General features: G+C 32.0%; 4 protein-coding genes across 9 annotated transcripts in view; 2 read left to right on the forward strand and 2 right to left on the reverse strand.

The window, feature by feature from the left end:
- The window catches only part of LOC129949383 (glycogen phosphorylase), a 17,527-nt gene extending 16,376 nt beyond the window's left edge, over nucleotides 1–1,151 (reverse strand). Inside the window, exon 1 of the mRNA XM_056060812.1 lies at nucleotides 689–1,151. Within this exon, the coding sequence (XP_055916787.1) occupies nucleotides 689–931 (243 nt within the window). The 5' untranslated portion in view covers nucleotides 932–1,151. The remainder of the gene's footprint in view (nucleotides 1–688) is intronic.
- A 9,118-nt stretch (nucleotides 1,152–10,269) lies between these two features.
- On the reverse strand, nucleotides 10,270–81,928 carry LOC129952275 (reticulon-1-A). Of its 6 annotated transcripts, none has more exons than XM_056064783.1 (6): nucleotides 80,418–81,928; nucleotides 61,983–62,018; nucleotides 14,288–14,495; nucleotides 14,017–14,225; nucleotides 13,703–13,808; nucleotides 10,270–11,246 (listed from the first exon to the last, which is right to left on the reverse strand). In XM_056064783.1, exons 1-6 carry the CDS (start codon nucleotides 81,589–81,591, stop codon nucleotides 11,186–11,188), a joined length of 1,794 nt encoding a protein of 597 aa, XP_055920758.1. In that variant the 5' UTR covers nucleotides 81,592–81,928; the 3' UTR covers nucleotides 10,270–11,185. The 6 variants fall into 6 exon arrangements, with proteins under 6 accessions (XP_055920758.1, XP_055920760.1, XP_055920759.1 ...); XM_056064785.1 differs by lacking the exon at nucleotides 80,418–81,928 and adding an exon at nucleotides 62,378–62,779; XM_056064784.1 differs by lacking the exon at nucleotides 61,983–62,018.
- Nucleotides 81,929–85,601: 3,673 nt separating this feature from the next.
- Nucleotides 85,602–86,093, forward strand: LOC129950785 (uncharacterized). The gene has a single exon (XM_056062703.1). It carries the CDS (start codon nucleotides 85,602–85,604, stop codon nucleotides 86,091–86,093), a length of 492 nt encoding a protein of 163 aa, XP_055918678.1.
- A 1,663-nt stretch (nucleotides 86,094–87,756) lies between these two features.
- Nucleotides 87,757–111,794, forward strand: LOC129948837 (serine palmitoyltransferase 2). Its single transcript, XM_056059925.1, has 5 exons — nucleotides 87,757–87,995; nucleotides 101,680–102,003; nucleotides 102,078–102,923; nucleotides 107,245–107,507; nucleotides 107,732–111,794. Exons 1-5 carry the CDS (start codon nucleotides 87,834–87,836, stop codon nucleotides 107,946–107,948), a joined length of 1,812 nt encoding a protein of 603 aa, XP_055915900.1. The 5' UTR covers nucleotides 87,757–87,833; the 3' UTR covers nucleotides 107,949–111,794.
- Nucleotides 111,795–144,179: the final 32,385 nt, after the last annotated feature.

The following is a 144,179-nucleotide window of genomic DNA, read 5'->3' on the forward strand; positions in this document are numbered from 1 at the left end:
TAAATTTAAATATGCGCCAAGAGTGTCAAAATTTGTTGGTTGTTATGTTGTCAAATTTGTATTTGGATATAAATGCGCAATCCGAAGTGTCATCTTCATTTTTGACATTGAAATAAATGCGTTATTTTTAAATAATCAATTAATTGACACTACAGGAAAAAGTTTGTAATAAAAGAAGTAATAATAATTTATTTAAAATATCTAATATATTTATGGAACTTTATTATTATTATATTTTACTCCTTCCATTAAAAAAAAAACTATTTATCCTTCCCTAAATCTTTATTAATTTTATTTTATCACGCTGACTCTATTCTCTTTTAAAAAAAGAAATACTTTTAACTTGTAAACATTTAAGAGCCTAAAATCGTTTCCACGTTAAATCAGATAATCTGTTTTATCCTCAATGTAAATCCTAATTATATTTTTAAGGAATAAACAGAAACAGACACACCCCGTCGTAGTCGTCGTCGTCGCCGTTGTTCCTACATAATCACACTCCCTCTACCACACCCGCTGCTGTGTGACATTGAAAATTTTCTTTCTTTTACTTTTTCAAATATTTTGTCTCCCCATTTTGCCCTTCTCCCAAGAATACTTTCTCAAGACACTATATTAAAGTCTTATTCTTGTGACGTATCATTCATTATAAATGCTTTATGCTATATAGCTTTGCACTTCAACTCACCTTGGGATCCTTCTCATAGTAATGCTGTTGTGTCCGAATCCATCTCGAGACCATGTTATCCTTGACGGTGTTTGCCAATGCGAAGTAATAATCCCTCGATGTGGCGACATTACGATCCTTAACTAAAGTGTAATGCAAATGACGGTTGAAGCTCTTCTTAACTTCGGTCACATTGCCAACTTCGACGATACCGCGGACACTGATCTGTTTCCGACGATCGGCATCGGTTTGGGGTTTCGACATTTTTATTTTTTTTTAATTTTTTTTCACAAGGATGTTATAAGTTTTTTAATTCACTTTTTTAAAAAAAGGACACGATAAGTTGACCTTTTTTTATAATTTGCGTAATGCCACACACAAAATGCGTGGGAGGAACCGAAATTCTAATAAACTTTCCTGGACAGTACTGCGATAGTACTGACTGGCGGACGTTGCTGGTGGTGCTGTCTTCTCGAACTCTGGAGCACTTCTCAGCTAAAATCGCGAGTAACGTTGCTTCATATGTGAGAACTGAGAGATGTTATTAACAATTTTATTTCTATTTTTTAATACCTATAAAGTTAAAAAGAGCACTTTTGTTCTTTTATTAAGAGAGGAATTTATTGAAGATTTTTATTTGAAGTGTGGAGCGTAGAGATTTAAAGGTTAAGAGAGTTTTGTTTTTATTTATTTTTGAGTAGGTATTTTTTTCTATACTTATTTTTATAATCACATGGAACTTGAATGGTTGATTGAATTAATTTGAATTAATTTAAAATGATTTTATTTCTTATTTGTGTTTTGTTTTATTCAATTACGAAGAAAAGTTGATGCCACTTGGAATGGCAACGTTTTAATGTCTGAAGATCTTGATTACGATAAACACCGGCCAATTGAAGTTTTTTCAAAATGTGTGTTCTCTTTTGAGAAAACTTTTTGAATTATAGTTACAATCAAACAATTGGGATTGGGAGGAATGTTTATAAGTGTTGGGAATTATCTCGGTCACCTTGTTTGAAGGTCAAACATGCGTAGTCAGTGCATAAACAAAAATTAAGAAATTATGTTTGCCGTAGGCCATCTGGTGGTGAATGGATGAAGAGATTTATAAAATGGTTTGAGTATATCAATTAGCGGGAATAGGGTAAGGCTTCAATACTTTTTTATTTTTGTTGCACTTTTTAAGCTATGAGAAGCTTAGTAAACAAAAATGAATTCAATGAAAAATTCGTAGTGAAAGAATATTCATGCCAAAGGAATCAACAAAGTAAAGTGTAAGAAATAATGGGAGTAAAAACTTAAGAAGCCTCGAAATAATATTTGAACTTTTAAAGTAGAACTTTTTATTTCAAATATGCACATATTTAAGGTATTATAATACCTCTCTTGCAATCATAACGAGCATTTAAAAAAAAGAAAAAGAGATACCGATGGTATCGAATGGGAGTGAAAAACAAATAAACAAATATTCCACATTCTTGATGTGCCACTGATAAAAGAATCTCTGAACTAAAGAATTAAAATTGAGTGCGATGGCGATGTTCAGGCGTAGATATGATTTTGATTATATAATATTTTAAAAAAGTACACATACGCCCGAGTGTTTGATCATAAAATTTATATCTATGAAGTTATTTAATTGTTGCTAAAGTATGGTTCAATTAGGATTTTTACATTTGTAATCTTTGTTTGGAATATTCAAAAACAATATTTGATTTCTACAAATCAGCCTTCAGTTAAATAGAAAAAAGTTTATAAAAATTGCAGCCTTTTTTATAAAGAACTTGTGACAGCTCTCAAATAAAAATGTATCGTTAACACAATTTTTATACAGCTTAAAATGGGTAAGGTTTTGACATAATCAATTAAGGTTAGGTTAGGTTAGGTTAAAGTGGCTGTCCAAGATTGAAACGGGCACTTAGACGGGTTAGTTAATGGCCCATTGTGATACCACATTAATCTTGAGGCTTCCTCCTAAACTCAATGGAACCAGTTTGAGTCCCTTACAAAACGTGAGAGGCTGATTATGGTGATATGATTTGGATCGTTAAAGAAGAATTTTTCTAGGTAATCCTTGCGTTTTCGAGCTAGAGCTGGGCATGTGCAGAGAGGATGAAAAACTGTTTCCTCCTCTTCCTCTTCCATACAGCTTCTGCAAAAGTCATTTCAGAATACTAGCCTATAGCCGCGTGGCGTACTTTCCTATTAGACCGTGTCCGGTTATGACACCTATTATCGAGCTTATATGCGATCTGCTTAGAGAATGCAAAAATCTTCAACGTTTAAAATCCAGTGTTGGCCAGATGTTTTTTGTGACTTGACACTTGGTGATTATGTTCCACCTATGGTGCCTGCCCTCCAAACATTAGCAATAGTTTACAGGTAGCGATTGGTATGCCGTTGTGTGCCAAACGTGGTAGGATTAGCTGCATTGTACCGTTCCTGGCTAGTTCATCTGCCTTACAGTTACCTGGAATGTCTCTATGGCCCGACACCCAGCAAAGGTGACTGTTAAACTGTTGTGCCATCTGCATTAGAGATGATCGACAGTTATGGACTGTTATAGAGTATGTAGAGACAGAGTCCAGAGATTTGACAACGGCCTGACTATCTATAAGCCAGGCCAAGACTTCCTTTATCACCAAAAGTTCCACCTCGAACGTTGTTGTATGTCCACTGCGACGAAGCTTTGAGGCGAATAGCAGAGCTTGCTGCTATTTGTTTGCTAAATATGTCAAGAGGTGTTAGGTAGAGTAAGGTGTCCAGTGCCGCAGATGGGGTCGTGCGAAGCGATCCGTTTATACATAGGCTAGCTGAACGTTGGACTTTATTACATTTATCCCGGTTTGTTCCTTTCTCTAAAGCAGTCCACCATACTGCCACACCGTACATTAAAATCGGTCTGATTACCGATGTGTATAGCCAATGCGTGATTCTGGGTTGTAAGCCCCATTTATTACCAATAGCTTTTTTGCAAGAAAAGAGAGCTTCAGTAGCTTTTTTGACTCTTTCCTGTACGTTCCGCTTCCAATTTAGTTTTTTATCTAAGACAAGACCCAGGTATTTAGCCTCGTCTGAGAATTTTAATTGGATTCCTTTAATATAGGGAGGGTTGACAAATGGAATTTTGTATCTCCTCGTAATAAAACTAATTGTAAGGTGTTAATAAAAATAACAACCGTCGCGTCACTTTGGAAACGTATCATATGTTCTTTCTTGTCGCTCTTCGGAACGAAAAAGTAACACAAGTTGCAGAGATTTGTATTTCGTTGTTGACTTAGGGATCAGTTATAGCTATCATAGGTTTTCATAATTGAAACCCATCATTGGAATTTTATTGACAGGTTAGTTATAGCTTCATTGAAAATGTTCGTCGTTGGATATAAGTTTCCTGATTGGAATCAAGCATTTCCTGATTGGAAACAAACATTTTAGGGTAGAGTTGATCATCGAATCTGTGCTTCTTTATGGGTGCATCACAAACATAACATAAAGCTGCAAACCTTCGTGAATAGATGTCTTCGTAACATCCTAAGGATTTTCTGGCCAAACCGTATTTCAAATAAGGTCAGGGACCTATAGAATCTATAATACGAAGACGTACATAAGTGGCAATGGATGGACATAGTAACGACTGCATTGCAGGCCAAGTAATGCAGTGGAATCCACTCACACAAGAAGAAGGAAGAGCTGGACGACCGAAAAGCACATGGCACATGACAGTTTAGACGGAATCAGCGTCAGTAGGTAAGAGTTGGATGGAGCCGAAACACATCTCCGAAAACCGTACACGATGGCGCGTAGGCGTAGTAGAGGCCCTGTGTCCCTTAAGGGGTTCCCAACGGACTTAACAGGTCTGAGGACCTAAGTAAGTAAGTAAGTAGTTTATTGAATCTGAAGTCCAACAAAGCTTCTGGAGCTGACGGCATCGTTGCCGAATTATTCAATTCAAATGGAAAAAATCAAATCCGATGAGTGGAATCTGAGCATAGTTTTCTACAGCCTAAAGAAAGAAAACCTTTTAAACTGAAAATCGCTTATAAGATACTTTTTGACGTATTACGTGAACTTCTGTAGCTATTAGTCAACAACCATTCACGCAATATTCACATAACGGCCATGCATGACAACATCTTAATAAAAGAACTGTACAGAACCATGTCTAGTTTTGACATTCCTGTCAAACTTGTTCGTTTGTCAGAATGACGATGGAGAAAGCATGCTGTTCTTTCAAGGTTCGAGAAGATCTTATACTGATGCCTTTAAAGTCAAAGAAGGTTTAAGACAATGCATCTTTACATATACAACTTATAAACGGTGATTTTTTAAGAGCTTGAGAACTTTAAAAAAAAAACCCATACAATTTGCAAAATCTCATCGATTCTTTATTTGAAACGTTAGATTGGTCCATGACATTTACTTTTTGAAGATAATTTCATTTAAATGTTGACCGCGGCTGAGTCTTAGGTGGTCCATTCGGAAAGTCCATATTTGGGTAACTTTTTCGACATTTCCGCCGGAATAGCCCGAATGTCTTCGGAAATGTTGTCTTCCAAAGCTGGAATAGTTGCTGGCTTATTTGTGTAGACTTTAGACTTCACGTAGCCCCACAAAAAATAGTCTAAAGGCTTCAAATCGCATGATCTTGGTGGCCAACTTACCGGTCCATTCCTTGAGATGAATTGTTCTCCGAAGTTTTCCCTCAAAATGGCCATAGAATCGCGAGCTGTGTGGCATGTAGCGCCATCTTGTTGAAACCACATGTCAACCAAGTTCAGTTCTTCCATTTGTGGCTACAAAAAGTTTGTTAGCATTGAACGATAGCGATCGCCATTCACCGTCACGTTGCGTCCAACAGCATCTTTGAAAAAATACAGTCCAATGATTCCACCAGCGTACAAACCACACCAAACAGTGCATTTTTCGGGATGCATGGGCAGTTCTTGAACGGCTTCTTGTTGCTCTTCACTCCAAATGCGGCAATTTTGCTTATTTACGTAGCCATTCAACCAGAAATGAGCCTCATCGCTGAACAAAATTTGTCGATAAACACATTTCGAACCGAACACTGATTTTGGTAATAAAATTCAATGATTTGCAAGCGTTGCTCGTTAGTAAGTCTATTCATGATGAAATGTCAAAGCATACTGAGCATCTTTCTCTTTGACACCATGTCTGAAATCCCGAGTGATCTGTCAAATACTAATGCATAAAAATCCTAACCTCAAAAAAATCACCCTTTAGTACTATCATCGTGGGTTTTTACGGATGCGACACCTAGTGGTTGCGGCGAAATTAGCTGTTTCCGTATTTTTTCTTAGATTTATGTTTAAAACTTAAAACGCCACGTAAAAAAAGCAATGGTTGCATTCACAAAGTTTTTCCCTACTTAGTCAAAAATCAACTAGCTTTGTGAATGCAAAACTACACTACAAAGCTAGTCAATCTAGAAGTGTCATATTCTTGACATATGTAAATATATAAAATAAGAAACATTTTTGATTTGATAACTTTAACTTATTTTTTGTATTTTTAAATACAATAAAATCAAATTTAAGACACAATTTGAATGATTTACATATATTTCTATTTAATTACTGAACAATTTATTTCATTTTGAATTCGTATGTCTTTACCGAGCAACTGATTCTGAAACGTCAAAATCATTCTCCACTAACTTTGTAGCTGATTTTTTTACACTACGTCGGAGGGGAAATTTCAATCAGAATCCCTTCACTAGCTTTGTGAATGCGACCAATTCCATGATAATACGATATATTTTATATACAAAGCTATAATGCGACTTATTCAACATCAACAAGTTTATGGAAAGAACTATGCAAAACTTAACCGTCAAAACTAGAACCACAATTTTCCAAATGTCTTTCCCAAAAAAACCAACATCCCGAAAATGAAACTTATTACTTTTGTTATGAATTATGGGTACTTGTTTTCATTCAGAGATAAGTTCTTCGGGGAATTTTTGGATTCATCTGCATAGAGGTAGGGTGCATACGAGAAGATACAATGATGAACTGTTTGAGCTGTACAGCGACACATGATCTGGTCACATTAATTGAAATCCAACGACTTATGATAGGTCATGTAAAGCAAATGGATATCCGATGCTCCAGCCCGGAAGGTCTTCGAATTCAATACCAAAAGAAGGAAGACCGCGTGGCGCGCTCAGGTGAGAGAGGACCTAAACCAAATTACCGAGCGAAATTGGAGACAACTCTCACGAGGCACACGTTGGTCGGGGACCTTGTCCCTTCCGGACTGTAGTCTAGAACCCCGCCATGGACAATTCTTAATATTTAAGTAATCACATTGCCAACGTCAAATCAAAGTATTTTTTCATAAAATTATTTTAAATTCTTTTTATTTATTTCCCATGAAAATTATAGTACTTAAACATGATTTTTTGTTTTAAAGACTTGTTTTTGTGTTTCATTTAATTTTTATAATCCAAATTAAATTGAATTAAAAAAAAAGAAATCATCCACATGAGTTTCCTTTTTCTTATTTTTGTTCACATTGGATTATAAACGAATAAAAGAATTTTTGTATTGATATCATTTATGCATACCGTTATATTTTTGTTCGTTTGTTTATTTTTTTTCTTAACATCTTTTGTTTTGTTGATTTGTTGTTTTTTTTATTATTTAAATACTCTAGAAAAGTTTTATTTAGAAAAAATGTTCATATTAAGTTTTTACTCACTAAAAAAATTATTCATGTTTTGTATTTGTTTTATAGATATATTTTTTTTTAAATTTATTTAATATCTATTTTCTGTTTTTTGTTTGTTTTGTCTTTATTTAAATAAAATTGTAAGCAACAACAAATAATTATTTTATTTTTTAATTATACTTAAAAATATTACATTCTTCTCCTGCTTAATGGAGAAGAAAACAAAACTTTAACGAATATAATAATTTATGTTATTTATGTAAGTAAGCAATAAAAATAAAAATGGAAGAATAAATAAATAATAAATTTTATAATAAAGCTGAGTTTTTATTTTTTTTCCATTGAAATTTTCGTTTTTGAAAACTCTTTTACATTCACATAAATATTTAGGTTTTCTGTTCTTTTATGTATTTTTATTAAATGTAAATATACTATGCGTTTTTATTTTGATCCAATATTTTGCTAATTAATAAATATTTTTCTTATTTTGTTTCATTGTTAGAAAATAAGGACATTCAATAATTTAAATATTATTAAAAAAAGGCATTTGCAAGAACATCAAGTGTTGGTTTATAATAATTCTTTAATTATGTATGCTAAGCTTATATTTATAATAATTATATATATAATTGATATAATGTCTCTTAATTCATCAATATATATATATAAATTTGTAATAATGCATCAAATATCAAACACAACAATTCGCAACAAAAGAAGCATTAATAAACTTTTTGTATTTGTTCTTTCTTCTTTTTTTAATTTGTTAATTAGTTTATTAATAACATTCAAGAAAAATAAAGATGTGCGATTGTATTTATATAAACTTTTAAGTAGCATAAGCATAAAAGCTGTTTATGTCTTAGGACGAAAGATTCTTTGTTCTCTATTTCTGTTTTCTTGTTTTTTTTTGTTTGTTTTTAGATCAAGCTCGGATTTATTTTAATCATTTGTGTAAAATAAAATTTGAAGTTTCGCACTTCTTCGGAAAAAAGTATATTCAAGCAAACAAAAAAACGTGAAATTAAATTAAAAAAACTTAAATTATGTTACTGGAATAAGAAAAAGAAACAAAAGGGTCGAGGTAGTCTATTTTATTCTTTTTTTTAAAGTGGAGTCGTTAATATTGAGCATCGTTCATTTCCCGAAACTTTGACTAACTTCGTGAGGATTCAAAACTTAGGCCCATTTTCTGAAATGAAACTTAAATATTTATGTGTGTTCTACATAAACGTTTATGTTCTACTTTTTCCTCTAGGTAAACTGCCACATAAGAGCTTATACTTAATCTACTTAAGTTTCGTTCCAGCAAAATGACATATTAGTCCCATTATGATTTGTTGATACTCCTGCGGATATGCTACTCCAACAAAATCAACAATTGAAATTGGGACTAATTTTAAGTCTATTAACACATCATCTTTGAATCCTTTATAGTTGCAAACATCCTCTTTATAAGCTTACCATAAAAGATATCGAACCCACAAGATGGCAATTCTTTACATAGATACACAAAATGGACAACATTTCAGCATACAAAAACCATTGATCAATATGTTTATCATATTCAATCAACTTGAAATTAGATTTCTGAGAACCTCAGGCAGCTAGGTATTCCAATAATATCTGACAAATCTCATTGACAAATCAGAGAAAATATTGGTCTTGAATCCTTATCAGCTTTTTTTCAGATATTCAGGAAAATGTTAACAATTGATGCTCAAGGCGATGAATTAGAAATTATTAAACTTATCTCTTTTGTGACCTTACAAGAAACGAAATCAATTACGCGAAAAATGAAATGGTCCTTTGCAGACTTATTAAGGAATGCAATCTTTTGTGAATCAGCCCTATCATGAATTCCACCGTAATCGCAAATTTTTACGGATCCTGAAAAACTGTATCATGAAATCCGTTCATAGTGGAAAATCTCATACAATTTTGCATTACGAACGGATTTCATGATACAGTTTTTCGGGATTCGTAAAAATTTCCGATTATGACGGAATTCATGATATAGCTGAATGCAACCTTTAATGACTTAAATATAAAGATTGCATTCAATGAATCCAACCTAAAGATTGGAACTTCACATTTTGCAATTACCAATCATTTGATCTTTAAAAGATTGCAATCATTTTTTCAAGTCATTTGACTGCAATCCTTTGAGACTTAATGCATTCTCTGAATTCTCTTGATGCCTTTGCATTTTTAAGTGAAATTTCGCCACACAAAATATTCAAAGTGTTCCGCACACCAATTTTCGGTGTCACACACCGATTTTCGATATCAGACACCAAGAGATTAAAATCAAACTTTCAAAAGCATGAAATTTCCCTTAAGAATATAAAGACTTCAAGTGAATGCAAAGTATGAATGAAGTCTCAAACGATTGCAATCAATTGATTGCAGTCAAATGATTGGAGAAACAATCAGCCCTATCACGAATTCCATCGTAATCGGAAATTTGTATGATTTTCGAAAAAAAACTACGGCCATAGTATTCGGAAACTTTTACGAACTCCGAAAACCCGTAATCGCAATACAAAATTATATGAGATTTTTCACTACGAACGGATTTCCCGATAAGGGTTTTCCGAATTCGTATAAGTTTCTGAATACGATGGAATTCGTTTATTTTTTTTAACTCCAAATGATTAGTGAATGCAAAAGTTTGAAGTCTTAATCTTTAGATAAAATCAATGATTGCAATCTTTAAGTAAAATTCAATAAATGATTGTATTCCCAAAACATTCCATTCTTGGAAGCCTTGAACTTTGTTTAAGAAAAATTCACCAGTAATACTGTTTTTCTCATATTTCTATAGTCAGAGATTATTCGCTACGAAGTTTTACATAGACCCAACAGAAAAAATAAAAATAAAACGAAAATAAAAATAAAAAGCCATCTTTAAATATTTCATGATTTCGGTATTTTTTCAGTTTTTTTTTTTATTATTATTTTCACAAAATATCAACATTTGTCTACTTAAAATTGTCCCAAAAAATAAAGTTCAATCATGCAAAATGTGAAATACTTTTTCTTTTCTTTTCAGTTTTGTTTTCATTTTACTTGAATTTCTTCGTTTTTGTTTTTTACATTGTATAATGTTAAAATTAAAACAAATTTAATTACAAATTAAAAAAAAGAAGAAATTATAATAATAGGAAGAGAAGAATAATAATATAAATATAATATAATGTTAAAGTTGTTGTTGTTCTCTTTAGTTTAATAATTCTTTTTTCTACTAAATTAAATTATAATTTTGCTTTTTCATTTTTATTATCATATTTTTATTTATAATATCTAAATGGACAAAATAATGGGTATATAATAATAAAGTTGTCTCTTTTTTTATTATTATTTTTGCAACAAATCAAGTTTAAGAGCGCAAATTATAAAATAAAATACATTTTAAGTAACAATTTTATATTTTATTTAATTCTTTTTTTTTTATTATTTAGATTGATGTTAAGAAATGATTCTCTCTTATTTTTAAAATGTTGTTTTTTTTTTCTTTTCTTTTCTTTTTATTTAATTAAATTGTTATTGTTTTTTATTATTTTTGATTAATTAAAGTTTTTATAAGAGGAATCGTCAAAAAGAAATTATAGAAACACATATCTATGAGTATGGATGGTAATACATATATATTTGTAATCAACTTATATTACAATTCTTTTTTTCTTTGTTGTTGTTGTTGCTGCTGATAGTTGTTGAATGTTGTGTTTTTTTATCCTATAGTTAAATGTTTTTTTTGTTTTATTTTTTTTTGTTTGTTTAATTCAACATTTTTGTTTTGTGTTTTAAATCTGCGAAAATGATTTATTTGTCTTTCTCGGACTCAACTGGCGCCTTCTTGCCGATTGGGATGGCTACTTTGACTCTGAAATAAAGAAAAATAAAAGTATGTAGTTTAGTGTGAAACTTGGATTAAGTATGTTTTGAAATACAAATATTGCTTTTTTTTTCTTTAAATCTGACATTTTTTGGGAAAGAAATAGAAAATGAATACACTACGATAATAGAGTCTGAAATGTATCACGTCAAGTTTTTGAGATGATACTTTTTAAAAAGCAAAAAACACGTATTTGTGTGTTATTAATATTCGGTTTTTATTCTTAAACATACTTTTGGTGTTTTTTCGTAGTAAAAGTTATATTTAGGTTTATTATTTGGTTATTTTATAAATTAGTATATTATTTCCTAAATATTTCATTAAAAAAAATGATCACTTAATTGCATTAAGATATACGATAAACAACGCGGAAAGGACACATGTAAGCGCTTCATTAATTTTCGTTTTTTTGTTTTCTTTGCTGAGTTTGACATTTGCTCCGATTAACAGTTTGTCTATTTAATAGTAACGTTAAAATGAAGTTTTGACTAGACGTTTGCACACATTTTTAAAACGATTTAGAGTAAGATCGTTTGGTTTTATTTAAAAAGTTAATCATAGGGCGCAAAGGAAAAAATACAAGCCTTGAAAAAAGAAAGCTTGTTATTCTTCACCATAATAAAGGTGAAACATAAAAAAATTGCTGTTATTTAAGACGTAAAGCCAAACGTTTTCGGTGATATTGTTCGGAGGTATAAAAGGGAAGGAAGGATCGAACCAAAGAATCAGATGGGTCAACCAAAAAAGTTAACAACGAAAGAAGAACGGCTTATAGTAAGAAAAATTAAAGCAAATCCTTTCTTAAGTGTACCAACAATTGTGTAAGAAGTGTTGATGGAATGCGAAAAAAGCCATTTATCAATATGCCCAACAGGCAAATTCGGCTCAAATTTGCGAGGTAACACAAAAATAAGGATGCAACTTGGTGGGATGATGTAATATTTGCTGACGAGAGTAAGTTCAACCTCTTTGAATCGGATGGAAGAGCTATGGTGTGGCGCAAGCCAAATGAAGAGCTTAAAAGCAGGAACACAAAGCAAACAGTAAAGCATGGAGGCGGGCACAACATGGTTTTGGGGTGCATTTCGGCGAGAGGAATGGGAAATTCAGTATTCATGGACAGTATATTGAATAAGGAATACTTTTTGACATGTTGTAAGGGAATGGCTTCTGTATAACTGTTAGTTATCCAAACACCCACAATTTCCAGACTTTGACCCAATCGAGAATTTTTGGGATGAATTGGACCGTCTAGTTCGCGAAAACCCACTAAAGCAACGGCTTAAAGAAGAATGGAGCAAAATAGGCATTGAATACCTTCAAACAATTATAAAAAAATTGACCAAGCCACTGGACGGAGTTTTATTTAATCAAAGGTATCCAACAAAATATTAAAATCAATGGTAAGAAAGATTAATTAGATAAACTGGTTTTTAACTTTTTGAAAGTTTAAAGTAGAAAATAAAGTGTTTTTATGGAAAGAAACAAAAAAAAACGAATATTAATGGCACTCACTGTATGTATGGATTTTTGAGGTCATATACAATTTTGAAGTGGGTGTGATGGTTTTCCAATTCTACAACCCTTTTCTTCAATATTCTTTTGACATATTTATATTATAACATATAAGATTAGAAACATCTTTATAAGTTGCTTGTTTTAAAGTGTCTAATAAAAATCTAAAAGAAACTCTAAACCATTTATGCTGAAACGGTTTAGAAGTAAGCTTAGCTCTTGTAGAGAATCTGTTGCCTAAACAATTTTATAAAATCAAGTTTTTGAAATATATCAAAAAATATAATACAGTTGAAACCGGATATTTTTAAAACTTTAGCAATAAAATTAAAGTTTGAATTAGAAATTAGCTCTAAAAAGTTCAAGGTTTGTTTAAAATCTTCATATATTGTGAAATAAAAACTAACATAACTATTTAAAATTTCCACAAACTACATAAGGTACTAAAGTGATTTAAACTGTATCAAGAAGACAAAATATTTCTACTTTGCAAAATCATCATAGAATTTGTAATTTAGAGACATTTTGCCTTTTTTAACTTAGCCTTAAAATCCCCGTTTTGAGTTTTTGTTTGCAACTTTTTTGATTAATTCGAATTTAAAACATTTTAGTCCTTCAAGAGAGAAAGTATTTTTTTTTGTTTGTGCTCCAAGGAGAAACAGATAACGGAGCGCGTGAAAAGATAGAAAACTCCTTCTTCTCTTGTCCACTGCAAATTTCATATCAATTCAAGTCAGGACGTTAGGTACAATACAAATTTAGTACGGGTGATATTTTGTTTACCAAAGAAGTTCTTATAGAACAATACCAAATATCAACTTAAAATAATAATAATACACATAAATTAAATGCGCATTCAAAACCTAAGGTTTACCTCAAAAAATGTCAGAAATTAAAAATTAATATTTTAAAAATTTGATGCAACTTACTTGTCGGTAATTTCTGTCACCTTGGTTCGGACCAAATCCAAATATGAGTCGATCGATTGTTTGTTGCTTTCGTAAAGTTTTGGCAAAGTGAAGAGTGACACGAAGGCTAAAAACAGGAAAAAAAGTAATCAAATTAGTTTCAAAAATTTAAATACGAATTATAATTCTCTAGAGCCTCAGAAATCTATGGCAAAAAAAAGTAAATTTGTTGATGTTTAAAAGCTTGAGTCCTTCAGTAGTAAAGTGAAATATTTTTGAATTTGATGATTTCACTTTTTTTTGGACATTATAAAAAAGAATATTATTATTCTTACCCAACATCACCAATGTCATGCCATTGAACCAAGCTCCAATGTATGTCATGAACCACAGAATAACACCGAATTTCAGTGAATCAACCAAATCATCAACCAAAAACAATCGCCTTAATTCAGCTGTAAATCCGTTTACATGAGCAACAGCAACGCTAGCCACTTGTTGTACTCGCTCTTGGGAAATGGTCAAATCGAGTTCGAGGTATTCCCTATAAGAAAAAAATATTAGTTACTATTTTATTTCTGTTTGTAAATTTGTATTTTAACTTACTTGAAGGGTTGTCCTTCTGATGTTTTCTGGATGGCTGCCATCACTGTTTTATAGATACGGAACGATACTGTACCAGCTAATGCAATGATTGATAAGTATGCAAATACACTGATTACTGAGAAGCATGCAATAGCCAATAAAGTTATCAGTCCAGCACCGAAAACGATTCCTGATTTCTTCACATCTCGCCAGTAGATTAAGGATTCCACTATAAAGATACAAAAAATACAAAACAAATTAGATAAATTATTAAAGTAAAGTAATTAAGCTTAATTAATAAATAATTTTATTTAGGAAATATTTACTGGTCCTTGAGAGTTTTCGAAAGAAATCGAAATCGAAATTTTATTTGAATTTTGACAATTATTGGAGACAGGTGATGATTTTCTTGCTTTGGGTGAAATACCGTGAAGTCCGGTTTAATTTATATGAATCCTCATCAAATATCAAATTAAAATTTGCATAAGACTTCCTATTCAAATCAAGTTTTTATTTTGTCCAGACGAAAACAAATATCGATTCGAAACTGGTCATGGTTTTGGTAAACAATTTCCGGTTTGTAAAACACTTTTAAACTATTTTTTTTTTGTTTTAAGTATGATGAAAGTAAAAGTGGCTACATCTTAGATAAATTATGGAAAGTATATAATTTTGTTTATTATTAACGTATTCAAATATTTATGATTATTTTCTCATTTGAAAATATAATAATATATCGCGAAATATTCGAAAAACCAAACTTTTTGCAGCTGGATGGGTTAAAAAAAAGTGTAAAAATAGATTTCTTTCTTTGCAAAAATTCTAAAATGGATGGTTTCGTGATGAATGACAAGTCAAAGAAAATATGCGTTTTTCCTCGTTCAAAAATGCTTTGTCCAGGTTTTTAAATGTGGTGCTATTCAAGTATTTAAAGAAAGAATATATCTCTTTAAGGTTTTTTTCACAACAAATCATTTTATTAGCACCAGGAAAAGTTCTATTTCTTGGAAAATTGTTTTTTTTTAGCTTTGAAATGTTCATTCTATTTCTTGGGATTTTGAGTGAATTGTGTTATTACGCAATAGAATAGCTCTTAGCTATCTACCCACAAAAAGTGTAAGGAATACAACTTTTAGTGCCGGTAATAAGTATTTTTAAATATAAAATAAATACAAGTTTATAAAGAAATCGACTTTATTACTTTTTGTCATTTTGTATTCCAACTTTTTTGAAAATAAAAGAAGATTTTCGATTCAAAAATAAAGAGAAAACTCAAAAATGTACTCGTTTAAAGGATAAAAAGGCCCGGAAATAAATAAAAAAAAACTTTGTACTAGATTAAATGCTTTTGTACAACTTATGTATATACAAAATATATATAAATTAAATAAATATGTATTTTTATGTATTTAAAGAGTTTGTGCTTTAGGTTTCGAAATCGCGTCAAAAAAACTTTTCACTTTATGTCACACTCTGTACGGTTTGACATAGTCACGTTGATGAAAACTCTCGATGCACTAGCGAGACTAGATGGATCTGTAGATGGGGATCTGTATAATTTCTCGGACAGAGCATCTTTTCGGCATTCTATCGAGTGGAAAAAAAAAATAAATATATATCTAACTTAATTTTGACAATTTACTTTTGCCGAATTGGAGAGAGAAAAGAGTCTAATATTTATATATATTTTTCCTGACTAATAGTAGGATTTTTTCGTTCAGGCGAAGAAAATAAAAATAAATGAATTGTTTAATTTAATTGGCGTGGGTAAGAAAGTATTTCTTTTTTTCTGTGGTGGGGGTAAACTTGTTGGTTCTTGGTTTGGAATGAAAATAATTGAAATTGCAATTTTCAACAATAGGCTTTGTTAAAATTAAAACAAAATTTTAATTCTACTAAATAGACTATAATTTTGAACGTAAACCAATAGGTTTCTAGTCATTGACTTCTAGACAAAAGAATCATCTAGGATTTGTTTCAAACACTTAGGAATCACATTTTAAAAACGGGAACTAAAGAATCAAGCTTCGGGTTAAAAGCATTTATATATAGCAATTTACAATTGAAATCATATGTACTGTAGCATTTGATGAATAAAAGTAACATTTAATAATTAGAATAAACACGATAAACTTTAAGGTCACATTGCATTTACAACATTTAAAAGTCAAAACTTACTATCGTAAAACATTGAGTTAACATTTTTATGAATAGCAATATTCTAAATATTCAGCAATGTATTAGCAACGTCAAAATGTTAACCTTTCTTTTTGTTTTGCTAGTAAATTACTCATACCCTTTTTTATTTAAAACCGGCATCCGAACATGTCTTAAAAAATAAGTGACAGCTCGTAGAAAACAAACTTAAACGGACCTTTTAATTAGAATTCCCAACTGTAGACTGGGTCATTCTAATAATATTAATTGACAGATGTAGATGATAGATATGGAATCAGCAAATTCCTAAGAGTTAAAGTAGCCAATTCTTAATTTTAAATTTAGCAAAATGTTAAGAGACATAATCAACATTTCACTAAATCGTTTAAAACGTCCACACTTTTAGATTTGAAAGAATTTAGGTTCGGATCATAAATGGCTCCTAATCCCATTAGTAAGTCACGTACGTTTTCATAATTTTAGAATGAAGACATTTTAGAATGATTTAGTATTCTTTTAGATCTTAACCCTGACTTTTTCTATTTATCATCAATGTCACTTTATATTTCTGCAAAATTTTCTGAGTAGACGGTTTAAGTTTTTCTGTGAAAGTTCAGAGCAAAGGATGGAGCTGTCAAAAAAGATCTGTTTTTCCTTTTTAGCTCAAATATATCAGAGATCATTTGTATGCTTGTTTTTTCATTTTCCAATCAGAGCTCTGAACAAAATAACCGCGTGAAATGGAGTGAAAAGCTAAGTTTGGCTGACTTCACGTTTGTTTCGTGTGGCTTAAAGGTGACAGATGGAAAATTCTTCAAACTCTTTTCATAGCGTACTAGAAGTGCACAGGCTCTGCTCAGTGCTCTATTTCCTTAAGCTTAGCAGAAGGATTAAACATTAATATATTTTATTTTTTATAGAAAAATGTGCTCTGTATTTATTTCAATTTTATTTGCAGTGTGCGATGTATCTGTTTATCAGATCAAAGTATGTTTGTTTACATTTCTTTGAATACGGAAATTTATGAGATATAACAAATGTTAACTGCCCTAAAACATTGGTATTCAAGAGATTCGCATGAAATTTTATATGTTATAACTAAAATGTAAATTAAATGTAGTTTAATTTAAGCGATTCGGTAAAATTTTATAGTTATTTTAGTAAAGATGATTTTGCTAATTTTAGTTAAAATAACAAATGTCTTCTTCTCATTCCTTTGAGGTTTCTGACATTTAAAAAAATAGGTTCACGTCATGGTTTAGACGGGTTCAGATTTTAAAGTTTCTAAATATGAAATAAGTATTATACTAGCAAGGCATTTAAAGATATTTAACTAAATTTCTACATTTATAATATTTCTGTATGACATTTAATGTTATTAAGTCAGTTTTATCGATTAAGGTTTGTTTGCTATGTTTTTTTTAACGATCTGTCACTTTTTAGATGTGTTCAGATGCATGGTTTTCAATAGAAGCGAATTATTACAATTTATGAATAAAAAAAAACAGTGACAGTTTTGAAAAAAAAACAGTACAAACCAAATAGTTTTTTTTCAGGTGAAGAAATCAAAAAAAATCTAAAGTTCAGATAGTTCGTATATTCGAAATTCTATTAAATCGTGGTCTATTTTAATTATTTCTCCGAAATGAAAAGAACAAAAAAATACAACAAAATCACAGCATGACAACGTCAACGATACATCCCGGTCGTATGGTATGTATCTTCTTCTTAAATATATATATACGAAAATATACGTAGAAGACAAAAGCAGAAAATTCAAAATAAGATACGCATTGATACAGATACAAAAATAAAGAAAAACTTTCTTTTGAAATGAACAACATACAAAAAAACAAAAAAAGCACAAGATGAGGAATTTTGGTATAAAAACAAAACTACTAAAAGATACAAGAGTTTATTAATTCTTTTTTAAAAGAAAATGAAATGTATCTCATAGATACAATTTAAATTTTTTTTAAACTTTAAACGCACAGAATGCGGAGGAACTTTTTCTTTCTTTTTATTCTCTCATTTAAATAGATACAAGTTTTAAGAATACGCAGAACTCGAAATAGACAAAGAGTTGCCATGTTTGTGTCACGTTTGTGGACAGAAAGAGGGAGGATTGGATTCTGGTTGATTTAATTTTATCAATTAATCGATCAGCATCAGACTTCTCGTATATAGTCGATGGCTTTTCAAATTCACGTGTCTATAGTTGAATACAAAACAAAAAATACATAGTAAAATATATTTAGTTCCTATCTACGTAATTTGTTGTAACAGAGACAAGGAGTGAGTGAGATTGACTTGACAGCAAGTTGCAGCAATGTAAACGTTACTTTTTTGTTTTGGGTTTCCTTTTTTTTATTGAGAGACAGACGGGTGCTGACATTTGGAAATGCATCGGAAAAGTAATGGGATGGAGATAATACTTCTTAGAGAGGAAAAAATAGTTTTTTTAGTCCAAGAATTTGGAATATTCTTTCTTTCTTTTTTTGCGATTTTGAAGTATCGTTGAAATTGACATTTTGAAGGCAAATGAGATGGAATTGTATTTTTGAAAAATACCTTTGAAATTTGTTTTTTTTTCTGTTGTTGTTGACATCTACATACCAAGACTAGGTGTATACTTTGAAACATAGACTAGACAAATATATTTGACTGTCTGGCGTTTTAAATTTCCAAAAGGTGTCAATTAATTATTGTTTGAACATTTTTTAAAGCGAAATTTACTGACATAAATTTAAAAAAGGAACGAATGTCCTACATTCTTAGACGGCGCCGAATAAACGTATGTGTGTATATAAATTTGCAAGGAAAAGATAAAGTATTCTAACATTAGCAGCGTTTTTTTATTATCACAACGGATCAATGCAGATCAGATAATTGAAATAAAACAGCTTGGATCATCATATTTAAATTATATTTTTTGACGTTCGTAAATACGCACAACAAACAGTGATATTAATTTTAAATTTCAAAAACTCATACTCATATGGATTTACTAAAATTAAAAATATCCATTTTGTGATTTAACTTAAGTAAAATGTTCAGATTGAAATTAGCAAAATCATGTTTTTAGTTTAGTAACTTAATCAAATGTCTTTAAGAATTTACTAAACTGTTCAAAATGTCCCGCTTTAGTAGTTAATGAATATAAATCAGTGATATAGTAATCTTCTGATATTTTGTATGTTATCGCCAGACAAATTTCAGAACCAATTTTTGATCTTTTAACTTTTACGTAAACACATTTTCTCACATCAGCTTTAAAAGATATTTGATTCGCAGAACGCAGAGTGTGAACAAAATGACATCAAATGTGAACATTTCTTTACATGACAAAAATTGATCAAAGTCAAAATAACAATTAGAAGTCGATTTGAAGATTATGAATGAATTTGATTCATGAATTGGATTCAGACACCCTTGAAGATTCGGTAATTTTTGTCTACTGAATATTGTAATTTTTTTATAATAATAATTGTTTAAAATTTTCAAAAAACAAAGATAACAATATACAAAAGTTTATCATTTATGCATTACAAACCTACCGGCTTTATTATTCATACAAAGCTCAATAAAACAATTACTTATTTTAATAAAGAAAAAGACACACAAAGCAAAAAGTAAACAATTTCTGTTTGCCATTAAATCATGTAAATCTTGTACACGTGCCGAGATAAATTTTATCTTCCATCATTCTCTTTAAATATGAGATAACATTTTTAAAGTTTGTCTACTCTATTCAGACTTTGGTAGGGTAAATACCAGAAAACAAGTGTTTCTTGAGGAGAAATTTATCAAGCATATCTATTGCAAATGTTGAGATTGAAAGTCGAAATCATTTCTTTTACGTCTTATTTCACATTTCATATCAAAATAAAGTCCAAGAGTGCCAAGTGAGTAAGTTTCACAGATGAGTGGTTTCGAGTTATAAACAGAACTATAGATTTTACCACGGTTTTATTTTACAAATCGTCGTTATAGTTTTGATTGTTTGTTGAGAAAAAGCCAATAATTTGGAGAAAGGTTCTTTTGCATTTTATTAAGATACTGTACATTTTGGTTTTAAATTGGTAGCACTGGGATTTGACACCTGTCAAAGCAGTTGTCATTTAAAGTGTCATATATTTGTTCGTTGTTTTAAATATTAAGAAAACAATTTTGAAGATAAAATATTAAAAAAATAATCACGATTTTTCCATACTTCTCATACAATTTACAAAAAAAGGGGCTGGGATGTGACACATGATTTTTCTAAAACTTTAGATTACAATATTTTGTATGAGTTACAAAAATTTAAAGTTATTGGAACGATTTATTATCATGTTTTTGTTGCTTGTGTAGATTTTGGTGTTTCAACAAAACAAACAAAATTTTTCAATGTTATTCCCTGTAAAAAAAATTTATTTAAAGTCCATATTTCTACTGGTTCTTGAGATATAGGAGACAAAAAAGAAGGTTACCACATACATAAAAATCCCTTTAAAAACCTTTTATTAGGTTCAGGTACCTTGAAACATCGGGAATTGTCAAAATTTTCTATTAGCCAAATCGGACCTTTAAAAATAAGTAAAGGTTTATATGAGAAAAGTGCATCCATATGAAACACAATTTCAATCCATATGGTAACTCTATAAACATACTAGTGCACGATTTTTAATTGCAGTATAAAATAATTACTATTACAAAAAGAATAATTAAAAAAGATATACCTTCTCTTCTTTAAATAAATAGAAAGTTGTACGAATCTGAATCGTGATTCCTCATCATTCACGTTTCATTAATTTTGATTTAAAACAACACCACATCAAAACAAGAAAAAATGAAACGAAAAATCATCAAAAGCACTCCAAAATAAAATATACTTAAAAACCAGTTGGCCTTACAAAATTCACTTTCTTAATTTTTCTGCAAAGACACACAGAAAATCATATCAATTATAAGAACAAGATTTAGTTCATTTACCTACCTATGTTGTAAAGTCTATATAAATTATTATCAAAAAATCAAGAAACGTGTAGGTTATAAATTCTTATATCAATTAAAAAACAATGCGTTTAAATAAAAAGATAGAAAATAAATTAGAAATTCAAGATTCAAAATAATGCAAATAGCAACAGCTCCTTTTTGAAAAATGAAAGTATCTCCCTTCAATAATCTTGTCGTCATGACAAAATTCAATTTTAAAAAAAATTGAGATAACCTTTCATCAATAAAAGTTAATATTTTATTTGCTAATTAATCAAAAAATTCATACACTATATGTGCAGCACGAGCAGTCAAAGCTGCAAAAAGGTAGCACAAGCTTAACAATTGCAACGTTATCAATTTCAATTAGATTGAGATAATGTTGACTTTGGCTTAACTTGACCAATTGGCATGTGCTGTGCTATGCTGCGCTGCGCATGTCTCGTCTTAAAAAAAAGCTAAGCGTTAAACTGGTTAAGAATACCTAAGTCGATCAACGACGATGACGACGAAGCAACGATTAAATTGTACGCGTGGCGTAGCTATTCCTATCAAAGAACCACTAAGCCTTTATATAGATAGGTGCCTACGGTACACCCAAGACCCAACTGGTGCTGGCTTAATTTTGACAATAGTTTGTGTGTGACACGTTGGAAGTGTATCTCTTGTTTTTTTTTACCGTGTCACCGTTACCATCACCGTCATCGACGTCGTCGTGGAGGATTGGATTCGATTGTCATCGAAATCGCGTCTTCGTGTAGATTTAACTATTTGATTAATCTTTTGCTTACGCATGCAAAAATGTATCTTAAGATTTCAATTCTAAGAATTTTCTTATTTTATGTTATTTCTTTACCTGGTCCACGTTCGGGTAGCTGTACAGCATTTCCATTTGCAGAACGGGCGTATTTTCTTCCTCCAGCCATTTTTTATTTAAATTTGTTGTTTACTTTAAAGTAACTAGATACCAGGAGAACAGGAAACAGGACAATGACACGAGGTTTAGTTTTAGATAGTCGTGTCTTTTTATATATGGCTTCTCTATTGTTATCCTTTTCGAAATGGCAAACACAAGGAATGGATAAACAACAAAAATGTTAAAGAAATAATAAAAAAAAGAAATTAAAAACCGAAACTACGCTGCGATTCTGCTGACCGCCAACGATTCGTTACGAACGCGAAAAGACTGAAAACAGTCAAAGACAATTCCAGCAGGAGAGTAGAGTTGAGTAGAGTAGAAGTAAAGTATCTCGTCTCGGCCACGACACATTACAGTCACCAACACCACCACCACCACCAGACCAGCATACTTGAAGATTTTTTGAGTAGTCTCAACAAAAGTATCTGGAGGAGTGGGGATGGGGGTGTTCAGTCGGTTTACCAGTTTATACTACTGATATCGTCATGAACAGAGTTGCCACGTTGTGAACATGAGCTGGTTAGACCAATTTTTAAAAATCAAAGCCCAATTTCAACACGATACAATATATTTTATTAATAAAAACAGAAGTGTTTTTAATATCAACGTTATTTTAAATAGAAGTAAATTCTGATTGGGAAAAACATTTTTAGAAGTCTTTAGTTCATATTGAGCTACTTTTTGAACAACTTTTGGGACTTCTTTTAATAAAAATCGATGTTGTTTCAATATAAACACAATTATTTTTGATGAAAGTAAATTGTGATAGTTATTAAAACTTTGAGAATTGTTTATTTCATATTGAGCTACTTTTTGGGCTACTTTAAATAAAAATAGATATGGTATCAATATCAACAGCGTTATCTTTAATAAAATTAAGTTGTGTTTTTTTTTAAGTTTTAAGAATTGTTCATTTTAAATGCAAGTATATTGTGATGTATCAATATCAACAGAGTTGCTTGTAATAAAAGTTAATTTTGATTGTGATTAAAGTTTTAAGAACTGTTCATTTCATATTGAGCTACTTTCCGGATCTGGATTTTGGCTACAAATATCTTTAAAATAGTCTATTTAAGTATAGTTTAAGATGTTGTTGGTAACTCTGGTCATGAGGGTAGACAAGACTCGAATGTGTGTTGTTGTGGATGTTTTAAGTTAGTTCTGGAGTCTCCAAAGGGCATGTGAGGAGCGAGAGTGAGGGTAACCCATCAGCCATGGAGTGAAATTGAAGCTTGATTCATTCTTTAGATAGAACAGGTCTTTTAAGTTGGAGTTTCCTAACCAACACAATGTTATACTTTTTACTAGATATAGAATACCATTTATTATGAAAGACCACAAATTGTATAAAGAGAGTGGGTAACTTGAATCGAGTTTATTTTTTCTTTTCTTTATTATTTTTGCTGTGCCTTCAAACGAACGGCCTTATGGTTATGGCTTATGGATGACGTAGACGAATTGATGACAGAGAATGTAAACGCTTGCTCATTAAAAATTACTATAGATATAGTTTTAGCTTTTAGGTGAAGTGATGGCGGCACAATTTTACGTAAGCGATGGTAGTTTAGTTTGATGGTTAAGTTTTTCTTTATTAACACGTTGATAGTAGCGAGCGACAAATTTGAAATAAAAAAAAGAAAGAAAAAGGTGAAAGAAGTTTTTTTTTCGTCGTAGGTATGTTTGTTTTTGGAACAAATGGTATCTATTTACCGTTGTTTAACGGGACCAAGACGCGAACAATAAGTGGGGCGGGGGTGGTATTTGCATATTGGTGTTGAAAAAGTTCCACTATAGATAAGGAAAGAAATGCGGCAAAACAGTGGCGTAGAAAAATGAAAATATTAACTTTAGATTTAAAGGTTCTTCATATAAACGCCGCCGTATGAGATTTCCAAAGTTAATAGAGTTCAAAATCAAATCAAATGGGGTGGCGCAACAGTCCGTTGTGAACCAGGGCCTAGTGACTTACAACTCTCAACCATTCCTGTGTGCGAGTAATGTTGTCAGGAATGGAGGGGACCTACAATTTTATGCCGAATCCGAACGGCTAGTTTGAGAAAGCACTTTTTCATGACAAGAATTACTCTTGAAGGATTTGTCAATTCCTCGCAAGAGGCAGTACCCGCGAAAATTAATTTTTTTTTAAATTAAGGTGGCACAGGCAGGGATTGAACCCAAGACCCCTTGCATGACAGTCCAACGCACTAACCATCATGCCACGGGTACTAATTAATACTAGTTAATAGAGTTCAGGTTTGAAAAAATCCATGAATTATTGAGGATTTTAAATAAATGATAAAAATTAAAATCTAATTGTTTTACATTTATGTATGAAATAAGTCCATAACTTAAAACTGACATTCAATACTTCAAATTTAATGCGATTGTCTGTCAAATGTTCATTAAGCTCAATTTAAATTTCTATTACTTTTAGTTATAAGGAACTAATTTGCTAAGACAAATAGTAGTCCAGAAAACAAATATTTAAAAGAACATATTCTAAAATGTAAATACTTTAATAAGTACTAAAAAACGTATTCTCTTTTAATAAAAATCATGAATCTGAACACACCCTAAAAATGACATATCATGAAAATTAATGCATGTGACAAACAGAACTTAATTTGGGAGACTTTTCTCTTAATAAGAATTATAAATCAAGACTTTAGTAGCAATTTTGCAGTTTTAACTCTTTTTTCAATGAAGAGTTCGTAAGATGCTAAAATTATTTCAAATTATTAAATTTTCCAATTTAGTGACCTGCTATCCATGTTTAAGATTTTGAATAAATCGTTTTAAATGTTTGTCCCAAACATTTTGTATCTTTAGGGGCGGTTTTTACATTGAAATATTTTCAGACGACGCATTTTCACGTTTTATTATCATTAAAAAAAAAACAACAACTATTATGCCTGCCTTATTGTCTATCTCGTTTATTTTACAATCGAGTGGAGACGAGGAAAATTCATAAGACATCAAAACAAGTCTGCTTATTATTAATGTGTACTTGGGAACGTTTGATATGTTTTTCCAATAAGTTGGTTTTTGGAAGAGTCAACGAACGACTAACAAATGTCAAACTAACAAACTGTCAAGTGACCCTCGTTTCAATTTGTATGAAGAACGAGACAGAAGAAACATACTAATTTAACTGTCATATCTGACAGTTTATATAGTTATTAAAAGGTAATGGGCACACTTATGTGACAACACAAGACGCCATTAATTAAAAAATGTCAAGAACAAGACGTCAATAATCGAAGAATTTGGACTTTCACTCCAGTTCTTTGCACAGAAAATGACAGAAACAAAAAAGGATCCTCAATTGAAAATCAAATTTTGACAGCTTACCAATCAGAAATGTACTTGTCTTATCAAAATTGATTGCTTGTCAAGCGCCTAAAAGTATTCTTCAAATAACAAAACTATTATTTATGCAATAGATGTTCAAATAAGGTTACGACCACATTTTGGTCAGATGTTTAAATACTAGTTTATTTGGGATTGAGTTGACTAGAAATGGTTTTAACTAACGCGTGGAATTTTTAATGAAATAGGTAACTATGTTAACAGTAAATAATACATTTTGTTTACAAAAAAAAACCTTCAACCCAGGTTATTTGTACAAAATGTCAACTCAATTTTTATGTTCCCAACTAAGAACGATGATGGATCCAAACCAATTTCAACTCAATAGAAACTTTATCAGATTTGAACTATTAGTTTAAGTTGAATTTTAAAATTCGTTGCTTTTATTAATTGAATACAAAATATGTATTTAAACTAATTTGAGATTTCACGTTAAAAATGCTAAAAGCCAAACTTTTCTCACTTTTAAATAACATTATAGTTTTATTTTAATTAATTGCATGTATTTAAATTACTATTTAATCATTGTTTTAACTTTGGTAGCATAATTTCCATTTCTAAAAATTCAAACAAAATAAATAAACTTTTAGCTTGAAAATAAAATACATATTATGATTGCAAATTTTTAATTAAATTGCACCCATATCTAAGCCGAGTACCGACTAACATTTCATAACGTCATGTGTGACATTTGAAAAAACAAACAAAGCCAAACATCTGTGGTGCGCTGCACGCTGCGATTTTAATGAAATTATTTAATTGTTTTGAATTTGTGAATTCAACCAAAAATCAGTTGTGGATTTTGTTGTGATTCTCATTCCACTTGAAAGAAAAAACAAACAGAAAAAGAGGAAACAAATAAATTTATCATAAATATGAGGAAACATTATATTTACAGAGTTTGCCAGGCAAGTTAGAAAAAATAGCATAACCTAACCTCCCGACCGACACGTTGACCACATATAAAATCAAAACCGTGATGAAAAAGACTCACAGTGTAAATGGGGTGTTGTGTGTGAATCATTCAGTCAATCAAAACAGATTAAATAAAATAAAATAAAGCAACAAAACAACCTACCAACCAACGTCAATACGTCCAACAGAGTATCTTTTTCGCAAAACAGATTGAATTAAAAAAAGAAAAAAAGAAGAAACATTAATACACTATGCAGCGGCTTTTCATTTCTGCGTTTCATAACGGCTTTAAAAAAGTATGCATCCCAAAATGTCTGGCACACACAGTAAGTACTTAGCCTTAAACTTTCCAGACACTAAACACTTAAAACTTAAACAATTAATGCTTTTTCATACCTCTAGGTGTGAGAAATGGAAACAATAAGATACATTGACGTCATGGTTGAGGTATGACACGCCCTCTTTAACATGAGGAATTAGTAACAAATATCATTCTATATTTTGACAGCTAGTTTAAAAAGAGAGAGATTATCTAAAGTCACGCAGTTTTGAATTGCAAAGTGTTTTTAGTGAAGTGAAGTGTACATTTTAGGATGCTTCCGGTCTTGTTGCTCTAATTGAATAATTTTTAATTTATTTTTTTGTATGAATCCATTGCATTATACCTAAGAAATTAAAAGTTACTGTCTGAATCTGAAGTGTACTGAGCATGGACCTTTGTGATGATAGCATGTCAGTCAGTCATGGATAATAATAAAAATAGAAGATAATTGAATTGGCCAAGTCCAGAGTGCGTTCAGATCATCGCAACGCAACGCATAGCTCGTACACCAAACACCACAACTCTTATCGATTTGTTATAGCTTTTTACTTGTATATACTCGTGTAGACCAATTCTCTTCATATTATCTGGATTACTCAGCAGAAAACAAAATATGTATTTTAATTAAATTTCAATGATTGCATCATTTTATCATTAGACATAGAAAAAGCAGAAACAACAATTATTTGAAATTAACACTTTATAGACGCGAACGGTGAGTTCGCATTTGAATGATTACATCATGATTGAATATTTTGAATAAATTAAACGTTTTTCGAGAACAAATGATATCATTGAAAACAGCAAAAATATGGATTGTTTATGAGAACCGGCAAAATGCTGGAAGCCATATTTAATTTTATGACACAAAAGAATTCATACATTTCGATTTCGAATAGGCGGCATGTGCGAAGTTTGTTACGGTAAAGATAGAGGTTGTTAATTATTTACAACCGTTAGGTAAAATTTTATTTAATTCTAAGATTTATGTTTGAAATGATTGAATCAGTTAGACAATTTTTTAAATCTTAAATAAATCGTAGACTTTATGAGAGTTTATAATTTGAAGTTGATTCAGTTGAAGTAATTTGAAGGTAAAATATGAATATCGATGACAATGTGCTAATTTAAAGGTCAGAAAATCATCATGACAAATCTGTCATTTGTATTGATTGTTTGTCATGCGGTGAATTTTATGAATTTAAAACAAATTGTCACTTAAAGCACACACATGGCGCAATCATATTCTGAAACCGAAACTTTTGTAGCTATACATTTAATTTTTCGGAATTCGAAATTTACTTCGAATATCGAATTTCGAGCATCGGCGATGTAGGATTCTCAATGTACATGGAGTAGTTGTCAATTTTATTTTAACGAAAGTGACTTGTTAAGTCAAGTTCGAATTTTCGCATCGGATTTTTGCTCATCTACGAAAAATAAAATTAAATGAAAGATTTTTAACAATTTGTTGATATTAATTCAGTCAAAATTATTTGAATAATTTAGTGTTTCGTTGAAAATCGACAAACATTTAAGACATAATGATAAACAAATGTTGAATAGTCCCCAAAAATGAATGTTATTGAAGATTATGGTTTTTGGTTTATAAATTTTAAGCTCCTTTTATTTAAGCTACTGATACAAATGTTTCGAAATCCTAAATTTCGAATCTAGTTTTGAATTTTCTTTCTTTCTTATTGAAATTTATTGTATTGTTTATTTATATTATTTTGCAAAATCAGTTTCCAGATGAATCAATGTTCAGAATCGGATTAATAAAAGCTTACTAGATTCATAACTTTGAGCCTAATTTGAAATTGAAGTTGGAAATATTCCGCTCTTTGGGCATGGGCAGCTGTCACTTTTGAAATGCCAAATGTCAAAAGATGACATTAAACGTTTCTAAAAATGGAATGATAAACTCTTTGAAAACGATAATTTCGATTTGTGGTACACAGGCAATGAAAAAAAGTAAAAACTATTTTTCGAAAATTAAATTCATTTTTAACTGAACTAAACAAGGTAAATTCGGTCAATATTTCGTCTTTTCGATTTTCGATGGGAATAAATACAAGTAATACAAATTATTGATTTTTTATTTTGGAATCTAATTACACTAGAAGATTGAATTCATTACCGAAACGAGTTGTGAGTTGTAGTTAAATTAATTTCGATGTGAGTTTTGAATGATGCTGAATAAGAAAGTCCTGCAAGATTAAAATCATTGATGAATATAAAAGAGGAGTTTCGCTTTCGGACATTTCGAAGAAGTTCGGAAGCCCAAAGTCTAGCACATGCACTAAGAAAAATGGGACCAAGGTTCTCAAAAATCTAAGACGAATATGAATATCCAAAAATGGAAACCGCAATGTACAAATGGGTTATTGCCCAACGTGAGAGTCATGTTCCTATTAATGATAGCATTTTAAAGGCCAAGGCATTGCAGTTTCAAAAAAATTAATGAAGTTATATATGTTTTTTTGTTTTATTTAGTGAAGTATGTAAATATTTTTTTTTTGAAGTTTGAAACAAATTAATGAAAAATACAAATGTACTTTTTATTAACCTAAATACTTGTATGAACAAATTTTTTCGATATAACGAATTAACTCTGGACATTATATCGTTCGTTATACTGGACCACCACTGTACATGAAAATTCTGATTTATAAAATACGAAATTTCGAAAACCTCATAAGTCCAGTTTCATGACATTAAAAATGATTTAAAAATGATACTCATCCAACTTTTATTGAACACACCCAAGTTTTAAATTTATGTGAAACTATTAAACAATCATAAATATGCGATGATATGTGAACAATTTTCACTCCATTAAAATAATTGTATTTCATTTTAGAGAAACCACAATTAGTTCATTATAAACAAATGGTTGACTATTTGAATTAATTGCAAAATAAATGATTATCAATAAAGCATCAATTATTTGGTTAATGCCACCAAAAAAGCTTAATAATCCGCATTTTTTTTGCTAAACATACATGTATATTTATATGTTCACTTTTATCTATAAATCTATAGCTAATATGCACTTTTCATCAAAATTCGATTTAAAACAACAACAAAAAAGAAGAGCGAATCGGTTTGTTAGTCAATCGAAACGGAAAAAAGCTTCAAGTTCGTAGGATTTTTTCTCATGTAAATCAATGTAGAGATGAGTGAGCTTTTAATTACAAAAAAAATTCAAAATTAAGACCGCAATTAATTTATTTCAGTATGCCATAGTCTGGCAGAGAAAGTTGTCAGTTTAAAAAATAAAATTAATATTTTCTTAAATTTTAATTCTTTAACAAATAGTTTTCATGTTAGGTTAAATTATTTTAAGAAATGTCTACTTTGCCGTGGTGATATGTTAATTTTTTTTTGTTTAGTGAAAACAAAAAATTATTTTATTCATTTTTAAAATTATAAAACAAGATTAATTTGACCTAGGGCAAAAACAGTTGAAATATATGTTTCAGCAATAAACGCCGATATTAATATTTTGACATTTCAATAATAAACACTTTTTTTTTTAATTAATTTAATTAATTTCTAATTTACTTTTTACTTTTGAGTTTTTTAGTTTAGAGTTTTGATTTGTTAAATCTGTCTTCGTGTGTTGTAAAAATAAATTAACAATTAGATTTTTCAAAAAACAGTACTAAATGTAAGCAACAATATTTTGCATTCGATAAAACAAATTTGATTTCTATAACACAATTTTATACCCGACATTTTTAGTCGAAAACCATTTTGTATCAATTTAAGCAGCATGTTTTGAGTTTTTCTATCTTAAAAGAAAAATACACCGATTTAATTTTTCTATGAAAATTATCTTACGACAAAATTTTGCATATAATGAAATAATTTTGAAGTCAAAACCTCATCATTTACTCTCGATATATCGAACATCAGTGTTTACCAATTTTGAGTAGTTTTTAGTTCTTATTATAACAAATAAACTGACAAGTAAACAAAAATGTACTAAATGTTGAAAACAATACTTTTATAAGATAAAATTAATATGAAGGGAATATCTTTAATTTTGCCAACATAATTGACTCGAAAATCAATTTTTATGAACTTTTTGTAGTGTTTTATTTTTTGTAAAAAAAACAATTGCTACGATTTTATTAAAAAATTTACCAGAAGTGCAAAACGCTATTCTTTGATGCATTAAATGTAATATCATTATTTTCGCAAAATAATTAAGGTGACAAATATTTTGTTCAGTCATAACATTTACAGAAAATCGTGGGTGGAAGGAAGCTATGTCACCTTTTATGATGAAACGCCCGATCCGGAAGAACTGAAAGTAGTGCTAAATATGAAGCAGAAACAGTGTGCAGGCGATCGAATGATACCGATGTGAAGGTAAGAGACATTCTCTGGACCTATGAGAGAAAAGCTGTGTTGTTATGTGGAAGATTATCAAGGCCCCAAGTCAATTGTCAAAAATCATCAAACATGGAAGATCAAGCATTATGATCTGGGACTATTTATTTTATAATGGTGTTGACCCAGTTCCTGAATCAAAACCATCATGGATAAATATCTATATGGGAAAATAATAGTATGTCTTACAACAAATTAATCACCCTTAGGCGTTTTATTGGAATGAAAATTGTCACACAAACAAATTGGTATTGCCAAAGGCGTTATAGTAGCGTTTTACTTAGCGTTACGCTAATTGACATTTAGCCGTTAGTGGAATCCAAATTTTTGATCTACAAATGTCACTCTCATCGCTAATGTAGTTGTCGTTTTAGTTTCCTTTTATGACGAGTAAAACGGCACTTTCTGTCGACTGAAATTTTTCAAACACCTTATGAAAATACAAATAAAAATGCAAGTTTTTCTAATGTTTTACTGTTTGTTTTAGGGTTATAAATTGTATGTTTACTTAAGGGTGAAAGTTACGAATCCAGGTGCCATTAAAAGGCTCACAGAATTAATCCCTTATCGGCAACAAATTTTAGGAGAGGCGCCCCCCCTCCCCCAAAGCGAACAAAAAAAAAAACAATTGGGAATCCGTTGCCTTCAATTCCTTGGGCCTGTTGTAGTTACGATGTTTTTCATCTTTTTTTTGCTGCTTGAATTTTTATGTGGCTGCCATCTACGCGTCCAATTACTCCCGGAATCCCAGCCTTTCTTTAAAAAAAAAAGCTTAAGCATGTCTTTTTTATTCGTCCAAATAGTGAGGATTTATTCAAAGGTGGCAAATGTGTTCTTCCATAATTTCGAGCATTTCTTTAAGAATGAGTCTCATCGTTGGTTGTGCAATTCCCCAATTTGGAGTGATTGCATATATCCTTTTGGTAGCTGCCTTCAGCAAAAAAATTTAAAGTAGCTGCAAGCTTTAAAACTAGTGGCACCGATACTTGCTTTGTTTTTTTTGGTACGTTTTCATCAATTTAATTTAATAGGTAAATAAAGGATTTGTCCAATGAATTATCCTTAGATGTATGTGTGTATGTACTTGTCCGTACTTGCTTTGAATCAGGTAAATGTAAAGGATTGGATGTCGATCTTATTCTTCTTCTTTCTCTCAATAAATTTAGTTTTTTTATTCTCGTCCAATCTATCGTCTTCAAAACTCACGTAAGAAGCGTTATTTAACAAAATAAGCAATCCAATGCTATACATTTGTGCCTTTTTTATAATTTCACTAAAAATGTATTATTTGAATTTTTAAATTGAATTTATTCTTTCGAATATCAATCTCTCATAATCAGCTGTTTATGTGGAATGTATGTGGATTGCAAAAAATAGCGTTTAAGCAACTAAATACCGACTGTTAAACGCTAAGAAAGTGACTCCACTTGAAAAGTGATAATTGTCGGTTCAGAAAAACGCCTATTACAATAAGGGTGAATGACTCGAAGCATACCGGTAAAGTAGAACAATTTTTCAACAATTTAAAAAAATGTATTCTTAATATTACCAAAAAAGGTGCAGTTTTCAACTTGTTATATGTCAAAATGACTAAGTAATAAGAACTTGAAATTGTTTTTATGACCAAGTATAGATATTCTTTTTTTAACCGTACATCAAGAATGTGAAATTCTGTACACAACTGTGCCTTTACTTAGTATTTTGATACTCAAAATTTTAAGACGAATGCTCACTGGCACACTGCGTTTTAACTTTAAGCATTTGAGTGCTTTTAAATTATTTAAAAAAATAATAATTGGCCATTCAAAACATAATCTGAGGTCATTAACTTGAGATGTCATACTTTTCGCCCCTTAAAGCTTTATTATTTTAATCATGTGTGGGCCTATTGAGCTTACTCAAGCTTTATAGTCATTTCTGGTAAAACTACTAAGTACTTGTATCTGGTAGTAAAATTGCTTATTTTTTTAAATTTGCAACCTTATTTCTCAAACTATTCCAAATAGAATCCCTCATTTTTCTTTTCTGTGGCGCATATGTTTTGTGTACCTGAATAAATTCGTGTGTTTCTTCTAAAATGATTAAGTGAAAAGGTCTTAAACAGCTGCTCTCAATGAATATACACCAACCAACATCATAAAAATAACAATGAACATCAAAATCTTGAAATTTCATTATTAATAGAACCAAAAACCAAAACCAAAAAGAAAAGATGCAATTTTTAAATTAAAAAAAAAACTGAAATATAAAATATATTGCAATTGCACTCGGCCTACGTGGACTTTTGCCAAAAATGAATCTGTTCTTTTTTTCGTTACATTTGCAACAAAAAATCAAAACAAAAATAAGGTTTGTTACACAACATATTTTTATATAAAAATAACAAAATCAAAAAAAACTATAATACTCTTCATTTTAATTTTGTAATTTATGCAAAGTATGTTACAAATTTTATTTTTCTTTGCCATGTCAATTTTTTGAAGAAGGCACAAAATCAAAAAAGAAAAAAAAAACGTGACTCTTCTAAAAATAGTGCGCCTGTGATGCCTTAAAGTTTTTGGGTTGAGTGTTGGAAATGGGTAATATGGTAATATACAAAAACAACTTACACTCTTGCTTGTTCCACGGGGTGTTCTTTAGCTCAAGCAAAGCTATTTTAATATCCTCCAAATTCAAAGCTGCGCCCATTTTTTCGTTTTATTAAAATTTTTCTCTCACTCTCAATAACTTGTCACAATTTTTACAAAATATAAAATTAATATATTTTTTTTTTCGAACACAAAAAGGTGACAGATATAAGAATTTTTTCGAAGAAAGAAAACAGAAAAATTAACTTCGAAATCGAATATACGATACGAATATTTGCAATGATCACGACGTAGACGACAACGCGCACACTTTATGGACTTTTGGAAACTTCGTACCGCTCCTAAGGCTAGTTAACAACTAATTTACCGATGTGCTGCTTCGCGGTTGAGCAAATTCTTTAATCTGGGCAGTTGTTGGTTGGCGTTTGATTTTGTTGTTTGTGTTCTGTGCTATCTCGATCAATTGACAGCGACAAGACGACGACGACAACGACAAGGCTTCGACTTTATGTTCGAACTACAAACTTGCAGCAGTAGGTATATTGGATAGTGATATGCCTTATCACAACAATGACACCTTATCCAATGCCAATAAAATATATGAAAACCAATCAAGCCTGCAGCAGTGATAAGCCGAGATATAGAAGCCCTTAGATAGTCCGTCAAACGTGAAAAACAAAAAATCGATTTGAGAAGATTGGAAAATTCGACGACAATCAAACACACGACCGGATCGTTTCGGAAGCCAACCGACTGAGAGCGCACGTAAAGAAGGAAAAACTATTTTTCAACTTTGAGAGAAGACGTTTCCTACCCTCTGGCTCTGCGCCTTTTCACAGTATCTATTTATATAAATATGTACCTAAAAGATACTCGCTCGTAGATGTAGATAATAAGATAGATTTAGGTAGGTATCTAAAATTCTGCAAATAGTATATACACTCGAGTATGTTATGTTTGAGATTATAGTTTTGTGTTTTTGGCGAGGTCACAGAAATTTTCGAGCAACATTAAAAACAAGATGACAACGACCGCAGCACCGCAACGGAGCGGATCAGAGCAGAGCCGAGCAGAGTAGAGTTAGAACAGAACAGAGCCAAGCCGAGTCGAGCGGAGGCAGGCAGGAAAATGGCCCGTTTAAACACTAAGAATTGAGAATTTTTCGAACTGATGGCAGCAACAACTATTCATTTTTTCATCCATCACTTTATTGCTGATGTTGTCTCTCCATTGAGGGGCAAGTGCACGTATTTTTATTTATTATAAGTTTTTATCTTTTTTTGTATCTTTTGTAAATTTTATTGTTATTATTTTTGATTGTTGATCTGTGAGCAGAGCAGCAGCTGCTGCGTCTATAGTAGAATCAGTTCAGTCTTCAGTATACCTGACTCTATAGAACGAGAAGCCATACATATAATTTTATTTGTACGATGATGATGATGACTTTTTTTATTTGTATTTTTATATTTTTAATGCCAGACTAATTGACAAGTGCATTTGGGTGCGTTATGTATTTCACTGCACACAACAGTGAGTCGAAAACAACGACGACCGACATATAGTAAATAGATAAGAAAAATCTAGTACGTTTTGTGTTTGTGTTGAAAGATGCACAGTTGAATAGAACTTGGGTAATTCAAGCCATAGTAATGATTTTTTATATGGTTTGATGGATTGCAATTTGCAATAACATAACAATGCGGTTCAATTGGTCAGGTACACTTTAGTTTCTTAGTAAGCGTCTTAAAAAATGAGTATTGTAAGTGTTTTTCAACTTAGCTCTTTACTTATAGATACCTTTTGGTATCTTTTTTCAAAAAAACAAACTTAGGCGTTTTCAATCTTTCCATGCCAACGTTAATCGCGGTTTTAGCCTTAAAAAGATATTCGTTGAGGTGTTTTTCCATACTTAAGTTTTAGGTAAAATATACTCCTAAGTATTTTTATTCTTTCACTCTTTCTATGTTCTCATTGTTGAAGTACCATTGTTCACTTGAGCTTAACCTTTCTCCACCTTTCTTGATAAGCACCACTTTCGACTTGTTCAGGTTCACTACCAAGCTCCATCGTCTACAGTATTCCGAAAGTCAATTTATCATAAGCTGTAAGGATTACTGTGAGTTTGCTAGCAAGACGAGTAAGGCTTTAATGACCTCTCCAGCATATATAACAACTCCTGATAATGCGTCAGTGATGTCATTTATAAATAGTGCGAACAAGCTAGATACCTGCTTTCCATTCCATACAAGTTCTGAATAACACTCCCAAACTTAAACGACATCCCGGATCCAAACATCTTGAATGCGTTTTGATCAACTGAGTCAAATGCAGCTTTAAGATCCACACAAAATTTACAATATTTAATGAGGTAGATGAGGAACTCCAACTCACCAAATGGTAAGTTTATAGCTTTAGTGATTTTGAAATACATCACTTCAAAGAACGTTACTAACTGACTTACTCACTCAACGATATCATTAAAATTATTAAGCACTTCCCCACATTGTTCAACAATAAAAATGATGTTCTATTGCAATGAAAGGAGAATATCAATAAAGTATGTCTTTTTTCTTAAGGGGGGTGGTGTCTACCCACCTGTTCAATTACAAATTTTTGGGGTATGTCAGAGTTGTAGTCTTTAAGTGACTGCGGTCATAAAAAGACAAAAAGTCATAACATGAATTTAAGGAGTCAATTGACTAAGGCATTTTGACTGTACTCTCTTTTACTTTTTAAAGTTTTGAAATTCATTCAAAAGTCAATTTTAAGAGTCAGCGAGTGATTTAATTGCGTTGAGAGGGTGTTGTATCCACCCATTACTCATAAATTTGGTTTCGCCTACATAAAATACTTCGGATTCTTAAAATATGAAGAAATGTTGTGAATTGAAAGGTGTTGATGTTTTTGTAAAGACAAAATCCAAAAACCCAAAAATACACACTCAGGGGGAGTGATACCCACCCACTTCTACGTATTTGTTATCATATATAATCATCATTAAAATCATGTTGAATGGTAAATTTTGAATGAACTTTGAATGTTCTCCCGATCCTAAATGGATTGATGTAGGACATTAATACCGCATGCATGTTAAGTGTGTACCTATTCATGGTTGATATATTTTATCAAATTTTCTTAGTTGGTACAAATCATTTACTAAGTAAATTTAAAATGATAAAAAATGATACTGCAAACCTAGATCAATTTCGTATTCGTACGCTAGTTTTAAGTTTCCAAACGGATTTAATTTCCCTTGCATTTTCAATCAAATGCGTTTTGTCAATTCATGTGCTATTATTTAAAGTATTCTGAAGTTATTTACAATGCTTAAAAGCATTTTAGACAATTTGTCTCAGAATTTAACAACAATGGTAAAAAAGCAAGTAAAACCTCTAAAGAACTTCGAGAACTCATCGTAAAATACCACAAAGAAGGTAAATCATATAAACAGATTTTATCTTTAGTTAATTGAGCTAAATCAACGGTTCAAAGTATTGTTAACTGGTTTGTCAAGGAAAAAAGGATTGAAAACTTGCCTCGCAATACGACAAGAAGTATTTTTAACACGTAGGACAAGAGGATAATTGTGCATGAAATAAATAGAAAATTAATGGTAAGGGTTGTTTTTCTGCAGCTGGAATTGAGAAACTGTACATAATTAAAGGAATTATGGATCACAAGATCTACATCGATGTCCTGAAGACGAGTTTAAATGACAGTGCTGCGCAAATGAGTCTAGAACACAACTTTTCTTTTTATCAGGCTAACGACCCAAAGCATAAGACGAATGCAACCCGAATGTGGCTTCTCTGTAATTGCAGTAAGGTTTTGGAAGCTCCCCACAATCACCAGACATTAATCCGATAAAAAATTCATGGGACGAACTAGACCGCAGAATTTGGAAATGCACCATTAAGAACAAAAACGGTCTTAAGGAGAAAATTCTCTTTGAATGGATACAAATAGCCTCAGAAACAACTGAAAAATTGGTAAGGTCAATGTAAACACGATTGTAAGCTGTAATTACTTTCAAAGGTTATGCCACAAAATATTAAAGCCAATTTTTTTGACTGATCAAAATAGGGTTAGAATACGAAATTGACTCAGTATTACTGTAGTTTTTTTTTCCTTTAAATTTTTCAAAAAAATTAATTGCTCCAACTATAGAAATTCTAAAAAATATATCAACCATGAACTTACTTAATTTGCACTTTTTTATTAACTTCCCATAGAAAGTTATTGTAATGGGTCCGATTTGTCAAATTAAACATTTTAACATTTCTCGTTTCAAGGTCCTTATAGTCGAAATAAAAGATTTTTTTGAAAGATGACTGTGCGTGCGTGTGTACGTACGTTCGTACGTCCGTATGTTCGCGGCGTTTTCTTCGTCGTCCATAGCTCAAAAACCAGAAGAGATATTTGTTATACAGATAATAAGGCAGAAAGATGCAGAAAGGGCTCTCAAGTAAATTGAGTGGGTGTTTTTTTTTACCATAGCAGTTTGAAAAAAAGGTGAACATTTTGGTTAGCCCTAAATATCTTACGAACCAAAAACGCTAGAGACTTGAATTAAATTTTATATAATATATTGTAACGTTATATCAAAGAAGTATATTTTTTGAAAAAAAAAATCAATTTATCGGTGTTTTTATAAATTAAAAAAACTGAAAAAAAATGTTGTCACCTCCAAAATTTTACGAAAAAAAAATTAACAAAAGTTGGTAAAAAAAACGAATATTTCTTTCATCAACCATCATTAAATATTTTATCTACTAGGAAAGTGCTTTGAAGCTCTTAAGAACACTGTTATTCAAAAACTATTTAAGATACGACCTTGCCGCTTTCACAGTATGTCTTTAAAAGTGTATAGAATAAGCCAAAAAATGTTAATAGAGCAATAAGATTTAAATAAGGAATCGGGATAAATAATCATTCTTTAAGGATTTGTCCGTCTCTCGTAAAAGGCCTAAAAAAAACTTTTGAAGTGAAACCCAGATCTCTCCAACAAAGATCATTCAATTTGTCAAAAAAAAAACCAATGACTAAAGAAGATTTGCAACTTATAATGTAAGATTAATTAATTAATAATTTTAGGTTTCATTTTCAAAGTCTAAAAAAGTTTTCCTTATCTTTGAATCCTTATTGTTTGTTGGCGATTTTATGGATTAAACTTAAAGATCTAATCAAATGATTTGGAGTGTTTTTTTTTAACAGACACGATTATCTAACAATAGCAGTGTGTCATGAAATGATTAGTACCATATGTGTGTATATGTTTATGTATATATGTATGTACATATATACTAACTATACCATATAAGGTGTATCTATATAAATAAATAGAAATAAAAAAATAATAACAGGTACCTGTGTGATTTTAAGATCTGAAATATACGCTGAGTCACACGCACAAACAGTGATGGAATTCATGTAGGGAAATTACAGAGTTTTTTTATTTTTTGTTTCATAGATATTTAATGACTTTATTTTACATAATAATAGTAACAATTTATCATCGCCTACAATTTCAATATTTTAAATACAATAAATAAGACAATATGTAAAATCGGCACGTTTCTGTACAAAAAAAATATTAATGATTTATTAGAAGGATACCCCGCCCATTGACAAAGTATTTCACTTCATTTTAACTATTTTCAGACCAAATCAAAAACAACAAAGTATTTTTTTTAAATTAATTATGTATGTATGCTATTCTATTAGATTGAATTATACATTCCCTTGAAAAGTTTTCATTTGGCCCAGGCCTGGAAAATTCAAAACGTGTTTCCTTAGCAATTCGTTATTATTGGCATCGTATATAGTAGACTGGCGGTAGGTAACGTGAACTATTAAAAACCGAGCATGTTCACGTTATCGAAATTGTTCATGTTGACGAAGGTGAATTTTTTAAAATAAATTAGACCTTTGTTTCAACTAAAATTCATATTTTATTTTTTATTTCAAATGTAAATGTCCATGAAAAAAATTCCTAATCCTTTTCTGAATTTTCTTTTTTTCTATTTAGCTGAAAACTGCCTTTTCGCGAAGTCGTTTAAGTCTGCTGCATTAACGTTTTCATATTCAGCCCATTCCAAAGCCTTATTGAAAATGTCGATGTTTCCCTAGGCTCTATTCTGGTATGTGCTGTTTCCAAAATACTGTCCTCGCTTTCACATTCGACACTGATCAAAACCTTGTTCGTTTAGGTGTCGTTTGGAAGATCTTCATTCCATTCGTGGACATCAGCAACCAAAAAAAACGATCTACATAGAAGGGCACAAATCGAATCAAATGTTTTTCTATATATAAGAGAAAATGTCCTCTGGATTAGTTGCGTGAAAGGGCTCTATATTACGTTCCTTTTGAGATTTGATCGGTGAAGAAATTCTTTCTCTCAAAACAGCTAGTGGGATAGCCTCTTCAGAGTCTTTTTCATTTCTTATTGAGCTTAAAATATTCGTCCAGCATTTTGCTGTTGTTTTTTTTTCAAGACGTTGCCAACCCGAATTAAAATAGTAAATAGCGTCTCTTAACGTCAATTTTTTTGTTAAGTTTCAATAGAAGTTTTATTAGTCTTATATTATTTTGGTCCAAAGGCTATAACGAAATCTTTTGTAGAAGGGCAATTCTTCAAAACTTAAAAAGTACTCATTCCTATCGTAAACCTGACGGGGGACACCAACTTCAATCAATTCAAGAACCTCCACATCATCTTCCAGCAAAGCGGCCAATTCAAAATTCATTTTTATTATTTTATTTTAGTTTGAATAAAGAACCAATTTTTTGACACAATAATTTACTGAAATGTCATCACACAGCATAATCTTCTAAGTAAGACTTTCTTCGCCATAAAATAAGTTTCACTTATGGTCATTATGTTATGTTTTTACAAAATTGTCTTCTTTTAGAGAACTAAATTCAAATTTTACTATCCTTACATACATATGTAAGTGTCAATTGGTTTCTTATAATTTAAATGTGTTTTTGAAATGTGTTAATCACGTTTGTTTGTCTATTTGTTCATTCGCTGTTCGCTCTTATGTGCAAGGCCCTTAAGTCTTCTTCCTAAAGTTTGAACGTCATTAATACTTTATTTAAAAAATTATTGTTCTGCCTACAGGTTGTTTCTATATTTTTGAAAAATACTTAGTTTCTTTCAAGACGGTATCACTCTAACAAAACTTGGTTCAGTTGAAATTAAAAAAAAAGTCAGAACCCAGTAATTTCTAAAAAAGTGTAGTTTTTACAGTCCAAATTAAAAGGACTTTTTAGGGAGTGTTGAGAACGATAAATAAAGCTCTTTACAAAAATTCTGATCTGTGGGAATTTTTCACACGTGAATTTTTAACTTCCCAGGGCAAGAATAGAAATTTGCACTTTCTTGGTTTTGGTCTTGGTAAAGTGGTTTTAAAAGTTCGTATTAAATTTTAATTAAATTAAATTTATTAACTTGGGGAACTTATATAATTGAGTCGAATTTTGGAAGACTAAAAATAAAATTTGCTCGTTTTTCAAATCCAATTTTAAGAACCAATTATTTTGTAAATGATAAAATAGAAAAAAATTGATTTGCTCTGTTTTCAGCCAATTTGTGTTCGTAAATTGTTAAAAAATGAAACATTTTACATTACTCAGCAAACACACATCAACAAAAAAGACATTCTAAATTTTAAAATGAATACAATGCAGTGATTTTGGCAGAACTTGTAGGATTAGAAAAATGTAGGTTTTTTTTCTTAAGATAACTTTTTAACTAAATAAAAACGATGGCGCACTTTACCTCCAGAAATAACTTCTTCCATTTATAACACACACTTAAATAGTTTTCAATCTTATGATATCAAGCTGCATACACGTATGTTTACAATTTAAATTAATTTCTTTCAAAAAACAGAACTCCTTATCTCTAAACCAAAAAAAAACACTGATAAGTTATGATATTTTTAGAATGTCTACAATAAATCAACAGCCGGCAAAAAGACCTTGACAGTAAAATTTTGGAAATAAAAGAACTGTTTACTACTATGAATCACAAAAAATATAATATTGTAGTTGATATTGGAAAAAGTTCCATGTCATATTTCTGAGAAGCTTTAGAAAAAAAATATTTTCGCCTAAAGAGCATTTTTTGAATAAAAGATAAAGATAAATCTTACCCAGGAAGCTTTTAAAACTTACAAATTTAAGGATTAACTTGATTTGCACTTTTGTGAAGTCCAAAAAAAACTTTTCAGATATGTTTTTGATTCTTATAATAGCGCTGTTTAAAGTTAAAACTAACAAGGAAAATATATGCATGCTTTTCAACATTTCAAAACTCTAAAGTCCAACTTTTACTATATTGTTGGTGGAACAATGTTCCCATAAATATCTAACGAAACTTTATTGAGTAAGAAAATAAGTTTGAAATTCATTTAGTTGACAAATTTTTGTCTGCACTAAGTGAGTTTTTGGGCGAATTTCCTATAAAATTTTAATCAATAAAAATTATCTAAATTCAAATTTGCAATCAATTATTCAATAAGTGCACACATTGGCAAAACTAATTATTGCCAAGTCACTTAAAAAAAAAACTGATTGGTTTCTCATAATCTTTTATTTATCCTTCAAATGAACTCCAAAAAATAAATATCTAAAAATCAAATTCAGTTTTTTTTCAAATGAAATAAAAGTTAAAGCTTTTAGAAAACAAGAAAAACCCTCAATTGCGCACTTTATCTACATTTATACGAGTATGTACGTATGTAACTTATATAAGTTCCAAAAGATACACCTTAATAATTCCTTGAAAAAATGCGCATCAATATTACTTAGTTCACTGAATAGTGAGAAGTAAATAGCAAAATACTCATAGTACATATTAACGTACAAAGTATCTACATATAAAACAATCTCTCTTTAAAAAAGTAAATAGTTTCACATTCATCATAACGATGATGTAAACATCGGAACCATATTCGGATACAAAAAAAAAATTATTCTCCCCCTGACGACCTCAATTGGATTTCATAAAATCGAGCTAATTGAGTCCATGTAAGTGTCTAAAGCCTAGAGGCAGGTCAAGCTCATCCGCACTTTAAACAAAAAACTACATTTTATAAATCTTTATCTGCCTAGGTAAGAATTTAGATCGTAGATACATTTACAGACATGGACAAAATTATAGAAACATTTCTTAATTTTGAACGCAACTGTTTATTCCATTAAAGTACGAGTAAATCAACAAATGAAATTTGTAACTACTTACCACCATTTTAAAAATGTAGGAGAATTGGGTGGTTTTTTGGATTTCTAATCTAATAAGAAACGTGATTAGAAGAAGCTTCAAGAATCACTGATATGTATAATAAAAAGACTGGTCCTGGTAATTCCGCTTTAGTTTGTAAAATGCTTATTTTTCAGGCCCTAGGGTGGCCAGGACCTCGATAATGGTGAGTAACATTTCTAAAGATACGGCGCGGCGGCTTTATTTTTCTTAAAAAAGAGGCCTTAAAAGATAAAGCTATTTGGTTAAGATTTTGTACATGGCATTTTTTGGAGTGATTTTCTAGAAGAAGTAATCTAATATTTTTCTAAGCTTGTAGGCAAAATTTTGAATACGCATTTTCTTGAACCGTAAAAAAATCAAAAATTTGAAATCTTACAACTTTCTTAAATTATTCCTACTTCAAAGATAAGTAAACAATTTTTCCAAAAATTTGGAACTAAAAGCTTATTACACAGTTCTTGAAAAAACGCATTTTCTCAAGAAAAATATTAATAATATTTTAATTACATAATCCCTTGTAGAAATTTTTTGCTTACAAAATCAGAATTTTGAATATTGGAGCATGACTTTGAATGCATACAAATTTGAGACATTTAATACCAATTTCTTTAAAAATTTTAAATCATTGTGTTTCCAATATAAATTTAGAATCTTATTTCTTTTCTAATCACAAATGGAAAATTAAACTAAATGCTGGAAAGATAAAATCAATCTTTTTCACGAGAAAAAGAAAGCAATTATTTCTTTCCAGTAATGACTTGGAAGTCGATGTGCAATATCCAGGAATAAACTTTGACAAGCGGCTTATCTTTAAAGAACACATTATAAATATAAGTGCTGAAAATAAGATCATTATACAAAAGGTTGTGTTTCAAGCAATGTTGTTGTATGGATGTCAGGTGTGGGGTAACTGTGCAATCTCCCATATTAAAAAACTCCAAGTGTGTCAATACAAAATTTTAAAAAGAGGCTGGGATGCGACCCACACTGATAACTTCCCATCCCGTCTGTCGATTTGTCTTGCTTAAAAGTTTGTCTTTATGTACTCGTATCAATTTTTACCAAATTTGCGTACTCTTTTTGTAGATTTTATTTTTTATATGAAAAAACGGACTGTTGGATTTTTATATTAAAATTACTGAATATCGAAAACAATATTTTCTGTGAAATAAAATAAGTTTCAAGCCAATATTTTTAAGTTTTGAAAAGCTATTTGAGCCGATAGTAAATTTTTACCAAGTTTTAATATTGTTTTTATTTTAGAGTTTTATTTTTTGTAAAAAAAAACTGTCAATTCGATTTTTTAAAAATTTTACCAACAATATTTCTTATGAGATAAAATTACTTTAAAGCCAATACTTAAAATTTTTAAAGAGATATTTGAGTCGAAAATCAATTTTTACCAACTTTTATACATTTTTTTTAGGTTTTTATTTTTTGTAAAAAAAACTGTCAATTCGATTTTTTTCAAACTTTAATTGAATGTTGACAACAAGATTTTTTGAAAGATAAAAGTAAATTAAAGCCAATATCTCAAAGTTTTGAAATGATATTTGAGTCGAAAATCAATTTTTACCAACTTTTATAATTTTTTTTTTAGGTTTTTATTTTTTGTAAAAAAACTGTCAATTCGATTTTTTTCAAACTTTAACTGAATGTTGACAATAAGATTTTTTTAAAAATAAAAGTAAATAAAAGCCAATATCTCAAAGTTTTGAAAAGATATTTGAGTCGAAAATCAATTTTTACCAACTTTTATACATTTTTTTTTTAGGTTTTTATTTTATGTAAAAAAACTGTCAATTCGATTTTTTTCAAACTTTAACTGAATATTGACAACAAGATTTTTTGAAACATAAAAGTAAATAAAAGCCAATATCTCAAAGTTTTGAAAAGATATTTGAGTCGAAAATCAATTTTACAAACTTTTATACATTTTTTTTTTAGGTTTTTATTTTTTGTAAAAAAAACTGTCAATTCGATTTTTTTCAAACTTTAATTGTATGTTGACAACAAAATTTTTTGAAAGATAAAAGTAAATTAAAGCCAATATCTCAAAGTTTTGAAAAGATATTTGAGTCGAAAATCAATTTTTACCAACTTTTATAATTTTTTTTTTAGGTTTTTATTTTTTGTAAAAAAAAACTGTCAATTCGATTTTTCTCAAAATTTTTCAGAATGTTGAAAACAATATTTCTTATAAGATAAAATAAAATTGAAGCCTTAATTTCAAGTTTTTGAAAAGATATTTGAATCGATATTCAATTTTTACGAACTTTGAGTAATGTTTTTTTTTAGATTTTTATTTTTTATAAAAAAACTGTCAATTAGATTTTTCTCAAAATTTTTTCAGATGTCAAAAACATTATTCTTCGTTGCACAAAATTGTTTTAGGGATAAAATCATATTTCAGTCGTAAAATTTTGGAGACGACAAATTTTTTTTTCAGTTTTATTGATTTAAAAAAAAAAAAACCGTTATATTGATTTTTTTCAAAAAATATACCTGTTTGGTATCACGTTACAATCTATTATACAAAATTTAATTCAAGTCTCTAGCGTTTTTGGTTCGTAAGATATTTAGGGTTAACCAACATTTTCACCATTTTTTCAAATTGCTATAGTAAAAAAACCACCCACGCAATTTTCTTGAGAGCCCTTTCTGCATCTTTCTGCCTTATTATCTGTATAACAAAATTTATTTGGAGTCGATATCTCTTCTGGTTCTTGAGCTATGGACAACGAAAAAAACGTCGCGAACGTACGGACGTACAAACGTACGTACACACGCACGCACAGACATCTTTCTAAAAATCTTTTATTTCGACTCTAGGGACCTTGAAACGTCGAGAAATGTCAAAATTTTCAATTTGACAAATCGGACCCATTACAATAACTTCCTATGGGAAGTTAAAAATGATGCTTAATATACCCTGGTATCATTTAACTAATGATCTTCATAATCAATCAGGTGTTGAATTGATTTCCACAAAAATACGAAAATTAACTGATAATTTCTTAATGAACTGTGATATTTTTGACAGCCTTTTGGTAGTGAATTTTTTACACTACGTCGGAGGGAAAATTTCAACTACTTTTGTAGTTAGATTTAGCCAATCAGAATCCCTTGACTACGAAGCCCCTAGCTTTGTGAATGCGACCAATGTAGCATAATTTCAAAAATTAAAAAATAAATTAAAAAGTTGTGTTTCTATTATTTTGGACATTGCTGTCACCCATAAAATAGATTTGAATATAGTCAAAGTAGGAGTACATGCACGTAGCGCACAAAATATGTACACATTAGATAAACCTTTTAAGTAATCTAATAAATATGCCAGAGCTTTTTTTTTGTTGTTTGTTTTAATTTTAAGCCCATTCGTACTCAAATAAAATAAATTGTTTCAAAATAAATTCAAGTACAAAAATTATATTTTCAAAATTATCAACAAATCTACCTACAAGTACGTACCTATAGTATACAGAAAGTGTACACCGGGAATATAATTAATGAAAGCATGCTGTCGGCTAATGGCAGCAGCCGCCATAAGCTCCTATTTATAGAAGAATTCATATATTCATTTGCCAAATTACCTACAGTTTTGGGGGAAAGGAAACTTTTTTACACGGCAAAGCGCCGCGACGCGAATTAGAGAGACCATAGACGTCAGACGTCTTATGCGTTTAGTCTAGCTTAAGGCGGCTGCTGATGGCTGTTCTTATGTGTCCGGAACTGAGGGTGGGGTTGTACAGCCAAAGCTTAGAAAATTATTTAAAAGAGAGCAAAATTAAAGAAAAAATAAAATAAAAGAGAGAGAGTGAAATACGATTACAAATAAAAGAAAGAATGAAGAAAGCTTTTTACTGCGCACAGCGCACTTTCAAGGTTAATTTGGTTGGAAGGCTTTTTTTCTGTCCTAAGAACAACTAAAGCTATTAGGGCGGCAGATATAGAAGGTATGTTTGAACCGGTTCGGGTTCCGTTGTTTGATTGAAAGACGATGAGTGGTTAAGTTGTTCAAATCAAACTAATTGTTAGTCATCTCATTGTTAATAAATTGTTCATTAATTGAAAGGAATGATTTCTTGCATCATGACGAGTGAAATTTTTGATTGAGACAAATAAGTACGTGGGTGATGAGATCTTGAAATTTTGTACTGAAAAAGCCGCCCATGCTGAACATTTGATAAATGATTTAAGAAAAACGCCATAAATATCTAGACATCTGTTGTTATAGTCCTCCTCAATGACCATTTAAAATACAAAAAATCAATAAATGCAATAAAATTGAAATAAATCGCTTTCAGATTAGAGTGACTTAACTGTACTTCTGAAAAAAAAAGTTTATATTGCGATAAGAAAACTTAAAGGAATCTTACAAAATCGCTTTGTTTCTTTTTCTATGTATGAAAAATAATCACTGCAGTAAAGTTTTTGGCATTCAAGTCGAGCCTCTCTAAATGACTTAGAGATAAAGACTGCATTACATAAAATAATAAATATTCTCTTGTCCAAATGTTTTAAATGTAAAATGTTCCACTTTATTCTATATCAATACGATAAGAAACAATCATAACATTGTAGACGTATCCTAGATGCCATGCCAATCATACATCATTGTCCATATGTCTACAAAAGCAAAAACAAAGAAAATTGAATTTCCGAGATTTTGGATTCAATCCAAATGGAGCAATGTGACAGTTATTTTATAGAGAAATCCATTAATTATAATGTAAAGATGTTGCGCAGAGTGTTATATGACATCAACTTTAATCCTACTGGTTTTGTTTGGCAATAGAAGTTGTGGGCTTTTATAGATTTTTTGGCAACGGAAGATGTTGTTGACAGTGATGATGGTTCATTACTTTTATCCCTTTCTTATAAGTCATAAATTGCCCACGGGACCCTTTAATTGCTTAAATTCCTTCTTCACAGAAAAAATCAATCCTTAAACTTTAAACAGTGCTTCTGTGCTTAAACACACAACTGACGCAAACACTCACTTATGCTTTTTAAGGAACACAGCTTCTTTCTTCGTACCAAAATTCTGAATGTCCTCTTTTTATATAAGGATCATCCATTTTCAAGTTAACAGCGTTTTAATTTGACACTTAGCTGTCACTGTCATTTGAATTGTCATTTTATTAGTTCAATGTTTGTCATTTACAATAACAGATCGCTTAACAATCAAAAAACGCTTCAAAATAATTTTAAACTTAGTACAAAAGTATTGATTCAAAGGAATCAGGCGTGCAAAAAAGAATGCATTTTTTTGGGAATTCAGTCATAATAAATCATTTATTCATTCAACTCAAAGATTGCAATAATTAATTTCACCTAAAGATTGGGACTTCAAGTTTTGCAATCACCAATGATTTGACGTTAAAAAGATTGCTTGCAATCATTTTTTTTTGAATGATTGGTTTCAATGATGAAAACCAATAACAGCTAAAACTGGCCACATTTCCCGTTTTCCAGATTGGAATCAATAATTTGAGGTTAGAGTTAATCTTTTAATGGAAAGCTGTCAGGTGATCTTTGAAAATGTGTCATCATTAAAAAAAATTTAAATGAGCTAAAAGAAAACTTCTGGGTTAAATAATGTATTTTTTCAATAGAACAAATCTACAACTGATCAGTCCCATTTTGACACCAAACATTACAAATTTGACACATTTCAAGACTACGAGCTAAAAATTGTTCCTGCTATAAGAAATCATAAAAGAGGGAGAGCAAGTGGGAGATGCATATTCGGTGTGAAAAAGGAGTTGAAGAGTTGTAGTTACGAGTTTAAGTTATTTGATGATGCTATTTGTGTAGATCTAAGATTAGATGATGAATTATTTCGAATCCTACCCTGCTATGTCAACTGCAACCATTTGGAAACAGACTTCAACAAAATGAAGGAATTTGTTATGTGTGAATCAATTTTAAATCTGTTGGTGTAAGGTGATCTGAATGCAAGAATAAATGCAACAGAAGGAGTAGAAAATGGGAGAAGAGGTTTAGCAAGGCAGTCCAAGGATACAGTAATTAATGGAAAAGGAAACAAAATACTTGAGTTATGCAACTCCGTTGGAATCAGAATGCTTAATGGTATCAGTGATGGAGATAAACTTGGCGAATATACGTTTGTTGCTAAACAGGGAAGTTCTGTTATTGATTATGGACTGGCAGGAGGAATGTGGAATTCCGTGATCACTGATTTTGAGTTGGAGCAAGTACCGTGCTCAGATCACATGCCAATTGTCATCTATTTGTACACTGAAACATCTGAAAACGAGGAAAGTGTGAACCTACAATTGATGCCCAAACTGCAGTGAAAAGATTCAAAGGCCTACAGAAATCAATTGTATATATATCTAAGGACGCAAGAAAGTAGTGATCTTACAACCGTCACAGATTTGTATAAGGAAAGCGGCTCCGGTACTTAAAAAGCACAGTTGAAGTGGTGAATTTAAAGAATACCGGTTTGATGTTAGCAAGGAAGCAATCCTACGCGGCGCTTAAATGGTACAGGCGAGCCCACTATGAGTTTGAAAAAAGGAATTACCTCCTACTGAACCGGAAATTTAAAACATTGTGTAAGGAGAAAAAATTATCTCACTATGAAAATGAAGCTAAAAGCCTAGTTAGTTGTAAGACCACGAGTGAGTTCTGGAAGAAAGCGCACGAAATAAATGGGAAGGTTTATGTTAATCTCAATTGTAAGACTCTAAAAATGCATTATTTCAGATCACTTGTCTACGAGCAGTGATACGATTCAATTTGCACAACCTGCTTTTAACGAGGAACTTTTAGACGGAACAATCCAGAGGGATGAGGATCACGGAATGATATCACAGGAATTTAAGGAAGCTTTAATTTTTCCCATCCACAAAAAAGGTAGTACAATGGACCCTGCAAACTATAGAGGAATTTCTTTCTTGTATGCATCATACAAAATATTTACGGCGGTTTTGCACAGTCGACGTAGAACGTGGATTGACTCATACAAGCTATTGAAGGAATTTCAAGCTGGATTTAGACAAGGATATTCCACCGTGCACAACATTTTTTTGCTACGTAGTATCGCTGATTTCTTTTTGGACCGAAACAAGAAACTATATGTTTTTTTCGTTAATTTTAAGGCAGCTTTCGATACAAGCTTATTTGCACTTTTTATTGACGATATCACCGATTGTTTGCTATGAGGAGTGGAATATGCTGGAACTGGATTTAAGGCCCTTCTTTTTACGGATGACTTACTGTTGTTTGCTTGCTCACCACAATCGCTGCAACTAATGATTAATAAACTTAGTGAGTATTGCAGAACGTGGGAATTAATTGTCAGTCTAGAGAAGTCGAAGATTATGGTTTCTCGGAAAGGTGGAGGAAGAGTAGGTGGGCAAGAGCGGTGAACATTTAACAATGAGAGAATCGAAGTCGTTAACGAATACAAATATTTGGGGATCATTATCACAAAAAATACCAATATGGAAAGACATCTCACCGAAAAACTACAAAAAGCCAAAAATACAATTTATATTGCTTGGAGGAACATCTTTACCAATAAACACATAGCTCACAGCAGTAAGTATTTGAATCGGTAGCTGAGATGTATGCAGCCCAAGTGTGGGGTAGTAAAAAATATGATACCGAAGAAAAACTTCTCCGATTTTATATCAAAAGAATATTTCGACTACCACCTAATGCACCGAACTACATGCTTATGCTGGAACCGGTACATTGCCACTATTTATTAAAACCCTTAACTTTCAAGTTGACTACATATGTAATGTCTGATGAGCGTCTCCCTAAAAAAGCAGCACTTCAGGCGATAAATAGCAAATCAAATTGGTTTAGAGATTGGATAGAGCTAGCGGAAGAAGCTAATATAGATCTTGCACCTGATGATTACTTAATGTGGAAACCCTCTCTCTATCAGCTAATTTCTATTGTAGATGATCGATTAAGATGTGAGTTTTTAGCTGAAGCAGAAGAATCCATCCACAGAAACACACATAGCAAGCTAAATTACAATCTAAACCACAAAAACTACTTCCGTGATGACTAAACGACAGATCAAATATAAATGATATTTAGATTAAGAGGTGAACTCTTTAATCTTAACTTCATTCCGCAACGGGAAGAGTTGCCTTTTTAATGATGCAAATGGTAGCTATAACTGGCACCTAATGAACATCCGTTTTCAATAACGAATTCAATAGTTTTCGAAGCATTTATCCCTTTTTAGACAGCCAATTAAAAAAAGTATTAAATACAATCCTTGTTTCTTTTATCCAGACTCTACTGTCAAGATATTAAAAAAAAACAAATTTTGTAGAACTATATGAAAACACTAATTTCAATTATACAGACATGGTCTAATTGGTTTTGTTCTGTTTACAATTCGTTCTACATACAAAATTTTAAATCTTTTATTTGAAAATTGTTTATCACTTTTTTCACAGTACCAACCCACTGTTGCAGTAGGTACCTACACTTCGGAGTGTGCTAATTTAAATTCTATTGTAAACAACTTGTTAATTATTTAACGATACGAAGAAAACACAAGACACTGTGTTTCCTATGGATTGAATTTTCTTCTTTTTTTTTATCTACCTAGTCTTGCTCGGTAGACAAGATAATTTTTTAAATTAAGCGAAGGTATTAGTCATCAAAGTAATACAAAAATAATCTTTTATGACTCCATAAATGATAAATTAATTTCAATATTTATCTTATCTTTATCTTTATTACCCTCCTTATGAATAGCGAATCGAATTTTCGACTCATAGCAAACATTTTTGAAAGGACTCATTTTAGTAATATTCCCTTTTCTCTGTGCACTTTAACAGGCAGAAAAAATCTGAATCCCTTGACAAACCTTTAGATTTTAAACTCGGTTTAAAGTAAAATGAAAACTCAATTTTTTAATGTTATTGCTTAACAGCTAAAAATAACAATCTCAATTAATATTTAAATTGTGTCAAATAATTGACCATACCTGAATATTACCATATCTTGAGTTTTCAAAACTTTCGAGTCGTATATTTCATTCGGTATTCAAAATAAAGACCTATTACAAACGCCTTTAACAATGTTTTTATAAGATTGGATCTAAGAAATGAGTTACCGTGGTCGGATTCATGTTGACAATCAACGAAAGTGTTTCCGACCACAGTTTTAATTAAATGGACACAGGTAAGCCTTATACGAGTACCTTTATGTATAAACTTCTATTCATAGAAATCCCTTCAGAAAAAGGTACCCTCGTTTAGTCAAAAATATAAAACCGCATATGCTACCCAAATCCCTTCACCCAACATCTGTGGTGAGAAAAGGTTATCCCGGTATGGATGTGGCTTTGGTCTAGGTTCGATTCTCATTAATCGATAAATAAGTTCAAAATAATGAACAAACCAGACCTAGCTCATGCAAAAAAAAAGGTGTCTAACGATTGAACATAGTCCCCTCTTGAAATTGTCTATAAACTTTGTGGTAGGACCCAAGTTGATGTTGCTTTATTCAAATGGTCTTCGTTATGATTTTCATTCAATCAGAAAGGTTATAAATAAAACAAAAGCTGTCTCTTCATATTTTTCAACACGATTTTCTTTCAAGAATTAATACAAAACGAAAAATAAATAACAAAGAATAACTCGCGCATAGAAAAATAGACTTACGTAGGGTTTTTTGTTTTGCAAAAAGAAAACAACAAATATAATCCAACCAGGGTTGCCATGCCCCTGAACTAAAATCCCAATTTAAAAATATTTTTAATCCAATCCAGGAACCCATTACCAATAAAACAAACATTAAGACAAATGGGATAAATGGTATTTAGAAGTTCCTACTCCAAATCTCCAAAAAGTAACTCACGTGAAATATTTTGCAGTTTAAGGCAAACTCTTTGTTTTGTTGATACTATTTTTTTGTATGCTATTTATAGGAATTTTCGAAAAAGGTAGACTGTTTGTCTTAGAAATAGCCAAATGTGGCAAGCCTGAATCAAACCATACGAAACACGAAAGTGAGTTGACACTTTCTTATTGTCTGAGCAAATTTGTATTCATTCTCATTCACTTAGGTATGTAGCTTTATCCACGCTTGGTCTTGTTGACATATTTAAATTTACATATTTCAAAAAAGTCTGGAATACTCTATTTGTAACGTGAGTTTTTTTTTATTATGTATTGTTGTGTCACTGTGGCTGGTTAAATCACACTCATGCACTCATCTATTGTTATACCTATAGCCAAGCTTACATTCCATATTCTTGATGGGATTCATTCGGGTTAATGTTGCCACATGTCACCTACCTACCCTTACACCTATCCTTTAAGTCATAAAAGTCACTAAGAATTAGTAAAGGAAGAAAAACAAAAGGAGAAAAAACTCTATGCAAGGATCTTTATAGGTCAACATGGGAGGTTAAAGTTTCCTGGAGTACAGGATACTTAATAATAATTAAAAAAAAAAAAGAGTAAAATTGTTTAACCCTTGCATCTCAGGACATAGGTATACTCGTATAAACCAACTTCAATCACGCGCTCTTAAGATACTCTATTCCTCTTTTCAAATCAAGTACGATGAAAACATTGAATATACTCCACTTTGAAAAATCAGAATATACAAGAACAATAGTTAACGGAAGTTTTGAAGATAAATAACAATTTAAGTCGTTTTTAGAACCTTTGATAAGAATTAAAAAATTATTCAATTAAAAGTTTATCCTACTTAGTTAGATTTTTTTGACCTCATAACTCTTCTGATAATTGAAAGCATAAAGTATAAAAGTACACACCTCATTAACTTTTGATATAAAGGTGGAAGCGGTAAGAACAAACATAATTCTTCATGGAACAAAAACTTCCATTTTGCACTTAAATATGCAAATTGTGTATAAAATATGTTTGATGCTACCATAAAGTAAGACAAAAAAAGAAAGGTAACGTAGCAATCAAAGAACGGGAGAACGATTTTGAGAAAAACTATTGATCAAAAAATCAGGGTAAAGCGGAACACGCATTTGAAGTTGTGCAATATCCATATCCCTTGAATCGATAGTAACGGCTGGTCAAACATAACAAAGTTCAAGGCTTTATATGCCTTTAGTTTGACATACTTCGGTTCATTAAGGTTATTTGTCATCAATCATTTAACGTCAGAACAACTCGTTCTTATTTACTTTTAGAGAAAGTAGCATTTCGTCCATTTTACGGTTTAGTGATGAAGCTCGAATTATCAAAAGAACGTCGTAACGAACTAATTTGTTGGTTCACTTAAGTAGTAAGGTGCGGCCTGCATCGATTTTATCATTAAAAAACAAAAGTAATTGTCTAAGAGTTGACAGCATACTTTTTGGTTTAAAGGCATATCCAAAATTCAAAAACAGGAATGTCGAGCTGCTCATTACATTAGTTTGCCAAGGAGTCAAAGAAAACTTTTCAAACGAATGATTTCAATATCATTACTCTAACACCTTGACATATCAGTTATTGAATTTTGGTTTTACCTTCAAACCAAGAACTTGCTGTCAGATCTCGGACATTAAAGCTGCTTACTGTCGTTAAGATATAATTTACCATAATTTTTCACTATCCACATGAGTGGCAAGGAGATTGAAAACCTCAAAATTTTTGGAATTTTTCTATTTCTGAGGTGGTGCTCCTGCAGTTTAATTTAGTCTTTTAGACAGTATTGAACGTAAAACATTTAAATTCTTTTGGTATATGATAATCATAGTTAAATCATTTACGCCACGTGAACATTAACATTATTTTAAAGGATACGCTCTAGATACTCGTAAATAGCCAGTTGCATTCCGGCCCTCAATCAGTTCAACCGTAATACTTGAGACTCTAGAAATGTTCAACAGTATACCCTAGAGCCCAACATCGGTCTTACTGTCAAGTACAGATGTGCGTTCTTAAGCGTTACTACGCGAATGTTGAATGCCTTACCACACTCTGTCTTTCCCAGTCTCTAAATTATTTAGAAATTTAAAACCGTGCACAGACACCTAATTTCTCCTTCCTTATGCTCACACTAAGGTGTACCACTAATAATTACCAATGAAGCCAAATATCTTGGTCTGATATTGGACAAAAAAATTAAGTTGGAAACCTAATGTTCAGGAAAGAATTAAAAAAGCTACAGTAGCTCTTTTCCTTTGCAAGAAAGCCATAGGAAGCAAATGGGGTTTTAAATCTCGCATATCCTTTTAGCTATACACATCGGTCATCATATTGAACCTCTTTGGTTCTATACTAAAGTACAAAGACTACACTATTCCAAAACTTCCAGGTATCCATTCTATCCAGAGATGAATGGGAAGACAAAAAACTCCTGGATGACAATAGCATTAATTTTTATACAGATGGATCCAAGACAAACCAGGAAGTTGGTAGTGGTGTGTTCTCAGAAAAGCTTAATCTAAGCATCTCATTGCACCTCCCTTATCATTGTAGCGTCTTCCAAGCGGAAATTTTAGCGATCAAAGAGGTTCTCTCCTGGCTAGGAGAAAACGTTATATCCAATTCTGATATCCGCCTCTTCTCTACTATTAAATCTCTTGACGGGGTCTCAACCAAATCTTAAACGGCACTCGATTGTCGATCGTCTCTTATGGAGATGGCACAGCAATTTAACATTCTCCTCTTTTGGGTGCCGGGCCACAGAGATATCACAGGAAATTGTAGAGCAGATGAACTCGCTAAAAATGGAACCGTCATACCTATTTCACCTGAAAGGGAGAAGATAGCTAAATGTAAACTTCTGCTAAAAGAAACAGCTTTTTCGATAACAAACTCTAGGTGGCACAATTTACCAACATGCGCAGCCACTCATATGGCCTTCACTGGACCTAAAGCGCTCTAAAGACTTGTTATCTCAAAGTAGACTTCATATTAGCTCCCTTTTAGGTGTCCTCACGGGACACTGTCCTATAGGCAGACAAGCAATACGACCTGGTGTAGCCTCAAATGACTTCTGCAGGAGCTGTATGGACGAGGAAGAAGAGGAAACAATCTCTTACCTTCTCTGTACCTGCCATGCTCTTTCACTAAGACACAAACTTCATCTGGGAGACTACTCTTTTGATAATCCCAATGAACTAGCTATCAAATATCTCCTTCGCTTTATAAAAAGCTCAAAATGGTTCGACCAGTGGGAAATAACTCTCTAGATTCATGTGGTATCACAATGGGCCTTTTCTTTTGGCCTAAGTGTGTGGATTATGAGTTCGCAGCCACTTTTACCTTACCTAACCTATGTTCACACTATGCCTTGGAAAATTAAGGGTATGAAAAATCAACTTGAGTGTGGGGTTATAAAAAATAAGCAGAAAACAACAATCAACATGAGAATTTCTCCGTATTAATAGGACGTGCGATGGTTCCATAAAGAAAGATTTGTGCTCATTGAGTAACAAGCCTCCTACTCAGTTCAGTTATTTTATTTTTTCATCGCAAAAACTAGAGCTCGTGGCTAAAACTTGCCAAATTATTGGCCAAATAATTAAAGTATGTATGTTTAACACATAACTTAGTTCGAATATATTTCTGTTTTCCTTTTTTCATTCATAAATCAAATTACTCAACAAAAAAAAATACATAAATTTAAATAATCCACTTAATATTTCCTGTGTCCATTCTGAACACGGAAATTCCCAACAAATTGTCACACAGCCTTAAAATCATAATATTTTAAAACAAAATTAATATTTCCTCTTCGAAAAAATAATTAAAACTTCCAAATAACAACTATGATTGTTGTCAAGAGCCTTAAAAATTATGACTAACAACGCACCATTATTGTGAAAATGAATATATCATCAATAAAAAAAAGAACTGAAATAAACACCTCCACAATTTTAACTAGAAATAGATTTTTACTTCAACAATAAAAAAAAAAACAGCATTAAAACAAACAATATGACATCATTAGAGAGTTCAATTGCTAAGCGCACGATCCTCCTCCTTTCATTTATTGAAAAGTTGAAAAACCAAACTACATTATATTGAAATCAATGTGATGAATGGAGGATGTGGTGTTGCTGTTGATATGGAGGAGGAGGAACTCTATTTAATATACCTAAAGTTAGCTCGCGTGCGTTCATCGACCTTAATAGCTGCTGGCTGTGAGTTGCAAAGCACATTTTTCTTTTCTTTTTTTTGTATGCCTCTCTCTAGACATGAAAAGTGATTTGGTTTAAATAGAGTAGCGAGATTCACACAAAAAAAAGAAACCCACCGACGACGACGACGGACAGTGGTGATGATTTTGTTGACTAAAGTGTCTTTAAAGAACTTCTTCCAATGTCCACAATTCATCATTCAAGTACACAAGTACAAGTTCTTTCACCGCATTATTCCACTGTGGGTGACCATAAAAAGAGAATGGAAATTCTGGACGAATCTTCCAAAACGAAACCATAACTTGTCATCATCCATCCATTCTCCTCGTCAACGTTTTTGGTTGTCTATAGTCGTTCGTCATCATGGTCAACAATCTTATTAAAATGGGACGGTATCTGGAGAATTTTCCTTAGCTCTATGATTACATTTTTAATATTCTCTACACTCTGACGCAAATCAGAGAAGATTTCATGATCGCTGCTCCACGAGACGAGACGAGAAGACCAACGACTACGATTCCGCCGATGTCGGGAGGTTTGCTTTAACATTTCAAGCGGATAAAAAATGAACACAATTGAATTTCCACTTGAGATTGTTTTTTTTTTAAGTTTTTAGTTCGTTGCATGATGTTTTGGCGTTTTTTGTTTATATACATATATGTAGGAATAATAAGTCTGCGGCATCAATGGGAGTTGAAGCTTATAAGCTCAGATGAATCAATTCAAATGAGATCCGACATCATAATACAACAGCAACTTATTTATGTAACCCAACAACAACTACGATAACAATTCCGATGCAACCATGTCGATTCCATCGTAGAAATAGAACCCATAATTAAATGAGTTGTATGGATTTAATAAATGCAAAACAATGTATTCCAATTCTTGCTGAGTGTATAGTAATTGGTGTAGACTATTTTTAGAATCAGTCTGACAATAATACGCTAGACCTTAATAATTTTGACTAACTGGGATTGGGACAATGTTAAGCCCCATAATATGATTGTACCGTGCTTTAAAAAATACTTAATTTCTGTATTTGTCTAAAATTTGCTATAAAACGCTTTTTTGTATCTGTAAGCCTTCCCTTGAAGTTCTACGTTTAAGCTTGAGGTAATTATTTATTTAAAAGATGGCATGTTAGAATACATAATTTCTAAATTTCTAAAACACACCAAAAAAGTTTGCATACCTTTTTTGGAAATTGAGAATCTTGAGTGGAATTATATGCATATCGATTTTGTATCGAATCAAAAAATTCAAATCTAGTGTGATTAGTAATCAGAAGCCCGGTTGAATGGCTGCGAGAAGTTATTCAAAACAAAGTAGTAACTATCTTTGAAAAAATACAAAAGATTTTTGATTACGTTTTTTTGAGAGAAATTCATCAATATGCGGTTTTAATGAACAACTTCACGAATCCCATGTTTTACAAATCAAAATGTTAAATCTCAATTGCCAGTTGTGACCACTTCTTTACGATCTGGACATTTTTCTTTAAAAACTAGGAACTGTTGCATCCAAATTTCAGCACATTTTTATTGAATGTAAACAATTTCAATGCATTGGGTAGGTTCAGACGATAGAAAGGTACTTGAAAGTTAGGCAAGAGTCTAATATCTGATTGGCCAGCTGCCAAAAAATGACCTTCCAATTAAAACAACTTTAATGGAAAGTTGACTGGAAAGTAAGTCAAGCTGATGTACTGCTTTCGCTGATGTACTGCTTACACACCAACCACAATACTGTTTTGACAAGATAAATTTTCCTACCTCTAGTAGATCTCGTCAATTGATTTATCCTCGCTTCACATGTTTAACATCCGAACGTCAATTCTTTATAAACTCAGTCCGACTCTGGAACTCTCTTCCTCGCGCTATTACGGAAATCCAAAACGCAACAAGAATTAAAATTTTGGTGGACTTGTAGCTTGCCTAAGGAGTGTTTTGTAGACAGTAATTTTGTTGGTACTTTTTATACTACGAACTTAAAGTATAGGATTTCGAAGTAAACTTCTGTATTTGAAATTCATGACACTTGAAAAACTAACTATTTAGTTGCCTTGGTCAAAATTTACGTTCAAAGAATGAAGTTGACTGCATATGAAGTCCATTATGTTGTATGAACCTGTCCAATGTTGAAGCGTATATCGTTGCAATTTTAGTGGACATAGTTTTTACGTGCCAAATAATGACAGCTTCAAAAGTGACAAGTGCTTAAATAGCGAGCTATTCAAAATTAAATCTCATATCGGAAAACCATTTTGGTAGGATTTAATAATTTAAAAATATTATAAAAGAAAACAAATAAATAAGTTTAAGTTTAAAAAGAGACACATCTTTTCTGACTAACTTTGTTTTTTTTTTCTTTAAGAGAACATACAAATTTGAGTCGAAAAAAGTAATTTCCAAAAACCATAACCGAGTCCACAGCAAGAGTTTGATCGTGGCTCCCTTTAAAGTCTTTCGACATATTGCAATTGTTAGCCGACGTCATTCAGTTGCACATCTCAAGACTTGGGGCGGGTATGAACTACGTCATTCCACTTGCAATATCAAGGTCTGTCGCTTTCCAAAGAGTGTACTACAAAAGACTTTCCGAGTCGGTTCTTTAATATTTTCAAGAGCCTTCCGAACTTAATATTTGTCACAATATATGAGGTAAGCTGAGTACACTTTTGTAATTATAGCGTACCCGAAAAAGAACTGCCTCACATACTGAGCTAACAATTGCCTTTTGGGAAGGACCCAAGAGTAAATATTGGCAGAAGCATGGCCCCATAAAGCACCCGCTTTAAAAATATGGTTAAGTTTTTGGATTTAAAAAGCTTCGAAAGACTTCAAAATCTATAACCTAAGGGGGAAAGCTCAATTCGAGCTGACCACTAACACCCCAAAAAGGTTATCCCAAAAGATTTTGGAAGAGAAAAACTAAAAGTACTAGGTTTACGAATTAAAGTACAAATATGGCAAAATTCGCTACTTCGCAGAACCTTAAGCGTGTTTATCTTAATACTAAATTTTTTAAGCTGGTCCGACTCGATTCACTTGAAATTTTGAACATATCTTTGAAAATAACCATCTCTTTGAAAGTACCCATGATTTTGTGTGTGTATTATTAAATTAAATTTATCAGACGTTTTTTAAGCTTAAATTTTAATTTTTTTTTTTATAAGTGTGTCACAATACCCAAAAATCATCGCAATTATTATTATGATTACTTAATTACATTAGCTGTAAGCTAAGGGCCCCTAAAAGAATGAGAAGTTAATAAATAAATAAGCAGCAAATTACATATTTAAAAACGAATTGGTTCAAACAATCATTTTAAGCAATGCCTCTGATATTTTTGTAATCTCAATTTTTCTGGAGTATTTTAAGAAAGAAATCAACAATAAGCCTATTTTTTCAGTCTCTAGGGTGACCTAACCCTTTAAAATGGAACAGTCAATTAGGTATGTACTCATAATGAGCTTATGGTTTCTAAATTTAAAGACCTTTGACAGATTTCAAAAAATCTTTAAATATGATCATTTGATTCGGCACTCAAGACCAGCTCCTATGTCGAGAGTTTTCCCAAGTGACACCCTGTTTCAAAAAACAAATGCCTCACACGTCAATTAAGTTCGTATTGTTTTGTATGTCCCAGCTGCACACTGCACTAGCTCGGCTCGTTCTCTTTCTTTTATACGAGTATATGTTGTTGCACTTAGGCAGAAAAGTTACATGAATAAATTATCACTCGTTGTTATATCTTCAAGCTCGTCATTACCTCTGAAAATAAAATCACCCTCTTTCAAAGCCTATAGAGCTACTAATATAATAATTGTATAATTTCCCCACTATACCGGTGTCGGTCATAATTTATATTGAAACGAAAGCAACATAAAAATAAATATCAAAAAAATCGTACATACTTTCTTTTCATTACAATAAGTACTTAATTCTATTGAAAGGATAAATCATAACGTTATAATCTTTAATTTCATCTAATAACTAGGTTAAGTAAAAGGCACTTGACCTAAACTATTCACTTAGTAAAACAAAAACCTTCTATGCAGCAAATCATTGATTTTATGTTTTTTTATTGTTCCTCTGTCGAATAACGAAAGAACCATTTAGAGTGCAAGAAAGCATAACGTGTGGGTACATTCGAGTATATAACGTTTCTAACATTGTAATCCGACCAACCATAATGTAACATATACCCTAGACATGCGAGACTTTTTCAGGTTTTAAAAAAAAAAAAATTGTCAGCACTAAATAGATTCGTCATTATGGTTTGTTCCTATGCTAAGGTGATAGACAGTAGTTCGTTTGCACCAAAGAAGGTACATTTGTCAAAGAAGGTTACCCAATACCCTTCAAATTGATTGGACTTGCTGAGGCAAATCCCGATTTTTACACTCAAAATGCGGTATGACCTCATTGAATTATTGTATTCCTTGTCCTCGTACCTTCGATTTCGATTTCGAAGTCGTCATTGCTTTCTTATGTAGTCTTCAGTTGTAGTCATCATTACAACTCGCTCTTACACACCGTTGCACTAAGTTCTTAAGGTGCTTTTTTTATGTTTTTATTTTTTTTAAAAAAAGGTTCTTCACCATTCTAGAGTATATAGGGGTAGGAGAACAACCCTTGTCATAGCTCACACTTTATACAAGTGTACTCACCTCTTGGATGCAAACGTTCCGGCTTAAACCAAACATCTGAAAGAATAAATTACGAATTTATTGATTTTTTATTTTATTGTTGTTTAAGTTTTCTTTTTTTGTTTTTGAATAAAGAAGAAAAAAGTGTTATATAGAATGTGCATGGATATAAGTTGCAATTTTTTGTACATTGTTTTGAGGGGGATGAGATGAAAGATGAATAGAAATTTGGGTGAGAGTGAGTGAGAGAGGAAAGGATAGAACATATATAAAGATGGGAGTTGGCTCGCATGCACCAAAGGAAAAAGTTATTAGAAAGGATATTTTTCCAAAAACCACATTAAACCATAAAAACACAAAAGCCATGCATAAACTTTAAAAAATTGATGAAAAATAATTTTAAAAAAAAAACTTACTAGGATCTAATAAGCAGCAAAGTAAGGGCCGGGTTTTGCTAACGCCGTTCTGGGCAAGTTCACCATTATCTTCGACCATTTTTTCTTTTTTTCGTTAGTTTAAATCTAATTCGAAAAAGGGTTTTTATTCAAATATTCAAATTGCGTGTTTCACTAGCGCACAAAACCGATATTCAAATTTAAACACGCGACACTCTTTTCTTTTTTCGATTTATTCGTTGATTGTTCGATTTAAGAGGGTTTTTCTTTTATCTTAAATGGGGATAGTTTATTTTTTAGATTATTTATTTAAAGGTTTTGACAAATTAAATTTGACAGGTTGTATAAATATTATACTGAATATAATTATTTATTTCTCTCTACAGACTATCTTACAAAAAAAGCACTCTCCAAATACCCGAAACGACGAAGGATGTAATACTGGTTAGTACACACAACAGTTTCAGTTGTCCTGTCCTGAATTACCCCAAAGTTTATGTCGAATGTTATAAATTTGCTATGCGCACTTAATATCAGTTATTGAAAGAGAGAGAGAGAGGACTGAGGAGAGAGAGTGAGAGATAGCTCTCTCGAGTTCTCTTTATTTTAACTGCGTATATCGTCTTCGTTTTGGGGCCTAATTTTTGCGCTCTCGTTAGCAACCCGCAGTTTGAACTATATACAAAATATGTACAACAAAGCAACGTCAAATTTTTGAAGTAAGTCTCTGTGGTTTCTCTCTACAAATCTGCATCGTCATAGGAGGCAATATGTGTATTGATTGTTCATAAAAATCATAGAAGGTGGTTGATAAAAATTACGATATGATTAACAAGTTTCGATTCTTAGAAATACTTGTTGATAAAAATCAAATTAAAAACTTTGTACCGGAGCGAATTTAAGATTGATAAAAATATTTCTAAATAAATTTTATATACATACACTAGCAGAAGGAGCGTTTTTTAGAAGATTTTCTTTTAGAAATTTGAACCAACCCTATCTATTTTAAAATTTCGTTAAAATTGCTAGAAATGGTTGAAGTTTTACTTAAACTTTGAAAGTTCTTAACTATTTTTTGGAAGGATGTTAAGAAAGCAAGTCGCTACCAATTTTATTTATTTTATTTTTAATTCAATTTTGGCTGTTTGTTAAAAGGGGCTCTATTATGATTTTGGAATTGTTTTTTTTTTTTACCCAAGTCGAACTCTTCGAACATTATTCATTTCGTTATACAACAGATTTTAAAACGAAGAAAATTACTCTCGGTGAATTTCAAGTCATGTTTTTTTTTAATAATAAACGGGCATTAAAGGGGTTATTAATACCCTTATCATGTTTAAAGTTAAAACACTTGTTTTAGGGGCTTCTGCCTAAATATGTGAGTTATATTCAAGTTTTGGACGAATGAAGGCTTTGTAAATTACAGCCAGATCAGAAGGGGTGACAAATTTCTTGCACCGTCGTCGAAGAAATCGAATATGTGATCATTCCATAATAGGTGATCTGTGATATGCATACCGAGTACTGTAAGTTGATTATTTTCCTGAATGCAAGTGCCGCTCATGGATAGCGACATCGGAGGTGGGTTACGCTTTAACGACAGGAGACAGCATTGAGTTTTCGACGCAAATTCTACACGATTTTTGATTCCCCATTGTACAATGCTGTATCATACTCTGCCGTTGAAGTTCCACATCCGAATTACAAGGATGAGAATCTAAAAACGAATACGAAAAGCTAAGGGTACTGTCATCCACGAAACAATTAAGTGGGTGAGAAGTTTCAAACAAAAGATCATTTATAAAAATAAGGAAGAACGTTGGAGACAAAATGGAGCCCTGGGGCACACCAACGTTTATTTTGTGAATATCAGATTTGAACCCGTCCAATACTACTTGAATTGAACGCTCCGCAAGGTAATTTCTAACCCAACGAAGAAGGGATTCATCAATACCAAATGCACGCAGTTTCGATAAGAGAGCTTAATGCCAAACTCTATCAAATGCCTTTGAAATATCAAGTGCAATAATCTTACTTTCTCCAAAACGATGTAAAGATTTGTTCCACTGTTCTGTGAGATGAACCATAAATCACCAATGGACCTATTGCTACAAAAGCCATACTGTCAGCCATTAAGAAGCTTCCGTTCTTCAAGATATGTTTAAGCTGATAATTAATTAATGTTCGGATAGAATATTATATTTCAACTTCTACGGAATGTCATCAAGTCATATCGTAATTTTAAGTTTCAATGTGTTTTTATTCTTATTTCAAATTTTCTCAAAAAGTTTTTTTAATACTTCAAATGGTGAACAATTCCTTGCTTCGTCGTAAAAAGCACTTAGCAGCATTTTTACCCACGTCGTTTATACAGAGTTCGATGATTAAAATTAAGCACTTGGATAAAGCTCCTTTTTTAAAAACCAAGTTTGTATTTTTTATACAATTACGAAAAAAAATAAGTTACAAGGAAAGTCTATGGAAAGTTTAAAGCTTTATGTTCTGAGAAATTTCTTTGACAATCTATTTATTGCAAAAGTTTGATTTTAGTTTCGTTAAAAAAATGCATACTTATTTTCCCAATATGCAATAAGCTAATGACATCATTGAAGTTTTTGGGAGGTTATAAATAAATAAATTGGGCGGCTCAACAGTCCGTTTGAGACCTAGAGCCTAGTGACTGAGAACTCTCAACCATTCCTGTGTGCGAGTACTGTTTTCAGAGATGGAAGGGACCTACAGTTTTCAGCCGAATCCGAACGGCAAATTTGAGAAAGCACTTTTCATGACAAGAATTGCTCTTGAAGAATTTGTCAATTCCTCGCAAGAGGCAATACCTGTGAAAAAAAAAACTTCAGGTGGCATAGGCAGGGATAGAACCCAAGAACTCTCGCATGACAGTCCATTTGGAGGTTACCAAACCCAACTATATAACTATATCAAAAATACTCATAGAAGTTCCTGGAATACTTGGCATAAAATTTTCTGCTCAATCTTGTATTGTTTGTTCGAGTATTCTTAAAAATTTTCATAGTTCCGGGTATTCAAAAGCAAACGATTACATTTTAGAATTAAATTTAACAATTTTTGATTTTTCGGAAATGAGTTTTTGTTTGTAACAACTTTAAACAAATATTAACTGCTCCTTGTATTTTAAGATTTCTTCTCTTGATTCTTTATCACGAAGTCCAAAGTGCTGTTTTTAAAAGCACATATCACGATGTGGTTCTGAGTACGTGCAATTTGATTTTCTAACAATTTAATTTACAACTTCAATAAAAACAAATGTATGTTTTAACTAAAATGACTTGACTAATGCAATCCTATGACCTTGAAAATACTGCTTTGATAATAATTTGCAAACCCCATATAATATTAATCTACCAGTGATAAGATTTGCCAAAATATAATTCTTGAACTATTGGACTTGAGGTTCTATATTTTTATCAAGATTTTATATTTTTGTTTTTATTTTCAGAGTACTTCCGTATTCTTTCTTTCAAAACACACTGTAAGAAGCTATTTTAACGCTTTTCAAACATCTCCTTAACATCATATGAATAATGCAGTTTCCTAGAATGTTGAGCATTGATAGTGTTTTTTTTATACATATTTGTACACCTTCTTATGGTGTAACTACCTCAAAATTCAAAGACATGCGCATATTTAATCTGAGCTTTAGAGAAGTATAAAAGGATTTACACTCTAACCATGCTTTTGCTTTTCCTGTCCATACTGTTTTCTAGGATAACTTCATTTTATCACATACTCAAAGTACATAGTAAGAAGTGAAAAAAAAAGAATATGTGATATCAATGAGAGAGGAGCAATGAGACGACAGTAGTGATAGTTGTTGGAGAAAGGATCAAACCTGTCCTGGCGCACTACACAGTCAGTCCCAGAAATGAGAAGACGACAACAACGACAACTAAAACTACAAAAATTATCAGATACATACTTAGAAAAATTTTTGTTACATTTACAATTATATTCTCGTTGTCGTTTTTGAGAGGCATGAGTTTTTTTGAACGTGGCACAAGACGTGAAGATTTCTGTTCTGTTGTGACAAAGCAATTTTCAACACCCTCCTCAAGTATGCTCTCACTCACTGCCAACCAGTGTTGGAAATACAATTTGAGTATAGAACCAACAAAAAGGAAATTGTTGCTTTTCTTTTTACATGACTGATTTCAAATGACTCATTTTTCCCATGGAAACGCTAAAATATACGTATTTTTGTGTTGTTTTTATTTCTATTCTTAAAAAAGAAACAAGAATGGCTTTATTCAAAACGTGATTTTAAGCTTTCAAAACTTATTATGAAATTGATATGTATGTAGTTGATATGCCTGTATATAAAAATGTGTGCCAAAAAGAAAATATTTTAGTACTTTTATTTTCAAGGACTCTAAAGTGGAAGTGTGTAACTACTTGATATTAAATTTTATTTGTATTTTGCAATTTCAAAACTTTTTGACAGATTTATGTAAAAAAGAAGAATCTGCAATCTAAAGGACAAAGAGTAATTTAAATGAGATTTATATCAGAGTGGGTCTGCAGTGAGAAACTCTCGTACAACAATTATGCACTTTGTATTTTCAAATTAAAGTAAATTTAATTTATTCCCATACAAAATTCAGGTCATTGCTTAAAGGCAAATTTTATTCATGGACTTAATGACTCCTGGTTGTGAAATTCTGTCACGAGTATTTTTGATGATTTTACCAAAGCTCGCAGTTAGTATAATTCAAGCGAGGAAAATATGTTAATCACTCTTAAACCCTTAGAAGTTGCATAATGAATTTTATGTTCTATTAGAAATATCCTGTAAGCAAAACAAAATAAATTGTAAGCACGATGGTCAAACTAAATTTACTTAAAATATAGGCACTTGACAATTAGCCATGATAAAAGAGCTTTGAAAGTACGTTTTGAAAATAAACAAAAATATGAAAAAAGATCTTTAACAATTATTGACAAAAAAAAACAACAACCTAAAGTCAAATCCAGAATATTATGTTGGTTCAAAATTTATTGGTACACTCAGGCGTACACTCAATTTTATTTCATTGAATTTTTGTATGCATGATGATTTATGCATCACATTACCTTACAAAAAGGAATAACAAGGTCCTTCAGGCAGCAAGTAAAAAAAAAAATAATAAAAGTAAAACATGAATGATTTTAATTTCCCCAGAAGGTTTGTTTCCAGGATAAAAATGCAATTTTTTGAGTAACATCGTAAAATTAGTTTGGATTCCATCAAAATGTTAAGAGCGACTTTCAATAGGTTAAATTAATTTTCAAGTATCCACTTGCCTTTTAATTTAATAACTGCTTAATAACTGGCATTTGTAGGACAGAAATTCTTGGCCAAGTTATAAAACAAATTAAAAGAGGCTCAAAAAAGATCTAACACAATGGGATCTGAAACAATGTTGCAATTTACTTTGAGATTAGCAAAAAAACATGTTTTTTTTCTGCACTGTTTTGGTGTTTTCTTTAACGTCTAGAAGTTTAAACAGATTCATTATCATTATTTTTCATTTTAAACAAATTTTGATTATTACTGAAGGGTACCACATGTCTAGACTTTGTGAAGTACGGTAATACAATTTTTAATAGTTAAGTATTGCTTCTTGAAATCGATTTTTTTCTTTCTGGAACAACCATTCTATCAAAAGTGTTGAGGTTTGAGGTTTTTTTCGATAACCTATATTTAAAAAATCATGAAAAAACGTCTGCAGCTCCTTAAAGATATGTCCGAGGGCTCTAAGATGAAGGCAAATGTGGGACACTTTTGTTGGTATGCAAAATGCTCTGTCCTAAATCTCATTATTTTGAACTTTTGATAGCATTTATATGCCAAATAGCTTTGAGGTAAATCTAACAAAAATGACTCACGGTCTCAATTGAGGGAATTCAGTATGTAGAACAAAGCTTCAAATGAACTCGTAAGTTTTGAGACTGTAAATTTGTTTTGTCAGGAATCAAAATGGTTGAGTACTTATTTTTGCTTCATAGGTATTCCACTTCCCAAGTTAACCCTTATCAACAACTAAAAACATATAAAGTGGCGCTTAACGGAATAATAAAACTAGAATGATGAAGTTATACGATTTATTTGTGATCCTAGTTTTCAAAAGGGAATTGGTTTCCTGAAAAAGAATATAAGTAAAAAAGAGGACTAGACGTTGAACATGGTAGAGAAAACGATGTCGAAAAAATAATGTTTTATTTCGATCAAAAATTGCTTTATCGGAGTCTTCTGAGAAATGCTTATTTTTATTTCATATACATTTTTCCGCAAATCACAATATATGTATGTACATAAGTGTTTGAGCTATCAAAGTTCTCTTTCCTTAGCCTGAAAGCAGTAGAACCATGTTTTTGTTAAGAGTTTGCCAGAAAACCCTGTTTCACTTGAAGAAGACATTTTAAAAATCAATGATCTCTTGAGACTGAGATAGTGAGATGAGACAGAGCTCTTAAATACCAAATTAAAGTTTTTCTCCGGAACTAAAACTCAGAGCTTAGAGTCTCATGACTGAACAAATCGATACTGCATACCACCCATTGACCAGACCACATCAATACGTCTTCAACGAACGATAAGACAGGATTGATGCAGCCAAGAGATATTTTAAGTAGTAGCCGCTAGGTTCCAGATGTCAAGGAAGACCGAAACTCCTTAAAAATAATCAGCACCTAGAAGAATGGAAAGAAGGGGTTGGTGGAGGTGTGTACTCTGAACGACTGAAATTGAGTCTCTCATTCCGCCTTCCCAATCATTGTAGTCTATTTCAGGCGGAATTTTTGGCGATAAAAGAAGTCTTGTCCTGGCTTAAAGAAAACGTGATATCAGCATCTGATATCCGTATTTTCTCAGATAGTCAGGCAGCTATCAAATGGACTCGGTCTCTAAAAAACTATGACAGTCCATAACTGTCATCGATCATCTCTACTGGAGATGGCAAAACAGTTTAATATTCACCTTTGCTGGGTGCCGGCCATAGGGACATTCCAGGTAACTGTAAGGCAGATGAACTCACCAGGAACGGTACAGTGCAGCCCATCCTACCACGTTTGGCACATACTGGCATGCCAATCGCTACTTGTAGACTGTTGCTAATGCAAGACGCCGGAAAGAGGGCAGGCACCAGGTGGAACAACATCACCACGTGTCAGGTCACAAAAAACATGTGGCCAACACTGGATTTAAAATGTTCAAGGTGCTTGCTATCTCTAAGCAGACACTGTCTAATAGGAAAGCACGCACGAAGAGGAAGAGCAGGAAACAGTTCTTCATCTTCTTTTTACATGGCCTGATCTGGCTCGAAAACGCAAGAATTACCTAGGAGAATTCTTCTTTAACGATCAAAACGATCTAAATCATATCAGCATAATCAGCCTTCCACGTTTCGTAAGGGACTCAAACTGGTTCCATTGAGCTTAGGAGGAAGCCTCAAAATTCATGTGGTATCACAATGTGCCATTAAACTGACCTAAATGTGTACGTTTCCATCTTGGACAGCCACTTCTACCTAATCTAACCTAACCTAGAAGAACATAAATTAGTTTAACATTGAGCTCAATTTTGGATATACTTCAAGCATGCTTTGGAATGTTATATCCAACATTAATTTTTCCGTCCAATTTAATATTTAGAACTGTAAAACCTATGTGAACCGGTATCTTCTTACAAATCCCTCGCTATTTCTCGAAAAATTGCACTATAGTTAAAGATGTACAAAACAGTCACAATCGAACTATTGCGCGAAATTATGCCACAGCACTTCGTCTGAATGATTGGAGGCAACGTGCCCATAGAGGGTAGAGACCATTACGTCAGAGGCAGAGAGCCTTCACTCTAATGGTTCGGGAGCCTAATAAGTTTAAGAAATGAAACTTCTTATTAATGGATTCCAACCATTCAGGACATTTAATGAATTATAAACATTTGTTCGAGCAGTCATGTCCTTAGTTATTAAACAAATCTATGGAAATACAAAATTGTATTTACATATACATATATACAAATTTGCGAAAACGTGTCGCCATTAGAACAAAATATTTCCAAACAATTTATCATTGTTAAAAGTTATTGTCTATTTTAATGAAGTAGGTGCTACGCTGACCGGCAGCATATTTTACTTGTTTCATAGAAATACATTTATATTCCTGAGACTTATTTGCATATTAAATATCATTCCATTAAAGTCCTTTGAAAGATTTCCTTACAATAGTGTGATTTACTCCATTAAGAGAAAATATGGCCATCAACACCCACTCTCTGTGGCAAAATATTATTTAAAAAAATTCTCTTTTAATTAAATGAATAACTTTGCACTTGATTAACCTTCAACTTTGTTAATGATACATAAAATTAAAAATAGAACAAACAAAAATTAATAAACACCCTAGTGACAAAGTTATAAAAATAAGTGTTAATGTCCTCCATACTCCATGCACCATAACATCCTATTGCTAAAAATAGTTTAATTCCATTTTTTGTGTGTGGTATATCTAACTTGTCACTACATTTCCTGAGATAGTTATTGTCCTAAAGGGACGAACGACATCACTATACGGAAGTAATGACCACCACCAAACCACACAATTCAATGTGCTTTATTGCCTCATGAAGCAAATGAACAACAAGGCAGTAATAGGTATCAATTAAATAAAACAGTAGTAGAAGTGTTTTCTTCTTTTTTTTTAACAACTGTTTTTTTATTTATTAAAAATGCAATTTTAATGCAAAATTTATAGTAGATGCAGTGAAATGGAATGGTGCATGAAAACGCGATGAAAATATGCTTTCTAATTGGGACATGAATAAAACAGTACTCTACTGTACGTAGAGTAAAATGAAAATAATTAATAAGGAACAAAAAAAATAACGATGCTATAAAATTTGTATGAAAAATAATCTCTGGAATTTTGTATTTTTTTTTTTCTCTCTTGGGAGAGAATTCCAAATATGTTCACCATGAATTGCATTTTATTCTTAAAACAAAAAAGAAAAGGCTTTTATCATTTTTAATATCTAAGGACTGTGGTTATTTTGATTCTGTTTGGAATTTACAAGAAGAAACATTATTTAAGTGATTTATAATTCCCCACGAAGTCTTAGTAAGTCTATTCTTATAATATTCCTCATTTTGAAGTGGTATTTTAACGTTTAAGAAGAAAAGCGAAATAATATTTTGGAAAAAAGGAAAATAACGCTCTATAAGAGACAAAATAAGTGAATATTGGCTTAAATCTGTTTAATGAACCTGATCGAATAAATATAGTCAAAATAGATTAAGCTAAGAACACACGATTTGTGTATACATGTATGTAAAAAAATCTTATTCTTTTATGGTATACTCAAATTGTACATACATACATTCATTTCTTTAAAAATGCGATTACTGTGCTCGAAAAATATTTATGATGACAAATTGTGTATTTCACTACAAAAATACTCATTTTAATTTAATTTTTGTATGCGCAAACACTAAATAGTGGATTGCACCTCGGAATCAAAGGTAATTAACTGGAAATTTGTTATAAAAGTTGGAGTTCCAAACATTTTGAAAGAAGTCTTATAAGTTCTCGTTACCGCGGCGAATGATAAATGTCACAGAAACTGCTTTTTTGTATTTATCTCCGCTTCTATAGAATCACAGGTGGTAAGAAATTACTAAAATTGTCAAGTATACAATTTCCTGAAATTTTAGTATCAACTATTTTTTCATACAATTTCGTTTTACTGTTGGTGTTCCAATTTTTTACTGTTCTGAGCACCATTAAAATTTTTACTGATGAAAGCAACAGTGAAGAAATTGTCTGGGGAGCGAAGCTCGATGTTATGATCGAAAGAAAACAACATTAATAATGATGTAAATTTACTGATTGCTATAAACACACATCAGTAAAACATTTCAGATTCCTCCTGTTTCAAATTTTACTAATGGATTTTACTGATAGCTATAACCGGCCCCTAAGGAGCTATCATTGAAATAGATCCGGAAAAAAAAATTGAATCGCCATTTGACGGTGTTCCCTTTGATTTGAAATGAAAATTATATACCAATCGATCAGAAATCACACATCCAATTTTTTTTAGAAAAAAAAGTTAAGTTGCTCATTTAAATTTCTATTTTTCGGACTGAAATTCATTTTACTGAACAGCTGATACTTTTATGTTCAAAAGTGCAACGAATCGGTCCACTGAGTTGTGTTCCAATTTCACACAAATCCAATGACAGATTTCTGTCAGTAAAAATTTGTCAGTGGCTTTCAATCAGGAAATTATTATTTTTCAATTACAAACATTTTTAATGATAGCTATAAACGACCTGTCCAAAAAATTCCAATTTTTGTTTTCTATGATGAAAACCAATGATAGCTATAACTGGCTCCTAAGTATGTGCAAACAGACATTATGAGCACTCAACTCATGTCACCATAAGAAAACCAACAAAATGTTTCGCAGTCGAGTAATGGAACACAGTATGAGCATAAGAAAATAATTCAGTACAATTTATGTTAATTTTGTAAAAAAAATAAAAACACGAATCGAAGACACAGTTGTGATTATTTTATGAATTTTTGTCAAATAATTTGTCAAGCTCATATTTTGTTTGTGTAAACAAAAAATACTATGAACGAGTTATTAATTTTGTGCCATTTTCTACAGAAGAAAACTAACATCCGGTAAAATTCTAAAATTTGCTTTACATTACCGTCTTCAACCCATTAAAAACTATTTATTAATTGGGCAGGTTCAGATAACATAAGGGCCTCCATTTGCAGTCAACTTCATTCTTTGAACAGCAAATTTGAGAAAGCACTTTTTCATGACAAGAATTACTCTTGGAGAATTTGTCAATTCCTCGCAAGAGGCAGTACCAGTGAAAAGACTTTAGATGGCATAGGCAGGGATCGAACCCAAGACCTCTGGCAACGCTTTAACTATCATGCCATGGGTACTACACAGATTTTAGTTGAATGAAAATATTTGACTGTCATTTTGACAGGAGTAAACTTGATTTGATAGTTAGCGAGATTTTTCTTGACTAACTTTCCAGTCAACTTTCCATTAAAATTGCCTTAATTAAAAGGTAATTTTTCGGCAGTTGGCCAATCAGATACTAAAAACTGGCCTTACTTTCAACTCCTGTATGTCACCTAAACCCGCCAATTGTTAATGATTTTAAGGTCACATATTTTTTTGAAAGGTATATTTCATCTAAGAACTCCAAAAATTAAAAAATAAACAATTTCCCCTCCAAAAATCACATCAAAAAATCAAGTGAAGTCGAATTTAAAAAACTAGGAAGTTTGTTTTCAAAGAAACAAATTTCGATTGAAAACTTCCACAAATCAAGTCAAACCAATGAGAGCTTCGGTCTTAAAAATTGATAAATAAATCGCGTCACACAGATGTGAATAATCAAATCTCTCTTGAATTTCTAAACAATTCTGTAGTGGAAGGGAAACAACTTTCAAAGCACACAAAATTGAAGCCTACTTCATACGACCCAGACTTTGCCTTGCCTATCAAGGTTAAAGGCATTATTCCATTCCTTTCTCAAAAACAAAAAAAATGCAACAACAAAATATGTATGTACATATATAAAATATTAATCAAATAAAAATGCAATTGAAAAAGAACAATGTCTACATAATATGCACATTAGTTGAATGAACTTAGTCTATTTATATTATTTAGTTAGCTGTTGACGTCGAGATAATAGGAACCTAAAGTGTTATTGTTGTTGATAGTCTGTTTCTGTTCAGTATGTACTCAATTTCAGTCGCTTCGGGAAATGATAAATAATAAAGCTTGTCTTAGGTTCTTAACCCAATCAAGCGATGGTATTAATTTAGATTTGTGTGATTATTATAAGTCCAATGTCTTTCAAGTTCATAGAATAAGTTTGACATATGTAACTTCAAACTAAAAATCACAACAAATTCCAGAAATGCAATGTAATGAAATAGAATGTTTAAAGATAAAACTCTAGAAAATATTGTGAATGCAACTAAAGGTGGAAAATTATTATTTACATTACTTTAAGAATTCCTCCCAAAAACCTCTTATTTGATTATTAAATTTTACTGCGCATTAAATTTTAAACAAGGAAGAGGACTTATAAACAACACGTGTTTTTTTCTCTCTTGAGAACACTTCTTTGTTTTGTAGATATTTCAGTTGAACAAAGATTTGTACCAATTTTTTATATTAAAATTCACCTTAATCACATTAAATTGATATTACATTATTTTATTCTTAGTTCTTTTCTAGTAATAACTTTACTTTCAGTTTCACAAAATAAATACTTAAAAATGATAAAAATGCCAATAATAAATCAACAACTGACTGAATGTTCGGCCAACTTTTCTTGTTGTTTGTGTGACTATGTAAACTTAAACTTAAAAATTTATGAAGATGAGAAAGACCTTTTTTCTTCCTATTGAAGTTATCTCCATCCTTTTTTTCTCAATAGGCAAAACCCCAAATATAATATAATTCCAATTAGGATTTATATTCGGAGAGTAAGCAAAAATAGGAACACAGTATTATTTGCCTTTTTTATGTTTCATCCTTCTCTTATCAAATTATGGAATAAATACAAATGCCAAGACAGTCGAGTCAGCTTAACTGATGTGCAAATCTGAACCTATTATATATATTTTGTTTAATGCTTATAAAGTCTTTAACTAGTCAACTAACAAGACAAAGAAAACATTAACTTTATGAGAATACGTGTACACTTGCTGCTATGGCTGACTACAAAATGTCAACAAAATTACTTTTCGTTTTACAGATTGCTTTTCAATTTTGTATTGTTAAGATGGCATCATTACAAAAATTACTGAAAACCATTAACAGGAAGAAGGAGGCGAAAAGCTCCAGGTTACTTGATACATGTAATTTAATGAAGTAAATTTACTGATTACTATATATCCCATTTAATTTGCCACTTTAAAATTTTTAACAGGATGTAACTTAAAGAAACAATCCTGACACAGGAACCTTTGGCTCAAATATTTTCTACAAGGATTGGCTAAGATTTCGAAAAAAAGGCAACCATAAACTTAAAAACAAATATCGTTAATTTAAGTGTGCCTTTTACAGTTCAATATGTTAACAAAAACCCTACAATATTTCAATATAATCCAACGAACCGTTTTTTCCCACTTGATTGAAATTTTAAATAAGAAAAAGGAGATTATTTTTTGCTCTCAAAAGGTTATAACTTTTATCAAAATGATAACAATAAATCTTGAAAGTGCATTTTTTAATCAAAATTTCAATTGACAACTAAAAAACTGAATATTTGCCGAAATCCGAGAGTAGAATTTTTAGTATTCGATTTTTCAAGACCTTTTTATAGCTAAATTTTAAAATTAAGAAAAGAAATGGAAAACTATTTTGATTCCTAACTAAAAATGAACAATGAATTGTGTTCATTTTTTAATACTCAACTTATAAATATAAACTAGCCAATTAGGAATTTAAATGTCATCAACGGAATTTTTCAACAAAATGTCTCATAGGTTTGCTCGACCTATGTTTTATTTACAACCTCGAAAATTGTCTCCCTTTTCGGGTAGTTCATTTTCACGTCTCATCATATTTTTTCGATTCTATTTATTGAAAATAATTCAAAATGTTTTTCACAATTTTCTAGTTCTCTTTTACCTTCAAAGGAAAGAAGGATAAAGTTAACAACGTTTGAACGGTATTAAAGTTTACGTTTGATTTACCTATTTGTTTTACATAGATGCCGATTACGGAATACGGTCTATCAGTTACGAATGAGTTAAAAGTGTTTTTTTTTTACCCTTACTGCGGTAAAAAGGTCAAAATGTACATTTGATTTCCTTCTAACCCCAAATGTTTGATTCCAATAAGAACATTTCCTTTCAATGATAGAAATGAAAGCTATAACCAATCTGTCAAAAAAATTCCAATTATTGGTTTCAATGATAGCTATAACTGGACGCTTATTTTTTAATGAGCAAATCGTTTTCAATGAACAGCTGATTGTTGATTTCATATTTTCAAACATAATCAATCCAGTAAAAGCGTTTCGTTTTCTTTGTATTCCCACCTGTCAGCGTTACTTTCAATGGTCAACTCTAACCTCAAATTTTTAATGATAATCTGGAAATGCTTGATTCCCCGTCTTGTTCCGTCCACTTACAGAAATTTGTAATGATAGCGTGTCAAAAATTTTCATCATAAATGAAAATTAAATGATTTGTTTCAATGATAGGAATCTGAAATTTTTGACACGGGTGTCACGCAAGGAAGCAATCTTGGTCTCCTTCTTTTTTTAATATTCATCAACGACCTGGCTGATATCTTCTTAAATTCTAGTAGACTTTTATTGCATACATACTTTTGATGCATACATTCTTTAAATGATTGTATTCTTTTGCAAAATGATCTCCAAAAGTTAACAGAATAGTGTACAACTTACCAATTATTCTTGAACGTTAATAAATGTCATTTTTTTTTCCTTTTTTAGCATTATTTCCAAAATTTCTTTTGATTACAAAGTTTATAACTTTGTTCTTTAAAGAGTTTTGGAGAAAAAGGACCTTGGTGTATTGTTTGATTCAAAACTAAACTTGAGCAAGCATATAGAATATATTGTAGATAAATCCAATTCAATGCTAGGTTTTATTAAACGTAATTCGAAAGACTTCAAGGATCATTTTGTCCTTAAATCTCTATTTAACTCCTATGTTAGATCAAACTTAGAATACTGTTGTGTGATTTGGAATCCTTTCTACAATATTTATTCAAAAAGAATTGAAATTACCAAAAAAAAATTACCAGGTTTATAATTCGTACTCGACTAGATGTAAACTTCTTGGACCTCAGTCACATGAAAATAGAAGTAAAATGTTTTCAGTAATGTTTATAAGTGACATTTTGTCCCATCATATTAAATGCCCTTTCCTTTTATCGTTGATAGATTTGTATGCTCCCTCGCGTCAAATAAGATACGTTGCTTATTCGGAGAAAAGGAACATAGGCTAAACTATGCTTGTAATGAACCATTAACTCGCTGTGTTACAGAAACTAATATCATTTCAAATCATATTGATTTTAATTTTCATATAAACAGAGACACTTTGAAAAATAATATACTTTTGTTCTTTTCGAATCAATTAAAAAACCATGTTTATATACTTGTTATTTTAAACACTTAATGCAACATATTATTACGTCTATTTTTTCTCGACCTTTAGTAATCTAATTGTAGATGTTAAGATCTCTAATTAATATTCACATTAATAAATAAATATATTCAATTGGTGATTAATTATAATTTCTTCAATTTCTGAAAGGAAAATGGACCCAACAAACATGAAAGTTTCAAGTGCTAAAATATTGTCTGATTTTCCTCTTCCATGGAATCCATGGATTTATCTATATCTGATTTTGAAAAAATACGTTCATATTTCAAAAATCAGTACAGATATCGACTTTAAATAAATTTAGTTTTACAGATAGTAATATTGAAAAATTCAGAAAAGACTTTAAAAAAATTGGGTAATATTTATTTTTGCTTTTTAACCTGGGTCCTTTTTAACCTGGGTATATAGGCAAAAATGACTGATATTGCCTTCAAACTATTTTAACAAATTAATGCTACGAAAAATTGGTAAAATCTGATATTTGATTCAAATATCTCGAAATGAAGGTATTGGGCAGGTTCAGACGACATAAGGGACTTGAAAATTAGGCAAGTTTCAAGTATCTGATTGGCCAGCTGCCAAAAAATGACCTTCCAATTAAGGCAACTTTAATGCAAATTTTGACTGGAAAGTTAGTCAAGAAAATTCTTCCTAACTCAAGTCTTTTTCTATAAAAATGACAGCTGAACTTTATTACTCAATGATTCATTTTTTTTTTCACATCTCCATTTAATGTTTTGTGTAAAAGGTTTCCTTGACAATTTGGAAAATAAAATAAGAAATGTTCCTTTACAGTACAAAATACAAATCGTAATGGACTTGTAGCTTGCCTGAGAAGTGTTGTGTAGACAATAATGTGTTTGGTTCTTTTTGTACTATGAACTTAAAGTAAAGGTTTGCAAAGTAAAGTTCTGAATTTGAAATTTATGACACTTGAAAAACTAATTAGTTGCTTTGGTAAAATTGAACGTTCAAAGAATGAAGCCCCTTATGTTGCCTGAACCTGTCTAATCGCTAATAACATTTTTGGAAATTTTTTTTGTTCAAACTTTCAAAAAATATTACTAAAATTTATAAAAATTGGTTTTCCAGTGAAAATTTGGGGATCAAAATTAGATATTCAAATCAAACTTATTTTATCGTATCCAAAACATTTAAGCTAACATTTGGGTTATTTTTTTTTAGAAAATCTCTTATTTATAAAACTGATACGAAATAGTTTTCGACTCAAGTATTATGAGAAAAGGAAAGATATTGACTTCAAGTTTTATGCATCTCACACAAAGTAGTGTTATTAATATTTTATTAATCTTAGTCAAATTGAGGCTCTTATTAAAGCAAAAAGAGGTTCAACAAAATATTGAAAAAATTACAAAAATAACAAAAACAAAACTGAAAATATTAATTTAAAAAAAATTCTTTTATCTGTTACTTTAGGTGGTAGTTTATATTCTGCATACAAAATAATTTAAATGCATTACAATTTTCGAAAACCTGATTAAAATAGGTGGAAATTAAGATTTTGCATAAAATCTAAAGTGCGTCTAATAATATGGCCAGGGAGTGTATGTAGATGGGAAATTATCAGCGTGGGTTGCATCCCAGTTTCTCTTTTACTTTTCATCTGATTTCCCATTACGAACAATGTTTGTTTAATTTTTAAATTAGAAATTAATTTTGCCAGATATTAATCCTCCCTTCAAAATTGACCAACCCATTCCAATTTTGTTGACATAATATTATTTATATTTTGTTTCTAATAAATGAAGTCATTTATAGATATCGGACCTACTTTATAGTTAACTTTGGCGCAGTTACAAATTCTGCGCATACAAAAAATAACACATCAAATAAACGGCTTTGACTGTATTCTGTATCGGAAAAAAAAATAGCAAATCCTCTTATTGTGAAATCATACAAAACACAAAATACGATTCTTCATCATCGTTATAATCATGAATCTACACTTGAACCAGCTCATTCTCATCCTCATCGAAATCATCAAAATAAAAATATCTGACTAGACGCACATCTACAGAATTTTAATCACATGCAATCAAAGCTCTAGCCCTCGTTTGTTCTCTATCCTTTCACATGCCTAAATGAGAATGACTAACAAATTTGGAAGTAAATTTGCAAACAAAATCAAAAAAAAAAAAAAATTGTGAGACCATTTTCTAAATTAAGATGAAACAACAACCAAATATCAACAAAAACTTTCCGAGTCTAAAAAAAATTCCTATATAACATTTGTGTTTTGGATGTGGAGCTTTTTAAAGTTCACACGTTGATAAAATGTACACATTTTGTACATTTGCACATACTTCGTCATAATATTACTACTTTTTGTTGCTGCTGCTACTGCTGGCTGATTAGTTGCATGCAAAAAATACAAACGAAAACAAAAAGATGACAAACCAAAGAAAGTGAATCACGAGCACGAAATCAAGTCAATGTCGATGTCGCCAATGAGGCACAGGCAAATGGCAAACAAAAATATAAATTTCAAACTTATATGAATATGGAAAAATTATGAACATGAACACGAACAAATATACATTTTTAACACAACAATTTGACCGGCCAGAGAGTTATCCAAGTGACCCACAGCTTTAATGATTAGAAAAATGACTCATTTAATCCAACACAACGATTAGACAAATAGAAACGCATATAGAAAAGAAAAGACAAGACACAAAACCAGGTGACGATGACGATGATGACGACGATAACAATTATGAATAGAAGGCTAACCTGATTGCTGACCTTGGAAGTCTCTCGGCCAGTCAAAAAATTAAAACAAAAAAAAAATGACGTAATTTTTCAGTGGGGTTCGAAAAAAACTCACCTAGACCATATTTGTAGAAAATCTCTTCCACCGAGACAATCTTAGGACCTGCAGAGGTTGGAGACTGCTTGGGTGTTGGAGCTTTCCTGGCTGGCACAGCCGGAGGAACTGACGATGTTGGAGCATGAGCTGGAACTGGAGGTGCAGCCTTAGGAAGCGATGGTGGTGGTGTGACTTCCTTCTGTTTGATTTCCTCAACTTTTGGAGCTGGTTTGATGGGTTCAGGAGCAGCTGGTTCCTGATGAATGGGTTCGGGTTTCTTAACCTCAGCAACTGCAGGTGTACTCTTGGTGAAATTTCCCAACAAATCACTGGCATCTTCCATAGCCAAACCGGAAGAAGCTGGATTGTGTGGAGCAGCGGTCGATTGGATGAATTCTGGAGTTGCTGTGCGTTCGTCCTTGAAGTCGCCGAGTAGATCCTCAGACGAGATGAATTTCTCGTTCTCCTGCTCCTTGAGAGCTGTGGCCACTGGATTCTTCTTGATCGGCGATGGATTGTAGGATATCGATGGAGAATCATTATCGGCGAAGTCATCATAGAATTTACCAGATGATTTCTGTTCGTCTTGGTTTTTCACTGATGAGTGCTTTTCATCATCATCATCGGATTCGTCATCATGTACCGGAGCTGATGGTACAATTGGTGCAGCAGCAGGTTTAGGAGCTACTGCTTCTGGAATCAATGGTACTGCTGGTGATGGTTCTTTTACTGGTTCTGGTTTGATGTCAACTTGGTTAACAACTGGAGCAGCAGGTTCAGCTGGAACTGGAGCTGGAGCAGATCCAAACATACCTCGTTCAGCATTCATGAAATCTCTGGTCATGTCAGACATGAAGTTACTTCCGGCCTTCTCGGCCTTATCAAACTTTTCGTTGAAGGCATTTCCAAAGTCAGTTGATGCAGCAGCGATGTTGTGCTTGGCGGTGGTCATGAAGTCACCAAAATCATCAGCTGCTTGTTCGGTCATTTTGGAATCATCAACATGCACTAGCCAGTCGTCGTCCAGCGAACTGCCAGTGGACTTTTTGCCTTCGGAGCCCTCTTTTGGGGAGTGGTCAGGTTCAGCAGCAGCAGCAGTTTTTGCCTTGTTATCAACCCCTAAATTCAGATCGAGGGGGTTGTCCATAGCTTTGTGGGTATCCTGCTTCAATTCAGAAAAATTGAAGTCCATGGTTGTTGTGGGAAAGGTTTCTTTTTTGTTTAAATTTAAGGTTGATTGATTTTTCCGGATACGGATATGGACACAGGTGATTTGTTTGCTCCTGAGCTTTTATCACTTTTTTTTAAATTTAAATTAATTAATTAGTCTTTCGCACTTGGTTGGTTTTTCTTCCTTTTTTTCTTATTTAAGTTATTTTTCTCTTTTGAAATTTAATTCTCGATTCGATGATGATGGAAGTGGAAGAACCGATGGAAACTCTTTTGCAGTCAACGAACAAGAACGGAATGAATTCAGTTTCTGTGGATGAACAACTTACTCACAAGACATCAGCGGTGCGGTGGTCTCCGCTCCGTTCCGTTCGTCGTTTGTCGGCCTGTTTCTGTTTGGTGTGCTTTGCCTTTTGTGCTTTAGGTGCATGTGGGGGAGTGAGAAGTGGGGGAATGGTGCTGGTGCTGCTGCTGTTAGTATATCGACAGAAAGTTCATTTTCTCATTTGCGAAATGTGAGTGAGTGTTGTGTGGAAAATCGGGAAAAAGAAGAAGAAAAAAAAACTTTTTGCACAAAAGCGCCGGTCGATTATTGTTTTGGAGAAAGAGCTGGAAATAGTATTTGGTTTTTTGTTGGAGTGAAAATAAATGTAAGTGAATGAGATAGCGTTTTGATTTTTGAATGAAAAGGTTTTATTTGTAGATAGATATAGGTGCGATAGAGTGAGAAAAATATATTCGGTCTTAACTGGAAAAGGTAATTGGAAGTGATTGGGTGAACTTTTCTTAATCAGCTATGTTCCAGTTTATTTCTAATCAGAAATTTATCGTGAATTTAGGATTCCGGTTCCAAGGGCGTAGTTAGTTAAATATGTAGAAGGGAAGCATGGGGTTATTTGAATATGTTTTAGTCTAAAATAAAGGAAATTGAAAAAAAGGAAATGCATGAAAATGAAAATTCAGCTCATTCAGGTGTTCATATCCTTAATATCTTAGGCCCAACTCTGGAATCGTCATTGATTTTCAGTAAAAGCTTCTCATTCACCATTAAAATATATGGTCATGTTTTTACTTAGGAAATTGCAAAATGGGATTTTTTGTGCATGAATACGAATTATTTGTTTTTAAAGTTAAAGTACATAACCCAAAGGTTAAATCGGCGGTCTGAATCAACGTTATTCGGCATCTTAAAGAGCTCGAACTTGACTTTGGGGGATTAAGGACAATTTATACAATTAAAGGTTGACTTTAAACTGCTTATAAATTATTAATTATTGTGTTTTTGGTAAAAAAAATTGTTGTCAGTCGAAGTTAAATGCCTCCTAGACTGCTAGAAGTCAACTTCGCGTTGGTGGTATCTTTCCATTAACGGTACGTGCCATTTTATAAGTACAGAGGAAATATGAAGAAACTTTTGCACTTGATTTTTGTATTTTGTATAATTTGTCAAACTTTGTCATAATGTTCTTAGTTTGTTTGATGTATAAAAAAAAAAACAAGATATGCCGTTTAAAAATTATTTATATTTTTTCCAAAAGGACAAACATGGCCAAAAAGGTGGAATATTTTACTGTAATTCAATAAAATTTGTAAGCTAAAATTGTTGAATCCCGAATAAAACATTGAAGCAAAATTAAAAATAAAATGACAAATATAGACGAAAAAAGTGTGCGATTGGGAGAACTCAATAGAACTTATAAACAATTTCAAGTATAGATAATATCTTTAAATTAAGGGGTAGTACGCAGCTGGAGATATTACGTTTTGTCTTTAAACATCTGCTAATAAAATATAACCTTAATTTTGTAATAATAAAGTACTATTCACCTGAGCACGACCAACGACCAACGAATGAACGAATATTCGTCGATTTTGACGTTTCTTTCACATGAGAGTTTTTAATTCGTCGCGAACGAAGCCACAGCCGAACATCATTCACCACCGAAACCAAAACAAGAATGATTTTTAGGTTAAGTACGCGCGATTATTTTATTCGTTGCTAGTGTGGATAATGTGGAACGCGAACAAAGTTTGACAGTTCGTATCAACTATAATTTTTTTCGCGACGAATAAATTTGTTTTCTTAAATTTATTAATATATTATAATGAAAAGTGAAAGTATGTATCATAAATCAAATTGAAACTATATTGCTATCGTTTTGTTAAGAATTTGTGTGGAAATATGTTTTTAAACGTATATAAACTCGCATTTTGTATTTCATTCGTCGTTCGTTGGTCGCGCTCATGTGAATACTACTTAACACTGTGTAAAAATGCAAACGTCCTCTTCCTGTCGACTTCGAACACATTCTTTCAGAAATAACTTCTCATTATCCATTTTATTTAAGTAAGGCATGAAATAAACACACGAAATAGGTACTTACTATTTATTTTCTGAGAGAGCCCTACATTTTGACAGCTCAATAATGTAAACCAAGAAAACAAAATTTTGTTTGATTTTGTACCATACAATTTCAGATCATAGGACCGATCACAAAAAAAGACCTCAAGTAATATTAGGCAAGCTTCTTTTGATATTCAAACTCATTTTTCGGATTATTGAAGAAAATTGGAGTTCGTCATATAAAAAGGCAAGTTTGCTGAATTGAATAGAATAGACGAATCTACAAACAAAATGTGTAGTTTTCTGATTGTATAGAAGCACCACCGATTTTGACAGCATAAAAACGAACAAACAAAATATTTAAAAATTTGATACCAATGTTTCTTATCAGACTTGCACCTTTTGTATAGAAGCAACACCGATTTTTACAGCATAAAAACGAATACACAAAAAACAAATTTGATCCCAAGTTTCTTATAAGACCTTTTGTCGTTCAAACATTTATTTTGTTTAACAAATTTTATAAGATGCAGTTTTTGCACAGCGACATCAAATTTAGGATTAAAATCTTACGTTGATGTCGATGTTGCTATCCAAAATCACGGGGCGCATTTGCAAAGCTAGGGGCTACGTAGTCGAAATTCAACTAGCTTTGTAAATGCAAAATTTCACTTCGAAGCTAGTAAATCCATAACTGTCATATTAATGACAAATACAAATATATAAAATAAGAAACATTTGTGTTTTCAGAACTTTAAATAGTTTTTTTGTTTTTAAATTCAATGAAACCAAATATAAGATTTAATATGATTAATTTATATTTGTGTCCTTACCGAGCAGCTGATTGTGAAACGTCAAAACCCGTGTGCACTAACTTTGTAGCCGAAATTTGTACACTACGTCGGAAACGAAATTTCAATTACTTTTGTAGTTAGATTTAGCCAAACAGAATCCCTTGACTACGTAGCCACTAGCTTTGTGAATGCGACCATTTAAAACCAAGTTGCTTTAAAAAGTATGAAGTAGTTGTCAAAGTTGTTGTGTCAATCTCTTTTTTCGATTTTCACTTTTTGATAAAGTGTTACGCCTTATAAAAGAATAAATATAAGAGCGTCCGGGTTGTGTTTCTTCTTTCAATCAGAGCTAGCCCGTATCATGCTCTATGATCTCAGAGTAGTATATGAAACGAGTTAACGGAGTGTTCAATGTTGATTTTTACTAACTTCACGTTTGTTTCGCGTAGTGGGCAAATTCTAAAACTTTTGGCAGTTAATTTTTCCAGTGTATTTCATAAATATTCCCAAGTACAACCTCGATATAGATCAAATGGATGCAATGAGCGCGTTCTTACAAGGTGATCTAAACGAAGAGATTTGTATGGTACAGCCAGAATTCTTTAATGACAAAAGCCTATTTGGCCTTACAAGATCTAAAGTCGATCCCTGTATTCATTATAGATTATCTAAGGGGAAACTATTGTATTTAACAGTTTATGTAGATGATTTTCTCATAGATACTAACGATAAATATCAGGTTGGAATAAAAAAGAACTTACAAAACGCTTTTAAAATGAAAGACATATGAAAGGCCGTTTTTTCTTTTGAATTCACATTAACTGGGATCGAAAAAGAGGTTTAATTTTATTGGATTAAGAGTTATACATAAATGAAATTCTTAATCGATTCCATATGCTGGATTGTAATTTAGCGAAAACATCTTTAGATGCTAACCAAAAGTTGACAAAGGAGATGTGCCCACAAAACGAAAAGGAGTGTGCTGAAATGAAAGATGTACCCTATCAAGAAGCTGTCTTATGTTTGCATCAAGTTTCACGTCCTGATATTAGTTTTGCTGTAAGTACAGTCAGTCGATACAAGCAGAACCCGCGAAAAGCCCACTGGACAGCAGTAAAACACATTTTTCGCTGTCTAAAAGGAACAGCTCATATGAAACTAGCTGGTACCGTTGGGGAAGGTAATTTTTCCAGATTTTGCGACGCCGTTTGGGCTAGTGACTCAAATGAGAGACGATCCGTTACCGGTTACATTTACTTACTGCATAATGGTGCAATCTTATGGAATTCAAAAAAACAGCCAACAGTCGCCATCTCGACGACAGAAGCAGAATATATGGCACTAACAGCAGCGACTCAAGAAACAACCTGGTTGATAAGCCTATAGAGAGAGGTAATTCCAAATTCATTAGATTCAACTATCATTCGTTGTGGTAACAAAAGGGCTATAAGCTTGGCTCTAGCCAGCCCATTTAATGGAAGAACCAAACACATTGATGTTAAACATCACTTAATACGAGAAAAATTGACGAAGGAAAAATTGTTTTAAAATACGTCAGCACTGAAGAAATAACAGTTAATTTGTTGACTAAGGCTCTTCCTGGACCGAGCATATTACTTGTTCTTCTGCTCTTCGACTAAGCTTTGGTGTTATCTAATTCAGTGATGGTGTTAAAAAAAAACCTGTTTTTTATTTAACTTTAGAATTTGATTTTCATCAGCTAATCATTTTGTTTATTTGTTTGTTTTATTTTTACGTATAGAAATCAATTTGTTATTCTTTCCTGAATCTGCAAACTGTTAACACTTTTACTTGAGCTTCTTTAAATTCTAAAAATGGTTTTCCAAATTATTTACATGACAAATTTAAATTCCAGATGAAGTGCTACTAACTAATCGGCGTTCTTTTTTTTAAGTATGATGTATCTAAAAATAGTTGTGGGAAACTTGGTTTTTAAATACATAGTTTAAGAATATACATTTTGCCGCAACACTTGTTTCAATATTTTTTTATAAAATTCTAGGCAAAAATTCATTAAATTATGTTTCAAATAAAATAAGCAGGAGACACTTTACTTTTCATAGAACAAAGCAGCAATTTGAAAAGCTTTTAAATGAGAATTTCAAAAAATCTTTAAAAGTCAAGCATAATGGGGCATATTCATACATGTTTGCTAAACTCTTGCTTAGTTGTTAGTAATCAAATCCAGAGATAGGCTATTCATAAATAAATTTAAACCAAAATTTAGGATTTAATCTGTGGTTTAAATAATAAACATAGCAATTGCTGTGTTTGAGTTGCAATTATCACAGCCAAATGTCATATTTGATTTTTGTTTGTGAATTGAAAAGCTGAAATTATATCAAGTATCAAATAAAAATGTCGATTGATACCGGAATTGAAGAAAATATGGATTTCTTAGAGGAGTTTAAGTTATTTGCAGTACTGCAAAAGAAAAAGAAAAATATGCAAAACACGATTTAATTCATTTGACTTAAGCGACAAGAATTTTTAGGAATGATATCGTTTGGATAAAGAAACGGTCACATTTTTTACATCCAAAGTTTGAAGATATAACAGCATTTTTTGCTTTGACATATCATTTATACTATAATTGCAATAGAATACAACCTTAAATTGGGGTTTTAATAAATACATCAGAAAAATTGACTATGAATAAGAGCTGTGTTTTTTAAATCAACAAGCCTTAAACTAAAAATAAAGAAATCACGACTTTGGTAATTCTCTATGAATACATCCCAATAAGTTGAAAACAAAACAATCAACTAACCGAACGAACCTTATCACTTGTCAACCGAAATTAAACTCACTGAACACATTCCAACCCATAGCCACCTGTTAGTCACTAGCACAACTACTTCCAATAGCATATGTCTTTCAAAATAAAATTCATCCATGTAAAAAATACAAATTCATTTTATAAAACTGTACCGACAAAACCGAAAGATGAAGAAGAAGACCATAGACAAACCATATATATGGTTTGTCTATGAAGAAGACATTAGACAGTCCCACTTCCAATGCGATATGGGAATATTTATAAAAATTCATTTGTAAATTTTAATCGTTTTTCGCAGTGTTTGGTAAATCGTTTGACTTGACAGAATGGGTAAATTCGCGTGCATCGACGGCGAAGCCGAATTAATTTTTCCATCTGAAAATTTTAAGACTGCATCGCCTGACATCAATCATATCGAAGTGCGTCATCGTCTAAAAAACGGAATAAAGCCTAAGCCCTCAACAAACGGCACAATTATTTCAAATGGGGTAAGTCTTACAAAAAAGTTAAATCAGGATAGATTTATTTTTTAGTTTTATTTTGTGTGTGTGAAACATTAACCCGAACCCGAATCGAGAACCGAACTCGTGCCTTCGCCGTAGTTGTCGTTGTCGTTGTTGCTGTCGCCGTGGGCCCTTTGCCATTCCCTTGCTCTGTCAACCAATCAGCCATTCATGGTCAATATATAAGTCATAATTTTTAATATAGAAACAACGAAACGGCCGACGACGACGCGACGTAAAGAGAAACCTGAGTGATTTTGTTCTATTTAGATTCAAAATCACTTAGTCAGTACTTGAATAAAACGGTGGTGTGGTCGTCGTCGTCGTCGTCGTCGTAGTGTTATGTCCCTTCAGTTCACTGCTCCTCGTCCTCGGTCTGACTAGACTGGACATTCCATTAACTGGGTCACACGCCCTCATCTTCTGACCATAATTGTGTCCAAAATAAAATGTTTGTATTTGTGGTATGTTTGTTTTCTGCACCCACACAAGACGCAATTCCGCCCGCCATCGGCCATCACTAGCTTCTGGCGTGGGTGTCAAACGTATAGTGTAGACATACTGACTGACAGTTCCTGCCTGCTGTACATGCATGGGATTCAACCGCACCAAAAATAAGGGAGCTGTACTGAGTACATAACACAACAAAACGTGCTAATTCAACATTTACACCACCTAAACTAATTATGCAAGCGATAATTAATGTAAATTCCGAATTGCAAGTTTCAATTTCAAGTCAAAGTCATAGGCTATAGAGAGACACAGTTAGTTCAGAAGCCAGGAGTACAATAATTTCCATAAAAAAAAGAACACTCATAGTTAAGGTAACTTCCTACAAAGGTTATAGTTGGTAAGTTGTGGGAATATTCCGGTGAAATTACTCATGACATTGCGCGAGCGATTATCTAGGCAACTGGTTTTGTTATCAGCTGATGATAGAAGTGCTTCTCTTATCAGTTCATTTTAAGTACAATCATACGAGCACCACCACCGTACCGAGCGACGAACGCACCGAGTAGGTACGAGTCATAATTTCTAGGACTTTGTTATGATACCATCAATAAATTAGGTACCTATCTAAATTGTCAGTTTAGATGGACTGAGTTTCATTCCATTTAAATTAATTTTGTTTCTGATTGAGAAATGTTGTAAAGTCAATGAATTGGTCGACAGACACACGACTTGGCGGCTGTCGGCGCCTCTACGGACGTTTGTATGTTCTAGTTTCATTTATTTCTTCTATTTTTATTCATTTTATTTGTCTAATAATTAAAGTAATTGAATTTTATGTTCCTATTTTAGGGTAGTTAGGTGCAAATGGTGGGTACTCATATTTTTATTTATCTCTCTACTATACTGTTCGTACCTATTTAATTGATAGTTTGCCTCACACCCAAAGCAACCACAAAACAGAAAAAATATAAATTAACAATCATGCAAAATAACTCGCTACGAACGTAATTGGATACACTTACTGTTTTTGTTTGTGTAGCTCAGCTATCAATAATTTTCTCCATGTGGCGGTAGTTAATTTGATTAGATGTTCGGTCTTCTTATAATGCAGATATTGTGGGGATCGTGTGCTAGTAACCGTTTGTTTCCATCCACCTACGCGAGTTGTAAGTGTATGTTGTGTGTAACGCACGTATTTAAATTAATAATAATATAGTTTTTAATTAGTTAGGGGTTCCCTTGGTTATTCGGCAAACTTAAATGAAATTCCTAACTGATTGAGAAATAATTATTTTAATTTGTAGGTAAATTTATTAAACTACAACATTTATCGTGGCTTATAGTTAAGTCTCGAAATGTTACTTCAGAGTTATTTTTTTTTGTAATTTTGGAATGAATGAAACTTCAAGTGAACTTTTATTTTTATACTTCGAGTAAACATTTTACAAGGGTCTACAACGTTTTGTTACTTTTAATCAAATTACATTTTTTCAAAAAATGACAGCAGCCTCTGTTCTAAATCCTAAGGAACCGGTGTTACGGTTGATTTCAATGTACACAATTCTTCTTGGCTTCTACATTTGGGTCAGGCATCATCCAAAGAATTTTTGGTAAGTTTACCCATCTTACTCAGTTGATCAACGAGACAAATCAAATATCAGACGTTAATGGTGGTGTTCCTTACTTCAGACTCTAATGAGTACACTATTAGTGTTCTAGCTCTATAGAATCAATCCCAACCAATAGAAACCTTTCCAATTTAGAAATTGACTTTTTCATTGATACAATCAGTGAAATCGTGTAATTGCATCAACCTCCACAATAAAAAAAATAGTATACATAAAAATTGGTTTAAAATTTCTTCACCCACCTTAAGTTTATATAAAACTCGTAAAATCTGTAAACAAAAACTAAAAAGAATTTATCATATATCCGCTTTATATGGAACTATCTGTACGCATAAACTTTCTATCCAAAATAATTAAAGACCGGGTTCGATTAGAGCTAAACGAAGAATTTAGAATGAAGTTGAGTAACTTGATACCTCACTCAAATGTTTTCAAGATTATAGATCAAATAACCGACGAAAGAGAAATCATAACACAAAAAAATGATGTGTTATCATTCCGCAATAATTCGTTTTCCTCCACTTCCGAAAAAATAGAAACATTTGAAACCTTTTATTCCAAACTTTTTGCCTTAAAAACCCCCTTAGCTGACCCAGTCACTTCGTTAGAAGTTTTAACTTTCAACTCCTTCTTTTCGATCTGGAACGAAAATTTTAACATAACAAATTTTTCTCTCTCAAACACATCTGTGGATATCCATAACGAGTTCCTTATCTCTTCAAACTCTGTTGAAAACATTATCTCTTCATTTAAAAATAAAAAATCTACTCGCCCTGACAACATTCCAAATTTTATTCTGCGTAAATCCAAAACCACAATAGCTCCATTTTTAACTCCCATGTTCAATAACTGTCTGAACAATTGTTATATTCCATCTGCTTGGAAAATAGCAAAATTAATTCCAATTGAGAAAAGTAATTACTCCTACAATATTGTCTTCAACGTTTTGTAACTTTTAATCAAAAAATATTTTTTTTTTCGAAATGTTTTGCTAGCCTAAGTCCTAAAAAATCTTTGTTACGGGCGATTTCAATGTACACAATTCTTCTTGCTTTCTACGTTCGGATCGGATATCACTCGATGAGATTTATGCTAAGTTTAACCACCTCATTCAGCTAATGTGCCCATTTGAATACCGGGCGTTGATCAAGCAGCAAACACCCTTGACTTGTTCCTTACTTCTGACCTTATCTGAAATTATAAGTGTTCTATCTTCTCTAGCCTCATCTGACCATTTTGTTGTATCAGCATTCGAAGACCTCGTAAGAGAACCGCTTGGTAATACGAAAAAGCCAACTGGGACGGCCTTATCAATTATTCGAGGATCTTTTATTAGTCACAATGCTTCCTATTAACGTCCTTCCTATAAAAAGTCTCCGTACAGCAGCCAAATTTTATTTTTTTTATTTTTTTTAAAAAAAGGACTAGGAATAAATGTAAAAACCAAAGTGGTAACATTGAAAAAAGTAAGTTTCCACCTTCACCTTTTTACGAAGCTTAAAAAAAATGTGATTGGTATTTTCAAAAACCTGTTTTTAATACATGGTGGGGCGTGGTTACTTCCTTATCTGAAAATCTCGCAACTGAGCGGCTATAAATAGCAGAGCATTGGTTTATGGCTTGTTCGAAAGCACGTTATCTAAGGTTTTCTATAAGACTAGTTTAGTGTCAACAATGCAGTGGACAAAGTAAGAGCGTGAGTTCGCCGTGGAGGCCTACTTTTCTTTTAGTCGTTGAATCATCGAAATTCAGCTTGCTTAGAAACTATTTCAATATCGCACCTGCAGGACGCCAGAAAACATAGAAAGGGTAAGGGCGCCGATTTTGAAATTCGATCTTGAATTGCGATCTGCACACAAACATTCGGCTGCTTTAGGGGTTTCTAGTCACACAGTGAGACGAATTTTCACCCATACAAATTGGTAGTGCAACAACTTAATCCACGCGATTATTTTGCGCGTAAAAATGCATGTAAAGCATTCTTTGAAAACCTGCCTCAAGACGCCCTTGTTTTCTTTAGTGATGAGGGTGACTTCATGAACTTGGGACTGTTTGGTGTGCAATATCCAGAATCGGTATTATTGGCCCATGGTTCTTTGAAGAGTACAAAAGAGCAGTTACGGTCAATTATGAGCGTTCTGCAGCATGATTGTGATTTTTTTCTGTCCAAACTTGTAGGGGAAGTGTGGTTTAAACAGGATAGCGTCACAGCTCACACGGCAAGAAGGTCAATGCATATTTTGCGTAAACACTTCCCCGAGCGGCTCATCCCTCTTAGAGGCGATCTTCAGCAACCAGCACGATCGGCAGATTTAACCCTATGTGATTTTTTTCTGTGAGGCTACCTTATATCGTTAGTATACACTGATCGTCCAAAGACCCTTCGTCATCTTACAAATAATATTCGTGCTACTATTGCCGACATAAGCACAGATATGCTGGAAAAAGTGGAAAACAATTTCAAATTCCGACTATCTCAGTGCATTGATGAGAACGGTAGCCACCTTCGAGATGTCGTTTTTAAACCAAAATAAAATAAAACTTTAAATGCATTTCTATACGCAGAACAAATAATTATATAATAGATCATACATCGTAGTTTTTAGGAATGAGCGGTCATCATATTTTTATACCAACTCTGTCGTACCACAAGGTAGCCACTTAGGACCTTTACTGTTCATTTTGTACGTTAACGACCTTCTATTATAAAACACTCATCTGTTTTAATATAAACTGATGACATTAAAATTTTCAAACGTATTGACTCACTTTACGACTGTTTACTCCTAAAAGATGATCTAACTTGTTTTCCCGAATTGTGTTTTATATATAATTTTTAACTAAACATAGACAAATGTAAATCAATGTGTTTTATACACAAACAAAATGTTTCAACTATCAATTAGACTTTCTTTGACCTAGGTGTTATTCTTGACTCAAAATTAACTTTTACAAATCATTATGAATATATTATTAAAAAAGCAAATAAGGCATTCGGATTTATAAAACGGTTTTCACATGATTTTCGCAACCCTTATATTCTTTAACTTCTTTATATAACATTTCTAAGACCAATATTGGAATATGGCTTCATAATATGGGCTCCCTTTTATTCATTCTAAACAGAATAAAAGGAGTACAAAGAAGATTCATGAGCTTCTGCCTCCCTTTCTTCCCATGATGATCCAATAGACTCGAACTTCCACCGTACAACTATAGGCTCACGCTCATAAATCTTCCATCGCTTTCTAAACACAGAGAGTACATTCAGCTGTGCTTTATTATACAGTTAATCAAGGGGTCAGTCATATCACCATCAATTTTGGAACAATTAAGCTTTATTTATAGCCGTTCAAGTATTAGAAGACAAGTTCCTTTTCGTCCTACATCGGGCAGATCAAACTATGGTAAAGACAGTTCCCTCAACCATCTGATTTCAGTTTACAGAAAGTATTACTTTTTGGTTCCGCGATGATTTTAAAAGTAAAACATTTAAAGTACATTTTTTCAACACTTCAGTTTAGCTTTTTTTTGCAAATTGTTTAAAGCGTTGTAAATCTATAAATCTAAGAATAAATGTAATATAAGTCTTAAGTTCCAAATTTAGTTTGTTTAACGAATTCAATAAATAAATTTTGGGAATGAGAATTTGTATCTCTTATAGGGTTAAAAGCATCCGTCCCAAAGAAAACATATATATCAAGTGGCCAACAACATTTCATTTGTTAGCTCTCTATATGAGTGCCCGCTATTGTTTTGACGATTTGTTCTTTCAAGGCTATAAGGTTCGGAGTAAATTGTAAAAGACATTAGTTCAGCCAATAGGCCGAAAAAGGCAAATTCTCCACCTCTGTAATTATTAAACGATTGCACTCACGCCCCTTCTCACCAAGGTCATGGAAACGCCGATTGACTATCGAAGATTGAAGGCTTCTTAATGACTTGCAGTACGGATATACACATAGTCCAAAAAGTCTCTGTACAGCAACTTTTTTTGTTGATTCTGAGATAAGTATTTACTTTAAAAATATATTAAAAACATGAATTTTTTAAAATTTGGTAAAAAGGTGAAGGTGGTAACAAAATTTGTTCAATGTTACCACTTTGGTTTTTCATTTATTCCTAGTACTTTTTTTCAAAAATCAATAAATTTATGCTGCTGTACGGAGACTTTTGGGACTAAGCTAAATGAATCGAATCAAATTCCAGGCTGATGAAAGATTAATAGAACACGTCTGATTGCAAAAGCAAATACTCTATTCTGAGAAGAATGAGGTCCTTACCTTAATTATACAATTAACAAAAATTATGAAATTCCATGATTTTGAGAAATTTAAGCATTCCTAGAAATATCTTAGAAAGTGGAACAAATTAAATTCCTAATAATCATTTCGGTATTTTTCAAATACGATAATCTAGCCTCAATGAAAACGTATATTTATGATCGAAATATTGATAAATGTTGCTTTTTTAATGAATGAGATTGTGTTAATCAATAGTAAAAATCACATGGATAAAAATGAACAGTTGACTGAGCTATAATTTAATTTAATTTAATTTAATTTCATGTGAGTTTTAAATTGATAAGTTAAGTCACAAGTGACGATGTCATATGAGGAAACGTCTAAAGTATAGTTTTTAAGTGCAAAACATAAAACAAAGTGTTATCTTAAAAAAATTAAAAGAAAGTGTCTTGAACAAAACTACGTAGGTCTATCTTATCTAATACATTTCTGTTTTATTGCATCCACTTACTTTGAGTTATTCTTCAAATTTTATTAAATACTTAAGGTACTTACGATTACACAATTATAGTTAACAAATATAAGCATTGACAGAGCTCACACGTGGTATTCAAGTATGATAGAATTGTGTACATAATGGAATGGAACCATTAAATACAAATCTTCAACATTAAAATTTCTATCCAAATTTGGAAAAAAAGAAATTGCTCATAATATGCTTATGTAATACTTATTCCTTTAGAACAATTCTAATATTATGAAAAGTTTTATTTTTAATTTATGGGAAGTATGCCTTTGGAGGTGACAGGTGCTCACAGAGTCACTTCATTTATAGCAATCTTTCAATTTAATCTTATTATGAATGCGTGACGTGCGTTTTCGGTGGAAGAAGTGACTTGCAATTGTAAGTACTGTGTTGCAGATACACTGAATTTTAGTGCAACATAACGATTACAATAATTTTGGATGGCATCTTTTTTGGGAGGCAAATATTCAAAAATGAAAAACGACTAAAAACTTTATGAAAAATAAATTGTTAAGCTAAAATTGTCATAAGAAACGTTCAGTCGAAGATGTTGAGTGGTTCAAAAGCAGAAATGAAGTTCGAATGTTTTATGAGCAGGTGCATAAACCTCGACGAAAGTGGAAACATCATAGAATAAGATGGCGACGAAGAGCCGAATTCCACGGTCTGTCAGGATAATCAATTCAATACATACGACAAAAGCCAAAAATCACGTCTCTCCAACTAAGACGAAGAAATACTGCCATATCTAAAACGAATTCTAACAAAACCGCTTTATCAGATTACTTAAATGTCGAGCTTTTTAGGACATAATTTGGTCTGCATAATATGGTCGAAAGAACACATGCCACAAGAATGGAACCTCAGTATTATTTGTCCAAACCGAAAAGAGGCGACCGTCTAAACTGCAACAACTTTAGAGAAATCAGTCTCCTCAACTTAACATACAAAGTCGTTTCTATCTTAATATGTGAACGTCTTGCCATTAGAATTCATCTTATTGCATTTATCTTTTGTTGAAAATATATCTAGCTCAAAGAAGTTCAAAAATGTAAAATAATAATTTTACTGATAGCTTTAACCGGACCATAAGGCTATTGCCTTTTTGAGTATAGAAGTCAATGTCAATAGTATTTCTTATGTTTCCACTTTTCCAGTTAGTATGAGTCAAACTGAGTTCCGTGTAGATGTAGGGATGCTATATGATTGTCTTGCACAGCCACGTGGGGGCTCCCGGGGAACAAGTTTGAGAAATCAGTGCAGTTCGATGATGAGTGGTACTGATCAATTCATAATGATTGAAAAAGGCACAGCTTAGAACTGCACTGCGAAAATTCTCAACTTGTGGGCGAACGCAGAATAGATCTTGCGAATGATGGTAAAAACAGGACTGTCGTCCTTCCTCTGGGGCAGGGGTTGACTTACTGATAAAAACTGTACAAACCCAATAAGTATCAGTAAATATACAAATCGAATGACTAAGTGTCATCGATATTTAATATAAGTTTAAAAAGTCTGAAGTGGAATTAAAAATCATTTTTAGGAATGATGTACATTGTAGATAAAGCTCGACTGATTGCATTCCACAAGATTTCGGGCGACCACTTCTAGGGTTATCTTCCCTAGATGTCACTTCAACGCTAATTTATCAGACCACTGAAGATATGGTATATGTTAAAGCCCCCTGCTTCATTCCAGAAACATATGTTGGGATGGCCTCCTTGTGATAGTATCGTGGTTGCTGTGGTTTATCCGATATGCATAAGGTTTGATTCATTACTCAAAAAATCAATATAAACGTTAACAAAGAGGTGTATCTTGGTAGCTTAGAAAGAGGAACTCATTCGGAGCATTTCGCCAAATAAAAGAAAGTAAATCTTTGCGTAAATTCTTTTGGTTAATTTCAAAAACTAAGCGAATGTACAATGCGAGGGGAAACAAGTGTAAAAACTTGCCGTCAAATTAAGGCTCATAGCCACGTTCTAAGCTATTATTCTCTTTTTTCCAGTTATTATACCGTATACCCCCAGATCTTTTACGTATATATCAAGAGGAGGTAGTGAGAGGAATGCCGCAAGGGCTACAGTTGGTGTAGTCTTCATGGCACTAGTAGCACCTATACATGCTATTCTCTGAATGTTAGTCATATTTTTAAGATTGGAGACCTTTTCAAGAGCTTGCCATCATACCAACCATGCATTATATCAATATTAGCCACAAAATCGTTGAACCTCATCTTTTTCCAAAAATTCTCTATAGAAGGCAACTCTCTTTCTTTCATGTTTTGTATTTACTTAGTATACATCAACCGTTCTAAGTATTTGTTTCATCATCAGAATAAGTTCTTGATCATTTCAATAAATAAGCTTAAAAAGAAAAAAACTTTATTGCCTCTGCTCTGCTCTCTCTCTATAAAAAGCCAAATGCCGACCAATTTTAAGTACTATCTATTTAACAACTTTTGAAAGTCTTAAAATATTAATTTTCCTCTCAATCAATTTTTAAACTTAACTTAATCATCAAATCTTTATTGGAAACCAAAATAAATATGATTGATGATTATAAAAAAAAAACATTTAATTCAAGTACACACGACGTCAAAAACAAACACCGCCTCCGCCGCACCGATGGATTCTTTTTTATGTTTTTATCATGAGAATTTCAAAACATAAACAATCTACTTTTTTTTTGGTAGATAATATTTATGATTATAATAAAATAAACATAATCTTACTCTGGTTTATCTTTAAAATAAAAACAAATCTATTTTTGTTGTGAGTCATTCATTCATAAATTATTAAGAACATATGAACATTGAGTACATATCTGAGTACTAATGTACCTGCCTCAAATATTATGTACTTAACCAATTTTTTTTTTAATTTATCTAATCGATTGATTGATTGGAATTTGTTGACTTATTTTTGCAAGCAAAATAGTAAAGTGACGAGTTGTTTTTTTCTTCTAATTAAACAACGATAAGTATCTCTTTTATAGAAATAAAAACTTAAGCAGAAAAATGTGTAAATGTATTTGAAAATTGTCCTATAGAAACCCACGCACATAGCGTGTTTGAAAAAGACATGACATGACATGATGATGATAATGGTCAGAAACCTAAGTAAACATTATACTTTTTTAGTCATGCACTTAATGCCGATCCCTAAAAAACACAATCACTGCTAAATATAAAAACGTAGAAGAGTTTCTTAAGCTAAAATGTAAGAATCGAGTACTTGTGCAAGGTGGTGGGTGCTGTGCCTGGTAGAAGACAAATTTTGACGAGACTTAGGGGGCGAGTTGTTTATTTATTCAATGGCTTTAAGAAAAAGTCCTATGTCTAGTGAGTAATCTCAAATTTATTTCTATTTCGTGACGTTTAACTGAGCAATAAAACCTCTTCCAGAATAGTAGCATTTGGAAAGCATTTTGTACTTACTAGAAATGATATGAATGATATTTTCCATTTCAAAAACTAACAAAAACCATCAAATCATGATACCTTGATGCTTAGAGCTAGGTAATAGCAGAATTGTATAACATTGCCTGCATGATGCCCAATATATTGGTGGTATCACTTATATTGATGACACACCTATTAACATGAGAGGCATCATTTTCATGATGATGATGTGCCATGTGCACTGTGAACTGCTATGATGTTAGTTCATCAATGAGATAATAAGTCGCTTAATTGCATGGTTGGCATAGAGAATCTGGTCAATTTTATTGCACTGTTATATTATTTTGCAACCTCTTCTAGAGCCGTTACGGGTGGGGAATAGTTGATAGTTAGTTATTTTAAAAGTTATATCGACTCGTGTATAGATAAAAGAACATTACATATAACTTTTGCTTATTACTCAATATTTTATTGATAGGTATCTATGAATGTGCAGTGCACACACGTTTTCGAAATGGAATGTTGTAATTTTGCTTTTAATTACTAAGTGATGTGAAAGGGAAGTTTAGAATTAAAAAGTTCTAATTTCTACTCACTACATTTTCTAAGTGCTTTGATATAGAGGGACATTATTACAACGTTCATGTTTTTGAGTTGTTTGTAAACAAATTCAATTCTTTTTCATTTTTTTTTTCAAATTAATTAGCCCTAGTATAGTATTTAGGGTAATTTGTTTTTCCTTTATTGTTTTTATTTATTTTTATGTGAAAATTAATTAACTAGGTCACGATAATATGATAAATAGATTAACAAAGACGTCATATTCTGTATATAACTTTTTTCCTTATTTTTATAGATTTGTTTGATTTAAAAAACAAAAAAACCCGATTCGGGAAAAAAATTGTTTTGACGGTTTGGAACCTAAAAAAAAAAACTTATCAAAGCTCAAAGTCAAACTATTCAATATTTTGTTATAAAATGAGTCAACTCGTTTTTTTATTTATGACTACAGTGACACTGAGTAATGAGTAAGCATTATTTATTTGCTTATCTTATCATTTCTAAAATACCTTTTCATTATTTTTAATATGCGGTGCGGTAGATTGAAGTTCCGCTTTTTTATTCAAAACAAATTATTATCATAGATTTCGAGCGTGGGAGTTCATAACAAGTGACAATTCGACGTTCGAAATTTAATTCACTTGCACCAACCAAAAAAATGTATTAATAAACAATTTTGGTAGCACAATAGCTTCAAGAAGAAAGTAATTGTAGTTAATAAAAAACCCACGGTTTTTTATCACAGACATTTTTTTTTGAGGATTTATCAGTTACTCGAAAGATATGCATACTTTCTCTGTAGCAAAGGATCGGATACAGATCTAAGGCTTCTCAATCTTAAGCACTTATGTATCATTACGCCATGTACAAACAAAACAATTACATATTTTCAAAGACACGCCAGTAGCTTGTAAACTGTGACGCATGTATTGTACGCAGTTTAAGACTCTAGTCTAGTTATTTATTACACCAAATATGCGTTATTGTATTTAACCTTTCTGTGCAGATAGTCTAACACAAAATCTCAAATTCCGGCAAGAATTATAAAAAACTGAACACATCAGTCAGGCAGTCATTGTCAGTGAAGACAGTCAGTAGATTTCTATACTGTAATTAACAGCATCATTTCTGCAGTGAATCTTTGTTTTATTTTTACAGAAGGAACGAAATTAAGACTTCAGTAATTCGGTCAGTAGTTTATTTTTTATTTTCAATTTTTAAGTGCTCCATCTGAAAAACTCCTTGTACTTTTGCTACGAAAGCTATAGTGTCAGTCATTACGAATCCTTCGATCTTTGAGGTATTTCTTGAGCTGATAATTAATTAGAATTAGAATTTAAATTAAAATTAGAATTAGAATTAAAATTAGAATTAGAAGGAAGCTTAGTGCGATCTGTCAATAAGTCTAAGGGGAGGAAGATTCGACCTTTTTGGAAATCTGATAAACAAATGCTATTTTCATCCACCCGGAAAAAAAAAAACGAAAAAAAGGAGGATAGAAGAACTCATCTTCAGAACAATAGCGGGGACGCCAGATGCTGAGTCCGGTAGTGGACCTTTAAAAAAAGGAACCTTCATCGGAAAAACTTTGCAAAGGCAGCATTTTGAAATAAATCGCTGAACCTTGTTCGCAGTCACTGATATATTTTATAAAATCCCGTTGCTACCATCTCAAATTATTTTGTAGTATTTCGAAAATATTTATGTGTTTTTTTTTTTTGTCGAAAATGAAAACTGCCCAAATAAGAAGTTGTTCAAAATGAAACTTCTTATTGAAAATTCTTTATATATACCAGAACGCCATTCTAAGTGACTTCAAACTTATTCATTAAGTCCTATCTTACGTAATTTTCAAATCTTTTCAAAACAAACTGCCAATGCACTATATTAAAATTCCAGTTTCTTGTGGGAGAGTTCATTGACTACAATAATAATTATACAAGAGGCTCGCCTTCCTTAAATTTTATTTAATCACATTCGCAACCTTGACATTGGTAATGTGACGCAATATTTGTTTTTAATCGCTTTGGCTTGCTAGCTGGCTGGCTGGCGTCTTTATATCTCTAATCTTTCATAAAAATCGACTCACAATTTGCTTTGCTAGAGTGTGCTATACGCCTTGTGCTTTGCCTGTTCTGTTCTCCTCTCTTCTGTGTTGTTGCATTGCTACGTAATCTTTGGGTTGTCATAAATTCCTCACCAAGTACACACAAACCAGACTCTCATGTTTATTTATTTAAATATGTTTTTTTTTCTATTCTTTTCAAGAATGCAAGTTTATTAGGTTCGTTTGTGGGGTGTTCTTTAAAAATAAACTGCACTAGTGAATTAATAATTCTTGAGAAAGACATGTGCTTGGTTGGGTTGGCCACAAATTACAAACAAACTACATGCGCCATCAATAATAAACCATTTATAATCGCCTGAGTTTTGAGCTAGATTCTGCTAATCTGTTCGTCCGAGGAGTGATGGAAAATCAAAATATTTTATTAACAAGCCCGAAAGGCCTTTGCTACTTACACTTTTATTTTTTGTTACACAGCTGCCAGTCAACTCACGTTAGGGTCCATTTATGTGGTTTTCTAAAAATATTTCTCTCTCTCAAAAACAAACTAATTGAATTCACTGTTTTCACAGTTGGGTTGTTGATTATGGGACAATAAAGAGGTTCCGGGTGTGGATACAACTATTTATTATTGTGCCTTTTGTTGGCGCTGTCTTTTGTCCCTTAGACAACAATTTATTGAGAGTTCAAAGTACACCCATGACAAAAAAAAAATATTAAATTAAATTCAATTGAAGAAGAAGACATTCACTCACTTTTCGTTTTGGCATATCTTTTTATGTATTTCAGGTTTTGCCTGTCACAAATGGGAATGTCAAGAGTAAAACAACGCTGTCGCCGTCGCCATCGCTGTCGAATGCTATTACCCAGACTGCAAACGGAAATGTATACAATAAAGAGCAACATGAACAACACTGCAACGGAAAAGCAGCCACAGGAGCATCAGGAGGAGGAGGCTTCTATGATGATCCTAATCGAAGCAAATCGTCATTCGAAGAGGTTCCTCTACACACAGCCTGCCTAACATATCTTGGCTTTTACCTGCTCATGATATTGGGCTACATCAATCAATTGATGTGTGCCCCAAAAGTAGCTAAAGAAAATAATCGAGAGGTAAGATGACGATTTTGAATCGATTTGAAATCCATGAACTGACTAACTGAGTCTGAAACTCGATTTGTTTTCAGGGCTATGTTACGCTATACGATGCCTTCGAGAGCTTCTATTCCCGGTATGTCTATCGAAGAGTCCGAGATTGCTGGAATCGCCCAATTTGCAGTGTCCCTGGGGCAGAGGTAACTCTCAAAGATCGCATAACCAAGGATTACGGTTGGACATTTGAGTTCACTGGAACAGAAACACGATGCTTGAACCTGGGGTCGTACAACTACTTGGGATTCGCCGCGGCCGAGGGTCCTTGTGCCGAACAGTCTGAACAGCGTTGCCGAACAGACGGCTTGGCTTTGGGCAGTCCCCGTCGTGAATTGGGGACAACTCACCTGCACTTGGAACTCGAAAAACTGACGGCCGAATTCGTGGGTGCCGAAGATGCTATCGTATTCGGAATGGGATTTGCAACGAATTCACTCAATCTCCCAGCCCTACTCACACCTGGATGTTTGGTTTTGAGCGATGAAAAGAATCATGCATCGATTATACTTGGCATTCGATTGTCAGGAGCCACAACTAAAGTATTCAAACACAATAACATGAAAGACCTGGAACGTGTTCTGCGACAATGTACAATTAATGGTGACCCAAAAACAGGCAAACCATGGAAAAAAATTTTGATTATTGTCGAAGGTGTTTTCAGTATGGAGGGTTCGATTGTCCGATTGCCTGAGGTTATTGCATTGAAGAAGAAATACAAAGCTTATTTGTATTTGGATGAGGCGCATAGTGTGGGAGCGATGGGACCAAATGGTCGCGGTATTGTCGACTATTATGGCGCCGATCCAAAAGATGTTGATATTCTAATGGGAACATTTACAAAGAGCTTTGGCAGCGCTGGTGGTTATATTGCTGGAACAAAGGTAAAGATTTATTAATAGGTGTTAATCGTATCTAAAACAAATTCCTTGTTTTTGAATATTTTATTGTTGATTCTTTTTTTCTGTTGTCTTGGCGGTCTGTTAAATATTTGGTTTTAAAATAAACAAATATAATTCTTATCGATTTGTTAGTTACCATTTCCAGCTTGACCTTAAACCCTTATAGAAAATCGATATCGACAAGGATAAGTTCGTGGGAACAACCAGTTGCAAGGGGTTGTCATGATTTATTTTAAAATTAAACAAGCTACAGTTCATTAAATAATGTTTTAGGTATATTTTTCAGATAGCCTGTGAATGGTGGCTTTACATATTTCCAATTGGTATCGAAATTATTTCCCTGTCTTGTTTTTTTATTTTTGTTTGAAGTTATTGATTTTCCATCTAATGATTTAAGCTTTTAATTATTAACTAGTTAAATTAATTTATAGCTTGAAGTGGACTTTGGTAAGTTGGTTACTTGGTTGATTAACAACTTTCAATTGTACCATTCGTGGTTAGATTCGAAGACTGTGAGATGGGTCACATGTTCAATTTGTATACACTGAGAGCCATGAGATTAGCATCCACCCCCCCTCCCCATAAAAAGCTTCATATAATTGATCATTTTGTGGTTGCTGTTAATATGCAAATGCTTTTAGTTATTCAAACATTTTAAACACTTCCATTAGGAAGAAATACACCTACATGGATAAAAAGAACCATCTATACTTTGTGTCTGTGTAAGGTTTGTAAATTTAGATACCTTACCAAATTTCTAAGCTGTTTCAGGTTTTAGATCTTCAAAGGTGAAACACGAATGCCAAGCAACTTTTACCTTTTAAGTAGTCAATCCGAAAAAGTATACGAGTTGAAGCTGTCAATTAGTGAAATATCTAAAAAGTCGGTAAACGTCCTGTTTTCCTGCGTAATAAGTCAGGATATGGTGAAAACCATAAAAGTGGTAATCAATGGCTCTTTTTTTTATTTTTAGGCGGTTGATATTTCCTCGCTGGTGTAAAATTCCCGTTTGGATCAATAAGCGCAGTTTTATGTAAATTAGTTTTTCAATTTTGATGACATTGTAACTCAGGTAGCACAACTGAGGGCATATGAATGAATGTATTTACTTTTACCATTTTAAAAGAATTAAAACAAACTTTTCTTAACGACGCCATTTTGTAGATGTTGACAGTTTCAGCTTCTTTATTGCCCACAATTGTTGTCGTAGCCCCTCCGGACAAAGCGTATAAATTGCTTAGAATTTCAAAAACAAAACCCTATGACCCCTTAATAAACTGAAAAAATGTACATATATAAGATAAAGACCCTCTAACCATACCGGATCATTCAACCTGAACAGCAATTGTGTAATGTTTATTCGGAATTATTATGTTTTCCGCAGCCCGCTTAGTCGGAGGCTGATTGATGATATTTTCGAAAACTTTGCTGATGCTCGGAAGAAGACTTATTGACCCCCTGAAAATTTGAAAGATTTGAGTTGTCCTCTCCCTTTTATTTGCAAATAACCTCCATTGGTTAATGACTTCGTACAACGTTAGATATACTATCGACACCTGCTGAATTTTTGTTCTTAATGAATCGAATATGAACTGAATCTCGACATTCGTTATTAAGGGACTTGGCAACATTTGATCGGCGATTCTGGCATTTGACATTTTATTTCTAAAGCTCTGTTTTTCTGGTCATGGTTGGCGCAAATGCTAACATTCATCTTGTGCACTTACTCGAATGCAACGATTACTTTCTCAGACAAAAACAAAGGTAAACGACGAGTGAAGGAACAAATTTGACATTTAGAAATATTAAGAAGCATTTTGTTTTTATTGTAACCCTCTAAAAGCCTATTAAGATCTTCTTGTATAGTATGTCTGAGCGTGGTCCACTTTACCAACAGTTAATGAAATTAATAATTCCTTCGCGAGCCGATAGAGGGAAGCTTTGTCCTTAATGCATTGTTCAGTTGTCATTGATCTTTTAAAAGAGAATCACATTAAACGCTATGAGTGCAAAGAACACTTCGCGCTACGTGTTCCTTTGCATCCACCCGAAAGGTCCAAAAATGTCGCAATCAGCGGCTGCTAAATATATGAGAAAGTCAAAGGCGTTTGTACAAAAGTGCATACAGCGATATAAAGTGGTTAAAAATGTCGACAACAAAGATGAAAAGAGAATAGTGAATCTGTTTTCGCGGAATCCTGCTTTAACACTGGGGCAAGGACAAGCAAAATTAATGGTAAAAGGTTTAGGCGCATGCTGATAGATATTTTGAAAATGTCATTTTTACTGATGAATGTTCTATATGGGCACGTTATGTCCTCACGCGAGCCTGGTCAACTTTCACCAATAGGCTTGTTCAGCGTACCGTAAAACATGGAATAAAGGTGCATCTTTGGGTCTGCTTCTCAAAGCAGGGATTCCGCAGATTCATAGAAAATGATAAAAATCTACAGAAAGGCTTTACTGCCATGTGCCAAACGATGGTTCATCACAAAAAATGAAAATTGGATTCTGCAGGAGGACAACGATCCTAAACACCGCAGCAAGCTCTGTACTCAGTGGAAGACTCAATCTGGCATCGTTACATTGGATTGGCCGTCGCAGTCGCTCGATGCAAAGTCTATCGAATATGTGTGGACATATATTAAACAGAAGCTTCGTGGAAGACGCACATACATTTTGAAGCAGTTGTCTTACAAAATTCGTCAGATCTGGAGATACTTGCCACTAGAATACGCCGTCAAATTAGTAGAAAGTAGAAAGATGCCATGCAATTATCGATGCCGGTGGCGACTGGACACCTTATTGACCAAATTGCAACATTGTTCGCAACGTGTACAATCTACATATATATAAATATGAAAGTTTCATTACCTTTTTCTTTTTTTAAATTAAAACGACCACGCTCTTACTTGATACACTGTAACAGATATCAACTGAATCGATAAATAAAACAATTATTTTTAGATCATTTGCAACCGTAAGAAATAAACATTAAGTAAATCGTCAATAAATAAAAGAAAAAGTAGTGGACCAAGATGGCTTACTTGAGGAACTCCAGATGTAACTTTTATTGATTTAGAAGTTTTCGCCTTAACTTTAACGTATCAAGTGTTCCCCTTAAGCTATGAGCATTTTGTAAAGAAATCCTATTCCATTGGGTTTTTGTATTCAAATCTGGTCAAATGCTTTTGCAAATTCTGTATAGACAAAATCCACTCGATAACCCTTTTCAATATTATTTAAAATGAAATAAGTAAAAATTGTTAAATGAACACATGTTAACCTGCCAGGTACAAATCCATGGAGATAATATTTCTTTTAAAAGAAAAGAAACCCGATTACAAATAGATTACTAACTCTAATTCTCTAATTCTGAATGAATTGCTTTGGAGCACTTTTATAGATGGAAGTTATGTTGGAATTTTTTCATTTATCAACAAAGTTATTTAGCAATTTATTAAAGATATAACATAAAATCCTGGACAACGAAGATTCGCATTTCTTCCAACAAAAGGAGGAGCTTCATCGGGTGAGCTTAGATGTCTCCACTGAGACCGGCTGAAGCTGTTTCGGTTTCTTGCAAGGAAATTTGTGGGCTCCTGATGGGATGACTTGCTTGTAAAGTTTACGAGTATAGTAAACAATATTCCAACACAGGAACTAATTACGGGAAGCAAATTTACTTGGTTTAGGTGAGGATCGACAAATATTGGGCAGGGTTAGACGACAAAGGGACTTGAAAGTTAGTAAAATAAATCCTTATGTCACGTTCTTTTTACTACTGAGCAATTGTATTCAAAGTTTGTTTTAAAAGGTTCCTTGTCATATTTAAAAAGGTATGATACATTTCTATACAATAACTAACACAACTTAGGATGGAATTGTAACCCGTATAAAGAGTTTGGTTTGTAGATAATAATGTTGCTGGTACTTTTTGCAAGTAAAGATGTCTGACAAATTAATTATTACAAAGTATAAAAAACACAAAAACTTAATATTTTTTTTTATTTGGCTAATATTTTAATTGGCCATAAGCAATAAACCAAAATTAAAATTGTTTGGCCGTTTTGTTTGGTTGGAATCAATTAAGCTAGGAAGTGTTCTAGTCTGATGACTCGCAGTGTATACAAAATTCTCTAGCCAGCTGACACCATTATATTATATTTGCCTTATCCCGAAGGATCTTTTTTTAAAGCCCGCCAACTAAATCGACACTAAATACAAATTTTGGAAAATATTTCACTCAACGCTTAAAAAAAAAACATTAATTTTTTTAACAAAAACATTTCTCTTTTTGCAGAAACTAATTGATTTTATCCGTGTGAATAGCCATGCCCACTGCTATGCCAATTCAATGTCTCCACCAATAGCACAACAAATCTTAACTTCAATGAAAATGATCATGGGATTAGATGGTTCGGACATTGGTCGTAGAAAAATTGAACAACTAGCTCGGAATACACGGTATTTCCGACGACGATTGGCCCAAATGGGTGTCATTACCTATGGCCATGAAGATTCTCCTGTTGTACCGATGCTCGTCTATCTTTTTTCCAAAATTGGGTAAGTAATTGTTAAAAACTAATTATAAATGATTAATGGAAGGTCCAACTCAAAGCAACCGTCAGTTTGATATTCTTTTGAACAAACGACAAAAGTTTGGAAACGAAGAAGTTTCTCCATAGACCCAAAACTTCGGAAGTCTCAAGCGTTTGCTTTGAATCGAATCTTCTCTGATTATTAAATTATGAAGTGTGAATTATATGAATTCCGTTATTATTTTACAGAGCTGTAGTTCGTACACTAACTTTCCGTAAGGTAGCTGTTGTTGGAGTTGGGTTTCCTGCCACTCCAATTATGGAAGGACGTATACGCTTTTGCCTATCAGCGGCTCACACTAAAGAGCAGCTTGATTATGCCTTGCAAGTGATAGATGAAATAAGTGATTCAGTTGGCCTAAAGTATTCACGTAAACCACGAGATCCTAATCCGATTATTTATTAAGTTAAAAGAGAAAATAGTTTATTTTGTTTGCTTTCATATTCCGAAAAGAAAAAAACAAAATTTAAAATTAGCCCTAGATACAAAAATACAAAAAACAACAAATACACGTCATAATTTATATTTATACATACATAAATTTTTGTCAAACTAATTTTCCCTTAGGAAAATCTCTATTTAAGTGTAAAATTAAGCAGCAACACTAAAATTGTGTATTGATTAATAAAAATAAATACAAAAAAAAACAAACTGCGAAGTCTATAAAAACAAAAATCAAAATCACATTTATGAACACAATTCAATAGAACTTTTTTAATTGCTGCTTAATTAATTAAGTATTAAAAACCTAAGAATATTTTATAACATACAAAAATTAGTTTCATAATTTATGCTTTTAATGTTAAACAAAAAATTATTAAAGTAACAAAAAGAAAAAAAAAGACAAAAGAAACAAAACAAAACTTTATTTACAAAAGAATTTATCATAAAATAATGTAAGTCACAACACTTCTTATTTTGTGTTTAATTAAGTATTATATATATATTTTTTCAAATTGAATATTTTTCTCTATTTTTTATTCTTTATTTTTTCTCACAAAGGAAAATGCCTACATGTCTTCAGTTTCTATTAGTGTTCTTATTTTTCTTTAGCAAGGGAAGTCTTTTATTTTATTTCGTTGTCTTTTGTTTGTTATTTGCTTATGCCTTCATGTCTTCATTTTCTATTCATGATTTATAGAGGTGAATCAAATTTTTGAAAAAGAAAAGCGCTGGAGAATTTAAACTTAAAAGTTGATTTTTTCAAGAAGAAGAAAAGCCATAAAATAAAATTTACGACGTAGGCAAAAAGAGGCCGATACAAAACATATCGGTGGTTATTCATGCGTGTTTTCTTAATTGATGTCTTAATATAGCCGTAATTCATGATTGATGTATCTGTATGTGCCTGATAACATTAACTACAAATTAGAACTGAGTGCAGCTTAAGTATATGTAAATAATAGTTAATAATAAATAAATGTATAGTTTGGTATAATTCTCGATTCTCTATTGATAGTCTATTCTATATTTCGTTAGGTAATATAAATCTAACAGAGAAATAATTGACTACAACTCAGTAGATCAGAAGTACTGGAAACAATCAAAACTTAAACATCCACTGAAGTCTGTGTCCCAGTAGTTAGAAAATCAATTTTACTTCGGGTAGAATCGGCTAAGACGCGACAATTGGCAATACTAGTTGATAGTCAATATAGACGAGTATAATTCAAAAATCTTTTTACCCCTTGACTATTATGATGGCAATTCAAGATTAATAGTCAAATATCGAAATTTCCACAGGTCCTTTTCTAGGAACTTTTTCCATGATCGGAAATATCCCTGGAAATAGATTACCATCGAACAAAAATTCTATGCAATTGTAGCTTAATTTTTTTGGACATTTTTTCCCGATAGCAAGTATTTCTGAAGGAAACTTTTAAGCTTATGTACGTCCACAATGTTCTAGAGAGGGAAAAATTCTAAAGGAAATTTGTATTCACTACAGCTTCATTGCTGGAAATTAAATACCCTTGAATAAAAATTTAAAGCAATGGCTTCCGAAATTTCCTGGAATTATTTTTCCGGTACCAATTAAATCTGAGGAAAATATCAAAATCATTTACGTTCCCAATATTCGAGATAGGAAAAACTTCCCAGTTTGATATTTGTTTTAATGTGACGGCTAATTCACGTCTGTTACGGTTGTCAAACTATAAAATGACAAGACCCCAAAAGCGAAAGATGATGTTTAAATGAAATAAAACCTGAAATATGTTTAACTGAGAATTCAACTATCGCTTCTACCGTGTTGTCATTTTATTGTCCTTTTGATGAGACCTTTTAATTCTTGTCTTTGAATACTGATATCCGCGGAATTGATCCAAAATTAGATAAAAACCCGTTACAAACTGAATTCTCCTTAGAATTTCAAAAATACAGAACGTTCTTAAGATACGAATTCAAGTTAATATAGGAAATTGTGTTAAATTTTCACTTGAATCAAAATATTTATTAACTCATTTGAAAACGATTCCGAAGCGCTTGAACTTTTTTAATGACGAAGGTATTTTTGTTTGAAGAATTCCTAAAAATGATTACTAACGTTAATGAAAATAGGACATTTTGAAAAAAAACCTTACACTTTAGTTAAGGAATTCCATCATAATCGGAACTCACGAATTTAGTGATAGTTTTTTTCTTCTTTGGGCTGAATAACTAGACTTTTAAAACCACCATTTTCATTTTTGTTTATGTTTTTCAAACATCCTATCTAAGGTATTTTAATCATTTCCAAATATCGAATAAATGTTCGTTATTTTTAAATTAAAGAATATAATAGGTAGGTTGAATTTGATCTTTTTCCTAAAGTTGCTAATACTACAACTATGACAGGTACTAAAAATAAAATCTTCTCTTTGGCTTCCAATCATAATCAGTGCCTAGCTTTGTACGTCCAGGATAGTCTCTTCTCCTTAATCCTCGCTCTTTTACCAAAAATATAGGAAAATGAAATGAATAGTAGAATTTTTAGGAGAATTAATACATTTTTTAGCAGACATTTCAATTTACATTTCTTAGTAAATTTTATTTAATAAGTTCTGCTTTTCTTATAAGTTTAATATTTTTATGGTTCTTATTCTTATTCTTTGTTTTTGTGATTGATATTTTCAATATCATTCGACATTTCGTAAAGCGCAATCTTTAAAGGTCATGTATTATAATTTAAAGGTCATGAATTTAGAATCAAAAGAAAATGAGCTCTGGATAAAGTGAAGTTAATTTTTGAAATCTGAAAAAACTGTTTCTAAAATCTTATCATGAATCACGAAGAAAACATGAAATAGTTTAAGTATTTTTATTCTAACATTTGTGTAGTAAAATTTTTATTGGGATGAATGAAAACAAAATTGTTGTTTTGTTTTATTTATAATTTCATCAACTTCCATTTTATATAAAAACTTGAGACAGCTTTTTATTGGCAAAAAATATACTTTTTCTTTAGTTTATTAATGTTATAACTTAGTTCAATTGTTTAATTTATATTTAAAAAGCGGATCAAAATCTAAACACAAACAAAAAAATTATATAACTTTTAATATTTCTACCTGCTATTAAACAAATTAAGATTAATATTATGTACCTAAACTAAGTCCTAATACACAATTTTAAAATATTACAATTTTTATCAAAAAACAAATTAAAAACTTAAAGCTAATGAAATACAGGGTGTTACAGAATCATAAACCTCACAAAAGAACAAAAATCAATACAAAAAAGTGTAGTGGAAACTGTAATATATAAATTTTTCACCAAACAAAAACAAATGGAACAATTTTAGGAAAAATCATAGTAAATATTTAAATGTTGTGACATAAAAATTAATTTATTTCATTTTCTATCACATAATAAAAACAAATATCACTAACCAGGCTTTTATTGATATATCGGGTGACGGAGATATCAATAATAAATCACACTGCTGTACCAATCAAATAACATTTTTCCTTCTATAATAATAAATCCAAACAAAACTGCTTCTCTTCTAATATTCAATTTAACTTATTGTAACAATTAAGTATCAATAAAATAAATTTAAATAAGAACAAGAAAAAAAAAGAATTGTCGCTGTTCCTAGCAGAGTCTATAAATATATTATATTATATGAGTAGTTATCGATAGTGCAAAAAAAAAGAACAAAAATAATCAAAATACATATAAAACATATTATAAAACTTAAACAGAACAAAATAAAGTAATAGTTGAAGACAAAAAACAAAACACCCTGTATATAAATCCAAATACATTTAATATTAATTAAAAAAAAAGAAAAACAAAAATTAATGAATAATAAAATAAAAGATTTAGTGTTCACTTGCCTTAAAAAAATCTCATGTGTTAAAAAAAGACAAAAAGAAAACAGAAAAAATAAGGAATTATCATATAATAAAAAACATACAAATTAGATATAAATTAGGTAGTTGTTCTACATTTTATGTGCAACGCAACACAATATTATTATTAATTATTATTATTATAACTATGCAAATATTATACAAAACAAGCATTTCAAGTGTAAAAATTTTATCTTTGAACTCGAATTGCTTAGAAACAAATAAAATTAAAATTAATAAAATATAAATGAAATTGAAAAAGTTTATTACTTGAAACATACATTATTAGTACCCATGGCGTGATAGAAGTGCGTAGGACTGTCTTGCCAGAGGTCTTGGGTTCTATCCAAAGTTAAAAACTGAAAACTGTATGTCTCCTCGGTCCCTGACAAAATAACTCCCACACAGAAATATTGGAGAGTTGTAAGTCAATAGGCTCTAGTTCTCAACCGACTGTTGCGCCACCTAATTTTATGTATATTGTTAAAAAATCTTAAGACGATATCGAACCGTATGTTACTATACATACGTTAGCTCCGATGGCTTATGAGAACAGGAGCGGGTGGATTGGATATCAATATTGTACTAGATTTAATTTTGAAATGGTGTTATACAAATTAAAAAATTATAGTCGTGGACGATACAATCCGTTGTAGGACGAACTAAGGTTGTTTTGTAGATAAAAGAGATTCTAGAGAAAATATCGTTGAAGTTTTGCAAATTGCTCACAAGAATGATACAAAAAAGATTAACAACTATAGAACATTACTTCCATGCGTCATTATCTTTATAATTAGCTGAGTTGGCTTCGCTTTTGAACACTTCTTTCCAAAAAACTTTTATCATGGTGTTAGCAGCGTTAAGTTTTTAATCGATATAAAGAAAAAGTTTCACATAATGTTTTGACGATCTATCGAACCGAAAGTTTGCCATAAAATCAACACAATCAACAAATCAACATAAAAACTTATGTTTTACTTGCGACATGTAGGAACTATATGGCAATTTTGGAATTCGTATACAATTCCGAACTCTAGATTGTAATCAAACATGAAATTATGATGGTAGAGAATTTAAAATGAGTCTCGCAATGTCGCCCAAACCTTTAGGTTTCTCGATGCTCGTTTCCAATGACACTCCCTACGTAAGCTAATGAGTGACGACTCCGCTTGTACTTGGAAGCTTAAACGATTCTATGGGACGAATCTTCTTTCGCACTTGTTCAGTTACTAAAGTATTTAAAAATCTTGACATTCACAAATCCGCTGGCCCGGATAGTATGCCCGCTATTGTTCTGAAGAGGTGTTTTCATCACTGGCAAAACCACTGCGTAAGTTTTTCCATCCGTCCTATTCTACAAGTCTCTTTCCCTGTGGATGGGAAACTGCATTTGTCCAGACTGTCCCTAAAAAAGGCGAATCCTCCTTACCATCTAACTATCGTCTAATTGCACTTACGGCCCATTCTTCCCAAGGTCATGGAAACGCTTTATAATGACCGACAGTATGGCTTTCGTTGCAATAGATCCACTGGTGATCTTATGGTTTATCTCACCGAACAGTAGAACAAATCATTACATCGTTTTTGGAGAAAGGCAATTTAAAGGCATTTGAAAGAGTTTGGCATTATCGAAAATGCGTGCATTTAGTATCGATGAATCCCTTCTTCGTTGGGTTAGAAATTACCTTTCGGACCGTTCAATTCAAGTAGTTTTGGACGGGTTCAAATTTGATATCCACAAAATAAACGCTGGTGTGCCCAAAGCTCCGTTTTGTCTCCGACACTTTTTTTTATAAATGATCTTTTGTCTAAAACTTTTAACCCACTTAATTGTTTCGCTGATGACAGTACCCTCAGCTTCTCATATTCATTTTTAAATTCTCATCCTTGTTCTTCGGATGTGGACTTCCAACGGCAGCGTATGGTAAGCTCGTTAAATTCTGATCTTGACAGAATTGCCCAATGGGGAATCAAAAACCGTGTAGAATTTCATGCTTCCAAAACTCAATGACCAAACAGCTTTCAGTCACAGGTATGTGCATTACAAACCACTTGTTGTGAAGTGATCACATATTTGACACCGCCAAAAATGCTGCTAAGTGTTTAGGTTTTCTCCGAATACGCAAGAAGTTTTTTACCCTTACTGATCTGGCTATAACATGTAAAGCCTATATTCGTCCGAAACCCGAGTACAATCCCCATATCTGGGCAGGTGCTCCTATAACCTGCTTAAGTCTCCTCGACAGAATTCAAAAGAGAGCTCTAAAAATGGTACGTGTCCGTTGTCTAGCTGAAACTTTAATATCTCTCGACCACCGTCGCGTCGTAAGGTTTCATGCCTGTCATTATTTTATCACTTCTTTCATAAACAATGCTCTAATGAAATAGCCAGTTGCATTCCTCCCCTCAAACAATTCAACTGTAATTACCCGTTCTTCTAGGAATGCTCATCAGTTTACCCTTGAGACCAATTTTGGACGTACTGTAAAGTACAGATATTCATTCTTTAGTTGCACCACACGGATGTGGAATGCTTTACCAGACTCAATGTGGATTTAGTTCAAACTTAAAAGTTAAGCTTTTAAGGGGCTTTTTTCATTTTTTTAAGATAAATAACGGTCCCCATACAAATAGATAGATTTGTATGGATTTTTTTTTTAATTTTGTTTTTAACTTGGTTTCTTACATATCATATAAATTTTTGAAGACAAACTTAGTTTTTTATAACAGTCACTTTTGAGGATCTAGTTCACGTAACCCAGTCGTGCATTTTATTTTTTAGAAAACATTGAAAATTGAGATTAATGAAGATATTATTAACAGCTGAGATTATTTACTCAGGGCTTCATTTGTAGTCAGGCAATTATTTAATACGATTTAAGAGGATCGATTCAAACATTTTGGCAATTAAATTTATATTAGATATTAGGTGCTAGCCATCGCCCTTTTTTGGATATTTCCTGAGTTGTAGTTGGTATTCAAAAATTTGAATATATTTTGCACAAAGTTCAAAAGAACATTTTTGTAGAACTCGTTACAAATTTTGTCTGGGCCAAGTGCTTTGTTGTCTTTCGCATTATACAATACTGCATTTTAGTTAGTTTTGTAAGGGAATTTGGGAATCAAGTGTTTGGTTGCTTAAAAAGGCTCAGCAAAGGAAAACAGTAGATCTGGGTTAAGTTAGTTTTTGAAATGCTCTAAGAGAATTGTTGCATTTCGATTTGAACCACAGATTAACCTACAATTTCTGATTACTGATTTTTTCATTTAATATTGGATAGTACGAGTGGGCTATTGATCTGTTATACTTTTGACTATTAAGATCATCCTTTAGAAAGACGAAAATTTTTATATAATCTAAACAAATGAGTGTTTCATAATCGATGGTTAATAGCTTTCATATAAAATAAATTCTACAGGTAATAAGTGGCTTCTTTGTGGTACATACACCAGAGTTGGTGTACAATTGTGATGTCCGCACATTCCTAAATATGTAGCATGAAGCAATTAATATAAAGTTCCGGTGGCTTGTAGAAAAATAAAAAACGATACAAAATGTATTAATCTATTTAAATATAATGAAATTAAGTTTAGAGCTATTCTTAGTGAAAAATGTGAGCAGTTAAGTCTTGATACTGATTTTAAAATGTTATAATTTTTGCTACAAGATAGTTTATTATATTGTGTTCAAAAACTAACTAAAAAAACCATATTACATGAAACATATAAATGGTTCACAAACGAATTAAGAACTTTGAAATTAAAAAAAACATAGTGCTTTCGTAGGGCGAGTATTAGAACTCAGAACCGTCTGAACCATCTCAATGAAGAGAGTAGTTTTGAAATGACAGTGGTTTGTATGTAACACTTCCAAGAATTTCAAAAGAAAATCATACAAAATTCTTAAAAGTGTTACATACAACCCACCGTCATTTCAAAATTACTCTCTTCATTGAGATGGTTCAGACGGTTCTGAGTTCTAATTTATGTCACCTAAGTGTTTCTTAGAACCATTTTCAATTTAAAGAATGATTTCAAAAAATTCCCATGTAAAAGTATTTTCAACATTTTTGATTTTTGTGATTTGCACATTTTCAGAAGTTGTGGTGCTACAACTGGAACTTGAATCATCATAAATAAGATTCAATAGGGATAAAATTGAATTATTTGATTCTTCGATTTCATCGCTTTCAAATAAAAACTGCAAATTATAAAAGTTTTTAATAGAGAAAAGAAATAAAAATTAAAATGAATATTTCGATCAACCACAGCAGCTTCCATTTTGGGTATTTGTTTATATTTTTTTTGCTTCGAAATGTCACTTTTGAAAGAACGAATTTGACACTGCTACCAAACTTTAAATAATAAAAAATATGATGATCCAATGCTGTTTTATTATCATGATCTGATCCGGATCAGATCACGGTGATAATAAAACGCGGCTATTGTCACTTTTTGTGTTTTCATTTGTTGCCGCCGAAGATAAAACTATACGCCCATGTTCCGAATTTCGATCGAAAGTGAATTGAAATCACTTTTCAATTTCACGTGAAATGAAATTGCATGTTCTTCAATTAGATCGATTTTGAAAACTTCGAAATTACTTCGAACTGTAAGAACTGAAGTATCATCCATTTTTATTTTGTTTCTGAAGTGAAATTTTTGCTGTTTTAAAGATGGATGCAATATTATTCTCAATTTTAAGTGAAAAAAAGAAGCAGTATTCAAAAGAAAAAATAAGAAGACGAATTTTGATAGACAAATCAAATATAATGGATTTACCTGACACAATGTAAGTATATAAAAATTATGTGAATTGTTCTCATAAATAAAGTAAGTTCTTGGTTTCCTCTTTTAAGTTTTCATTGTTATTTTATAATACCTTAATCGATTCCTTCAGTTCAAAAACATGCTACAATCAGCGCTGCCGTTTCAAATTTTCGCTGGGGAGTATATCAAAGGTTTTAAGGGGAGTATTTCACGTTGGTAGGGAGTACGCACAAAAAAACACTGAATTTTTTTTAACAATACCACTTTATTAAAACATTTATATTTGTACTCAAATTCCAGGTACATAAAACAAAACAATAAATAATTAAAACGTAAAAAAAAAATATTTCTTATATACTAGCAACGGTCAGGATAGAAAAAAATTGAATGCATTCAGACATTCAGAGAATTAAGGGTTTGTCATACTTGTTAAAATTGTTCAGAATAATTTATAACAAATAATGAAAATTTAAAATATGATAGAATGAACTTTAAAATAAAACATAAATACTAAACAAAATAGACTTTAAAATATTTTCGAGGGGAGTACATTTAAAGAGAGGGGAGTACGGGAGTACGGTGAAGGCAAGGGGAGTACGAATACTCCCTTAGTACTCACTCCGGCAGCGCTGGCTACAATCCTCCGATTCCTAGCATAAGGAAGCTAACAAAGATCAATTCACAGAAATAAAAAATGTGATTTGAATGCGTTCAAAAAATGTAATAAACCGAAATACAGAACATCCATTTGCATGTTCGAAAATCCAGTTCACAATAACGAATTGTGGAACACCCAAATTCACTTTCGCAAAGTGTATTCGCAATAAGTGAAATGCAGAACATGGGCAATAATATCAAAATGTTTGTCCAATGTCTGATATTTTTGTAAATCAATAAACCCAATTTTGTTTTTTGTCCAAGGGAAGGAAGTGAGGACTTCATTTTATCCACATGGAACATAACTAAGCTTCAAAAATTAATTTTTGTTTCCAAAACTAATTTGGATTAGTGCTCTGTGCAAGAGCGATACGATTGTCCCATTGATCTCTTATTTATCTTCGTAACCGAATTCATTGTATTATTTAGAGTTTTTATTTTCATTTTGTAACAAAACTCAACTACACCGAAACTTTTTGACTTCAATTTGCTTAGTTGTCAATAGAAATTAATAGCAGACGATACCTTCTTAGCTATCGTGCAAACGCTATCGTTTTGACGATATCACTTTGACGATTATCGTCTTACGTGAAGTGTGACTATCGTCGAAACAAGACTAAATGCATGATGATAGTGACAATATAAGTTTATCGATCGAAGGTAGACCCATTGATAAAGTGTAAGAAATGAAATATTTAGGGGTAATACTAGACAATAACCTGAATTTTAATAATCATATGGTTTATGTGTGGAAAACATTTTTCAAAAAGTTGGGTTTCTTAAACGCATTCGAAAAAATATAACAACAATTTGAGCCATTAATATTTATAATACAATTAATCGACTGCAAGTTCTGCAAAACAAAGCTATGATATCCATTCTTAAATGTAGCTTGCATACATCAAAAAATTGGATGCTATCTTGTCTAAGATGGTTAAACATCAACAAAATAATCATGTTCAATGCGTTACTGTTCGTGTTCAAATTAAAATTCGATCTAGCACCTAAATACTTGACATCAAGCCTGACCTACGTGGGAGACAGTCAACGGCACTACTTAAGATCGAATTTTGGCTTTAGACTTCAGTTTTATAGAGATTCTAGAACTCAAAAAATCGTGGACTTAAATTATTTAATGACGTGGACTTAAATTATTTAATGAATTATCTTTCGAAATAAAAAATGAAACTGATTTAAGAAAATTTAAACAATTACTTATATCTCATATCAGAGAAACTATTGTATAAAGAAATTAGTTTTCCAATTGTATATGCATACATTACTTTTTTTGTAAAACAAATGTTAATATTTTTGTGTTTATTGAAATGTAATAGTAAATTTTTAATAAATTAAATATACATACATACATGCAGAACTATAAAAATCTTAAGTCAAGTTCTGAAACTTTGTAAACGATTTCATCTTCAGAGACCAAAACACTGATTGTATACAAATGTATTCCAAGTTTTCTGTATGGAAGGACGAATAATTCCGATGTTTGAATTAAATTCAAATGGTTATTAAAAACCATGCAATTTTGATGCCAATTAGTAGTTATTTTACTATTAACATAGTTCTAAAAGTTGTTATTTTTGAACTCGGTTTCAGTTTTTAAAATAAGGTCTTTATAAAGAATCTGTTTTTTAACTTGTTTCATGGAAACTTTGGAATTTATTTTGCTCACGGAAAACATTTCAAGACAAATTTTAACCAAGATAAAAAATAAATAAATTGAGTGGCGCAACAGTCTGTTGAGAACTAGGGCCTAGTGACTTACAACTCTCAACCATTCCTGTGTGCGAGTAATGTTGTCAGGAATGGAAAGGACCTACAGTTTATATGCCGAATTCGAACGGCTAATTAGAGAAAGAACTTTTTCATGACAAGAGTTACTCTTGGAGAATTTGTCAATTCCTCGCAGGAGGCCGTACCCGTGAAAAGACTGTAGATGGCATAGGCAGGGGTCGAATCCAAGCATTTTAGGCGTTTTTTTGCAGTATGCATATGGATCGAAAATCTAAGTTGATATTCTTAAAATTAATTTTGTCGTTTTTTTAAATAATTTGTTTTTCTTAAAAAATGCAGGCACTGATATAGTTATAGTGAAATATACTGACAAACTATTATGTTGAGTATGTGAACGTTTTGACTTAACATTACATAGATTTCAAAAACATATTCAAATCAATTTGAATTATTTGCACTTGAATAAATGTATTTTAATATTAATATATTGATGTATGTAATCATTTATCTGATTGTGATTTAAAATTGAATCATTTGACTTTTAATTACTTCGATACATGTTTTTCCATAATTTATAATCCAAATGTCTGCATTTCTATACCTATCAAAAACAAAAACTATTTTAATTAATTATATTTATTGATTTTGTTTTAAAGTTTCGTAGATACTATAACAATTTTTCATAATTTAAGGGGTTGTGTTGATATCATGTTAGTGGGATTAATAATATGATTCATTTATTTCTTAATTGTTTTTATTAAAAATAACAACTAAGTATTAGCTTGAATTATTAATTTATTGGAAAATTTAATACAATTTTAATGATGACACTTTTCCTCGAAATTAATTGCTATCAGGATTAATAAACAAATATATCAATTACATTTTCCCCTAAATTTATTAGTTTTTTCTTCAAACTATGCGTTTATTTGTTTATGTATTAAGAACATCACTAAAATGATTTTGAATTGATTTATTAAAAAAATAAAAAAATATTTAGTCACGCAAAAATCATTCCATGCTCACTTTACTGCAATTTTACTACATCCAAGAAGATAATCTATCCTATTACTTTGATGTCCTTGTTGCCAAAAAAAAAGTCATCTCTCATCCTCATCCTTTTTTGTTGTTGGTGTTATTTTACAGGATGAACGTTGTTCTTCAATCGCTTGCTTCTATCGTATAACGTATCGTATATGTACTTGAACATCAATCATCAGAAGAAAACATTCAAATCAATACTACACTTCAAGATGCGATAGGGAAGTACTCCAAGGACGAAATAGCTTTTGAACAGAAGCGGATCTTCTGGATTGGTCTTTTTTAAGGCATGGGCCTGGAAAGGTTCCAAATGTGAAGTGTGATAAAACTCCAATGTGGATGTGAAACTTTATTGCTTACCATACGTCATTTTAGGAGGACTTAACTAAGTGACACGGGGGGATAAAATATCCCTATTGGAGACTATAGGGTTTTTTAACTGGAGCGGGGAGATTTTGGCGCCCTCTGGCGGCCATTTCGTTTTGGTGACATCAGTCAAATCTTTTGTCTATTATTCAGTTCTTTATTTCAAATAATCGTGGCAAGTAACACGACTGAACAGCATTTTCAAATGATTAAACTGTACCATCAAAATAAGTGTTCGTTAAAGGAAACGTTGCGCGTATTTCGCATATTTTACAGTAGACGTGGTGGAACTTCACAGCCGACTCTCCAACGTTTTGTGGCCAATTTTGAGATGACCGGTTTATTAAACAACCAGCCAACACCCGTACGTTCAAGGAACGCAAGATCGGCTGAGAACTTCCCCGCGAAGTTCACCAGGTAATAATGCATCCTCAAAAATTTACCGTTTGGTGTGGATATCGGGCCGGCAGCGTAAATGGTCCGTTCTTTTTTGGAAACAATGTTAGTGCGGCGGTCACCGTCAACAGCGAGCGCTACATATCGATGATAACTAATTTCTTTTGGCCCAAATTGAACCATATGGACCTAGACGACACGTGGTTCCAGCAGGACGGCCGTGGCGCTTCGTGTCACACGCACTTATTGAAAAACCCTATATAACATCGTTCAAACAGAAGCCGCGGTGTCGTCTTAAATCCGGCAATTTTGCTTATTTAGGTACCAATTTATCTACGAAAATTATCTTTGTCGCTAAACATGATTTTTCGACTTAAATTAGGATCAATTTCTAGCTATATTAGTTGGATTTTGTGTGGGGCTTGTAGTGACTAATTAATTTTGACAGAAAGTATTTTGTAAAATAAACAATATGGCCCACACGAGCTATCAAATCAAAGCGTCCCTATTAGAAAACATTTTCGTTCAAAAATTCCTCTTGATAGTTGGAAAAAATGGATTTTTAACGATTATCATGTTTTGAAAAAGGGTCCAAGTTGCAGTGCTCAGGGAAAGGAAATATTCTCAAGGATTGTTTTAATCCAAAATAATCCCCAATAATTCGTTAGATTAACATTTAGTTGAAGTAAGGCCCTGAAAGAGTTTTGCAACAAAGTGTGTTGAAGTGTCAAATCCACCCCTGTTCTGTAGAGTTTTTTTCCTGTTCGAAGAGTGTTGCCTTTGTTTTTTTATTCTGTGTTGTATTTCTTCAATTCAAAAATATTTACATCCCTAAGCTAAAAGAGGTGGTGGTAGAATAAGCAACAAAAAAAAGTAGGATTGGAAATTTCTGGCAGCAAGTTCACAATATTGACGCCTTATCCTTTTTGCGAATGTGGATCAGATTGCAATCGAGGGAGTTACGTGATCAATTTGTCACTACGCACATCCATTTTGATACCAAGAGAGGGAGGAAAGAAATGAAAATGGGGGAGGGTTTGGGGGTTGTGGGTGAATTGTACATTTTGCTATCTTTCTCCCCTAGAGGAAAAGCAATATAACAAAAACAACAAAAAAGAAGAAACTAATCGATGTGGATGGGAGATGGTTAAGCGGGTTACGCGGGGGTATCAATCAGGAAAAGCAATACTTTTAATACTTTTAACTTTCTTGATACATTCGTTCATAAAATATGTAGGTTGGAGATACAGAAAGACAGTGTTGAAAACGAGATCTTTTCTGTTTGACTGCTCTTTGTTCAGTTATTTTATTTTGTGTATACTTCGTTTCGTTTCGTTTTGATTTCTGTTATTTTTTTTAAATGTATTATTTCTTTTAAAATGCTGTCATGAACGATTTCAATGGAATCAGTAAAGCTTGCAACAATTGCATACCACCTCCTCACACAATTTTTACTTTTTTTTGTATCTATAAGAAAGGATGAAATGTTTAACATTTTTGATATCTATGTATGTACTTTTAGTTAAAGATATACAGTAACTCACATATTCGATCGAATGAGTTTCACTATTTCGATTTTTGTCATATTAAGATTAATACTATGTTTGCATACTTTAAAAAAAACAATATTTTATTAGTTCAAAACTTAAGAAATAACATGAAATGGGTTTTGATGTAAATAAAACATTTAAAATAAAAAAAATTAAACAAAATTAAGAAATTGGAATTCGATCAGTTTTGTGAGTTTATACTATATTGAAAATCTAATGCAATTCAATATTTTGTATGCCCTCCTTTTGCAGCTAAAACAGCTTTTATCCGGTTTGGCATACTGTGAATTAGTTTTTGGCATTCTTCTATGCTAATATTTTTCCACTCAGTTTCCACTCTTTGCCATACTTCATCCTTAGATCTAGCGCAATGATCCCAAGATGAAATCCTGCGTTTAAGGATCCCCCAAAGATGTTCAATGGGGTTCAGATCCGGGGACTGGGGTGGCCAGTCTAAAACATTGACTCCTTGAGTTTGAAGCCAATCGCGAGTGATTCTTGCAGTATGTTTCGGATCATTGTCTTGTTGAAAGACAATGTCCGAAAGCCCCTTACCCCATTTTCTGACCGATGAGACAAGGCTATCATTCAATATTTGAATGTAGGATTGTGCTGTCATACGACCATCTACCTTAGAGCACACCCCAACCCCGGAAGAATGCATACATCCCCATATCATAATGTTACCGCCCCCAAATTTCACCGTTTCTTTTACCAAACGTTTGGATAGAGGCTCTTTGGGCTTTTTCCAAACCCATTCTCTGCCATCGGAACCCAGACGATTGATTTTAGTTTCGTCGGACCACACGACATTTTCCCAGTCCGTTATGGTGTAGTTTTTATATTTTTTTGCGAACTGCAAACGCAGCTTTCGGTGGCGATTCGTCAGTAAGGGTTTTCTTATTTTTGCTCGTCCTTTCATTCCGGCTTGTCTTAGGACTCTTCTGACCGTTTCTGGGCTGACATCAACTCCCTGAGTAGCTGATAAGTTCCGTTTTATTTGTACAGTATTGTCAAATGTTCCAGTGATGACAGATCTAACGATGTTCCGTTTTGTAACAGGATTCAATTTGGGTTTTCTTCCTGACGGTCGACTTTTTGTTGTTATATTCAGCATCTTTCTATACTTGCTGACAGTACTTAATGAACATTTTAGTTTATTCGAGATTTCTCTATGCGTATTATGTTCCTCCAATAGTTTTTTTATACTTTCCTTTAAAAACCGGCTTATTTCTTTCATTTTTTAACCTTTTTTATTTTTTATAAAAAAAATTAAATATTTCAAAAAAGATCCAAAGGAAAAATGAACATGGGATAAAAATACTACAGCTTACTTACTTACCTTTAATTTTGTATCAGTTTCACAAATTTTTTTTTTATTAATTAGGGTTTTTCTCTGTACAACTTCACTGCAATAAACAACTCACAAAACTGATCGAATGTACCTATTCCTCAATGACCTTGCATTTGGTAACGGTATTTACGATTAGCTGTAATTCTTATTGGTAAATCATTAAGCTTGTTTACCTCTAGCAAATCATGTGTAAAATATTTCTGCAGTGTCATATAGTAACTTTTTGTGAAACATTTTAAGAGAATGTGGCTTACATTCGATCGAAAATGTGAGTTACTGTATATCCAACACTTCTTTTCTACACATAATGCATAAGTTAAGAAAGAGAGAGATAGAGAGTAAAAAGATTGCGTGCAAAGAAATTGGAAATGTCATTGTGTCAAATTTAATATTGAATGATTTTCTTTTCTTAGACGATTTTGTGATTGATTTATGCTTTGATTACGAGAAATATAAAAATTGAGGATATACAGATCTTAAGAATACTATACAGCGTCCATCAATTGCATTATTTAATTTAAGACATCTTAAGGATAAATTGGAAATATAAAGGGGGAAAATGAAAGTATGTTACCACTTAATAATAGTTTGAGATAAGAAAAAGAACGCCAGTTTTTTTTCTAAGGGGGTAATGAATCCATGCTTAAGAAATTTTGAAGGTATTCACGCAATGATATTACAGTGGATAAGTTTAACGTTAGGTAAATTAACTGTCAAATTTTGTATCAGAAAATTCTTCCAGGATTTTGGATAATAAATATCCAAATTTTTCTTATGAATTAAACCAAATATCATTGTGTCACTTAATTACCAGTATTTCACTTCTGTTAAAAAAAATAAAACATTTATGTGTTTTTAAAAGATGAATGCATTTTTGAAAGCTCAAACATCAAGTTTTAATTTTAGGGGAAGAAAGTGTAATTGCGCATTTGTTTTTGTCTAAAAATGTATTTTCTATTTTCCGGACTGAAATTCATTTTCCTGAACAGCTGATTATTTTATGTTCAAAAGTGGAACAAATCGTTCCCCTTATTTGTGTTCCAATTTTACACAATTCCAATGACAGATTTCTGTCGGTAAAAGTTTTTCGGTGGATTTCAATCAGGAATTTTTTTAGTGACAGAAATTTTGAATGATAGCTATAAACGACCTATCAAGAAAATTCCAATGTTTGTTTTCAATAATAAAAACCAATGATAGCTATACCTGGTGCCTCAATATGTAACGTTTATGAAACAGTTGATTGACGCACTGTCACTCTTAAAGCTTTAATCTTTTGACATTTGGCAAGTGCTAATTAAGGTTTTATTAAAACTTAAAGGATACGCACTTCAACAACGGGTTGATATTTTTAATTTCACAGCAAAAGTCGTGAAAATGTTGCAGTTTAAAAAAATCATATCAATAAATGAACACAATTTTTTCGAAAAAAACTGAAGTTGAATAGATATTGAAACCGTAATTTCAATTTTGAGCTGTGGTGGCTAAAGTTTCACACTGTTTTGCTCGTCTTATAATATATGATTCTATGTTTGATTAGCTCTTGACTGACAGCTGTCAAATTGTTTTTATTTGTGTAGGGTTAATTTTGTACTTTCTTCAAAAGTAAAAGAAGACTGATTATAGTAATGATGCTGTAAAGAATAGTATTTGTATTCTTTTCGTTGGTGACATTCAAGGCTTGGTCAAACAGTACGCGGTCTGAAGAGTCGGGAAACAATTTTGCCCCTCGCATTCCATGTCTTCTATTGGATTATGCATTGTTGATCAAACAGAACGCAGCTTTCAAATTGTAGTTGTAGATTTTCACAAGTCACGTGGCAGACACCCTAATCTCAAACGTCAAAACAGAAAGAAAAAAAACAAGGATGTGAGAAAGAGAGCCTAATTTTCGGTGCTGCTGCTCATCCTTTTTGCTGATCATTGTTCAATAAAAACCTAGGGTCATCACTAAGATTCTTAATGTTTTGGATTGGAGCTAGATTATTATTTGTCGCAGTAAGTTATAAAAGCTTAGATAAAACGAGCTGACTTGACTTTAAGAACTGGATAAATAGAACGCTGACCGCATTCTGTTTGACGTATCAGATCACGAAGGTCAGTTGGGCGTTTTGACTGTTCTGTTCTGTTTGATAGGGCCTTAAACTACTCAAATTATGGCTCGTTGAGGCACCCTTCACATTCACATGCATTAAAAATTATCATTTATAAATTAAGATTTAATTTGCCTTAAAAGAATACTTTATTGAGTATGTGGAACACATATCAACAACTCAAGGTTATTACCTTTATATTAGCTCGCATATCTAAGGTTAGGTAACATGAATAAAGCGCAAACCTCCCAAGGGCATCATGTACATAATATGAAAGTGGTGTTAAAGGTGATAGAACAAGCCCACTCTAGCGAACCTCTTTAAGATTTATAGATACGTGTAAACCTAAATTTCCCGTATAAAAGCCTAAAGACAACATAAAATATTCTTCCCATTGACAAAACACATCTTATCTTATCAGGGAACCATGCGAGATGCTCGGCATCCCACCCAAAACCCCATGTTGTACGTTTACCTACCTAATTTCAAGTGGAGTGTGGAGCCAAGGTATCCTTTTCACATCATCATGAATGTCATACATAAATAAAATAAAAAAAAAACCAAAGAAACGAAGCGAGACACAACATTTACCGCCACTTTAAACGCAGCAGTAGAAAAAAGAAGAAAAACAAAACATAGCAAATCTCTTTAAATGGTAATTTGTATCAAGGACACGTTTTTCTCCTTTTTTTTCTTTGCTTCACCTGTGTTGTTTCTTGAGCGAAGAGTGTTGCATACCCTGAATCTTAATAAAAAGGTGAGGCTAGAGGAATTCAAAACTTTCGATTGTCCTTTGTGCGTCATCGACAAACGTCAAGTGAATAAACAAAATACAGGTGACGCTATAATATAGTATTTTGTGCGTACACAAAAATTTAATTTAATGAGTGAATTTTTGTTAAGTCTCTCATTTAAATCAAGAAACGAGCATATCCGCTTCTTAAGAATCTTTTCTGCCGTCATTGTTATGATGTTTTCACAAAGCTCTGAATGTTTATTCACATCCTGTCGGTTTTTTCACACTGGTGTACCGTTAAGTGCGTCGGTTTTTTCACACTGGTGTACCGTTAAGTGCGTCATTTCATAGATTTCGGTTCGTATGAAATGAGCTGAATTTATCTACGTTGGCCTTTCAAGGTGAATTTTTGCCAGAGGCAATATGTTCAAATGTCAAAATTTTTAATGAATGTCAAACAAAATCAATAAATTAATTTGACAGCTTTCTAGAAGGTAGATTCCTTGACGTTCAATCACTTAATCCCGTTCACATTTGATATTGTTTAAAAGTTAAAATGTTAAAATGAATCGTCTCATTTTTCAATGCAATGCCCGTCTGATTGGTGTAAATATACATACCTTTGCCACAGCTGAGCTTTACACCTAAACATTAGTTGGTTTCGAACAGAATCGCTGTATGAATCACACTAAACGAATCCAAAATTTTCATATAATTACTGAACAGTAATTATAGAGAAATGTCAAATTGTAGCCGCGGTTTGCACCGACAAAATTAAACTTGAAGACTAACATGAATTTTTTTTTTTCAACACTTGGAATAAACTTTTAATTTAATGTCTGGTCGTTTTGAAATATCTATTTGAATCAAAAATGGAGTTTTACACGCACAACTGCGAATTGTTCAAAAACCCTTAACAATTTGTAGTGAAGACGCATTTTGACGTTTGTTGAAGTCATAATTCAAATACCTTTTCCATAGAATTGGCTAAAATGTATGAAACCCATTTCTTTTTTCTCACACAAAATTAATTTATTTAACGAAAAAAATATAAAAATAGGGATAATTTTACTATCAAATTGACATGTGACATTTTCAAAAGTATCCATTTTGTTTTATAATTTTATATGTATACAAATTTCAATGGTGAAATTCAACCCTCAAAAACCTTTAAGCTATTTACGACACGATGAGATGATAGAGATTTCGAAAGAATTACGGATTTAGCTTTAACATCAATGACCGACCAAACCAGAGGAAATGAGCTGTCAAAAACGTCAACAAGCTCACGTATCGATTTAGATTTTCCAGATTCGTAGATACAAATCTTCTGCGAAAACTCCCAACCACACATTATTGTGATTCCGATTGTGACTATACTCGTACACTATAACGAACGATGACTGGACTATCGACAACAACGACATCTGTTGGGTATTTTAAATGGAGAAAACATTTTTCTGCTCTGTTTCACCTGTTCCCAAAAGAATATATAAGCATTCAGGAACGAAATAGATGTATATGGTTATCCTTTTTATATTGCAATTCTTTGACCAAGAAGATGCGCTCGATTAGGTAATTTTCATGCTTGACTTAACCTAGAAAATCTTTTTCCTTTAATACTGTGTAAGAGTTCATGTGTGTACTACCAAGAAGGTACAAAGAAAAAGTTACCTTCTTTTAGGTTGCGAAGAGAGATTTTAAGATTATTCCAAGTACTTATAGCAGGTACTTGACTTTACTTAGATACTTATTTCTGATGGGAGTCTTTTTTTTCTATACTATTATTCGTTAGATATAGATTGTAAAAGATTTACTAAGCAGGTACATTATAGCCAATAAAATGTATGTGAAGATGTAGTTTAGGGTAAGTTGTTTACCAAATTATTTGAACCAAATAGATTTAAGCTCTTTTGACACAACTGATGACGATAAAAACATTTTGCTTCTTTGTATTTTTGCTTTTGTTGTTATAAATTTATTTTATTTTTATCGAAATTGATTTTGTTTTGGAAAACATTTAATAAAAATCGTTTCATAGTTTTGTTCTTATAAAGAAGAAACTGACAGCCCTGCTGATAGTGACAGATAGTTTGACAGCACAAACATGACTTGTTTTATTTGAGTTTTTGTTCGATCACATTGAACACTAGGTGACTCATTTTGATATCTCTATATCTTGACTCTTAACTCATCGCATTTTTTAACCATTATTTTGAAAGCGAAATGAAATTGTGAGAAGTCAGAATGATATGATTCAAAAAAACATAATGTGAACACAGCCTTAAGTCCACAAAATGAGAGTTCTTCTACCAATACATTTGAGTTCAATCAAAATTGATTGATGACTTTTGGTCAATAATTAAAAACAAAAACAATCATCTTTTCGAAATATTTTGACATATTTTTGGTTCTTATGCTTTATGAGAAATAAAATGAATGGAAAATTGTACTCATAAATTCTTTTTTATTTTAACAGAGCTTGCTTTTGACATTTGTGACAAATGTCACTTACAATTAAATATAAAAAACAACTGCATTGCGAATCACTTTGGATAATATATTGCGATTATTATAATAGACAAGAATTTAAATAAAGTTTTTATTCGGCAATACGGAAGACTTCAGAACTCATCTAAATGTGTAAAGAATTTGATTCTGGGTCTGAATTCAGGCGTGAAATGGGTTAAAGTGATATTTATTGCTGTGGAAACGAAAATATGGCAACCATTATTTTAAAAATTGTTATTGAAAATTGTTTAACCAAATTCATTTCAGTTGTATCACTCAATACGGACAAAAACTTGCTGGTAATAACATTTGACTGTTAAAAATCTGACAATCATTTATCACCTCAGTTAATTCTTCGCCATTTAATTGCTTAAACTTCAAACTTGACAGTTGTCATGTTTTATATCCGAACTGTGGAGAGTGGTTGTCTTTCAACAAGCATTTTGATTTTTGAATGAAGAACATTTAAAAACATTCTCTGGGGTCTTACACGTAGGTACATTATGTGCGTATAGTCACACCGAACTTCAGAAGTGTCAATATCAAAAACATTGTTCAATCAGAGAGAGATTTAAGATTGACGTATAAAAACGACATTAGTTAATTCGACTGCTAGTTTGAAAATATTCAAAATGGTGAACACCTGAAAGGCTAACATTCCCAATGCTACCTGTCACTTGTCATAAGGTCTGCTTGTTTTATACCATTTGCTCATGTAATTTTACCAGCAACCACCTGCCACGTGTCACTAGTTCCATTTAACAAAATTCAATGTAATAACATAGTATCTAAAATATAAATTAACTAACATGCAGTACATATGTTTTTTTATTGTTATTATTGCTAAAGAACAAACATTTCTGCTGACCATTTGTATGGAAGAATATAAATCATTAATTTGTCACTGTCACTTCTTTAGCCATCAGCCCTCTGCCTAAAGTATAAACAACAATCCTCTTATCACAATCGCTCTTTTTCAAGACACAACAAAAATAAGACGATATATTTTGTATGATAAAACAAATCAAATGTCTGAGAGAGTGCATGATGCAAAAACCCCCAAGTACTTTATAGTGTACTTGTACTGTATTGTAGTACTGTCTCCATTACACATTATCACCACAAAGAGCTCAAGACCAGAACTAATAACAAATATTTTCCATGTAAGAAGAGAGGGGAGGCATGTGTGTCCTTTACGATGGGTGATGATGTTGCATGGTGGAGCCTGTTACTATGAGTACAATGTACTGAAAGGGCTGCTGGCCTTACAGATAGAGAGAGAGAAAGTCTTTGTACTTTTTGTGGCAGAAAAACAATATTCCCCAAAAACCCAGAGTCCATTCTTCATCATGGAAAAGATAAATTACCTCCCGAAGAATTTATCCCTATCAACTGGCAGAGCATGGCATGGCAAAGCATGGCATCGCACATATAGAAGCGTGGTACATATACCGTCTCTAAAACTAAGGAGCTACAAGAAAGTCCCCCTTTTTTCGTTCCTCAAATAAAAAATGAAGAAAAACGGAAGAGTCGAACATGCACCAGAGCTACAACACTTCTTGTTACCGAATAAAACGAGATATGTATAAGTTCACACCCCCCCTCAGAGCTCAGAGCATCCTTCCTGTTCCTGTGCGAGATTGTTGCCATTGCCACTATCATAGCTGGAGTCTGGTGCCCTGCTAAACAAAGCGAATTTACGAGTGCTATAGCTGAAATAGCGTCTATTTCAATAAATAAGTAAAACCGTCACTTTGAGTAATGAATATATGCTGTAGTGTTGGGGATTTTTGGGGATAAAACAAGGAACTTTGTATATGTACCATTACTATACTCGTCATCGTCATCGTGCTCGTATCTAAGGAACAAGCTAGAACAAGGACACCGAACCGACACAACATCATACAATTCTAGGCAGTGGGTCGGTCGATTTCGGTCGTTGTCCTTGCAGGAAATCTATGCAATGTTGAAGTGTCTTCCGGTTTTTTGAGGGCCTCTCTCTCGCTTTGCTTGGCAATGGAATAAGAATGACATTGGTACTTCCTTTGGCGAATATCCTTCTTCTGCTGCTTCTTCTTCTCCAAGGATCCTCTCAACTTGAATCAAGCTCGTATTCGTATTCGTTCGTATTATATTCAAGCTGTCCTGTCCATGGCCCATTCCTAACTATATAACACATTGTGTGTTTAGATATATTTTCTCTAGGTAGATAAAAGGATATATGCTCTGAGATTAGACACTCAACCAGCTGTCAGCGCAATGGACATAGTGAGTATGATTTATCAGACCTCAAGTTAATTGAGTAGATGGTTGAGGAAGCCAGTGAAATGCTGAACAATTTCCAGGACCAAGAAGAACACTATAGTTGTTCAAAAGTGAAATTGAGTTTTGGAATTTTGCTAAGCAAAAAGGAGGAGACATTTTATGGAGTCTTCTTCATTTTCTATCTTCTACAAAAGCTTATGATATGTGAACAGAGTATAAGATAGTTTGTCGTTTTTGAAAAGGATATCTTCTTCTTTGCTAAATAAACGATTAAGCTTTTGCAACAAAACAAATACTCTTTGATTGTTAAGTTGCAAAATAATTTGGATAACCCTAAGTCACATGACAGAAATACTCGTACATCAATAAATATTCATGAAATAATAAGATTGTCATCTAAGTGTCATGTAGGGTTTATTTTAAGGAGACTTCCTCAAATCTTTGTACAAATTTGAAACATGTGTAGAGCCTTATGCGTTGGAAAATTATAGTTTTAAGTGTATACACTAATTGGCCGATGGAGGGCTCTGTCTCTGTGATCTGCTTAAACAAATCATATTGAGTTCTGTTATAACCTGTTATATTTTCTATTGACATTGCCTTGAACAAATGTCATTTTATAACTCTTAAGCACAAGTCACATGGGCACGACCAACGATCAGCGAATGAACGAATATTCGTCGATTTTGACATTTCTTTCACATGAGAGTTTTTAATTCCTCGCGAAAGAATACTCTTTGATTGTTGAGTTGCAAAATATTTGGATAACCCTAAGTCACATGACAGAAATAGTCGTAAATCAATAAATATTCAGGAAATAATAAGATTGTCATCTAAGTGTCATGCAGGGTTTATTTTAAGGAGACTTCCTGAAAACTTAGGACAAATTAGAAACATGTGTGGAGCTTTATGTATTTTAAAATTATACTTTTAAGTGTAAACTCTGATTTGCCAATGGAGGGCTCTGTCTCTGTGAAATGCTTATACAAATCATATTGAGTTCTGTTAAAAACTGTTATATTTTATATTGACATTACCTTGAACAAATGTCATTTTATAACTCTTATACAGTAACAACGATTTTGACAACTAAGTATGTGCAGCACATACAAAGTTCTTTTACCATCATAACTGTTATATATAATGTTATATTTCTGCCATATATAACTTGACTGTTATAAATGGCAGAAATAGTGTGACATATTTATTTGATTTTGAGCATGAGTTTGAAAATTGTTAAATGACACTGACTAAATTAACGATATAATAATTAATATGTATGTATTTATGCTGCTCATTTATTAAGTAATTGAAATATTCAAACAAAAATATTTGATATTTCAGTTTGACATCTGTCAAAATTAAAGAGTTATTAAACATTTTTGTATGTGAAATTATTTTATTATTTTGAAGCCTATTCACTTTATCTTGATTCTATTTCATGGGTAAAATGCGGAAGAACATGAGCACACATGAGATACGAGCTACGAACTGAGCTCACATGAGCTTTATTTCTATTCGCAGATAGCGATGAATTAAATTACCCTTTTCTCCATATTTTTCTGAACCATGATCTTTCACACAAAAACAAACCAAGAGTGGTATAATGTAGAGGTTATGTTGCGCGCAAACAATTTATTCGTTGCAGTGTGGATGGTATGTGGAACGCGAATAGAGTTTGACAGTTCGTAGCAACCACACTGCAATTCGCTACTACCAAACTGTTTTTACAAAATGTTCCTGCTTTAAAGAAAAAAATGCAAATTTATTTATCTTAACAATAGTGTCAATTGGTTTCTTATGATTCAAATGTATATTTGTTTGAAATTGACTTTTTGAAATGTGTAAAATCACGTTTGTTCGTCCATTCGGTCATTTGTTGTTCGCTCTCATGTATACATTTTTGTTGTTTGTTTGTGTGAGATCGAAATTACAATTTTTTTTTTGAACCTCATATTTTTGAATGAGTTTTTAATATAAATATTTTCAAAATAGTGAACAGAAGTCGAATTTTCTAATTCGTAATGGAATCTGTAAAAATTAAAGAGTTATTTACGATGTTCAAATTAAATATTTTATTGGTGCAGTCATTTTGAAGTAAATTCTTTTTATCCAAATTGCATTTTATGGATAAAAAAACAGAAGTATGAGGCAGACACTTTTCTTATTAAATTAAAAAAGATCAAAGTCTTTCTTTTGAAGAATTCGAAAAATTGAAAGAAACTTCAAATTAAGTTCAATTAATTTCTCATCCCCACATAAATACGAAATGAGATTGATTTTTATTTTGACATATGATGATTTTATTTTGACAGTTCTTCCAATAAAAAGAAGAGCCTCAAGTGCACTCAACAAAAAAGGCAACTTATGTCTGTACTACCAGAAAGAAACATATTGTTCTGTGGTTGAGTAAACTGAACGAATGGAAAATTGATGACGCATATAAGTTTGACATCTGTCAATGTTGCACTTTTACTTTTTAAACGAGCAATTTGTCCTTTTATGTTCTAATTTTTATACAACGTCATGATAGCAATTTTTTGTTGCAAATATTTATAAAAATCTTTGATTTATCGGATAATTGTTTATTTATTTGTTAGACAAATTTGGATTTTAATTAAAAAATAATATTATTAAAAATAAATGTTTTTTTGTGTAGCTGTCAAATTTGTGTTTGCTTAAATGTACTTCGTAAGATTAAAACGCGTGTTTGCCGTAATTTTTCTTGAATAATCTTGACATAATTTCCACAACCAAGTAAATACCATACTGCTTCTGTCAAACTGACAGTAAAATATTATCCAAGAAGGAGTAGATCTCAACAAAAATACAGATCTGAAATAACAAAATTATAAGTAAATCAATTTATTTTTCTCAATGAAAAACGATAAAACGAAAACCGAAGTTTTAAAAGATTGAAATAAATCAAAATTAGATTAATTTTACCAATGGAAAATTTCTTCACTCCTAACTCTATATATGGGTACAGCCGTCAGTCCACTTTTGGCTTTTTCACTGTAATGTTTAAGTAAGATTAGATTGGATGCTTTTAAAAGTCAATCTTAAATTTGTATCCACTAGTTTTGAATCGCAAATTCTTGAAATCCAGTCTAATTTTAAGGACCAACAACACGTGTTAAGGGTTTTTGAAGGCGTATATTTTGGCAACAAAACCACAAAACTTTAACTAACCACCACGACAAATAAGACAAATAAGCAATTTACTTGTTTGCCAAATCAATAAGTCATTGTACAAATCCTCTATACCACCACTAAAGACTAAATCTGTCAAATAAATTTCCGCAATCGTATTCCTTTGCCAACTGAATTAATTTGTTTTTGGCAATGAGCAAAGAACCGAACCATCAGAGCTCAAGGAACACCAAGCAACAATATCCACCCTGGGTCCTTTAAGTTTTCATTTTCTTTTTAATTTTGTTAAATACCAAAAACGCTTCCTAATTTACTCCCTTAAGACTTTTCTTTCTCTCAACCATGCATAGAGCATATATATACAAAAACAACAATAAAACTTGTGTCGTACATACAAATCTTGGACGAGATTCAAAACTTTAAACTTAAAAGCCTAACAAACAGCCTGGCAGAGGCAACCAAATAAATTTTCTTGGTGTGCTGCTTCACCGCTTGCCGCCGCGTCGCTTGAGATTTAATTGATTTGAAAAATTAAAATTAACAAAGCTAAACACATTTCTTCAGTGGCGAGGGATGAGAAGAGGTTGTCGTCACTGAGAGGGACCACCACCCCCTAGAGAAAGAGTATGTGTGGTGTCGAATCCTGTCCTGGCTATGCACAGCTGGCTTGAGAGAGCTATACCTCTGGAAATGCGGTAGGTTAAAACACTCTTCGAAGGATATAAATTCTGCCCAAGTGTCAGGGACAATTGTGGCTATGCTTGGAACCACTTCCTCCCAAAAAGACAAAAAATAAAAAAAAGGACTCAAAAAAAACTATAGAATAAAAAGAAGAAGATGCGACTAAAAGGCACAGGACGTTAAATTATGCTTGCATTTATTTGCCGGTTGGGCTTTGGTTTTTTTGTTTTTTTAATACTTGGTCCTTGGGCTTAACGTTTTGTTCTTTTGGTGTGTCTGGAACTTACGGCAACTAAATGAGGCATTAATATATTAAACCAAATGACCAGATGGCTGTGAAAGAGCTTAGGACCTTTAATGGACAGTGAATTAAGTATTGGTGTCTCTATTTCTATTTTGTTTTTGTCTACTACTGTAATAATGTACCCAGAGATCCCAGACGCCCACCACCGCAGCCAGTACAGCAGTTGGCTGGCATTCGACTAAAATTATGTGCATCATTGAGTAGAGTAATTTCAAGGCTCAACGAAAAAAAAAATAAGTTTTCAATTTCGACGAGAGTCCATCTAAAAAAGATTGTTTCGAACTTAAAATGTAAAATTTTGTTGGTTTTTTACAATCGATGAAAAGAAAGGTTTTATAAAAATGGAAAAAGACTTAGAGCAAGGAGTATAATTCCAAACAAATTATTTGTTATTTTGATTGCTCTTTTTTAATTAGAAACGTTTTGAATGTTTTGACATTAAGAGTCAAATATTTGATAGTCTTCAATAAATGCTAGCTATAAACTAAAAAGAGTTCTAGACACTAAATGTCCGAATTTTTTCAGACCACTAGTACATTGCAGTAGAAGTCTTCTAAATGTATTCTTCGTCGCGACGTGAACATAGAAGGTGAGGTACTGTTTTACTTCGTTTTGGTTCGTTTCCTGTATGGTAACATGCTTTAGTATAAGCTTTAAAGATAAGCTAAGGATAAGGATATTAGATTTGTTGTCCAATAACGATACAGTTATTCCATTTTTGACAGGTTCACCATCTTTGCAGTTTCCTAGTACCTAAATGAGGTGAATGTTGAACTGTTCTGGCTTCTCCACAAGAGATGAAAGCCAGACTGTTAACTAGTTTTTTGAGACAAAGTCCAAGTTATGGCATTTTGACTATCTGAGAAGATGTTAACAGAAGTCGATATCACGTTTTTTTTTTAAACGATGAGATTGGCAGAAGTTATGTCTGGAACACGCTACAGTGATTGGAAAGACGAAATGAAAGACATAGATATACACCTGTCAGAATACACGCCTCCAAGGACCCCCTCATCGTTGAAAGATCCATCTTCATAACAGTAAATCGGTGCGTCCTATAAAAATAACTCATGCTCCCAGGTATAGACCTAAAATAGATGGATGCATGGAAGTTTATATATTGTCGTATGTAAGGATCGGTCTAATGGCCGAGAAGTGTAGCCAGTGTTTAAAATGTATTTGTAGACACCATTAACTACCAGTAGCTCTATAATAGGGCTTTGTTTAATCTTTCTGCAATGTTAGGTTTTCAGCTTAATTTCGTATCCAAAATAAGACCCAAGTATTTTGCTTTGTCTGAAAATCTAAGTTGTAAACCAATTTATATGAAGATGGTCTATGTACTTATGTGTGGGATTTTGTATTTCCTAGTAAAGGGCTCTTCGAAATTAGGCCCCAAAAGAAAAAATTAAATAAGGCCCCAAAAATGCATACAAAACAACAACAATAAAAGTTCTTGAATTTTGGGGTGTTATTTCATTTTTTGGGGCCTTTTTTATTTTTGTTGGGCCTTATTTCATTATGAAATGAGGCCGCAATGAAAAAAGATCCCAGCAATAAATTTGGGGCTTAATTTCATTTAATTTTGAAAAACAATTTGGGGCATTATTTCATTTTGCATAACTTACTTAAAATTGCCAAAACAATATTGTTTTCACAAAAAGTATTAAGAAAATCCGATAATCGAGGACCCAGAGCTAGGAATATACTGATTAGTGTGGTTCCAGCAATCATGTTTCAATGTAAAACCGAGGTCATGTAAAAGCTTGAAGAGAAAACCATCGTCACTCTGGTTAAATCAGATTATCGAAGTGTTGTTAAGTTCGGATTTGAATTATCTAGTTTATATTAATTATGAAGTTTGTGGAAAAACAGTGAATTACTGTATGTTCCGATCATCCAAAAAATGATATACAAAAAATCAGTGTATAAACATATTGTTAAATATGTGTGCTGGAGAAGTTCTTGTAAAGCAAGAATTGTTTCATTGCCAGATGGAACTTGTGAGAAGGCAAAAAATTATGTGAACTACAGCCATTCATTAGAACGATGAGGGTTCTTACAATGAATTTAAGGCTTTAAATAAAATTAAAGACAATTGCGTGGATGCAGCAGGAACTCTTGGTGCGGAAGTAAATGCTCTAAGCACAATAAGAGTTGAACTATTAAGTACTTCTAGAACATGCAAATTCGTTTATTTTAATTTTGTGATTTATGATATATACAGTGTGTGAATTTTTTAAAAAAAAAGATTTTAGGAAGAAACCCAGAATTTATCGTTTTCAAAGATATGAAGGGGTGTGGAGTATATTGTTAATAAAGCGTTTGTCACATCTCCAACAAGGCTTTTCCATTGGAAACTGTTAGGAACAAGTCTGGAGTCTGAAAGGACGAGGCAAATCCAATGCCCCATTTTATACATCATGTATAATTGAGGAAGGGCTGTTCACATTTTGTTTGTTTTCATCATATAAAACAATAAGACTTATTAAAGAGAACGTTCCAACCAACAGAACCATCTTTATGGATGGAATATTTAAAATTGTCCCGCAAGGGTGTTTCAAACAACTGTTCTTTATTCATATAGAATATTTTGACGACGTAAGATTAATCAATTATTGTATATGCTTAAATTCGAGCATCCTGTTGAAAATAATCAGCGAATAACAGAATAGTTAACAAAATCGCGCGATTTTTTCAGCTATTCTGTTACTCACTAATGGTTTTCAACACGATCCTTATATGCTATTCTGTTACTTACATATATAATTTTTAATATATTTTAAAATATAAGATTTTTCCATTTTTTTTCTTCTAATAGATAAAAGAACAAAAAAGGCGTATGAGCCGCTGTTGATATACATACAAAATCATATTTTTGATTTAAACCCTTCGAAGTGTTTAACGGATTATTAAAAAGGAATAAGACAAGCCGTTAAAAATGTTTTCTCGCAGGTAAAAATTAATCGGTTGCTGGTAAGAATTTTTCATATATAATAAAATTTTAACAATGTTTTCTATTCAATTAAAGGTTACATTTTTGCGTAACATGCGAAGCTGGCACCCCTTGTTTAAATACATCAGAGCTTCAAAACCAGCTTCGTGAGCATTTCACAAAATAAAGACTCTTCCTCTCCTCCCACCAAATATGATTCCAATAGCATTTCGGGACATCAAATCAAGGATTTTGTTGATGGACAGTAATAATAGTTTCGGATCATTCCTTAATTATTTTGAAAAATTCTGGATTCAAAAGGTATTTTTAAGTTTTAGCGGTACGTCATGTTCTGTTAATTACTCATGTTTTTATTTTTAGGTAAGGTGTGTCAAATTTTCTGTTTTTAAAGAAAACTTCCGAACGACTTCTGCTGTTGAGGCATACAACGGTGTTGTGGGTCGGGTAAACTAACCGTTTATTCCTTCCTTTCAAGGATGGTTTTCGAGAAAAATGGTATATGTGTAGAGATGCTTCCAGAAGAAGATATTTTTAACGTTGAAGAATCCTGTGAGGAAGACATTAACGAAGAGGATGGAAGCCCAGTCGTTGTAAGCACATCCATTGACGAGCATATTTGCGTTGTTTGTAAGGATTTGCGAGCAAATATTGTTCTGTTGCCTTTCAGGCATTTAACAATTTGTGCCGAATGCAATCTCAAAATTCAAGCTGAAGCAAAAGCTGAAGGAGAGGAGAGTTACAAGTGTCCTTGTTGCAGGAGAATTGTATAGGATACAATCCAAGTATTTCTTTGATTGTTTGGGGTATTATTTCATTTTTTCCTTGGGCCTAATTTCGCGGAGACCTAGTAGCACAAATTCGGCTTTATAAGCCACACATTTTTCAGCATAAAGTTTTTTTTTTAATAAGTTCTAAGACTTCTGTAAAACAAATAATAAAAGTAGGTATTTTTGTTTAGTGATTTCAAAAAGCAATCCGACTTAGATAAGCACAAAATTCAAAATTTTGAGGTGCAGTCCATGTGACAAGAGTTTACTCCTTTTTGTTATTGTCTTCTTGTTTGTTATAAATTTATGCATTTTAGCAGTAATAATATTTAAAGCAATTACTGAGTACTTTTGTATTATAATTGTATACAAGACTTCAATTTTACATGCTCATCAAAAATTTTATCGTTACAAATGTGAAGGCAAACTGTGTTATTATGACAGTTGTTTGACAGTAGTTCCAAGTATTAAATTAAATGCTTTTTAATATAAACTTGTAGTTACACATATTTGCATAAATGACATATTATGGCCTCGACACTTTGCATCTTTAGTGGTATCATTTATGCAAATGGTTCATTTTAAACGTTCGTTATAGTGTACAGCAATTATATTGATAATTATTAGTACTTTAAGTGTCTGTTGTAATGTTTTGCCATTTTTATTTAAATTTCTTTTTACTGCAGTTGTGATTTCGAATAATTAGGTATTTTAATTGGTAGAAGTAAAATCATAAACACAAAGATTAACAATGGTGTATTATATTGGAACATGAAGATCGTGTGACGATAACATTGTTTTGTTTTATTACTAGTACTTATTAAAATGGTTGTAAGTTTTTAACAAACAATAAGGTTTTTAATGGATTCTAAGAACTTAGGTCACTGCCGTGATTTTTCAGACAAATGTCAATTGTTAAATTAAACACCTTTTAAAATAAGGTTTGGCTCTTATTAGTAAGTAATTAAAATATAATTTTTTCAATTGCAATTATATTTTATTGTAATGGATTATAATTATAATTGAAACGAAAGTTGAAAGCATCTGCTTTTAAGTAAGTTATAAGGCACATGAGCTAATAATTAGTTAATAATTTTAGATGTCCCCAAACAGCTTTCTCTGAGATAAATTGGGTGATTTTTTTAGAATTTGGTAGTTTTTTTTTAAAGAATCTGCTTTGATCAGAACAATTCTTTCCTTTGATATACTGTGCTTTTAAGGAATTAAGTGGAAATCATCCTTCTTTAGTTTATTTTAAACTTTATGTATAATATCCATTTTATGTTTCTATACTTGTGCGATATCAATGAATTTACCAAGTTGATGTTATTGTTTTCCATTTAAGGAACTTGAAACTAAAATTTGGGCCTTTAAGCAGTATTCATATGAGCGCGACCAACGAACGATGAATGAATTACAAAATGTGAGTTTATATACTTTTGAAGACATATTTCCACAAAAATTCTTAACAAAACGATAGCAATATAGGTGCTATTTGATTTATGGTACATACTTTTCAAATCAAATCAAATCAAATGGGGTGGCGCAACAGTCCGTTGTGAACCAGGGCCTAGTGACTTACAACTCTCAACCATTCCTGTGTGCGAGTACTGTTGTCAGGAATGGAAGGGACCTAAAATTTAAGGCCGAATCCGAACGGCTAATTTGAGAAAGCACTTTTTCATGACAAGAATTACTCTTGAAGAAATTGTCAATTCCTCGCAAGAGGCAGTACCCGCGAAAATTAATTTTTTAAATTAAGGTGGCACAGGCAGGGATTGAACCCAAGCCCCTTGCATGACAGTCCAACGCACTAACCATCATGTCACGGGTACTACTACATACTTTTACTTTTCAATATCATATATTAATAAATTTAAGAAAACAAATTTATTCGTGGCGAAAAAAATTGTAGTTGATACGAAGTGTCAAACTTTATTCGCGTTCCACATTATCCACACTCGCAGCTAATGAAATAATCGCGCGTACTTAACCTAAACAATTAATTCTTGTTTTGATTTCGTTGGTGAATGGTGTTCAGTTGTGAAAAAAAACTCTCATGTGAAAGAAATGTCAAAATCGACGAATTTTCTTTCATTCGTTGGTAGTTGGTCGTGCTCATGTGAATAGTGCTTTAAACTGCTTAGTAATAAAAAAAGTGGAAATTAACACACGTGTTTTAAATTGTTCTTAATTTAAAACTTAAGGGTTACCAATTTGATTTCTCAGATTAACGACAACCTAATCTCAATTAATCAGCCCTATTGTGGCTTTCACCTGGAAACATTTGCCTTGAAATATTTTTGCTCCACAGATGTTTTAAAAGCTTCGATTATTGTTGGCCAAATACAAATTTGAACTCGCACCAGGAGTGACAGTTACGAAAATAGGAACATTACCCGTGTTTTGTTAGAAAATCTATCAAAAGTATAGTAGGATTTTACACGAATAACAAAAACAATATCCGCAGTATGGATACTACCGAAAAAAGTGAAAGTAGAATCTTACTACGAATGAGTTTTTTACATTTGAGAAAAAATCAATCTGTTACTGTTGATATTATTTAGTTTTGTTAATGAAAATGGACTAACTGGGCTTATTTTGCAAGAAAACAATAGGAAAGATAATTAAGTTTTGCTTTGTTTCCACCAAAGGTTTATCTCAGATGAGATTAAATAAATGTTTTTGGTGTTTCCATCACACAACTCAATTCAGGTATTAACACCACATGTCTACGAACAAACCCCCAAATATTCAATTGTATCAACTTTCAAATATGAAAACTGGACTACTGCGGATCGATTTTGTTTGACTATTTCTCACTGTACTATATATGGAATACCAAAAAACACGGCTATTATAAGAATTTCGTGATATTAAATTAGCGTGCATAGTATAGCGCTGCGTATTTTGTCTGAGGCTGTCATTGGCATATAATTCCACTGGAAAGTATTGTTCAAAATAAGGGGAATTTTTCAAACATGAATAATTTTTCGGATGAAACTGACAATAGGCGAAAAGTTAAATGTAATATTTTCCGGTTGGAATATTTTTTGAGTGAAACTTTAAACTCAAAATAAGGCAGTGGTTATATCTTTATGCAAAGACGGACGCATTTATCAAAACAAATTTCTATACACCAATCCAAATAGTAATCCAATCAATAAACACATAATTTTAAATTCAACATTTAATTCTGAAATAAATTGCTTTTCAAACAAGAACTGATAGATATTTTTTATTTTGTTTGTAGAATTTCCGAATTACGTGCCAAAACTAACTACGGCATTCAACAAAAATATAAAAAATCTCCTTAAAACTCAGTTCAATTCAACCGAGATTTAAAGTACTTAAATGAAATGATAAGATGTGAAGAATGTATTATTCTTAGTTCCTAGTTCTAAACGTTTTCAAAACGAAGTTCCAAAATAAACCGAAAACTACAAAATCGTGCTTTTAAAATAATTTTAGAACCTCTTCAAAAAATTGACAGTGGAAAGCTTACATGAATTTCGAATTTTGATGTTCCAGTTTTTAGATGTGTGAGTTTTAATCTGGCAATATTTAACTTCGGAGTTGATGTTTTTCACAGCTGTCATTTAATTTATGCACAGTTTGGTTTGCCATTTTAAATAATTAATTTACTACCAACAAAATAGACTGGGATGCGATCGAACTGAAAACCAAAACCATTTTCTTATCAGTTTTTTGTTGGGTTTTCGTATTTTGTAAAAAATTGAGTTGGATTTTTCTAAAGATGTTACTAAAAATTAGCAAACAATATTTTGCATATGATAAAATAAATTTGATTTCAATATCCGTTTTTGTTACTGAGATTTTGAGTTGAAAACAAATTTGTATCAATTTTAGCAGAATTTTTTGAAAATTTGTATTTCTAAATTAGATTTTTTTAAGAACATTATCTTACGTTAACAAAATAAAATTTGCATAGAATAAAAGAATTTTTCGAATTTTGAACCCAATGGCTACATTCATTATTGAGATAATGTAGTCCAAAATCAGTGTTTACCAATTTTGTGTATTTTTTGAAGATTTTTTTATTTTCGATTTAGTATAATTTTTTTCACAAAATATTCAAACTGTAAAATAATTAAAAAAAAGAGGCTGGGATGCGACCCACACTGATAACTTCCCATCCCGTATGTCGATTTGTCTTGCTTAAAAGTTTGTAGGTTGTCAGTTGAATTATTCTTAAAAATTTCAAAATTACCAACAATATTTTTCATAAAAAAAATAGTTTAGTTTGAAAATTTAGTTTTATTTAATACATTTTCAGTCGAACGGAATTTTTTACCAATTTAAGTAGCATTTCTTTAATTTTTAGATATCAAGAACTAAACATCAATTTTTGCAAAAATTGCGTACTATTTTTTGTAGATTTTAATTTTTATAAGAAAACGGACTGTTGGATTTTTATGAAAAGAACTACTTTATTACGACCACAATATTCTCTGTAAAATAAAAAGAGTTCGTAGATAATATTTTTAATTTTAAAAGCTTTTTGAGTCGTAAGAAAATGTTTACCAAAACTGTCAATTCGATTTTTCTCAAAATTTCACCAGTTAAAAAATTTTTTTTGGTTGCACAAAATTGTTTTGGAGATAAAATCATTTTGTATTCGTAAAATTTTCGAAGTGACAATTTTTTTTGATTAATGAAAAAACGTTAGTTGGATTTTTTTTCAAAAAATATATTTGGTTGGTATTACGTTACAATATATTATATAAATTTAATTCAAGTCTCTAGCGTTTTTGGTTCATAAGATATTTATGTTTAACCAAATTGTTCAAAATGTTTTTTAAACTGCTATGGAAAGAAAACCGCCCACTCAATTTTCTTGAGAGCCCTTTCTGCATCTTTCTGCCATTTTATCTGTATAGCAAAATTTACTTGAAGTCGATATCTCTTCTGGTTCTTGAGCCTATGGACAACGAA

Source organism: Eupeodes corollae, chromosome 3 (assembly GCF_945859685.1).
Source record: "Eupeodes corollae chromosome 3, idEupCoro1.1, whole genome shotgun sequence".
NCBI classification, from domain to species: domain Eukaryota; kingdom Metazoa; phylum Arthropoda; class Insecta; order Diptera; family Syrphidae; genus Eupeodes; species Eupeodes corollae.

Coding starts and splice junctions, on each gene's coding strand:
- LOC129950785 (XM_056062703.1), top strand. CDS start 85,602: ATGCTGGATTGTAATTTAGCGAAAACATCTTTAGATGCTAACCAAAAG.
- LOC129952275 (XM_056064783.1), bottom strand. CDS start 81,591: ATGGACTTCAATTTTTCTGAATTGAAGCAGGATACCCACAAAGCTATG. Junction 14,496..61,982: donor GGAACGTTTGCATCCAAGAG/GTGAGTACACTT, acceptor GTATCTTTATAG/TGGAATCCTTAATCTACTGG. Junction 13,809..14,016: donor CATGACATTGGTGATGTTGG/GTAAGAATAATA, acceptor TCCTGTTTTTAG/CCTTCGTGTCACTCTTCACT.
- LOC129948837 (XM_056059925.1), top strand. CDS start 87,834: ATGGGTAAATTCGCGTGCATCGACGGCGAAGCCGAATTAATTTTTCCA. Junction 102,004..102,077: donor CTAAAGAAAATAATCGAGAG/GTAAGATGACGA, acceptor ATTTGTTTTCAG/GGCTATGTTACGCTATACGA. Junction 102,924..107,244: donor GTTATATTGCTGGAACAAAG/GTAAAGATTTAT, acceptor CTCTTTTTGCAG/AAACTAATTGATTTTATCCG.